At 36.5% G+C, this 144,179-nt stretch overlaps 5 protein-coding genes and 1 non-coding gene across 9 annotated transcripts in view; 2 read left to right on the top strand and 4 right to left on the bottom strand.

Annotated features, from left to right (window-relative positions):
* Positions 1–14,253, top strand: part of LOC142335501 (polycystin-2-like) — a 51,459-nt gene extending 37,206 nt beyond the window's left edge. The window contains exons 10-15 of the mRNA XM_075384028.1: positions 2,862–3,021; positions 6,031–6,155; positions 7,567–7,681; positions 8,484–8,594; positions 9,088–9,184; positions 13,665–14,253. Coding sequence (XP_075240143.1) covers positions 2,862–3,021; positions 6,031–6,155; positions 7,567–7,681; positions 8,484–8,594; positions 9,088–9,184; positions 13,665–13,965 — 909 coding nt within the window. The 3' untranslated portion in view covers positions 13,966–14,253. The remainder of the gene's footprint in view (positions 1–2,861; positions 3,022–6,030; positions 6,156–7,566; positions 7,682–8,483; positions 8,595–9,087; positions 9,185–13,664) is intronic.
* A 16,944-nt stretch (positions 14,254–31,197) lies between these two features.
* Positions 31,198–87,385, bottom strand: LOC142334769 (uncharacterized). 4 transcript variants are annotated; one of them, XM_075383058.1, is made up of 16 exons: positions 87,241–87,385; positions 81,906–82,126; positions 77,949–78,188; positions 73,542–73,562; positions 73,095–73,380; positions 65,286–65,465; positions 63,784–63,998; positions 59,554–59,701; positions 56,499–56,834; positions 55,804–56,052; positions 55,163–55,458; positions 50,327–50,818; positions 48,970–49,309; positions 42,658–42,804; positions 42,194–42,273; positions 31,928–32,067 (listed from the first exon to the last, which is right to left on the bottom strand). In XM_075383058.1, exons 1-15 carry the CDS (start codon positions 87,360–87,362, stop codon positions 42,219–42,221), a joined length of 3,348 nt encoding a protein of 1,115 aa, XP_075239173.1. In that variant the 5' UTR covers positions 87,363–87,385; the 3' UTR covers positions 31,928–32,067; positions 42,194–42,218. The 4 variants fall into 4 exon arrangements, with proteins under 4 accessions (XP_075239170.1, XP_075239172.1, XP_075239171.1 ...); XM_075383055.1 differs by lacking the exon at positions 42,194–42,273 and having other exon boundaries at positions 31,198–32,067; XM_075383057.1 differs by lacking the exons at positions 42,194–42,273; positions 50,327–50,818 and having other exon boundaries at positions 31,199–32,067.
* Trnae-uuc (transfer RNA glutamic acid (anticodon UUC)) lies at positions 72,071–72,142 on the top strand. Its single transcript has one exon. It is a non-coding gene; the product is annotated as a tRNA-Glu (tRNA).
* A 6,478-nt stretch (positions 87,386–93,863) lies between the features above and the next one.
* LOC142334768 (core histone macro-H2A.1-like) lies at positions 93,864–98,134 on the bottom strand. Its single transcript, XM_075383054.1, has 3 exons — positions 97,847–98,134; positions 95,756–95,994; positions 93,864–95,057 (listed from the first exon to the last, which is right to left on the bottom strand). The coding sequence occupies exons 1-3, from the start codon at positions 98,104–98,106 to the stop codon at positions 94,444–94,446; spliced, it is 1,113 nt and encodes a 370-aa protein (XP_075239169.1). The 5' UTR covers positions 98,107–98,134; the 3' UTR covers positions 93,864–94,443.
* Positions 98,135–98,217: 83 nt separating this feature from the next.
* On the bottom strand, positions 98,218–100,545 carry LOC142334767 (dynein axonemal assembly factor 3-like). The gene has a single exon (XM_075383053.1). The coding sequence runs from the start codon at positions 100,126–100,128 to the stop codon at positions 98,809–98,811; it is 1,320 nt and encodes a 439-aa protein (XP_075239168.1). The 5' UTR covers positions 100,129–100,545; the 3' UTR covers positions 98,218–98,808.
* Positions 100,546–122,365: 21,820 nt separating this feature from the next.
* Positions 122,366–124,533, bottom strand: LOC142334766 (riboflavin transporter 2-like). The gene has a single exon (XM_075383051.1). It carries the CDS (start codon positions 124,124–124,126, stop codon positions 122,597–122,599), a length of 1,530 nt encoding a protein of 509 aa, XP_075239166.1. The 5' UTR covers positions 124,127–124,533; the 3' UTR covers positions 122,366–122,596.
* Between the last annotated feature and the right edge of the window lie 19,646 nt (positions 124,534–144,179).

Genomic DNA, 144,179 nt, shown 5'->3' with positions numbered 1-144,179 from the left:
TGGTTTTGATTTCCATGATGTTTCATAGGAAAATCACGAAAAATAAAAAAATTGAAAATTTTGACGGCTCACTCTTTGAGCATGACAATGACTTGAAATCTTAAAATGTTGCAAGAAACGTATTAAGATTAGTAAAAATACCCGCCAAAACCAGTGAAAACACGCCAAAACCGGAAAATACACGCCGAATGCCTAGAACCGGACAAATTTCGCCCAAAAAATACAGTTTTTTATTGTTTTTATTTCAGATTGTAATGGATGGTTGTATGTGTGTTTTAGTTGTAGCTTCGACAACAGATACAGTTCTGAGCCAACGATATACAAATGAATTTTGGTGACCGAAACTTTGATAAAAGCGCAAGTTCTTTACGTATAATTTCAAAACAAGCTGGAGGTCTAGTAAGCTGAGAGCGAACTTTAATTACCATGATTTGAATTAAAAAAACTATCCAAAACTTAAATCGGATGAGTGATCATTTTCTTTAAGCATAAAACAATTTATTTCATCTTTCCGATTTTGGTTTTTAAGAGATAAATTTAGGTAAAGTCGGTTTTTCCCCTGTCAGAATTTGTCGTTTTTTCCCTGTGCAGTGCAACGACAGAATGAAATTTTTCCCTGATCACAGAAAAGGAATTATTAGTCTATAGGATGCTCATAATATTTTCAGAGACCTGTTTTTTGTTGTCTAAAAATACTCAATTCATAGTAAAATGTGACATGATCATAATCTGAATATAGTAAAAAACAGACTGAGAAATATTCTGATTCAGCACTGATTTACTGTGTTACTATGATCCGGGATGCTCTTTTTTATATATAATACTTTAAACCTAATAATTAAATACGAATATGGATACAATACATCAAACTATTTTTAGAATAATGCCAATTAAAGCGTCCGGTTTTATTTTAATTTCTGTATTGATAGCTAGAGTAATCTGCAAAACAACAAAAACCTGTCAAATAAATCAAATAAACAAATGAATTGAATTATCTAAAACAGTTTTTGTGGACTGTTTTCAGAAAAATATACGAATTGTCTCTTAAACGAAATGTCACTTTGTTGTGGCATAGAAGAGAGTGAATTGAAGAATAAAATGAATAGAAGAATAAAATAAAATGATAAGAAGAAATGATAGAGAGATAGATGATAGATAGATTCGTTAGAAGGAAACCAATTTAATAAGTATTTATTATGGAAAATCAAAATTTCTTCGTTTCATTTAGTTGGTTCCAGTCTTCGATACTTGTTGAAACAAGGTGACAGAAAATGTCATAGCAAAAATTAAATTTTTAACGCTCGGTATGATTGAATTTAAAAAACTATCAGTAACACAATTGAAAACAATAACAATTTGCAATTGATAGTTCAAGAATTTTATGAATTTGACACTATTGGTTTTCAAAAATTTTTGTGAATTTTTTAATTTTGCCCAATTTTTGCCGTTATTTTGATGTCTGATCGTTAAATCAGCTAATGGCAGATCTCGTTGGCTTTTTTAAAAAAAACTTAATTAAATCTTTTGTGAATACCTTTGTTGACTATTGGAGTCTAGTTTCTGTTAAAAGTTTGCCACTCAGTTTATTTGAATGTTCAATTCTTTGAATTGTATTTCAGGACTCTTCCAGGTAGTTTCTTAAAGACCTGCTGGCACACTTCCTGTTATCAAGTAAACTTATTCGAGAAAGTCTTTTTTGTAAATAACTGCACCAAAATCATCTCGTTTAGTAGCCGCGGATTAAGGAGGAAAATGTCAAACTAACATTTATAACTACATTGGCTTCTGCAAAAATCCGTTTCCAAAAATTGATTTTGAGTAATTGAAAAATTGAAAAGTCAGTTTCTTATCTCTGTTGTCCAAAAAAATTCACTGTTCAAAATGCAATTTGCGGCAAACATGTAAGATTGGCTGCTTACTTCTCAAAGTTTAACCCCAGACAGTCTGGGCAACAGGAGTGAAGTATGATCATTCTCATTAGTGTTAATCCTCCGAAAAAGATCTCACAGCCTGATTACGGCTGGCGCTCAAATGAGACAGTAAGCCTAAATACTGAATATAAAATGGTATGCTTGGGACTAATGTACAAGAAAAAAAAACAATTTTTTTATTTTCAATTTTCTTTATTTGCTTCAATCAATCCCAATCATGGCCACAATATTCAAACGAAACTTTTTTCTGCAATCTGCCGGGTTTGTTTAATAGGAGTGAAGCATTTCTTCCTCAAACTGGACATAAATTATATCGCAGCGCGTCATTTTAGCAATGAAGATACAAAAAATATTTAATTGTCGAATTATTAGTTTCAAAAAAGAAATTTACGCTATCCTTGTTGCTTAAGGAAACCTAGAACAGAACATTTTTCACTGTTTGTTGGTTGGTTTTTCATAAAAAAACCTGCCCTCTGATTTATCATTTTAATACTCATTTTTCATGTCTACTCTCGTTTTATACCTTTCCTCTCAAACACCCATGTTAAAAATGGTTACCTGTTAAGTTGGAAAACTTCCTTTGTGGAGCACAACCGATGCCAATCTCCCTACTCTAGTATAGCTAACACTGATTCTTTTCAAAATTCAGTTCTGAACTGATGTTAGCTTAGACATCGTTGCAAAGGAACATAATCACAATGAAAGAAAACCAGATCCATCTTGTCAAATAATGCGAGATCTTCATTTTCGTTTGACAAAACTTGCCATAGCAGAATCTTAATTATCTAAAGTTTAGTTATGACTCTTGATAAGGCCCATCTTATAAGCCCGTTGTATAGCACCCAATTTTTGGTGACAAAATTGTCATATTGATCAACAACTTGATTAGGATGATCAAATTCTAGGACTGTAATTTGTTGATTGTTTTAGATGTACCTGGTCATATTAGCATCTGTGTGTTTTGTCTCTACAATTCGCTTTCTGAAGATTCTCAACTTCAACAAGAAGATATCGATGTTCAGAGACGTTCTAGTGGCCTGCAGAGAAGACCTCGTCTCTTTCACCATCATGTTTGTTGTTCTACAAGCAGGTCAGAATTCCAAATTGTTTCTTCTTGGTAAGTGATTAATTAATTCGCAAGTAAAATTTATATCATTTGTATTAGTCCTGTGGTCTTTTTTATGAAACTTTTTGCGTGAACAATTTTTTCTGGCCCTTTTGACTTTTCGTCCTCAAAACGGGATAAATAAATAAACAGGTAGGCAGGCATTGAAGGGTGAGCCGCTATCTTACACCTAAACAGTCTCTAAGTGTGAGATTGACTGTTTTTAAAGACAATTTCATCGTCTGAAGCGCGGTTCTTAATCTTAAAGGTTTGACACCCCCTCAGTCACCCCCCCCCCCCCCACTGACCCCAATCCCCCCAACCCCCCTACTACTGAACCAAACCACTCGCCGGTCGTTTAAGAGCAATTTGCCCAAATTTAGTTGGTCACTTGTTTTTCTATAGTCGCTTTCAATTATGCACACAACGTCGCAAAATTTATATTTTTATCGTGTAAACTTATTCGAGAAAGTCTTATTTGTAAATAACTGCGGCAAAATCATCTCGTTTAGTAGCCGCGGATTAAGGAGAAAAATGTCAAACTAACATTTATAACTACATTGGGTTCTGCAAAAATTCGTTTCCGAAAATTTTTTTTGAGTAATTGAAATTGAAAAGTCAGTTTCTTATCTCTGTTGTCAGAAAAAATTCACTGTTGTCCAAAGTACAATTTGCGGTAAACATGTAAGATTGGCTGCTTACTTCTCAAAGTTTAACCCCAGACAGTCTAGGCAATAGGAGTGATGTAGGATCATTCTCATTAGTGTTAATCCTCCGAAAAAGATCTCACAGCCTGATTACGGCTGACGCTCAAATGAAATAAATTTTGCTATGTCTGGTTTTTGCTATGTCTGGCTTTGCTTCCTTCCAATTAATAATGTGTTCTAAAATCTGATCAAAATTGTTGACAGAGGACACAATTTTTTTTTTTGAAAAATCACTAGAAGAATTTAGCGAAAACAGATTTGTACTTTTTTCAAGTTTTCTCAACTTTAAGTTTTAAGACAAATAATGCCTTTCTGAATTCATAACCAACTCCGGTTAAACTTTGCACTACTTCATGTCACAACATAACTGCTAGTGTTCTGTCTGATACTGTCGAACTGTATGTATTCTTAGCGATTCAACGAACATTGACTATTAAAATTTTTTTACATTTGCTTGATTATCTCGCAATTAACTTCCAATTTTGACGAATACCTGATCAGTTCAATACAGAGCATACCCTTGTCTCAATCCGTCGGTTATCTTTCAAGATCCTGCAAATTACCCGAGTCTTGTAACATTCTTACATGATATTGTCAGTAGGGTCTAAATTGAAGGGTGGAAACAAAGGGAGGAAGCTGTTTTAGTGTGTTCGCGGGTCTCATTAGCTTCTTTGATAACTAGCTAACTAGCTATAACGCAATTTTTGGCGACAAAAAAAATGCCTGCAAGTATTCGGATCAGCCAAAAGGAATAAAAAATGTTTTTTGTTATTCTACCGACTGACTAACTGGTCAGCACGGCTTATTAAATGTGCTCCTATTGCCATCTAAGTATCAGAGAGACAACTAGAATTTCAGAAGAGTTTTGAACAAGCTATTGCGGAAACTATGCGACAGACATCATGAAGGAAAAAATATTTAAAACATCATGAAGGAAAAAATATTTAAAAAGACTGATTGATGCTTAGCGACGATTGTTTCGTTAAGAAAAGACGGTTATCTTGTAAGACTCTTGCTTTTTTTTTACAAGATTACGGTCTTTTTCAGCAGAGTCTTGCAAGATAACCGTCTTCAACGAGGTTTTGGAATGGTGTTAGACTAGGGTATACCAAACTACGCCAACCGATTCTGCATTAAAAGCAATGTAATTTTAACTCATTGTCCTAGCTTTTTTCACAATATTAAACTTTGGTTAACTTTGTGAAAAAAACTTACTGCTCAGTACCATAATATCCACAACACTGTCATGCTTCTGATTTTCTAATACACTTACTGTGTTTTTCTGAATTAGAGATTAAAGAGATTAAATTACAATGAGAGGAGAGACCAAAGAGCATTCGCACTGCAGATTTATGACTGACATAGAGCAATGTAGTAGCTCATGAAGTGATATAGCTTCTTTTCGATCTCTTCTATAACGTCGAGATTTTTTTTTGATAAGATTCCACTTTCATTTGGTTTTTGCTTATTACAGTAATTGATTTAATTAACGTAATGTATGTTTTTTTCTAAGTATTTCATAAGATAGTAGATGATATCCGAAATAATATGCTTATGCATAGAAAATTATACTGCATCTGTTTCCGTGGTAATAAAAACTCCTAAAACAAATTTTTCAATCATTTTTTTGCTAAGTGTACTTTTTATAATTTTGATTCTTTTTCAACTTAACAATCGTCCACAGTTTTGAGCGTTTACTTCTTCACAAAACTCACCAATTAACCTAAAATTACATTGCTAAAATAACCCTGACAGTGATTTTGGATAATAGATAGAAGCTTGTGTTATTGTTGCATACTCTTGTCCACATCAGGCAGCGTGGACAATTGTGGCGAAAATTTCCTATGGTGTGTTGAAGCAAATTTGAACAAGTTTTGCTTAATGTCACTGTTGTCTACGCAAGCTTAAATCTCTATTTTTAATACATAGTACTGAAAATTTCATTAAATTGACGCGATCAAAAGTACCATTTTCAACGTAATAAATTTTCTGTCAAAAATTTAATGTTTTAACTTTTAGACGAAAAATCAACAGTTCCCTCCGGCGGGTATCAATAACAAAGATTCGTTTTTGGTGAAAGGCCCCACTCTTTTTGTGGTGAAAAAATGGTCAGCTATTTGCGTCTTAAGCTTACACATATTACCATCATTGCAGCCAATATTGGTCAGCCCGTGATGAACCTGGAGCTATGCTCAATTGAGAGCTCAACCTCTCTTAGATGTTCTCAGAAGCAAGGGTTTAACTAAACAAAACTACCCGATTAGAAGTTCTTGAATTGTATATCTAGGGTTCGTCACAATGGCCCACCTGTTCTTCGGCAACTTTCTGGTCAGATATGCGACCATGTTCCAGACACAACAGTCTCTCTTCAACATGCTTCTTGGAAAATTCTCATTCCAACAGCTCATCGATGTATGTATTACAATTATCAATTCTCATTATGAAAAATCAAGTAAATCTTGTTGAGTATTTAAAGGCGAGATGACGGAAGTTTAACCGGTTTTTATATCAATACATTACATTTTACGCAACGGCATGTTTTTTGATAGACGCACAGCAATAGCTGGGGCTATTATCGGCCTTCTCTTGGTTTTTTACAATTCAAAGAATTTAAATTGTATTGGGGCGCTGTGTTTTTTTAAGATCTGTTCACATCTGTTCATGATTTTTGAAGTCAAATTGGAGTAGTGATTTTGGTCACGCTGAAACAGGAAGTGGAGCGAAAAAGCGAGTGGTTTTGCGGCGTGAAATTTTTCGCTCTAATTTTAAAGTAGAGTGAGAAAACTGTGTTTGAACAAAAATTTGCTCTCTCGCTAGTGGTTTTTTTGTTCACATTCGGCAATTTTACTTTGATTTTTACTTTTTTAAAATTTTTTGGGTGGGAATTTTTTCTAAACGGTTTTCCCAATCCATTCCTAGTTCATTCTATCATTCTACGCCTAGTTTTTGATTGAAAAAAAATTCTCTTTCTCGCTAGTGGTTTTTTATTCAAATGCGGCGTTTTTACATTGATTTTCAGTTTTTTTTTTTAAATTTTTTGACCTTATTTATTGGAAACGGTTTTTCCCATTTCATTCATAGTCCGTTCGAGGTCTATTTTTTGTTTAGTCAATGAAAAATCTTTGAATTGTGCGTCAGGACTTGTCCTGCTATGTTTTTTTATTTCGTCGTTGCGATACGTCACATCCACTTCAAATCTGCTTTTTGTTCATTCGTTCATGCAATTTCAACTGAAGTTCGTGCATGACCTCATTTTTTGCTCTTAGTAGAGCGAGTTTTTTTTGTTCACTTGCGTGATTAAATTTTTGGTCACACTTGACTTACCTCACTCACAAAAATGACTTCCTCACTTTGAAATTTACTTTAATTCAAAGAGATAAGGTCAAACGGGTGTGTGTCACTCTAAATGAAGGTTATTAGGGAGCAGCTAATAGAGTCAGCAATAACCTATACAGATTTTTAATCAAAGTATAACATAACAGCCTTCAATGAAAAGACGATTATTTTTGGTCTGTCTTTTTTACTGTTTTTTTGAGACTGAAGATCTACGAGGCTATTTCGGCTGTTTTCTGGCAATCTGCCAGCTATGTTATTAAATTATGTAACTTTTCAGAACTTTCGTTTCGTTTAATTTCTTTGATAATGACCAAGTAATGGCAACCGAATGATGCGCAAGTATTAAAATAAACAGAATAAATCAAATGAATTTGTTATTCTCCAATTTATTTTTGAGAAACTTGATCCGAGCATGAGTCGTTTCATAATTGTGCGGAATAGTTAGTAGTGGGGGGGGGGGGGTGAAAGAGTTCCTTGGTTTGTTTAGGTGGATGAAACCCTGGGAGCTATTTTCTTCATGAGTTACTCCAACTGTATGATGTTGATCACACTCAACATATTTGTTGTCATTCTGGACGTGTCTGTGGGTCATGTTAACAAAGGTAACATTTTAAATTTTGAATTAATAATTAACTTGGTTACCATGACTAGGTTTATAAAACAGCAGATCACCAGTTTAACTAATCAATTTTCAGAAGAGTTCATTTCAGTTTTCCAGATATGAAATGTATGTTTCTATTCTCCCCACTTTGGTCAGGTAATATTAAAAACTCATAATTATTTAAATTTATTAAATCAATTGTGTCTTCAGTTGGAATAGTAAAACCCACACAATCGAGTTTTCAACTAGGATAGTGGAACCCACACAATAAAAGGTCAAAGGTTTTTCAGTCAAATTCAAAACAAAAACAATCAATTGTTCAACTATGGTTCACCATGTGATAAAAACAAACCGGTTACAAACCCTTACAAATTACTCAATCAAAAACAAAACTAAGCAGACCAGGGCTCAGTCTAAACCTCAAAATGCAATTTATGCATAAAAGCCCAGACCCTTGCAATTTATGCTGATCTAGAGCCGCATCATGGGGAAACGATCACTGGTTAATTTTTAGTTACTGAACAACTTGCTTTCATTTTGCATAAATTTTGACAGCTCATTTAAGACTGCAAGTTAATCATGAATATTGAAATTTTATGGTAAAGAAATGTCAAGATGTATACGATCAAGGAAGATATTTTCATGCGCTTCAAGAGGTTATTTTACAAGCTTTTGTCAAGGCATAACGTCAAAATGTATCATTGAGGGCTTGGCTTTACCAAATTATGTCATAAAAATCCAGATCTTGAATGTTTCGGCAACATGTAGAAGGTTCCGTACCCTTGACTGGGTAATATTTCTAGGCTTGGCGGAGAAATCTAACGAGTACGAGATCTTGTCATTCCTGGGAGGCAGGGCCAGATACTGGATCAGACAACAGATGGGATCCGCAAAACAGACTGTCGCCGATCTCAGTAAGCTAGAATTTTAAATACTTCAAACAATTTCACTCATAAAAATTCAGTACAAAGAAGTTATCAGCGGTTTTCTGAGCCTTTCACTTTTGTGTATTTGGATAAAAATGGATGGAAAGGTAAAATGATAATATAGCTGAGTGAGACTCATTTTTTGCTTGGATTGATATCTTGTAAGATTCTTGCAAGAATCTTGCAACTTTTGAATCATCTTGCAAGATTCTTGCAAGATTTGAATCCACTCCCTACTAGGGTATCTACAAATTTCTCATTACCCCCGATTTGTTACATCGAATTACCACCCCTTACTCATACCCCCGGTCTCTTAGCTAGTAGCACACCTAGCTTTTTTCTGCTAAACGAATTTTCGCGTCGTCAAAACATTTATAAACTTATGCCAACATTTTTTTACAGACTTGACTGATTTTTAACTGAAACCAGAACAGTTGATGCCGTATTGTTTTAATCGGGAGTGGGGAATGTGTTTTTATAGAACACCGGAAGGAGATAGAGGAGAGACGCGCCCTTGACAACAAGATTGCAGACCTCCCCCATAAGTTCAACCACCTTCTCGACCTCATCAACGACAGGTACTTTTATTGGACCACAATCCGTAGCAACAGTACACACTTCCTGCTTTCATCTTTGGTTTCGAAGAACTTGATTTCGGTCACGGATCTCGTCTTGGGAAGACTTTGGAAAAAGATCAAAAATGTATTTTGTGCTTCCTGAATTGTTAATAGAGACCACAGTCAAAAGAATTGTATGCGTTTTTATTTGCTCGCAAACGAAGTTGAAGCAGTAATTGTATCCTTCTTACCCGAAATTTTTGCATGACCGTTTTGTTAATTTTTTCTAGAGAAATCCTCCCACTCACAATTTAATTTTTTGTTCTGAGAAACAGGATGAACTGGTAAAACCCCAGGATATTAAGTTTATGATAGCTCTCCTCAGCCTCTTTAGGTTCTAAGCCTTTTATAGTATTATCTTAAAAAAAAGCTATGTTTTCAATAATTTCAAATTTTGTGCGGCTTTTTATAAAGAATTACAGTCTACAATTTTCGGCTTGGAGGAAAAAATTACATGTTTCTTAGAAAAAGGAGCAAAATTAAACTTTTCAGCTGTGGTTAAATAAATAAGTAACCAAAGTATGTTTCCTGAATTTTCTGCTCCATTTTGTTTTCATTATTGCAGTGTTCATTTTATGCAGTTTGAACCTCTTTTCAATACTAATTGCTGCCATATTTTTTGAAAAAAAATGGGAGAACTTTAGGCTAGCCCCACTTTTTTCTCTTTTTGTTCAGAGAATTTTTAACTTTTTTGAGTGTATCCCAGAGCAACATATGTGGTAGCAAATTAAAACTCTCTGCCTCGAGAATTTTACTACAAGGAGAAATTTAGGAATTGTCTTTTGAAAAACGTTTCGACAAAAGTTTTTACCAACATTATAATGCAATATAGCCCCATTTTGACGAAAGCTAGCTAAAAATTGGTCCAAATGCAAATAATGCAGACAACTGGCTATTTATTAAGGGTATCCTAGACAAAAATGCGTCGTTATTTTTTCTCAAAGTCTCCATCTAGAAAAAAATTTGCGTTTTTGTGAAAATTTTGAAGAAAATGTTCAGCCGACTTCAGACATTTTTATGAATTTTTTACCCATTTTTCGCCCATTTTAACCCAATTTTTCATCCAAGTTTGTTTCTATCTGGAATTTATATCAGTTGTGACAGACAGGAAGAAAATATTGAGATCTCTTTTTTGTTTGTTAATTGTTATTGAGTTTTTTTAACCATAAAAAAGTATGAAATTATTTAATGTCAAAAAAAATAGAAGAAGTTAACAAGTTGAAAAAAAGGTGGAACTGTAAGCTAGCAGATCAGTTTTGAATTTTTCGAGGTCATCTCAGACCAACATGTGGTATCAATTTACAGCTCTCTCTGTCAAAGAGATGTTTCACGACTTTTTTGCTTTTTTATTTGATCATCAACAATTTTGACCCATATGGTACTGAAATTCAGCATCGTCAGCTATTATTACGTTCCCATTTCATAGAATTCTTTTTATATTTGAATGCAGATTTTTGTTAAGAACTCTTCATACATTTAAATGAAATGACATTGTTGTCAATTAATAGTAAAACTTGGGGCGTAAATTTCATTGAACTGGGTCTGGAGGGGTATTAAAAAGACAAAACGCTTCAGGCACAAACTTATTACTTGAAAATTGAGAGCAAAGATTTTTGTTGATGAGCGGTGCTATGACTACTGAATTTACTAATATCCCAAATAGAATAAAAAATTATTGATATCACAAATCAAAGCGCAAACCAAGTGTCCAAAAAACCGGTCTGACTTGCGCTGTAAAAGTGAATATGGCGTTGCCTTTGTTTTTTCATTGTAATAATTTTTTAAGAAGTAAAAAAATTCAAATTACTAGACTCTCTAACAATAAAGAGTTAAAATTAAGTATGGAGCATAATCGACCAGAAGTACTCCATCCACTTACTCCATTTTTCAAACTGCCACAGAAAGCAGCTTTTATTCAACTTCAGAGGTATATAAGCTACGGGATCTTGTTTACTAATTCAGTGTTGTCACATCTCTCAAGTAGAGAAAATAATTGAACTCTTTATTAGTTACTAATTTGAATCTTTGTGTTTAATAGTTACTAATTTGGCATGTGCTTCATTAGGGTGCTAATTTTAATCTATGTACTTTCTTGCAATTTGATTTTTTTTGGTCCTACATGAGGTTTGAAATGGTGTTTTTATTCAGCATTTTCGTCAATTGTTCAACTTCATTTGCTTTTTCGATAACAAAAAAACATCAGTAGTTGTAAAAATTAACCAGTTGCATTTTGATTGTTGTTTTTTTTCTTCAAATCGGCTTCAGGTCTTGTCCTTCTGCTTTGCAATATATTTCTCAAAATCACACACAGGTGGATTCATTTTAACTACTTTTGCAGCTCTTAATTTAATTGCCGGATTTTTTTTGTTTGTGCCCACAGTACGTTTTGGTATCCCAGCTGCAGAACACATGCTATTACATAGTAAATTATTATGAAAAAATTAGGGGCTAAGGAAATATGCACCCAGTAAACTGGGAGACACAAACAGAAATATGTTAACTGTCTAACGCGCGTTTGTTTTCTGAACCGGAATTATTGCATTTGTTTGAACAAAATTTCATTTAAAGAGACGTTACCTAGCAAAATTGGAGAAACGTGGGGAAAATTGTCTTAATGATAATGTGAGCCGACTAATCAAAATAAATGTGGCAGACAATACTAAAACAATTGTTTCAACTTTCAATATTGTGTTTTTCTGAATCAAAATTTTTATGGCTCTGACTAAACTGAAAAAGAAGCGTTTCAATGAAGAGAACTGATTTGAAGTTTTCTCTATGATTTTTTGAATGATTTTTGGTTCGCTTTTGACTATCTATAAAAATCATGCAACAAATATAGTTTCCTAAAAATGTTTGGCAACTTCTACAGCTGCATTTGCCAATATTTCTGTCCATGACTTGCCCGTCAGAAGCCATCAACCAAAACCTCGAAGTTCTCAATGACAAATACTGATGAGGCAAAATTAAAAAACACCAATAAATTAAATACCACTGGATTATAATTTTTTTTAGTAAAAACACGCTAGGTGCAATATTTACCAGTACGTTAGGTGCAAATAGGTTTTTTTCATTTTGAAGTTTACTCAGGCTTTTGTTTCCTCTGAAAACCCAGCTTTTTCTCCGTTAATTTTGTCACACTTCAGCTAAATAATATTGACCTTTTCGTAGCAGCTTGATAAAAACATTGTTTGCTGTTAAAACATATGTTTCTGTAAAATCGTTTCAGATATATTGATATGATATCTTATGGACCCAAATGAGAATGTGGGAACATTCTGTGCCACGCACAGAGCAAGCGATCCTTCTTGCTAATTTTTTATTTTCATTTCATATCTCTACCATTTTGTTCCATGAATGACATGTATTTATATGTTGGTGGGCGTATTTAAAACTTCTAAAGGTGAGAAAAACGATTTTTTTGACGATTATAAACCTCACCTAATCCTCATCTTTTCGCCAAAGTTGAAAAGTGAAGAGGTTTTCTCGAGAACTGATTCAGTTTCTCTACAGATTTTTAATGATAATAATTGTGTATCACTGCGAAAATTATATTGATATAACGATTGGCCCAAATGGAAATAAAAACAAAGCTAGACTAGCATAGCCCAATTTCTTGGAGGGTGCAAACAGTTTGTTCGCTAAAATCTACTTGGCGAGGCTTTTAGTGGAGACGCATAGCTAAAAGAAAGATTAAGCTAACTCGACAAACATGAAAAACGCATTTTTTCTGATAATGCTTTTTTACAAAAGTTGTTTCTATTGTATATTTTATAATCGTAGTTATTGTATGCGAAGTGAGGTTAACGTGACATATTTATGGGCAACGCAATGACATGTTCTCTGTGGCTAATGACATTTTTCAAGGTGCATTCTTTTTTCAAAGCTCATGGAACCAATTTTGGTGGTTACGCCGTCAAAAAGGCAAAAAGATTAGTTGTAAAATCTCGTACTTTTCTCGATTTTTTTCGGAAAACGAATAAGTAGCGCCAGCTGATACCGTGTTCTTTGTGCATACAATGGTTTTCGGGAAACAAACGGTCGTCAAAAATGTAGAATTGGTTCGCTTAACCAATCAGCGTTGATAAAACTTTATCTTCAATCATGATTGATTAAATGGTGTATAATTTAGCAAACGCCTTCCTATGTTTGAAGGTAAGATGTGAACATAGAATTATAGAGTTGATCAGAAATTAAAACGAGCTTTTTAAGCCCAAAAGAAAATGGGTTGTTTTGGGCAAACTAGTCCCAAGTTTGGTTGTGATAGATTCATATCAAGTCGCATGGGCCGCTGAGGGAGGCGTGGCCAAGCGCTCTATGTATTACTACGATAAAATTTAGGTTTTTATTTTAGCCAGGAAAACGCTACAGAACCACGATGTATTATTTTTTTACGTTAATACATGTCTGCTTGAAAACTCATTGTCTCATTGTTAACCATTAGATACTTTGATGGACAAGAGGTGTTCCACATTCACGTGAACGACTACAAAGATATCCGACTGCTGGAAAAGGCACGTAAACGAGCACCCAAGGACATTCGGTCACTAAACAATACAAACAACAACAAGGATATAAATGGCAATGGTGTGCCTCAAGGTGGGATACCTGCGGACCACCATGCGCAAGAAGGAGAGGAGAGTTCATCGGACGAGGAGATGTATGAGAACATGACTTCGGATTTCAACACTCTTATTCCGCGACCTAAAGCAAATTCTGTGCAGTCCAAGAAACCAGTGCAATAAATAAAAATAAGAATTGTTTGGGCATAGTCAACAATGATGATCTGATAGCGGTTGGGGAAACCCCGGCCTGGGTAGTTTGTTATGAACCCAAAGAAATCAAACCAAAAATAACGAATAAGGACTTTAAATCCAATTATTATTATCCATCTAGTGAAACGAAAACGGTTCCGATATAACAGAAACTTTCAGCAAAGTCGTGGAGGACTCGAAAACTGTCCCGTATTACATGTAAAGACTTTGTCCAAGCGCTGTTTGGTTGCGGCTTCGTGTATGCCCAGTGAAACAAAACTTAAAATACCATAATAAGATCTTGGAAAAATTGAAATTCTTGAACAAAAGTGAAAACAGTCATAAACTGGCAGAAACTTTGCTTGTGTTTCAAATCGCAGGTATTTTATCAACTTTTTTCCCAGAGGTCAGGATTTATTTTGAGAACTTAGTTTATCAAGATATTTTTAAATCATACCAAATTTTGCCAAGAAAATCAAGATCTTGCATGTCTTGGAATATTGTATCAAGTTTTGTTTCACCGGGTGTGTAACTTTCTGTTTTTGTTAGTGCGGTGTGCGTTTGCGAGTGTGTTGTGTGTGTATTGAGTTGGTGGAAATGTTCAATATAAACTTTGTTTCAATAATTTAAAAAAATCTCTTTCGGTTGTGAGCGATGTGATTGTTTTTAACAGACCTAAATAGACCCATGTTGAGAGAAAGAACATTCTGACTGTGAAGGATATAAAGTTTTTTATATTATTTTTTTTTCATTGTTATGTTTCTTCCAGGAATTTTTCGCATATGATCGTTTTATAAGAATGAAGCTTTTCAAAAAATTTAGACATCTATTGCACCGTTTCCATTGACAGAAAAATAACAAACAATAAAAGATCGTATTTTCCTTAAAATTTACACAAATTGGGAACATTTTGTTGTGGCAAACGAAGAAGTATAAAAATGGGAACATTATTTTAATGAATTGGGTAGAAATTTTAAAATGTGCTTTGAGAAAAAACGCTAAAATAGTGGTTCCACTCAATGTTACCAAAAACGTCAATTATCTGATAAAATTTAAATGGCAAACATGTTTGCAATCTTTGATCAAAATTTTCTAAAACTTTTCATTTTAAAAAAAGTGAGTTCAGGAAAAACTGAAAATTGAAGGAAATTGTTATTATAAGCCACACCGATATAGTTAGGTCAAGTGGAACGCTTGGGTTTTTTCTCCTCGCGTTAGCTATTTAATGTCTCTAGACATAATTCGCGCTCTAGTAAATACTGCGCGCATCAAAAATGAAAACCTCCCATCGTAAAAGTAGCGAAAGCGCTTTAGTCACATATTCAGATAAAGCACAGTGCTTTTGAGACTGTGATCAATTCTCATTTAGGAAATAATGACGATTGAATTGAATTCGGCTTTCAAACTGAATTAAAAAGCCTGCAAACCATCACAACAGCCCGAGTTTTTGCCTTCCGACAAAAAGGGTTTCTGATCGTAGCTGAAAAGCTTGTTTTTTGATGAATAGTCATGAAACAACTGCAAAAAATTCAAATTTGATTAAAATGCTTACCAATATCTCATCGAAAGACACCATTGTCTTGTTTAAGATTGTGTCTTCAAAGCACTTCAAAGACGAAAAGCTATATTTTCCGTTTAAATCAAATTGGAAAACTTTGATTCAACTGACTCGTTTCTTTTGAAAAATCGGCGAAAAATTAGCCCTCAAATTCGCGAAATGGCCGAAACACTACCCAAACAATCAGAATTTTGCTATAATTTTAAAGCACAATTTAAAAAATGGTAATTGCCGCAAAAACATTTGAAATTTACTGTCTCAATGATTGTCATGAAAAAAACTGTTTTTGCAGGAAACGCATGTCATTTTGGACAGTTTTTCATAACAATGCAATAAAAATGCGAAAAAATCTCAGATGTACTAAAAAATAGTCAATACAATTGTTTGAATTGTTCACTCGTTCACCAGACTTTTTTCACCCTCCCTTTTATTGTGTTACATATCTGAACTAATTACCACACGCAACTTATCAGTAAGTAATATTTTTTGAAATTCATAAACAAATCCATCATTGCTTTAAAATATCTTTTTTTCTTTCAAAGCATTTTTTTCTGACTAATAGAACTCATTTTTAGGAATATGAGGAAATTTGCTGGTAGTTTTATTTCCTCCTGCAGAAATTAAACACAACTTGGACCGCTTTAGTGTTTAACAGCAATTGAAACAAGAGAACCAATTAACGGAGAAGTCAAATGGAGGTTTTTTATTCCTTAGTTACTGTGGCTATAGTCTTCTAACACAATATTCGTTTTTCAAATTTTTGCTTAAAAATGTAAGTTCCATGAAAAAAAAACTAACTTGCAATTTACTGGCACGGCTTTTTCATTTTAATAAATAGATAAGGTTGAGTTATGTATTTTCTACTGGTGCTACAAACAAATTTGCATGGATTCAATATTCGTTCGAACTGTTTAAATATATCTATTTCACTCACAAAAAAATTGTGGGCTATTCGTTTTGAAAACGAGAGCTAATTTACTAAACCATAGCAAAAACAATTAAATTAAGAAGTGCAACCGACTACGGTGGCTCCAATTGCTCTCATGCAAAATGTGGGGTTAAATTGTGCCTTACTTTAGTCAGGTAGGGGCGTAAAATGATGGTACTCAAGATAATTGTATGGGCCACTATTAAGTTACGTCAGAAAATATATCTAGTAGTACCGGACGTCTAGTAGCAGCAGCAGTGACCTTCCACAAACTAAATTAACGGCTTAAGTTCTCCTTAGAGCAATTTTGAACATGCAAAACGTTAATAAATCAGGAGCAAAAAATGTCAATCGAAAAGTCATGACATTAAACGAAAAATCAACCAAGCCAAAAATTGCATTAAAAAACCGAATCAATATAACTCCTACCAGCTTCGCTTCTTAGATGTTGCAACTTAATTTCCAGATGAAATTTTATTATGTAACTAAACTGTTTATTCGCACAATACAACCCATTTATATCACTTCTCCTCAATGCTATCCCCTCAATTAAAATCCAAGATCTTTTAAAGTTCAAACATAGCTGGCAGATTGCCAGAAAATAACCGCAACAGCTTCCTTGAACTGCAGTCTCAATAGAACAGTAAAAAAAGAAAGAACAAAGAAATTCCTCCTTTCATTAAAGTCTATCATGCAAAAAACAAAACTCAATTTTGAAGTGATAATGACGTCAAATGTTCGCAACAAAAAACTTGGCGACGAAATAGAAACAGCAGGACAGGTCCTGCAATACATTCAAAAGAATAGAAAAAAATAACGAGGAAGCTATAACTACTGCATCTGACCAGCGTATCGATTAACATTGGCAGCCAAAAAGGCAAACAGTCCCAAATTTTGAGGAACTAAAACCAAACAGTTAAAACAAAAAATAATCATTGCTATAATTCTTGACGTTTTTAGCACAAAACTCAAAATTTCTCCGCTTAAAAATACTCATTAGCCCACGCACAACCCACGCCACTAAAGAAAATTAAAAAAAAACCAAATACTCCAAGAAATTTTCAAAGTTTCAAAATTTTACAAGATTGTTACCTTCAGAACCATTTCTTTCGCCTGCTTCTCAAACCTGTCTAAAAACTTATCAGCAAGAATACTAAATAATTAGTTGAACCTTGACGAAAGATACCTTCAAAAAAATATTGCTAAAACTGGTGATATTAATATCTTCAGAACTATTCATGGTCTTCAGATGTTATCCAATAACCAAATTTCGAGCCCAAGAATATTTTCACGGGCCCATAAAGATTGATAAAAACGGAACAAGATAATTTTCAGAGCATATGAAAAAAATCAAACATTGTCACAGAAAATGCAAAAAATGCGTAATAATAAAATGTGGACTGTTGTTCCATAGACCCTACCAACCACGTAGTATCCTAATAACTAGACCTAGAGGTTACCCGGCCCCGGGTGTTTACTACATATTCACAAGAGATTTCCAGTTTACAATGAATTGCTAGGTTGCACAAATGGGTAAAACACAAAACCCGCTAATTTTACAAATCAAAACAAATCAGAAGTCATCAATCAATCAAAACAAATTAAGGAAATCAAGCTTGTGCTTGAACATTCCGGGCCGCGTGCATGAGGGTAAAACTGAATACTCTTGTTGTATTTTACAATATAAGATTTCGACAATCAAGTTTAGATGATTCTTTAGCTGATATGTAATTTCAAGAGTGTTTTGTAGTGTCGAAGGTGTAAAGATGATCTGTTGTCATAATTTAGGGCATTGTTGATTTCCTGAGTGTGTGTGTGTGCGTAAATTTGTTGTACACTCTTCCAGGGCGGCATATACACCGGCTATAAGTTGGTGAAAGTGTTTGATCATACGTTTCCATCGAAGTTTTGATTTGATGCGTGGTAATTGGCATTTTGTGTTGTTGAATGGCAAGGATGTGTGAAAGTAGTTATTAGGCTTCATGAGGGCTGTGAACGTTGAATTTTGATCAAAGATTGTTGGCCGGGCAGCATATACTGTAAACTCTGTTGATGTGAAGGTGTATACCCTGTCGATCTGAAGGTTGTTGACAAAATTATGTGGGTTGGATTCCAGAGACGTTAGCTTTTGTAAAACTGACCAAAATAACAAAAACTTCATGATGACTGTTGTCGGCGAGGGCAGAAACACTTTGAGCTGGATTCGCGTAGTTTTAGGGAAGTTAAGGACTTAGGGAAGTTAAAATTTTCTTTTCGTTTTGCAGTTTCACAGCCTTGAGTTGAATATTGGATACGCTGACTTTGGATACGTTGATTATGGAAACTTAAAAACCAATATGTCGTTTGAAATTTAAACTTTAATGGTTTCAAGTATTGTGTAAAACTTTAGCTATTTTGACTGCTGGTCTTTTCAGCACTCCAGTTGATGTCTTGATTTCGAAGGATCGTGCTCGTCCGTCCAATCCACTATTTTATTTCGCAATTCGACCCATTGGCCAAATACCTCTCGAAGTGAACTCATGCAATAACCAGACTAAGTCGCCTTCTATCAATTCCTCTGATTCTGTTCTCCACTTTGGGCGGCTGATAAGATCTGATGTGTACTCCTTTTGCAAACGTTTCCAAAAATGATGTAGTAATGTTTGTGTGTAAGAGAACTCCTTTTCACTAAATGTTCGGCTGGTTGATGTCAGCGGTGCCAAAGGGCTGTAAGGGCGTCTTAATAAAAAATGATTAGGTGTTAGTGCTTCTTCGTCGTTTGTCTCTGAGGAGACATATGTAATTGGCCTGGAGTTAAGAAGTCCTTCAGTCTCGGTTTTCAATTGTTGGCTGCCTAAAATTATGAGCAAGGTGCGTTTGGCAGATTGAATTAGTTCTTCCCCTATCCCGCTGAAGTGCGGGGCTAGAGGTGGATTCAGTTTCCATGTAATATTTTGCAGCTGGAACTGGGACTTGATGAAGTCGTTGTCAACACTGATTTTGCTCAGAACCAACATTTCTTTCGCTGGTGTGAAGTTCGATCCATTGTCAGAAATGATTATTTCGGGATATCCTTGTCGCGATACAAATCTTCTGATGGCTAGTAGACAACTATATGTGTCCAATACCTGACAAACCTCCACATGCACAGCTCTAGTGACAAGACAGGTGAAGACATACATATTGTTTTTCCAATTTGCAATTTTGGTGCTCGATGTAAAAGGGTCCGAAAAAGTCTAAGTCAACATTTAGAAAAGGATATTGTTTTTCTGCTTCTGCGAATCGGAAACTGGGAGGTCGGCCATGAGGGGGGTAATATTTTGTCCTCTCCATCGTCGGCAAATGAAGCATGTTTTGCTTAGTTGTTTCAAAAATCTTCTTAGTCTTATGTTAATGAAATTTTGCTGCAGGTGTGCTCGGTCAAAAACTCAAGAATAACTGGGTGTTTCTGGCTGAGGGTATTTTATTGTGCTTTAATCTGCCTCTTGCTCGTATTAAACCATCTTTGTCCAGGAAGGGAGTGAACTGTAATAACTTGTCCTTTTTGTCTTGTTCATGTTCCCGTTCAATGTTTCTTATGATTTCAGAAAAGGTTTTACGCTGTGATTGTATCAATAGATGGTGTCGTGCCTCTTTATAACTGTTTTTGACTGGTCGTTTTCGGAACATATTGACTGCTTTCATTACTGTTTCTGTTCTTCGCATAAGTTTATTCCAACTAGAGAAATCATTAGTGTCAATAACTGTGTTTGCAATGTCTGTATGTAAAACGTTTGTCGCTGTAAATTGCTGGTTTTTTTGGAAATTTGGAACGGGATTTTCTAGGAGACATTTTTGCGCTGACAGCCATTTTTCTTACAAGTATGTTAAAGAAAGTCCTCTTCTTGTTCCGTGATTTGCAGGGTTGACTTTACCGGGTACAAAATTCCATTGTTCTGACTTAGAATTTGTTAAAAAAATTTTGCAGTTCTTTTTGCTAAAAAAACTTTTTGCTAATTTGTTGATTTAATCCAACCTAAGGTGGCCATACTGTCAGTCCAGAATTGAATTTTGTCAAAGTGTGCTGTCATTTCGCTTCGAACAAAGGAAGCAAGTTCTGCTCCCATAGCTGCTGCTTCAAGTTCTAACTTGGGAATAGGTTGTTGTTTTAATGGGTGCAACTCTTGCTTTGCTAACAACAAATTGAGTTGTTATTAATTCTGCGCTGCTTGATCTGATGTATATATTCGTTGCTATTGCTAAACTTGATTAATTGCAAAAAATGTGAAGTTCATGCTTAGCATCTGGGTTGGGGATCAGACATCTGCTAATTGAAATTTCTGGCATGTGCTTATATTCGTCGACCCATTGCTGTAAGTCGGGTTGGAACTCTCTTGGAATCTGATTATTCCACTTGTTACCTTGTTTTACTATTGATTGATGAATGTATCGTACTATAAGTGAAAACGGCGTGATGTTTCCAAGGGGATCAAACAATGATGCGGCGAGTGACAGCAATTGACGTTGTTGCATGCTCTTGACGTCCGGTTTTATGTCTGGTCTTTTGAAGATGAAAATATCGTCCCTGGCAATCCACCTTTGTCCTAAAATACGTTGCTCTGTCGCTGTGTCTGCATTTTCTTCAGTTATTTTCATGACGGTGTTTAGGTCGTTATTAAAAAATTTCGTAAGCTTAAAGCCACCTTTTTGAAACGTATCCTTTAATTCTGTTGTTGTGATTGCTGCGTTTTCGGTTGTCTTGAAACTTTGAGGGTAATCATTCATTAAGAAATTGTTTCTTATGGCTGAGTAGGCTTCAGGATTACTTAATTTGTTATCTTCCGCACATCTGTGGAATATGTTTATTGCATATGAAGGGGAACAAGTTGCGCCAAATTTTGGTCTCTTGTACTTGAAAATGTTTTCTTTTCCAACTTTGTTCCACAAAAATCTGAGCGCGTCTTGATCTTATGTTCTTATGGCAACTTGCATGAACATCGCTTCGATATCACCGGTTACTGCAATCTTGTACTGGCGAAATCTCAGAAGAAGTCCAACAAGGCTGCAAAGTAGACCTGGTCAAGTCAAAAGAGCTTTGTTAAGTGAATGTCCCTTGTATACTGAAGCTGCATTTGTGACTCGTCTTACTTTTTTCATTTTATGTTCAACGGGGTAATGTGGGAGATACCAAATTTGTGAATTCATGAAATTGGTTTGACTTTGTGTCTCTTCAACAAATCCTTTATCGATAGTTTGGTTGTAACGACAAAATAGGTCTGGTTCCTGTTGAAGTCGGTTTTCAAGTGACTGTAATTGTGCTTTGGCAAGAAAGTAGTTGTTCGGTAGTTTGGTGTCATCCTTCCAAGGTAGTCAGATCTCATAACGAAAACCATTGTGGCATGTCGTCCTTTTTAGTGTTTCAAGAGCTTTCCTGTCATCTGTAGTCAATCTCTTTTTTCAGCTCATTAAATTTTTTCCCTCCATTGTCCAAAACATTTGAAGCTTGTCGTTCTCTATATCCTGTTCTGGGTTTTTTTGTTCTGTTGTAAAGCATGAAGTTGTAATCGATTTCTTGTTTATAACTGTTTGGCTTGTATCTCTGTGGGATTGGTCCTGCAACGGTCCATCCAGGCTGGTGGTCCAGTTGTGAATTTGAGTGGTACTGTTGCTATGCAGGCATCCACTCCGATTAAAACTCCTATTCTGTTATCTCGTATTTGGGGAAAAGTGATGTTGTTAAGATGATCGTAGTCGGCGCAGATAGAGTTCAACATCTCAACGGGTACATTCGGCATTTGAAAGTCAGATGCTGACAGGCGTACACCGGTAGTTTGAAAAGAGGTCGGATGCTGTTGAGTGATCCAATCCCCAGAGGGACTTCAGTTGATGTTATGATGTGTTCTCCGTAAAATGAAGAAATTGGTACTGCAGTGTGATCTGTTTTTTTTTCCGAGTGCTTTTGCCATTGAGTTTGTTATATGTGTGTTGTCGCTCGTGCTATCCAAAAGAGCAAATGTTTCTATTGATACATCTTCTGTGTAAACGAACTATTTGTTTGTTGCTGTATGTGTGATTTTGTGAGCGTGGGTTGCTGTTGTTGTTGTTAAAGTTTTGTTGCCTTTGGCTTTGATTTTGTGTGTCTGTTTGATTATGAGAATGTCCGGTGTTCTGTTGGCGTGAATATGTAATTAGCATGAAGTTGTTCGGATTGTTATAATTTCTATTGAAGGTGCTTCCCTTGTTGTTGTTGAGATTGTAATTCTGATTGAAACGGTTAGTGTTATTGTTTTGACCAAAAGAACTACGTGTGTTGTTGTTATGATAGTAACCAACCACTCTTCCATAGTTGAATCCATGTGGTTGAAACTGTGATCTGTTTGCGGTTATCGGTGTTTGGTATCTGATATTGTGTTGACAACGATTGTTGTGATATTTGCTTGCAGAGTGGTTTTGAACCTGGTTGTTTATTTGTTGTTGATGTCGTTGCTGTTGGTTCCTTTGGTGTTGCTGAGTTGGTGTAAAAGACTATGAACTGTTGAAGTCGTTTCTGTGAATTGTTGAGAGATGAAATCCGTTGCAGTTTTCGATGCGACATCGGTAGTGACTGTTACACTGTCGTTTTGGGTGTTCGGTGAGGCAATTTGGGCAAATTTTCAATTGTCTTACTGTTTGTTGTCTTTCGTTGATATCTTTTTGAGGAATTGGTTGCATTTTCAAGTTGTGACTGTATCCACATAAGGGGCATCTTTTGTTACTTTGCTGTTGGATGAGTCTGTTTGATCTTCTAGATAACTGTTTTCTTGATTGGTTGGTCTTTCTGATGTAGAAAAATCTTCGCAAGCTTCTGCACAGTTATCGATCTAGTCCTGAAAATGTATTAAATTAAGTTGAACAATAGCTTGCCTAGGGACGTATTCGATCCATCTGATTATCATTATTGGCGCAAGTTTATCTTTTGTGATCTTAAGGACAGCTGAGGATTGAAGATCGGATGTGAAATTGTGACGTATGAACGTTTGAATCATTTGTCTAAGAAACGCTGCAAAAATACAAAACTTTCGGGGTTATTAATGGTCGGTCTGGGCCAGTGCTCCAACTTATCAGGGTAAGCTGCTGTAACATTTTGTGGTTTCCCGAATCGTTTTTGTAATTCTTGCATTGCTTCATTGTAAAATTCTCCGTTTTATGAGTATCCAACGATGCTATCTTTGGCTCTGTCAGTGAGGGCGTTTTGAAGATCCGTTGGGCATTTGTCAGTGTTACGTTGTCATGTATTGTGGCCTCGAAAAAAACTAAACCAGTCTTGCCAGCTCAATGGATCTCCGCTGAAGGATTTGAGTTTTGTTTTTGGAAGACTAATGCTGGATGTGACAGGTTGTTGTTGTCAGAAAAAAATTGTTTTATTTTTTCTGTGTATGTTGAAACTTTCTGTCTGGTTGTTGGTCAGCTCTGTTGATGTGAGTTGGTAGTCTTTGGTCTTGTGCTTTGATAGTAAAAAAGCAAAGATTGTTGTTTGTTTCTAGAATTAGGTTGTTGACGGTTTTTCTGCTGAAATCTCTCTCATTTGATTGGTAACTTCTAATAAAATTGTTCGCATCTTGATAGAAATCGATGCTTTGAAGACATTGTTGTTCTTGATTCTGTATATGTTCGTGAATATATGAAGCACCTTGACCTTAAGTCTCATGAAATCGGGTATTTGTTGAGGCGAGGTTCACATCATGGATCTTGTCTATTTTTCTTTCTCTATCTCTGGCTTGTTGTCTTTTTGGTTGCAGTTCATAATGCGTTGGGTTACTTCTTGGTCTAATGTTGTCGATCTGTTGATTGTAGTTCATTACTGTCGTAGTCTGTTGTCTGTTGATTTCTGTGTAAAGGTTTGGTATTTTTTGATGATTGTTTCCTGCTAAAAGAATGTAAATTTTGTTGTCTTGATTGTTGCTGATTTGGCTGTGTTTTCTTTTGTGTTTTCCGTGGGTCTGGGATGTTAGTGCCAAATGACTGATTTGAGCTGCAGTCAGATTCAGTACTTACATCTGATTGGTGTCTTTTTTGTTTCCTTTTAGAGTGTTTATAGGATTTGGGTTTGTCGTTTGATGTAGTGGTACCAACATCGCGTCTTATGGTAATTGGTTTGTTGTTTTGCTCTTTGTAGCTAACTTCAATTGCTTTTCGGGATTTTTTCCAGTCCTCATCAGCATTGCCTTTTCTTTGCTCTGCTCTTATGCGATGTTCACCATTATTGTTGGGAAAACTCGCTATCATCTTTGATGAAGTGCATTCTGTGTTTGACACATCATCAAGCTGTAATGTTCTTTCGCAGATTTGTGTGAAGTTGGTTTTTGAATCGAAGCGTCTCATTTTTTGACTGTACTGAAAATGTCTCAGAGGAAAATCAATGTAAGAATTTGCGTTACAGTTGTCGTTACTGTCTTTGTTGTCGTCGTCCCCTCCTTCCATTGACGTTGTATCTGAATGGATAGCATTCCCTATCAATTGTTTATATTGTTCTATGTCATCGTCATCCTTTTGTCCATATTGGGGATTTCTGCTGCTTTGTTGTTGCTTTTCTGAATCTGAAAAAGTAGGTACTTTTTCTTTACTGCTCTCTGCTTTTGAACTGTCTCTCAAATTGTATGTTTTTTGTCAAATGTAAGAGGGTTTATGGGTTGTTGAGGGTTCGCAATTTTGACTGCTAGTTTGCTGTGGTTCTGCTCTTCTTTGGCGCTCAGAAAAATGACTGTCGGAGTCTGCAACAATTTCTCTTAAATGGTCTTTGCCATATTTTTTTCACTTCAAGATAACCAGACAACGTTCTGCTGATCTCTCCATTATTTCCTTCAATTCATTTTGCGTAAGGTTGTATTTTAAGAGGTCTAACTAATATTAAATGGTATTTTAAAGGTCGCAGAGATTGTCTAACTGCAGCTTTTGTTGAGAAAGAGACTCATAGGACAAATTGATGTTCTCTAAATTTTCCTCTTGAATAATTGCCTCAAGATAGTCGACATTAACTGTCCATTCTGCGTCTCTCTTCGGCAGCTGTTGTTGTATCGCCTTTTTCTTATTGTTGGCGCTTGGCATATTGATACAAGTGCTTAATGCAACACATTTGAACTTTGTTCTTGTTTTATCTATCAGTTTGTCAGTTTTGGTTTTTGTTAATTTTTTTGTAACTGCTGAATGAAACAAGTATTATCAAAAGCAACTTCAATGGACACGCGTACGAGTATTCAAATTATTTGCTGCAGTAAAACAGCTGCTCTAGACGCTTTTTTCTTGTTGTCCTGTTAATGTGTTGAGGGTGTTATTGTTCTGTGGTAGGACGATATGATTGCTTTTATACGAAGGCTACAGAATTAAGTGTTTTTACTTTTTCGATACAAAACTCCTTTTTTCTGAAATTTGAGTGAAAAGCAATCAGACCTGTTTTTTTATGAAGTGAAATGTGTTGTGGTCTGATTTTTTTTTCTTTTAACCTAAACTTTGTTGATCTGTTGAACTTTGCAGATAGTCAGAGAACGTCAAAAGTTTTTTACGGATAAATAATATCAAAATGTGTTTTTTATCGACTTCTGATGCTGCAGGATACTACTTGACGTTTAAATCTTTTCTGCAACGAACAAACTAAATCCAAAGTTTTTTCAACGTGCCCTCTGAAGTAGAAAGCGTTTGACTGTAATTGCTGTGTTCTTTCTTGCTTTACATTCTTTTTGAATCAAAAAAGCGGAAACTTGATTTTTAACTACGATAAAAACAAATTGCAATTGTTCTTCTATTTTTTTAATGTGTGTTTATGAACAATATCTACTCCAGAGTTGAAAACAATGTACACGCTTCCTGAAAACTAAAAAACGTTATTGAACGCTAATCTCATCCAGAAATATGGAATATTCTGTTGCAAATCGAAAAAGGCGAAGGTTGTTTTTGTTTTTTTAACAGGAGCGTGGACAAAGTTTTCTTATATTAGATACCAGGTATATAAATAAGATATTAGTATATAAATATGACATTAGTAAGTATTTTATAGGTATACAAATATATAAATGTTACTTCGGATGAAGGCCTTTGATTTATTTTGTCAACTTTGTTCTTCGTTATAATTTGAAAACGAAATTAGGACTACTTGGTTTCTGAGGGACAATCTTCTGTAGACGTCAGTTCTTGTTACACATTTTTGTACTTATCTATTTTCCTTTCTTTCTTCTTTTTTTTTCAAGTCTCTATCTTCTTTAATCTGGTTCTTCGTTACTGTCGCTAAGTGACGGCTCCGTTCTAAAAAATTCTAAAATACAGCAAACATTTTGTGTTATAGGAACAATAGAAATTGTGTTGAGAAAATTTTTTAGAGGACTTCCTGATTTTGTTAACTTTTTTTTCAGTGTTTCAAATTCAGAAGTTTGGTTGCTGTCAATGTCTTTGTCGTTAAAAAAATTCACCACTGTTTACTACTTATTCACAAGAAATTCCAGTTTACAATGAATTGCTAGGTTGCACAAGTGGATAAAATAATTAAACCCGCAAGTTTTACAAATCAAAACAAATCAGAAGTCCCCAATTAATCAGAACAAATTAAGGAAATCAAGCTTGTGCTTGAGCACCGGGGGCTAGATAAATTCAAAAAATGACAAATTTCTAACAAAATTTTCCAAAGAACTGCATTTTCAATTTAAAAAAAACTGCTAAGTTTCGTCACATTAAATCCTTCAAAAAACCACTCCATTACCAATTGAAGCCTTGGAGTAACATATCAAACCGTAGAGGAGATTCCTTGTCAACTGTGGCTAAAAAAAACTAAAAAATGACAAAAATTTTCAAAACATAACCGACTAACGTCAGGCAAATTGCTCTCAAAAGACCGGCGATCGATTGGCTTTGTCAGTAGCTAGCCACGAATAAGTGAGACTAGCCTTATCTTAATTGAAAGGGCGTGAGGAGAGCGCAACGGTAGCTGCACTGGGGAGGGGAGCTGATGGGGGTGGGCAACAGTGGGGTGCAACGATGGGCGGTTTTTGTGGCTGCACGGCACCCTTGCGGCCTGTACGACTGAACGACGTAAAGTTGCCGAGATTGAGGGGCGGTGAAGTGAGAGGGGGCTGATCTCGGATCTGGGTGGGGGGTTGTGAGGAGGGTCAATATCAAAGAACCTCCCTTCACACCATAAGTTTAAATCTTCAAAACAGTTTCTGTTAATCGCATAGTTGGAGACTTGTCAGCTGAAAGGCTTTATCTAGTGAGCTGAAAGGCACTTAATGCCCACTGGGCGCTACCTGTTTATCCCGTTTTTGAGGAAGAAAAGTCAAATCGCATACACGGAAACTTGTGAGCTGAAAGGCTCTATATAGTGAGCTGAAAGGCTCTATATAGTAAGCTGAAAGGCACTTAGTGCCCGCTGGGTGCTATTTGCTGATGCTCTATCTAGTGATCTTAAAGGGAATTACTGAGCGCTACCTGTTTATCCCGTTTTTGAGGAAGAAAAGTCAAATGGGTCAGATGGAAAATCTGTCAAGCAAAAAGCAAATAAAAAGATCGACAGTACTAATATAATTGCTACAAGTTTGTTTGAGAGCCATTAAAAAAATTGATAAAAATTATAAGTTTTATCAAAAAATTATTAAAATTTGTGATATGAAAATGTTAAAAACCAATCCATTGCAAAAATGAAAATTTTTTAGTAACCTATTATCAAACCCTAGAGGAAATTTTCTTCCGCCTGGGGCTACATAAACTCACAAAATGACGAAATTTGAACAAACAACTCAAGAGCTGCAAGTTATGTAAACAAAATTGCGGAAATTAGTCATATTAAAACGTTGAAACGATTCCATTACCACTAGAAGCCTTGCAGTAGCATATTATCAAACCCGAGATGAGGTTCCTTGTCCACTGGGGCTGAAGAACGCAAAGAAAGCCAAAATTTTTAAAAATTAATAAAAATTGCAAGTTTTATCAAACAATTGCCAAAATTTGTGACAAGATGTTGAAAACCATTCCATTGCAAATCGAAAAAAATCGGTATCCTATAATCAAACCCTAGAGCAAAATTCCTTGCCCCTGTGGCTGGCAAATCCTAATTCATGGAAACAAATTTCAAAATCTTTAAAAAACTTTAAATTCGGGATGTTAAAATGGTGAAAATTATTCCATTAACCCTAGAAACATTGCAGTGTCGTATTATCAAACCCCAGAGGAGGTTCTTTGGCACCTAGGTCTGAAATCAAAAAACTTAACAATTGTAAAAATTAGTATAAACTTGCTTGTTTATGATTGAAGTACTAAATTATATAGCTCACAAAACGTCCATAAATAATAATCATGTCTTGAAAAAGACCTTCATCGACTTTCGTTTTAACCTTGAAATATCGTTTTAATCTTGAATATCGGCCTTCCCAGTGGCTTCACCACTCTAAGCACTTGACAACCGAGTCTGAGGTCCTCCAAGGAATTTTGATGCCCACTGAGCTTTACCTGTTTATCCCTTTTTGAAAGCTGAAAGTCACGGAAAAAGATAAAAACAACTTACAAAAAAAGAAAAAGACTGAGCACATTTAAAATCCAATTCTTCAATTGTAAGAAACCAAAAGAAGGTCAATAATAGCCCCAGCTATCGATGTGCGGCTATTAAAAACTCAAAGTTTGAGATTACTTTGGCTACATTGAAAATCTGATTGTTGAGAACAGCATATTTTACCATGAAACTGAACTTAATGGTACCCTATTTAGCTATTTTGCCAGAACTTTTTTGATATTTTCTGAGAGTCCCAAGTGAGCTTTTGTGCTGCGAAAAGGCCGCACTCATCTCAGTTCAAATCCTTTTAAGTACTCGTGGTCTATACAAAGATATCCGAATGACTTCGGACAAACTGCTCTCAAAAGACTGGCTGGTTGTAATAGATACCTTAAACTAGGTAGACTAGCCTGAATTTGGGGGGGGGGGGGTTAGTGTTGGTTAGAGGCAGAGTGAATGGGTGTCAGGATGTTAACTCTATGAAATGTCTAGCACAAAAAGAATTGGCCGTTGGACCGTATCTAGAACTGCTCAGCGACTTGATGCATTAGGGTTTTTCCCGCTCAAGCCATTTATCAGGACGAAAAACCTAAAAATCTCAGACGGCGACTGTTAGAAATAAATACAATAACGAGCAACACATCTATTCTAACTTATATAAAATTCGTCTAAGAGTAATTAAACCTACTTCTGTGGCCAGAAAGACGCAATCCCGCATAGATAACTGGAAAACATAAACCGACTAACGTCGGACAAAATTGCTATCAGGTTTTTGTTATTGCCGATATTATTACAATCGCTTTTATTTTGGAAACAGACTTAATTTATGAATAAAGGCAATTCAGGTCACGCAAGAATCCAGAAGTCAAGCTTGAAAAGGTCACTAGAGATGTGGAGTCGAAAGAATAATCCAAAAGAAAACGCTCTAGCAAAATTTTGCATTAACAAAACACACTTTACACTAATTGCTTCAGACTATGTTCGAGACCAATTAAATATTTCTTACTTCTGGCTGCCAAGTTTTATGTTTCCTTCATTTTATTTTTTTCCTCTAGCACCTTTGCGTAATTGGGGCCTGAGTCGGCTGAGCCATGCTGGTCAACGGAAGACTTTATTTCGCATGCGAATTCAGATGCCTGTCAGACATGCGATTAATGCTAGCGATTCATGACGTCACTTCGGGTGGTTTCTCCGCAATAATTCAGCATCTTCCTTCGACATACGAGAAAAAGAAGAAACTAATAATCAAATTAAAATGTATTTATCTGAAAATAAACATTTGGGAATCATACTCAAAGACGAAACTATGTAATTGTTACGCAACAGAAAATAACCTTTACATCAGCGACTATATACAATTAGTTATCAGCATGGTTCGTATTCGGTGCAGGCAGGCGGGGCATGAAACAACGGGCAATATCGGGCACATTAGGATATGCAGTACCAAAAAAAACTACACTTTTGCTTTGTCCCTTAGGAATGAGGGGAAGACACTTACATAGCACGAAATTCTAAAATACAACTTTAAGTTAGCACCTGGTTTCAGAAACGCGGAAAAAAACAAATAAATGCAGCTAAAGCTGGACTGTTCCAATTTTCGAAATGCTTCAAGCAATGATGTAAGAAGCGATAACAATAATTTCGTTTCTCTTTGAAATTCAAGTTTAGCTGCATTTAACTCGGTCTAAGACTTTACTCAACTTAGTGTAAGAATTGTTAACTTTATGTAAGAAATGCGCTGAATAATCAGCTGAATTTTTGCAATAAATGGGTGGCAAAGAGTTAAGATATTTTCAGTCACCACATTCATCACAGCAATGAACTTACAGCATATTTCAAACAGATTATGTCAATGTTCGCTAATTTCTTACACATTTCACTCACAGCCGCTGAGACCTCGCCCTGGGTTTCAAGAAAAGAAGAACAGCTCTTTTGTTGTACGAAAGCAGCACCTCACTGATTAGTTAACTGGAAGAAGGTTATTTTGATGGCACTGCAAAAATAGACAAGGCGAGTCACCAATGCATCCTACCACAAACTTTTTTCCTATGCTCTTCGACGATTCGTATTTTCATTTATAAAAGCCCAGATACAAATGCGAGAGAGAAACCATGGTACCATGGTAAGATTTGGAACTATTCATCGCCCCCTCCCCTCTATGGGTGGGAATGGGATGTCAAAAAAACTTACTGATACCTTAAAACCTTCAGAATACCATAAATAAATAGTAATTTCTAGTCCCTTCTCACAAAATAATGACAGCAAAAATTCACACGCATTAGGTTGGTAACGTGAGCCAGATAATTCCAATTTTTTGTTCACGGTTGGAGGGGGAGGAGGAGGGTTGTTCCGAAAATTAGTAGTAAACTAGTAATCAATTAACTAATTACAATCAAATCAGTTCAAAAACAGCCTTCGTCCCATTGAGAACCTGGATCGTCTCCGCCTACGAACTCGTCACCACTGTACACGTCCATAAAGTCCGAGGGCGAATCTCTTGGTTGTGCTGGAATGAGGTACTTGAGTGGCAGAATACTATCGTCTCCTACCAGCCCAACTCCTCCGCCCGATTCCAGTCCAAGTTCCGTCGCGTTCCCATAACCGACGTCATGAGTATCTACAATGCCTTCATTGACGTACATTGTGCCATTCTGGGAATAACTTGGTTCGCGTTGAGTCCTCGCATCGCGCTCAACGCTCGATTGCGCTGTTGGCTGTTTTTGGGATTTACCTGGTCTTTTGGCTATCGGTTTTACCAACCGGAACGGACTATGAGTTGAATGATCAATGTCACTCGACATGGCTGTCACAGAGTTGCTGTTTTCGGGAACTTGGTCAACTAGATGACTTCCTTGAAGGACTTCGTAGCTTGCTGACAGGTGTGTAGTAGATGAAGAAGGGGTTGATTGTTTGTTGGGAGGTGGGTACTTAGTTGCACGATTAGGAGCCGGGCGAGAGACCTGGTCGGCCGACTGATATGGTCTGACAGAATTTGACGACGCAGAGGAGGCGTTTTTGTTAACAGCAGCTGATTGAGATTGATTAATATTGTATGAAGAATGACGTGATGAAGAAGGAGGAAGCATGTTTGGAGTTTCTTCAGCTGTGGGTAGACTCTGAGATGGAACTTCTGGAAGTCTCCTGCAAAAAGTTGCAGGGTTGCCTTTGTTAAATAATGCTGTGAGTTCAATCATATAAATTGCCATGTAAAAATTGATCTTTCACGTTATAATGACGAACTTACATGTTTGTGTGAAACAGAGTTTGTTCGAGTTCAGAAGTAAAACTGCTGGTTTATAAAACTCAATGTCATTGCATTTGACATTTTTTTAAAAAAAGCTATAGCTATGTAAGATTGATGGAAATATTTCTACCGTACAAAGTTACCGCCATATAGAACTCGTGGCCAAATGTCCACCATCTTCTACAAACGGCCAGCAACCGACCAACGAATGATAAAAGACGCCGTATCAGAAATGTAAGAATGTTTGACCCAATTATTGGCGAGAATGAACCCAATAGATCGAGAATGAAAAACTATTTTTTATCGATACGGCTGGTGCTTTTCTGTGCGTGTCTCACAAAAATCGAACACAGTCAAAACTGCCTTTCAGAAATTAGTTGAATCAACAAAGTATTAAGACAATGAAAGAAGGGTGACGTCTGACTGGAACTAACCGCTTTAAGAAACGGGTTTTAGAAAAGAAAGACGAAAAATAAAGCATTCTTCACAAATCAACATTTAAATACTTTAAAACCACAAAACAAAACCATTTCTGGAAAAAATTATCAAACAAAGATTATGGCATGCATTTATTTGACATCTACAATTTGAAAAACACCGAGATTGCCCGAAAAAGGCCGCCATTGATACCCATATCCCCCATTGGATTGAAAGAACAGGAAAAATGAAACATAGCTGGCAGAAAAAAAACCGCAATAGCCTTGTAGATCTGCGCTGCGGTCTCAAAAAATTCGTAAAAGAAACAGTACAAATAAGAAATTTCTTTTTATTAAATGCTGAGATATTATATTTTGATTAAGACTCTGTTTAACTTATTGCTCCTTCTAATAGCAGCTCAAAATATTCTTCAATCAGACTGACAGCCACTTGTCTTATCGTTTTGAATTGAAGTAAAGACACGTCAATTTCAGAATGAGGAAGTCATTTTTGACAATGAGGTAAGTCACGTGTGACTGAAAACTTGATCACGTTAATGAACAAAAAAATTAGCTCTACTAAAAGTAAAAAATGACGTCACGCACGCAGTTCAGTCAGAACTGCAAAAACAAACGAACAAAAGGCAGATTTCACATGATTTTGACGCCATATGGTCGTAACAAAAATCTTGACGAAATAAAAACAGCAGGACAAGTCCTGACATAAAATTCCAAGAACTTTCATTGACTAAACAAAAAACTAGACCTAGAGTGGACTATGAATGGATTGAGAAAACCACTTAGACAAAAATTGATAAAAATTTAAAAAAAACAGTAAAAACAGAAAAAAAATTCCGCAATTGAACACAACAATCACAATCGAGACTGCGAATTTTTATTCAAACACCGTTTTCTCACTCTACTTGAAAACTTGACTAAAAACATTTCACGCCGCAAAACCACTCGCTTCTTCTCTACTTCTTGTTTCGATGTGACCAAAATCACTACTCTAATTGGAATGCAAAAATGAAAGTGTGTGAACGGCTCTCAAAAAACATCTCATTCACAAAACCATTTATAAACAGCGAACTATATTGATGTCATTTTGTAGTTTAACAAAACCATGTTTCTTAAGGAGAGGACAAAGGGGCTAGGAATAAAACCAATACTTCAGATTTTGAGACAACTTTTTTTATACTGTGAACCTTGGATAACGTTCATCAACTTCATAATGGCATTTCTGTTAAGTGAACTTTTGAGTTTTATCTGAAATTCATAGGTAGGCGAGAGGACTAGAGGGAGGGATCAATGGTACAAAAATTGTTTTTAAAATGTGATTATAACTTGGAGTAATATTGCCTCAAAAATTGAATTTTTACTTCGTGATAATAGGGGATGCTAAATTACCTTTGCCGTTGTATAAATGAATTAAGTAAATCAGATTACGCTAAAAAACTTGTTGCAAAAATTTAAACGAAAAACCAGCTCGAACAAGCAAAAGGTTTACAACAAAAAGGCGTTAACGACTACAAAAATTGCATCGTATTTCGCTTGAGAGCAGGCAATGACACCGGTCGAAGATTTATGAGTGAATGATTGAAAATGGTACCGCCAAATCCAGATTGATTGGGCCACCAATAATGAATATAATGAACTCGTTTCGACAATGGTTCAAATTAACCACAAATAATTTGGTCTACCGAGCATGGTTCTAACATTTCTTTTTCTTCTCAGCCTTTTTTACTTGTATAGCATAGCCATAAGGACATTCGAATTTTACCCTGGTTACACACTTTTTGTACAAATATAAGGGAAGTATTCTATGCTATTTGTTCTTTGATTATACTTTGATTATACTATATTATGGTATATTCACACTCATTGTGAGAGGTGGGGGTGGGGGTAGGCTCTATGCCCACAAAGCTGACAAAAGCGACCTTTCTGAAATGTCTGTCTATTGTACAGATTGCAACGTGAATGCTTCTATAATCAGGTGAAATGAGTGAGTGTCAAAAAGGAAAAGATTCGGTTCTAGAAATATGTGAAAGGTGTGCCCGTTCGACTCTTTCGGGGACGTTTCTGTCATAGCCGAGAACCAAATGCATATACTCAAGAGCGCCGATATCACCCAAAACTAAAGGGTCATAAGTTGGTCACATTAAAGAGACCAATGTTGATCAAACGTCGAGCTACCAGTACTTTTTGTCCGTTGTGCCTGCGTCCAGACACATTTTCTTGCTATTATAGAGGTTTCTATAGTCTGATAAGATGAGGGGAAGGATATTGGAATATACTATTTTTCCTCATTTAAACGCCTCTAACAGTTGATTTAGACCTCAACCTTATCTCGAAGCCAATAGATAAAAAATATATGGAAAGATTCCTGTAGTTTGCTTGGATCCTCAAAATTTGGCACAAAGCACCACTGGGAACCCGACCCGAATCATTAATGCTATCGCTCAGAAACGCTAGCAAGCAACCAGCATTTCCAAATCCCAACACCCCAGTTTGCAACATTTCTAGCTCAGAATGCCAAGCCTATGAAAGGAGCGTTAGAAAGGAAGCTTTCGTTAGCCCGTTTTTGTAGCAAACCCTTTGTAGCATCGTAGCAGAGATGTCAAACAAAGCAACGACAAAATTTATTTATACGCAAAATTAGCATATTAAGATGAAATTCATTCATGATTGTAGCAAGGATCAGCTTCATTTTGGCCATGCGAGAAAACCGCAAATTGATTTACAGGGCGTGAAGACATTTTCGTTTTGAACAGAATATTCGGAAACATGACCTGACCACTGTCAAAAAGCTGCTTCAAAACGATTTAACATCCGCCTCAAATCTACAACCAACAAGGAGGCTCGGTAATGTGCGTTTGCCCATAATTTCCCACCCTGCTCAATCACATTTTGACTTATATGTTTTATGGCCAAAATCCTTTACAATATAGGACCATTCTTTCAGAGATCTTGGATAACTCCCTAAGTATAAATTTGTACAGATAATCACTAACATGCGATACTGATTAGCAAATATTTGAACAAAATTTGTAGAAAATAAACGCGTTCAAAATGTTTTAAAAAAATAAGGTCAGAAAAATTGAAGTAGAAACACTGCGATTCATCCATGCTTTCAATTAAGTGAGGCTAATTATATAGCCTGCAAACAAGCTAAAAGACTCTGGAACAGCTGCCAAAAAACAAAAATTTCTTAAATGTTGAACATTTGATCGCCCTCATTTGGAGATTTTCCCCACGCTCCTCATGCAATTGAATATGCTTCCACCTATGTTAAACTCTTAAAAAAAGTTGGGCCATGTTAGCTTTAATTGCACCTCGTCGATATGTAATATCTGCACCTTGTCAGAGAGACAACCGACTAACGTCAGGCGAATTGCTCTCAAACGACCGGCGAGCGGTTGGCTTTGGCAGTAGCTAGCTACCTTTTAGTGAGGCTAGCTTTACTTAAATGAAGGGGCGTGAGGTGAGCGCAACGGAGGGGGTGTTGATGCGGGGCAACAGTGAGGGGGAACTAATTGCGGGAAGGGGGGTTTCAACCTCTAAGAATCGCCCTTCACACCATAAGTATAAGTCTCAAAAACAGTTTCTCTTAATCGCATACTTGGTGACCAGTGAGCTGAAGAGCTCTAAGAGCACTTGATGCCCTCTGGGTGCCACCTGTTTATCCCGTTTTTGAGCTCGAGAAGTCAAATGGTTCAATCAAAAAATCGGTCAAGCGAAAAATCGAATTAAAAAAAGACCAACAAGACTAATATAACTGCTGCAAACTTCATTTGAGAGCAATTAATCAGGTGAAACTAGTGATTAAAAAAATTAGGTTATAGAAATGTGCGAAACGTGTGCCTGTTCGACTCTTTCGAGGATGTTTGTCATAGGATGGATATTGGAATAATAATATACCATTTTTCCTCATTCATTTATTTCCTCAATTTCCGACCCCGCTCAATCACATTTTTGACTTAATTGTCTATCAAATGAGGAAGAGAGAAAACTTTCATAAAATCAAATATTGTTCACAAATATTTGGTGTATGGATCCATTTGAAAAATTGCTTTAACCTCAAATCATTAAACAAATTAGATAATGTCTCATTAAAGAGCCGATGATAAGAAAAAAGACACGACAAACAAAGATATAGGACCTGTCATTACTGAGTATAGTTATCAAGCAGACAAAGCCAAAAAGAAGCAAAGTTAAAAACTATGTTTTCTTTTTGAAAACAACAAACAAGTCAAGAAAACCATTGGCTATCAACTGAAATAACTAAAAAGCTTCATTAAAACTTCCTTAGGTATATAAATGAAGATTTTTATAAATGAAGCTTTGTATAAATGAAGTATCAGATTCTCTAGATTCTGATACAACTGCAAGGAGCAAACAGCCGGCAAACTGCCAGAAAATAGCCACCGATGATCCGCTTGACGCACATTGGGATTGAATCAGAAAAAAAAGCTGGAAATTGACAGAATATTTCTAAGTGTGGAAAAGTTCTTATTTGTTTTGTAGATTCTGCATATTACCTAAGATTCTAAAATTACACTTAAAAAGCTTCTAAAATGAAGACTCTTAAGCATAATAATAATAACAGCTAGCAATCGCTTTGATGAACTTTGATAACCTAATGTATTATGACTCAATGACCTGGCTTTATATGTTGTTCCCGTTTCCTTTGATTTTGCTCTTTTGACTTTGACCGTATTCACTATATTACGTAATTCAATAAGTCAAAGAATCTAAAATCCATTGAGTTGAAACAGTGAGGGATGTAAGTCTAGCAAGAAAATCGTCACTTAAGGTAAAACGAAAAACGTGATCAAAAGGTCAAAAGAATTTAAAAAGGACAGCGCCTAAATAATAGCACTTGAGAGGCTGACGGCGGCTATGAAAAAGGATACAATACATACAAAAATGTGTCACTTTGGCAATGAGCAAAATTCTTGACTATCTGGACTTCGAAATTTCCTGGAGTTAAGTACTCGATTTGCACTGTTTAATTTGGTTGTTCAATTATTAAAATCTCCATTTTTATAAATTATTAACTGTACATCAAAGCTTACAGAAACTTCATATTAGAAATGCGTAAAAATAGAATTTATTGTGCTGCCAGAGTCAGCCTACCAGACAGACACTTTAGCCAATTTTGTAGCATCTGTTGAAGTAACACAAAACCGCTTAAAAATTTATTGGCCGTTTCGAGCATAAATTATCACAATTAGGGTAGACCAACTTGCCATACCAATTAAAGTCAGACTGTAAAAATTTTGTACTTGAGAAAATCACCAACTGTTCCCAGCTTTTTTAGTAACTCTTTAATTGACTTTTTTTCCTAATCGTTTGGATTTTCAGTCTTATCAAAATTGAAAAAACTGTAAAAAAAAAAAAGACTAACGTCGGGCGAATTGCTCTCAAACGAGCGGCGAGCGGTTGGATTCGTCAGTAGCTAGCCACGGTTTAGTGAGGCTAGCTTTAGATTAATTGAAGGGGCGTAAAGTGAGCGCAGCGGGGGTGCAAAATGGATTGGGGGGACTGATGTTTAGGAGGTGGGTGGGTGGGGGTGTGGGATCAATTTTTAAGAACCGCCCTTCACACCATAAGTATAAGTCTCCAAAACAGTTTCTGTTAATCGTATACTTGGGAACTAGTGGGCTGAACGGCTCTAAGAGAACTTTATGCAAACTGGCGCTATCTCTTTTTCCGTTTCCGAAGAAGAAAGTCAAATGGGTCAGACGAAAAATCGGCCAAGCGAAAAATAGCATAAAAGAGACAAGCAGAATTAATAAACTTGTTACAAATTGATTTTAAGAGCAAATAAAACTGATTTCCAAAAACGCGCGGGTTAGGTAATTTATGATAATAACATTTCCACAATAACACAGTGTTAATGGGATGATATTACGCCACATAACAGCAGCTGAAGAGCGGCATCAACAAAAAGAGAGAGGGAGAGAGAGATAAAAAGTGACCGAGAAAGAGAAGGAAAGCAACCTTAACCGACAGAGAGAGTTAACAATATTTTCCATCATGGGATTCGACTCTGCAACTTTTAGTTTTCTAACCTTGTTAGTAATTAAATCATATAGAAAAGTGAAAAATGCAAAATTAAAAAAACAATTTCAACTTCACAGTAAAAAAAATCGAATCAATTTTTTGTTTCCAAAGTTCTGTCAAGTAACGCATCTCCAAGACTTCAAAAAATTCCTTGGCCAGTAATGGTCGTTACACTCAGAAAAGGACAAAAAATATTTTGAAAAATTTGGGGAACAATGGCAAATTTTAACAAAACCTTGCTAAAATTCAAGATATTATTATCTGAATAACCATTTCATTGTCTCAAGAGACTATCTAGTATCCCTGTGCAACCTCTAAGAACCGCCCTTCACACCCTAAGTATAAGTCTCTTCGACCACCAGCACCACCTCGGTTCGTTGCTAAATGCCGTCTAAAAGCTTGTCTCTGCCTGGACGCCTCTTCCAATTTTTCTTTCGTTGATATGCGTGGAAAAGATCAACTCATCAATAATTTTAAAGCTAGAAAAGACGCGTCATAATTCACCAGTTACCGTATTTAAGAAAGAAACCATAATAATTGTTTTGTACGCCATTGCTAAAGGGCTATCTATTAGCAATACTCATAATTTGAAAACATTGTACGGACCAGCAAACATTGTTTCGCACTGTTTCAGGGGAGGGGGGTTCAAAACGGTTTCAACAGTAGGGGGGCAATCTCTACTAACCGCCCTTCGCACCAAAAGATGTCTCCAACAGATTCTGTGAATCGCATACTTGCAGACTAGTGAGCTGAAAGGCTCTAAGAGCACTAATTGGCCGCCACGCGCTACCTGTTTATACCGTTTTTGAGGATGAAAAGTCAATTGCGTCAGACGAAAAATTGGTCAAGCGAAACATCGCATAAAAAGACCGACAGGACTAAAATAATTGCTACAAACTTCGTTTGAGAGCAATTAAAAACTTTTATCAAAAAATTGCCAAAACTTGTGACATTAAAAAATTGAAAAACTATTCCATGACCAATAAAAATTCGGGAGGGGTGAGACAATAGTGGGGGGTCAACAGTGGAGGGGTCTTAAGAACCTCTTAATAACCCCCTTCACACTATAAGTGTAAGTCTCCAGAACAGTTTGAACTAAAAGGCTCTTAATAGCACTTAATGCCCGCTGGGCGCTACCTGTTTATCCCGTGTTTTAGAGGACGATAAGTCAAAAGCGTCAGACGAAAAATCGCATAAAAAGACCGACAGGACTATTATAATTGCTACAAACTTCGTTTGAGAGCATTTAAAAAACTCTGTAATGAATGCTTTGTTGACCTTCTCCTTTCAAAAAAATCTTGGTTAGCAGAGTCCCTTTGTTAAGGTGTTTGCCAAAAAATGGTTGCTTGAGAAGTCATTCCGTTTTGCTTAGTTGTATAGCTGGTCTAAAAAATTACGAGTACTTTTAATGGCTCCTCGATTAGCCTCAGACGTCATTTCACCGCGGCTTCGCTCAACTCTGGGATCACTAATCAAATCGAACATGCGAAAGTTGTTCTCTAAGAAAACGAAGTGCAACGAGAACAAACAAGGGGGCTCGGTAATGTGCGATCGCACATAAGGTTCCGACACCGACCGCTCATTCACAATTTTGGCATAATTGTCTAACAAATGAGGAACAGATGGAAAACCCAAAAAATCAAGTATTCTCCAAAAAAATGTGTATGAAGGAAAAGATAGCCTCCAAAGCAAATAACTCAGTGGAGTAAAAAATGATGCATTCGATTGATGAGATACACTAATATTAAGAAAGCGAGTCCAAACAACATCAAAATCAAACAACAACAACAAACATTAATTACATCAGCAACTTTATGTCCGTTTAAAAAAAAAAACAAAACAATAGCAAATTCAAAATAGCGTCAGATGAAGTTCAAACTAAACAAAATAACTTGTACATAACCAGAAAAGATATGGGACCAGACCATAATAAGGCTTGCTAACAAGTAGATAATAAAGAACAAAAACAGTGAAGTTAAAAAATACGCTTATTTTTTTTTTTAAAAAAAGGAACAATTAATTTCAAAGTAATTAAAACCATTAGAAATCAACTAAAAGATCCCATAAGTTTACGATTACCAGTGTTTCTAAAGAAGTGAATTAAGAACTATCGGTATTATGAGCTGAAGAATCATTCTTTCATTGCTGACACTAAGCTACAAGTTGATCAAATTAAAAGAAAAATGGATGCAAAGTTCAATAAGCCATTATTTATTTAAAAATCAAATATTTGTAAAAGCCAAAACGACCATAAGCTTTCAAGGAATAAACTAAACACAATAATTTGTAGCTAATTAGGAAGCGAGATGGACCTATCACTAGTGAGCTTTGATTTGAAATTTTCTGTTATTTAATTAATATAAAAAGATCAAACTTTCTCAATAAAAAAGACCGACTGATTACAATCCGAATTATTTTTGGATTGTAACAGTCCAAGATTGTTCCAAAACTAGCCCTGCTAATGCTGTTCGTCCATTAAGAACACTTTATCTTTCGAATGTTATAGATATAGATAATTTTTAGTTAAAAAATCAAAAATAAATGCTGCGTTTTTGATAATCAACGAGTAAAGTTAGCAAAAAACAACAAAGTTTTAATTACAGAGCACTCTAAAGGAGGGGTAGAAAAAGCCCCCTTTGAGCTTCCAAAGATCTGTTAGTGGTGTTTGAGTGTGTACTTCCTTCAAATGTAATCCAAGTGGACTAAAGAAACTTATTTCGTGCTGTTTTTGATGAAAAAGTCTGAATTTTGAAATATTTAGGCGGAATTTTTGACAAAAAAATAAAAAATAGCCGACAATATTTTTCTGTCTTTAAAACTAAAATCAACAACACTTTCTAATAAAAAAAAATTAACAAATTTAATCAAAATTAGTATTTAAGTTAAAAATTCCGGAATATGTGAATAAAATCAACGGACTTCACTCTATTTTCTCAGAAGTTTAAACCTCGATAACTCCCTGTAAAAAACGAAAATAAAAAAAAATCTTTTTAATTCCATATTCTGCGCTGGACAAGCTTTCTAATGATACCAGTCTCAACTCTCTACGATGAATATATCGATCGGCCAAAATTGTCTGAACAAAAAAACCATTTGAGTATATAGTTCCTCCCCCTCAAGAGGGGTCGGAACGAAAACTCAAAAGGATAGCATTCCGGAACAGGCATCGAATCAAAAGGTCAAGCAAAAAATTGCATTAACCCACTCGCGACTACAATATTTAATGAAACTTTGCTTTGGAGCAATTCGCAATAAAAAAATGGTTATGGGCCATTTACTTACCTGAATAACCCTAAATCGCCGAAATGAGCCTTGAATAAATTGAGCATAGCCTGAAGTGGATAGAAATCGTTGCCTCCACTGCAAAGCAAAAAATTCGTTTCACCATTAGCGTAGCTATGAGTATGAATGCCAGCGACAAGTAGCGGGTTAGGAATTTCAGTAGTGGTGTTAAAAGATTAAATGAACATTCGTGCAACAATTATGAACATTAAAAATAACGTAAGAAGTCACTAAGAGGTGTCGTGATGCTTGAACAAACCTTTCGAATGGTACAATAATTGCTTCTATGAAGCTTTGGCTGGTTTGGAGCTAGAAGCTGCGGGTGTTGGCAAGTTCGATCTAAAATGGTCTTGGCTGAAACTCATTGATTAACTAGCACGTTTATGACTAACTATCTAAAGATATTAGCTCATGCAGCAAAAATTATGTTTGACTTCCCCCGGTATCTACTAACACATATTTGCCACTACGATTTGCGGTAGTTTTTATTGGCTACGTCGTAAATTTGAATTTCCTTATGAAACATAGCTTTTAGTAGTAAACTTCCACCAATTGCCACGCAAAATTGGCTTCAGTTGCTTAAAAGCTTAAATTTACTCAATTTTACTTCAAATAAATTTTTATGCGTGAATAATCACACAAGAATTGATGTCAAAAAAGCCCCAGACAAACACTTTGGACAACAACAAAACCAGAGACAAATCAATCTAAAGCAATCAATACCTTCGCCCTCTTGTTGCTGTCCTGGGTCCAGGGATTGCAGAAGAAGCTTTTGGGTTAGGCAAATTAGAGCTGCGTGCACTTGAAGGCCCTCCCGATGCCAGTGGCTGCTGGTTTGTCTGGCCAGGTGCGACTCTTGAAGTTGCAGGTCTGGAAATTGGAATACCAATTATCAGAACATTACTCTCCCAATCTCAAAACTAAGATTAAATGGTGCAAATATGATGATGAAAACAAATTCGGTGCACTTATGATTACGCTTTTTCTAGTAAACTGCTGCGAATTAACTTAGCGCCTGAAATATACCCTGCTGATTGCCAGAAAATAGCCGCCACTGATTACCCAATCGGGATTAAAAGAAGTGAAAAAAAACAGCTAACATTCTAGCAAATAACCGCGCTAGCTTTGTAGATCTGCAGCTTAGAAAACAGAAAACAGACCGAAAAGAAGAAATATAATTTCAGTCCATTCTACTAAAGGCGGAGATGATAGAGCTTGATCAAGAGTCTGGATAACTGACTGCTCCTCCTATTAGCTGCTCTCAAATAACCTTCTGAGTGGCACCCAATTGTCTTAGTTGACCTTATATCCTTGAAATAGAGTAAGAAAAGTCATATTGATAATGAAGAATTTTTGAGAACGACGCCAGTGACGTGCTTCCAAAATCTTAATCACGCGAATGAACAAAAAAACTCTCTATTAAGAATGAAAAATGACGACGAAATAAAATAAATAGGAGTACAAGTCCTGAGTTACAATACAGAAATGAATCAGATAACGAACAGCAACATCTATTACCGTGCCACATGGCGAAATTTCTTTAAAAAAACATTTAGAAAACAATAGAACCTCATTTTCCAAAACCTTGAGTTTTAAAACAAATCAATCAGCATAACACTCTAAAAACTGTGGCATCACGCGTCCATCAGTATCGGTAAGTAGAAAAACAAGTGTGGAAATAGCACAGTAATTTGGCAAAATTGAAGAATCTTTTTGAAAATAAGATGCATCAGGCAAGCAAAAATTACAAAATTAAAACTCAAATTTTCAATTCCAACAAAAAAAGCAACTTAAGAAGTCATGAAAATATGTCATGTCTATGTAGAAAAAGAGCCAAAATGAATGTAAATTCAAAATTCAAAGAAAAAACCTCTCAAAAACAGTTGGTATCCAAGTCATTAAAGGGAATAGCTAACAAATGCAACCGAAAAATTGACAAAACTTACGCGGTACTAGAAGGCCAACGCGAGCTGTTATTTTCGAGACTACGATAAAAGACCTCACAAGTAACAAAACGAGCAAGACTCCAAAAACCCACTTACTCTTTTAAAGAAATAGTTAAAAATCAAAACATAGCCGGGAGATTAACGGAAAAAACCGCCGTTCACGCGCTAGACGCACATCGGGATTGAAACAGAAAAATAAAAAGAAGAGATTGAAGTTGACAAAAATTTTTTCTAAGTTTCAAAAATTGCTCGAATTCAGTGTGCAGTTTCCGTTAGATTCTAAACCCATACTTACTTCAGCTTCTAAACTGAAGGGTATTAAGCTTAATACTAATCTCAGCTCGCAACCACTGAATAATTCAATGCTAGAAAGAATTTAAAATCTATTCAGTTGAAACAGTGAGTGAGGTAAGTCAGAAGTCAAATGTGAAAATCGTGACTTATGTAAAACGAAACACATGATCAAAAGGTAAAGCGAAATAAAAAAAAGAGAGCACCTAAATAATAGCCGTTTGAGAGGCTGACGGCGGCAATTAATACACTAACTAAGTTAGGTAAAATTATTACTCATCAGCAACCGATAATACTTGTCATCGTTGAGTATAAATTTATGGTCAACTAAGTGTGCTATAAAAAGTAGCAAAAACTCAAAAGCAATTTGAGTCAAAGACACAGAAAGCACTCGCTTAACTTCAACAATTCATTAGATTAATTTAGGCCCCCTTAGCGACCGATGAAACCTGTCATTAATCAGATTGAGTGCGAAGATAACAGTAATATTAATAAGTACACGCTAGACCCATAAATTCATTAACAATTTTTGCAAGCAAAAAGTGTCAATGCTAGAGAAAATAATAACCATAAACACAAGCAAACACCTAGATTCGATAGTGCCTTATCTTGGAAGGATGTGATCAGTCATCAATGAGTAAGTGATAAAATAAAAAAGACCTACAAAACTAGGCAAAACAAAAAAAAAACCAGGTATTATTGAAAACGAGCTTTGACAATGTAGTGAAAAACCTTTAGTCATCGAGCGAAAATGGTATGCAGCTTCCACTACTCCTCGTTATCAAGCCAAGGAGACCAGTCATTAACGAGACAAAAAAGCAAACAGAATGGACAAACAAAGAAATCAGTGCACTTTTGCTTAAAATACTACAAATTTTTTACACTAGCGGCTGTTCAACTTGTTTTTGCACTTTTATCCTCTAATATTTTTAACTTATTTTTCCAAAGGCCCTTCAATGCGTTCAACCAATGCATAGTTGTGTTTATTGATTTCCTCAAGGGAATCAATGAACAAGGGAATTAATGAACAAGAGAATCAATCAAGTCTTATCAACTGTCCCTTGAATAATTCAATGAAAATAACTATGCATATTGGAACACATTGAAAGACCGTTTGAAAACTTCAGTTAAGAATATCAGAGGATAAAACTGCACAAACAACTCAAAAAGCCGCTAGCGCAAAAAAATTCGCTTTCAAAACTCGAAAATTTGTTTGAAACCAATTTCCCACTCCACTTCAAAAATTCCTCTTGAAACCTACTTTTTTCTCTCTGTTTACAATTCCAGCATGCCTGAAATCACCACTCAAATTTTATCCTCCCTGAAATCAAGAAACACAGTGTAATAAAAAAGACAACGACAACCTTCGAGTATCGAAATTTAAAATTTTTAACATGCGACTGATTTACGTTGTTTTTCTCACATATTCACCAATATATGTTTCAACAAATTTTAAAAACTATTAACAATAAAGTTACTGGTTTACCTTACCAATAGGGTTAAACTGCTGTTTCCTTTAATTGTTTTGCTAAAACTTTGACCAAAACTTCAGCATTTTCATTACATATGGCAACAAATAGTCTCCTTTAGCCAATTGTGCCCAAATTTGCAGGAAGTACAGACCTAAAATTGCAGATAAAATCTTCGTACACTGAGTTAACGGCTATTTTTACAACTGCTTCCAAAAATAGTGCTCTAGGATTACGATTTTGATTGATACTTGTCCAAACGATATTTTTGAGATATTATGGTAAGATTTAGACCAATAACCTGTTTTTAATAGACGCGCGACTAGAGAAAGGATAATTTTAACCTCAATGTGGATTTATACAAAGAGAAATCTGATTTCATTTTCGCGGTGGCATTTTGAAAATTACTTTGCCTTTTTTCAATTTTTTATGTCAAATACAGACAAGTAAGATTTCAAATCATAGTTTCGAATAAGCGTTTTTTTTCAATTTTCAATACAATCTTGAGTTCTGCCTTATTTTGTTCATTTGTAGTCTCATTACCCACTATCATTAATCCAACGTTCTATTTGCTTCAAAAAAGATGTATAAAACAGCTTATCCAAAGACTTCAGTGATGCCTGATGTCGCTTATTGTTTTAAAATTGTTAAATTTGTCAAAGATGTATAAAACAGCTTATCCAAAGACTTCAGTGATGCCTGATGTCTCTTATTGTTTTAAATTTGTTAAATTAGTTTATTCTTGACGTCTACCTTTCTAATTTCAATTCTGTCTGCCTGTAGCTCAGTCTCATTATTGAGTTGTCATTTTAGTTAAACAAAAACTAATTTTCATAGCAGTTTTATATCCTAATTAATAGTTTAATAACTTTCACGCGATTTACGGTTTTAATTGCTTTGACATTGTTTCCTCTCAAATTTCAATTGAAAACTTTTATGCCAGTAAACAATTTAGGGTTCAAAAGCTTCCTTCAGTTGATAGCTAATGCTATTACGTATTTTAAAGCCATTTGTTTTGAAAAATATCAGAGCACTTTTTATCAACGAGTAACTTCTCATTAAAGACAGGTTCTATGATGATGCTAAACCTTAATTGATTGAAAAACATTTTTGTAAATTCATACGGCACGCTTTTAATATTATGAAATTCACAAGCGAGATTCCGCTCGCTCCAGTTCAGTTGCTTGCTTGAATACATAAATAAAACCTTATAGCAGAAGAGAGCGTTTTTACCGAACCCGCTCTCCGAATACCACTTAGCAAAAAACCGCAATTGAAGGCCTTTATTAGAAAGAAATTGCAACGATAACTCAGTCTTCATACAATATAGCAAATCGCAATAGCACCTACATAGCCGCTTTAAAAAGATGGGATGAAACTCACATCAACTTGGCCAACGCGGAATGTAGTATTCCTGTCACAATATATAGCAGCCGCATTCCCCAGCTCAGTTTCTTCACATACACAAGATGAGAGAATAAGAGAACAAATCGAAGCTTCATACAACGATTACTCAGTCTTCATACAATATAGCACTTGGCGCTAGCACCTATATAGCCGCTTTAAAAAGAAAGAACATAGCCGGAAAATTGCCGGAAAATAGCCGCCGTCGACGCGCTTGATGCACATCGGGATTGAAAAAGAAAATGAAAAAAAGAGATAAATTTAGCGAACTTTTTCCTGTTTTTTCTTTTCAGTGTCAAAAAGTTCTAGTTTGGCGTGCAGTTTCAGTTAAACGCTACATAGCTGTCAGATTGCCAGAAAATAGCCGCAAAAAGTGAAGAATATGGACATAATGTAAGGAACACCGTAACGAAAAGACTAATTCTTGATTTCTGAAGGTTAAAAACCAAATTTAAAATTAAGAAAAACAAGTCGTCCGAGACAATGATCCATCCTTCTTAAAAATACAGAAAAAAAAAGAAAAAGCAAGATTCAAACATACGAAACATTGAAACATTTTCCAAAAAAATGGTCAAAAAACTTTTAAGACTGCATTTATGAAAAAAAATTTAACTGTTTTTCAAAAACTTAACGCCAAAAAATGATTGAATTTTTATTGAAACGAAATTAAAGTCCCTCATGTTACACAAAAAGACTATTTCTAGTAATTAAAACCGAATTACAAACAAAAACTGACAAAAAATGGAAAACTGCCAAAATCGGATTAGCATATGTACAATTTCATAAAACAAAACTACATCGAGGAAGAAAGAGGCGTTGAGTATGTAAATTATCAAAGGGAAGTTGCCATATTAACTGATTTTTGACAAAAAAGACGGCTGAAACATCCAGAAATGAATAAATTAATAGAAAAAGCCAATAAATTAACTAAAAAATCAAGAAATATGCGCCAATTTTGAACTTGAAACGCATTTTCCGGCTCTGCAAAAAACTGTGGTAACAATTTTCGAGGATTACATTTCCATATAGCATCGAATAAAAATTATTTCTACAAAAAACCATATAACAACCAAAAAAACTGGGCCACTTAGACAAAAAAACGGCTAAAAACGGTTATCTATATGTGCCATTCAGTCAAAAACTAATTTTCGGAAAAATTTAAGTCAAAAAGTCATTCACTAAACGCAGCACATGATCAAAAAACTTCTCTCACCCAGAAAAAAAATCAGTTCACACGGCAATTTTACTCACTTTCGCTTTTAGGTCAAAACAGCGTCTGAACGAAAAGTACTTCCCGTAAAAAAACCTCAAGAAAACCAATACTCCTCTTCGCGTCGTAAAAAACCACTCTCTTTTCGCTCCACTCTTCATTTTGTTCAGCAACAAAATCACTCCAAATTTTTTCACGTGTTTCATTTCCTGCTTAGAAATTCACTCCAATAAAATCGATTAAAAAAAGACTTCTCCAATACTCCTCTTCGAGTCGTAAAAAGACAGCGCCCCAATACAATTCAAATTCTTTGAATTGTAAAAAAAACCAAGAGAAGGCCAAAAATAGCCCCAGCTATCGCTTTGCGGCTATTAAAAAGAATAAGCAATAGAAGAGAGTTATCATAGTTTCCATTCACATTCTTGTAATGAAAACATTAATCTCTCTATTTGCTTTGTTTTAACTGACGTTTTTCACGACTTAGACACTGTATTTTCGTAAAAAGTTGACTTCCTCTAATACACATCCTCTAAAAATAGAAGTCACCTTTTTAAAAATATATATTGCCATTACTCCTCTTCAAGTCCTAAAAAGGGCAGCAGGACTAATAAAATTGATACAAACATCGTTTGAGAGCAATTAATTAGGAACAGTGGTTAACCCTTATTATCAAAGATTGGACAATAAACAGTTAAACTGGTACAGGTGAACCAACCTTCGGAGTCCCCCGTTTGCCGCTCTGTTTGATACATTTGATCCAACTGTCTGGTTCAAACTTGGATCTGATCTTTTCGCACTTTCTCCCTGGCCGTTTGAAGGCAGTTGTGAGCTCAGACTCCCCGAGGACTGACTCTGTGTCATTCTGGATGTCGCAGCTCCTCCCGCTCCACTTCTCGCCACTCTATGCTGGGTAGCACTCATGCCTTGGGTTCCAGTGGCTGGGTTGGCACGTGCACTTGAAGGAGCAGAGGAGGTTGCTGGAGGTACTTGTTTAGCAGGTCCACCCGGTTTTGCGATTCCAGATGAAGTTGGCTTTGCAGTTCTCGCTGTTGTTGCTGAAAAGTAATCGTTGGTCAAAAATACTAACAAAGAAGGCATATCAAACACGTGCAATGATAGTGAAAAAGCTAATGTGTTTCGTAGCAATGCAATCTATGTCAAGTTTTATTACCGCTTGCATCCACTGAACAAAAATTGTCACCACATTTTCAACTCTACAGATAAAAGACAAGATCGAGGAAGAGAATGAATATTTTGGGATAAAAGCGATTACAACTTTAAAGGATGAATACTTGAACACGGCGATTAGTTTTCTGAACTAAAATTGGTTAGAAGAGGACTCCTTAAAAAGCATAACAAAGAAGCTGAAGCCGCGGAAATTGATTTGCTGATATGCTAAAAAAAACTGCAACAATTATGGCAAAGTTAATAATTCGTTAATAGTAAGTAGTTCTTGTTAGACTTTGAATCAATTTTCCTCTCCACTTTAGGATACATATTCTAAATAATACTGGCTCAGGAATAGAGAATAATTATGGGATGATAAACAGGCGCTACTTAATCAAGTCTCCTGCAGAACAATTTAATTCCTTTTTCTAATGTTCTAAAACAGCAGAGGCATTCTGCGGCGAGACATGATGTTCATCTAGTAAGAAATTACAAGTTTCGTGAAAATATTGTTAACTTGTAAAATGATCAGCTCGAAAAATTTTGCAAATTAAAAATGGACCTCTTCAAAGTCTCTAACGTCTTATAAAGATTTGCAAGTCGAATGGAAACTTGGAAGAACTGGCAGGTTTTGGGCAAAAAACGATTTATTAACCATTCGCGGTAAATCTGTTGAGTTACACTAGTAAAACTTATTTTTGATTGTTTTACAGAACTAAAAGAACGGCTAGGCTATCTTTACTATCAATTCAATTTATATCTATAAAGACTATTAAGTAGAGAGAATATCTAAACATGATGCAAAACGCAAAACGTCCACGTATACTTTAAAAGAGCACAAACGTGCAAAGTCAGACATGCGGACAAGACAGCACAAGACATTAGATTACAGACACATTTCAAACCTTTCTCTGGTAATTTTAAACGGGATATTCTGGCCCCCCTCGGAATGCCCGTTTGGGGTATGCTTCTTGACAACCCATTGCCGACAGCATTGCTTTGTCTCGTATTTTTGGCAAAGCTTTGTTGCATACTGCGACTACTTTCCAGAGCAATATTAGATGACTGTAGGTAACTTTGGTCCAGGGAAGCACCAGAAGACGACAGACTGTCGTATGGTGACGTCATTATTTGCGACTTTTCCGACTTCAATTTAAGCTTGCTTTCTTTACTAACAACGTGACCACCGTATTTCATTCTCGACATTCTAAGATTTGACGAGATACCGTTTGCTGCGTTTAAGAAACTGTTATAACTTTTTGAGCCACAAAGTAATTCTGCATTGCAACTTGATGGCTCTAAGTCGTTATTATTGCTGTCCTCTATATATTCCAGCTGGTCCAGATCTTCCAAAGATGAAAAGTCGGCACTGCGACTTTGACGCCGCCTTCCGGAGGCTATATCAATAAAAAAACTAATTTAAGAAGCATTCTGGGCGCAGGATATTCAAAAATTGCAGCTTTAAGTGAGCAAAACCAGAGAACCGCTACAAGTACCAAAAGAAATCTTGACTTCGCAGAATTCATCAATTCTTGCTAAAGATAGCAGACATAAATAAGCTTTCAAAACAGTTAATTTAATTAATTATTTATTTTGAGAATATATCATAGTCAGCAAATTGTCGGAAAGTAGCCGCTGTTGACCCGCTTGACGCACATCGGGATTTAAACAAAAAAAGAAAAGATAAAAATAGACAGAATTTTTCCAATGTAAAAAAGTGTTCATATTTGGTGTGCAGTTTCATTTAGATGCTAAAGTTATACTTAATCCAGCTTCTAAACTGAAGGATATTAAGCTTAATATCAATGCTAAATAGCGACCACTCTTATGAACTTTGATGACCTGATCCATAATGACTTTATGTCCATGTTTATAACCCAATGCATTAGGACATTATAACGTGCTTCATCGGTTTATCCAGTTTCTTTTGATTTTGCTCTTTTGACCTTGACTGTATTCATTGCATTGCTTAATGCAATCACTTAAATAATTAAAAACAAATTCAGTTAGAATTGTGAGTGAGATACGTCAAGTCAAACGTGAACGTCGTGACTGCTGTTAAAGAAAAATGAGATCGAAAGTAAAACGAATTGCCGGAATAGGTGCGAAAGAATAGACTTGCCTGCCGTATAATAGAGATAGAAACAAATACAAGATGAAAAAGTTATCGATGCCGCTCAAAAATCTATTTATCAAAAAATTGATCAAGCTTTAAAATTAAATCCGCAAAGCCTTTTTATCAGGGACCTTCATTACAAATATAAGTTCCTTTGACCTTAAGCAAATTCAAATTAAACTTAGGTTTTAAGTTTCAAAAGTCATTTTATAGAGTGAGGTAAGTCACGTATGATCAAAATCTAATCAAACAACTGAGCAAAAAACGTAGGCTAAAGAGAGTGAGCAATGACGTCACGCGCGCAAATTGTGCTTGTTTTACATATTTATATCCATTAGTTCTAAAACTTGAAAAAAAACTAAATGTATATTGTAACAAGCTATGAAAAACAATAATAATTGATCGAGCAAAAAAACTACAGAAAAACTTAGAGCATATTAACAGCAACAAGGATAGCGCAAGAAGGACAGAAAGTAAATCCGGTATTTCAAGCTTAATTAATCAATTGTCTCCGGTTCAAAAAAATGCTTCTCCTTATTTGAAACATTACGACTAAAGTCGAACGATTTGCTCTCGAACGACTGGCGAAGATGCAAAAAATTTAGAAGGTGGCAAAGGCAAGAGAAACTATTATGGTGCAAAAACTTCTGACTGCAGAGGGGTTCTAACAAGCGACATCTCGAATGATATGAACGTTAATCGCTCACAATCGGTTTTATCTTAGCAAGAAACCTTACATAATTTTTGAATGCTCGCAACTCATCACTGAAAAGAAAAGTCAAGCTGGAGAAAGTCACCAAAGAAGTGAACTGGAACGATTGCTCTAGAAGAAAGCGGTCAACCAAAAATTTTGCATAATAAAGACACAGGTTTACAATAATTGCCTCAAACTTCGTTAGTGAGCAATTAACATAAACCACATCAGTTTCGTTAGCGTTGAGGTAATGTGCTCAAATAAAGTTACGCAGCTCATCTATATTAATTCTGAATCTATTTGCAAGAAGTGATAATACCAGTGCCAAAAAATGGATAAAGATTAACAAAATTTTTCATGTGCAAAGGAAAATCTAAGTAAAAAGTAAAGAAAGAAATTTGATCCAGCAAACAGACGTAACCCTTAGACGTAGAATTATCGTTAAAACATTTAAGTCTACTTTCCTGCTTCCTTTATTTCAGCTAAATTTTATATTTAAAGATGAGAACATTGGTTTTCTTAATTTCTTAAAGCAACATCTGACGCGGCTTTTACAAAGAACACATCATGTGTAGGCAGCTAAAAATCAGAAAGCTGAAAACATCATTTTAAAAATTTGTTCAGCATAATTCCGACTATTGTTTCTCAGCTGTTAAGAAGACCAGCTAATGAACAAAACTCTATTTTGAGAGGAAAAATTTGAATAGCAGGTCAATTCCCCAGAAGCACGATAAAACATACCCGGCAGACTGCCGGAAAATAGCCGCCGTTGATTCCAATAAGCATGATTGGGACTGAAAGAATAGAAGATATTGAAAAAAAAAAGATTTTTGTACAAAAACATTTTTTAAGTCCGATTTATTTTGATGGCATGTCGTAGTTGAACATAACGTACTTCTGTTTCTTAGAGAGAGGCTACAGGGGCTACTATCAATACCAATAAGCATTAGAGATGGTAACAAAGACTTATAGGAACCACGTTCAAATAGCGGGCATCTAAAATTGGGCTTTATGGGTTTATCCCGTTTCCATTTCTGACTTCAATTTTTTATACCGACTCTGTTCATTTTGATTTGCTTTGCTTTGCAACTGATGTTCAAAATCACTTTTAGCATAATGAGAGAAGAGAGAAACTCGCCTAGAGAAGTCAAAAAGATTTCACGCAAAATGTTGAAAAAGCGGCAAAATGAGGTAAAGCGAGACATTTTTTTATTCGACGAAAAAAACAAGTCCTGAAATACAATTCAAAGAATTGAAAGAAAAATTCAGACGTACTCTACCTGACCAGCAGATCAATTGAACAATTTCAGCCAGAACACAAACAAAATCATCTCATAAAATGGAGAGACAAAGAATCAAACCTAAACAAAAATATACTCATTGCTATAACTCTTGAAGCTTTTAAACCTAAGGCCAAATTTTTCCCTTTAAAAACACCCATTTCAAAAACATGTTAAAAAACAATTTCTGCTTCCTAAATCAGTCCAGTATTACATCAGCAATTCCAAACTTAAAATACTATAGATCGATAGACAATAATTTTTAAAATTTCAAAAAATAGAAATTCGTTCTACTAAAAGGATGAAAGCCATTCAATTGCCCGCCTAGCAACTACTGCCCGACTATTTATTAACATGCTATCAAACCCTGGATGAAATTACCTGGCTACTGAGGGAAGAAAAAAATAATTAAAACAAATATTTTGAAAAAACTTGAAAAAAATTGCAAATTTTATCAAAATACTTCTATAAGTCGAAAGGTTAAATTGTTCAAAACAAATCCATTGAAACTAAATACCATGCAGTAACTGTTTATTAGAACGTGGAATACGTTTTCTCGCACTTGAGAATAGACGAATATCAAAAACTGACAAAAACTTTAGGAAACCTTAAAAAAATGCAGATTTTATCAAAAAAATGATAAAATTCGAGGCATCAAAATGTTAAAAACCATTCCATTGTTACTAGAAACTATGCAGTGCCCTATTAACAAAACCTCAAAAGAGATTGCCTGGTCCCTGAAGCTGGAAAAACTGAAAAATAACGAAAATTTTCAAAAACCTGAAAAAAATGCGAATTTTACCAAAAGTAAAAATCGCTAAAATTTGTGATATTGAAAATTTGAAACCTATTCCATGACAACTAAAAATTTTTAAGTAACTTATTATCCAACCACTGATGAGGTTTTCTTGCCCCTGGAACTCAAACAACTTGAATAATGACAATAAATGTCAAAAAATATGAAAAAATTGCAAGTTTTGTCAAAAAATGCTAAAATTCATGATGGCAAAAAAGTTGAAAAACATTCCATTACCACTAGAAACTAAGCAGTAATCTATCATCAAACCCCTTATCAAACCCTAGATGAGGTTTCTTGACACCTAGAGCTAAAAAAACTCAAAATATGACAAAAATTTTCAAAAAACCTGAAAAAAATTGCGAAAAATAGTATCATTTTGCGTGTTTGTGTTTGTAGTACCAAAACATATAGCTCATAAAATGATCATAACAAGCAATTTTGTCTCGCAAAAAGCTTTGATCAACTTTTAAAAAATTCAACCTAAGACTAATAAAAAAACTTAAAAAAATCACAAAAAACATGAAAAATTGCACCATTTTGAGCCCAAAAACTCTTAAAAATGACCTTTTAACCTTAAATTAAGGCCATCCCAGCAGCTGCACCACTATAAGCACTTGAAGGACTACTAAAGCCCACTTTGGGCCTCTAATGAAACTTAATGCCCGCTGGGCTTTACCGGTTTATCCCGTTTTGAAAGATCAAAGTCATTGAAAAATGTGTGAACACATCTTAAAAAAAAAACACGGCGCACCAATACAATTCAAATTCTTTGAATTGTAAAAAAATAGGAGCGCTATAATAGCCGGCTTAGAAGATGATGGCGGCTATTAAAAACATTTAACATATACGTACTTTGTTTAGTCGAGTTTGAAGCGCCATTTGGAGGCCCCTGAGCTGCAGTTACAAGCTTGCTTCTCGGAGGGGCGCCTTTTGTCACGGTCCTTGGCACGTTGGGTCCCTTTGACGGCTGTCCAGGTGCCGAAGGGCTGCGACTCTCAGGTGTCACTTGTCTGGTCCTGTTTTTCATCACAGTCTTGGGCGGAGTATTTAGCATAGATTGTTTAGGACTTGGTTTCTCTCGACTGCTCGGAGCTGTACTTAAGACTCCCTCACAGTCCGCATTAAGCGAGTCAGTAGATCTCAAACTTCTAAACAAGAAAAATTGACAATTTATTTGCAAACATTGTTAATAGCAGAACTAACACTTAAGATAATTTTCTGCTATTTATACATAATGGTGGTTATGAGACTTAATTCAAAGCCTGTTAATCTGGACACATGATCCAGCATATCTGGTACAATAAACATTTAAAACTAAGGATGCGTGTAAGGGATGCGGAAAGGGTTTTGGGGTAAGATTGCGGGGTTTAAATGACGTGGAGGTGCAAAGGATATAATTTCGAACCGACCAAGAGCCTGGTTTTCTTTGACCTTTAACAAAGAGAACCAAAAAAATAACATTACAGAATCGCGTAGAAGTATTAATAGCTAACTGCATAGAAGACGTTTGTGGCATTGGTCTGTGACTCTGCTTGACGACTGTCGACGGTGCTGTTGGTATCTGTCCCGGGTTCTTTCGTTCACTGGGTCTAGATGTGCGTGGGGTGTGATAGTTGGTTGCAGGTTGACTGGGGCGGTCTTCGTTCCCACTCTCACTACTGCTTCTCAAATTCAATCTATGCTCAGTTGATCCAGCACCACTCAATGATCCACGGCGCACAAGAGAGTCTTTGGAGGGAAAACTGAAAGTTCAAAGAATCCAAAATCACGTACTTCACGGATCTTTTCCGTTTGTGAACCCCCCCCCCCCCCCCCAGCTTAGTAGGTGCATAATATTTGCACCCCCTCCCCACTGACGCACCTGCCTTATTGTGACAATGATTAACATGTAATAACACGTGCTCTGTAATGGGGGGGGGGGCATAACGTACTGGGGGGGGGGGGGGGGGGGGGCGAACGGAAAAGATCCTTCTTCACTCTACTCAGGCCTCTGTGTTTGCAATTCATTTTCCTACCAATTTTGGAGCCTTTTTGATTAAAACGTGTCAAGGGCGAAACTTTCAAATGATGGATAACATAAACTTCATGAGGAGCTGACTCAATATTTAGTTTACTCATTAAACCTCATTCTCAATTCTCTGTTCAAAAAATGTTTATAGGTTTGTAATATGTAGGAAAATAGGCTAACTTTGACAAGCTGTCATTTGAGAAGGCAGACTTGGGTTTGGTGAAGCTGCTGTTCATGTTATTCAGGTTATGTCCACTGGCACTTTTGAGTCTCTCCTGGCTTCCCATTCCAGAGGAAGCAGCCGATAGTTTTCTGGCACTCAATCCAGGGTTGCTACTGTAGACAATACCAGACCCACCCCCACCTTCAATGTGAATTGAATTCTCCTGGTTAAACACGGAGTCATTCATCGCATCAACATCATCGCCCGTTGCTGATACTCGTCCGAATGAATCGTTCATCTGTCGACCTCGAACTGATGGTCGGTTACCAGGAAGCGAATCGCGGGAGCTGGTTCTATAATGACAATTGAGGTCATCCAAGAAAGCCATCACCCAGATAAGAAACACATTATAACAGGTAAAACCATACACGGTATATTACCGGAAACTAGCCGCCTTTGATGCCCATGACCTTGATTGGGATTGAAAGAAAAACAGAAAATAAAAATTAATGTTGTACAAAACCTCTTCATTTCGTAGTTAGACATACTCATGTTCTTTAAAGAGATGGTACAGGGGCTAGTAACGACACCAATAAGCACTAGACATGTTAACTAAGACTTATAAGCACATAACCGACTAATGTCGGGCGAATGGTTCTCAAACGACCGCCGAGCGGTTGGCTTAGATATCGGTAGCACCCAGCTTGGGAGAGCTGCTAGCTTTGGGAGGAGAGGTGGATCCCCAAGCGATGGGGGAGGGGGGAAGGGTGGGAAGGCTGAACGAGAGGAGGGTCCAAATCACCAGGCAGACGAGGGTAGATGGGGGCGTGTTGGGTGTGAGTGAGTGTTAATGTGTGTGTGTGTGTGTGTGTGTGGGGGGGGGGGGGGGGGGGGGTAGGGGTGGGGTAAGTCAGGGGGACTACGGGGCGAGGGTTCAAATTTTTGAGATTAGGAACCACCCTGAACACTATTAAACTGTCTTCTTAACAGTTTTGGTGAATCGCATTCGCAGTGGCTGCTAAGACGTAAGGCTCTAAGAGGACTTAATGCCCTCCAGGCGTTACCTGTTTATCCCGTTTTTGAGGACGAAAAGTCAAAGGGTCAGACGAAAAATGAATCAAGCAAAAAATCACATACAAAAAGACTACAGCACTAATGTAATTGCTGCAAACTTCGATTGAGAGCAATTAAACAAAGTTCAAGGAGCGGGCATGTAAAATTCGTCTATATAGGTTTATCGCGATTCGATTTTTGACTTCGTTTTCCATTACAAAACCGGAAAACACTATCCACCTAATTGGAAGAAGGGCCTCCGATAACAAACAAATCAAATACCAAGACATCCACGTAAGTAAACAAAACGCTTTAAAAATAGAAAAAAAAACTTCCTTTCTTTTAGAAAAAAAAGGGTTATCGAAGTTATTTTTCCCGACAACGTCAAGCTCACAATGCCTGTACTTAATGGAAGTTAATAAAGCAGGCATCAACTTCGTAGAAAACCGCTAAAAAGGGCAGCACAAATAAAGTTTGGCAAGAAAAGAACGATTTTGAAGTATGTCATTGAAGGTCATCAAGAAGTGGCATCAAGGTCAATTAACAACACAATTAACGCTAGAACTTTTCGGCATCTATTACAAAGTCACTAACACCTGCCGCTTTGACAAAAAAATAGATACCCCAAAATATGGATAACAAAAGAGCCATTGAGACCTATTTATTAGTGAGATTAAGCGACAGATTAACAAAAAATTGCAAGAAAATTCAAAATCCAAGAAAACGAAGTTTTTTGAAAGCAAGTGGATTCCAAGTAGTGAAGACTCTGAGATATGAATGGAAACCACTAAATTGACCAACATTGGACACATTAGAGAGCCATTTAGAGCTTTCCATAATAGGACTAAACGACAGAACAGAAGAAAGAACTACAAAAGATGGCAAAATAAAAAAAAACAGCCACTATTTTTCAAAAACAGTTAGTGTCAAAGTCGTTAAAAACCACTAAATCCAATACAAATTAGTAAATTAATTTGAACAGAAAAGAGTCATTGAGACCAATCCATAATGAGACTAAACGTCAGAACAACAAAAAAAATACAAAACCCAGCAAAATACAAAGAAAATTAATTTCATGAAAACGAATAACGTCTAAGTCTTTGAAAACCATTAGTTGCCCTTTGAGGTGTTTGAACAAGTGCAACTTTGAAATATTGTAAGACATGCTTTGTCTTTCCAAAGCATTCGTAGAGAAAATGGAGGGCAAAAAACAGCGAAACCAAAAATCAAATTACAGCACGTGAAAAATAAACACTCAAAAACCGAAATTCTGTTTTATTGCAAAAATCGCACTTCCCTTTGAAAGCACTCTCAAAATAGGGCATGCTTTAAGAGTACTTGCTTTTCGCCCCTCTAACTACTCCAGCGTGATTTCACCAATTTGACTTCTCATTGACAAGAAAATGTCAAAAAGTGTGAAAATATCTTCAAAAAAGACAGCGCACCCATGAAAAAGAAATAGGAGCACCATATTAACCGCAAGAGAAGATGAGAAAATGCTAATAACAAGACATAATCGATTTGTACGAACTTGCACGTTTTGTACACTCAAAATCGAATTTGACCACCTTTTACTGAATATTTTAAAATTCTGTAATGGTACAAGTAAATTATTTTGATTTTCAGGACGTCAACGTTGATTTTCAACGATTTTCAGAAATTAGGAATTTTTTGTCGTGTAATTCATATATAGTCACTGGTTCAGACTAACGCCTACTGAATAACTTCCCTTAATTTCACAAAATCTCACTTTAAATATTAAAATCAGCCAAATCATATCATAATGGACAGTTTTGAGGCATTTGTTTTTGAAGAATTAGTTTGCAAGTCAGTAAAAACTTTTGCTGCAGTAAACCACATGGAAAAGTCTTTCGCCAAAGAGCAGTCCAAACGACAAAGGTGAGAAACTTAGGTAAACACTTTGAAAGATTGCTGCTTCTGTTCTTTTTGTCCTGTGAGGTGATATGAATTGCAATTTCGATCTGAGATAGCTAATGATTGAGGTATGTCTAGTGGTACCTGAACAGATTTTCGCTGCTGTCAATCACGGGGGCATTTGGGTTTCTTCTGTCTGTTGAATAACTGGCATTCCTTGCACCCTTCGCTCCCCCTCTCATCCCACCCAGATCACCTCCCCCTATAGCATCACTTCCAGGCATCTCGTAGCCTACAAAAGAAAGGGAGACTGGTTGAATTATTTGCCAAAAAAGAACAAAAATACCCAAAACTGAAAGTCAGGAAAAATGCAAAAGCTGCATTTTTTCACCTCCTTAACAATTTTTCTTCTATTTATCTCACAAAGAAACAGCCGAAAGAATTTCCGAAATGACTCAAAGTCTTTTCTGACAAAAACAGAATTCTAAAACTGTCTTAATTATCATTAGATCAGAAATTCAAGAAATTTGAAAATAGTGAAATTTGACCTCAAATTTCCGTCATAATAAAACCGAAACTCTCAAAAACCAAGTCTTGTTGGCAAACTGTTTTCCAACTCAGCTTAAAATAAGTATGACAACACTTCACGAGTTGAAACCACCTGCTTTTGTCGTTCCCCCTCCTGCTTCGGAGTGATCAAAATCACAACTAGGAAATCAACTAAAAAATTACGTGTGAAAAATGTTTTAGAAAAATGTGAATTCCGGAAGCACATCGCAGTAAAAGAAGCTATTTAGTAGTATGAAGATAAAGCCACAAACGTCGGAGAAATTTCTCTCGAACGACAGGATCACTATCATTCAGAAGGGGCTGTAGCAAACAATCTTTATTGTGTTCAAATATTTTCTTTATGGGTGCAAAAAAACGCAGACTCAATTTTTCAATAAAAGCAATTTAGGTCGGGCAAAAAATCAAGAAGTCAAGCATGAAAAAATCAATGAAGAAGAGAAATCAAAAACTGTTTTAGAAGAAAACGGTTAAGCGAAAAAATTGCATACAAAGACACACACGTTAAAAAAATTACCTCAAACACTGTTCGAGAGCAACTAAAAACACGCAACTTTCCATCAAAACTACAAAAAAAAAATTGGCATCAAAAAAGAGAATAAACCAAAAGCAAAATCAATCAAAAAGAAAATTTTATTTTCCTACGAGATATTGAACCCTGAAAAAGCTGAGAAAGATACTGCTAAAAACTTAAGATAACGACAAAAAACTACACGAAAATCTAAATAACAATCGAATTAGTCACAAATGTTTCATTAACTTATAAACACGAAGCAAAGAAAATGGAGAGAAAAAAATGTTCGCCAAGAACTTGATTGAGTGAAAAAAACTAACTTAGAATTTTTGCCTAAATTGAAGAAACAGTTCTGTGAATTTGTTGAAAAAACGCCGATTTTCAAAATTTGCTGAAATTTAAGAAAACATAAAAAATCTTGATCATACGAAATAGACTAACAATCATATTCCTAGAAGAGCCGTAAATATTACAATTTAAAACTGAAACAAACGCAAGGTATAGGTACAAGGACATGACACAAAAAAACAACAGCAAAAGCAAGCCAAAATTGTTGAAAATTTCCAAAAACCGAGTAAAGACAAATAATGGAAAAATATCGACGTTCAGGTGCAAAATGAGTGGAGTTGAAATATCAAAGATTGAAGGCAAATGAATAGCACCGGATACAAACAAAGACGCACCACAGACGTCAGAGAATCTAAAGACATTCAAACATAGCCGGGAGATTGACGGAAGAGCTGCTAAACAGATATGCGTGCCGTATAATACATTGAAACAGATGCAAAACTAAGTTACTAGTTATCGACGCCGTTAAAAAAAATGTAAAAAACTTTGAGCGGTGAGTTAATCAGGCTTGTTGATAATAGAGCAGACGCCTTTTATTAGGGACCATTATCACACACACGAGTTTCTTTCATCTTCAAATTCAAATTAACGTAATTCAAACTAAACTTAGCTTTAAAGTGCAGAAGTCATTTTGTTGAGTGAGGCAAGTCATGTATGATCAAAATCTAATCACGCAAATGACCTGAAAGCAATTGATACGGGTGCGAACTGACGTCACGCGCTTAAATGCCGTTAGTGAGAGAAAGAAGTCATTTAGCAGATTTTCATCTGTTTCAGCTTTGTTGAGTGAGCATGTAAAACGAAGACAGAGCGTCAGATGACAAACAAAAAACATAGCCGGAAGACTGCGGAAGCGACTCGAAGTACAACTTAACCCACTAGCTGGCCCACTCTCTTTTGAAAAAAAAAACAAAGGAAACAAATTAGAAAAATTTAGAAAAACTCAAAAAATTTCACAAGTTGCAATTCCAAACAAAAAACAGCTGGTTTAATCAACTCTTTTCAATAAAACTGCTTGTCAGAACAAACACATAACGAGCGATACATCACAAAGGAGAAAAACCGGGCAAAGAAACAATAGACTATCGTCGGTCGAATCGCTCTCAAACAACTGGCGAGAGGTTGGCTTTGGCAGCAGCCAGCTGGGGCCTAGGGATACTAGCATTAGGTGTGTGTGAGCTGAGTGGAGGGTCAAGCAATGGGATTGGGGTAGGGTTCTAGGACAGCTGGACGAGAGGGCGGTCCCAATGACCAGGTTGGAGGAGGGTGGACAGGAGTGTTCGAGGGGCGGAGGAGGAGTGGGTTGGGAAGGGGGACTGGGGTGACTGAGGGGTGGGGTAAAAGATTAAGAACTGCCGCTGACATCCTGAAAGTGTCTCCTCAAAACTGTTTCGGCGAATTGCATACTTAGAGACTAGTAAGGCGTAAGGGATAAACAGCTAGTACCCGGAGGTCATTGAGTGGTTTATCAGCTGCTCAGCCACTTGATGCCCTCCAGATGCTATCTGTTTATCTCGTTTTTGAGGACTGAGCGCTAAATGAATCGGACGAAAAATAAATCAAGGCAACTACAAACGTTGTTTGGGAGCCATTAAAAGCTGAAGGTCAAAGAAACCTGTTGAATTTTTCAAAAATAATCTTCCAAAACTGCAAAAATCTCAACACACTTTAGGACATGGTTCCTGCTTAATACTTAAGCTCCCACACGACACTCCAAGACACTGGAAAACAATTAAAACATGAGAAAAAACTAGAAAAAACTGATGATTTTGAGAACTACTAGATTTTGAAAAACTAGAAATTGATGATTTTAAAAAATATATATGAGCTGCGAAACAATTAAATCTTTTCACTTATTAACATTTAACTTACAAGCAACCGTACCGAAATTAGGCAACAAAAAATGCAAGTACAGAAAAAATTGAGCAAAAAATTGTTCAAATTTAGATTGTTTTCTTCATCTAAAACAAACATCTATAATAATAAAATCAAAAGACCACAAAAACCAACACAACACCTAATTAAAACCAAACAAGATAAATCAGACACCAAAAGCATGAAAAACGAACAAAAACTGCTAAAAAAGCGTTCAAAACCACGAAATCACAAATAGCTCAAGACTGCATATAAAACTCTAATATATCAATGAGATACTTTTCTCGCTCTCTCAAAGAAGCAGCATGAACAGAAAATCTCTCTTCTCTCTGCTCTTCAATTCGTTCAACCGTTTGACCTAAAAACTTAGTTTTCACGTGAGGAATTGAACTTTTACATCCTGTTTCAAATAACCAATATCCTCCAAAAAAAATATCGATCAAAAAAGACGCTCCACCAATAATCCTCTTCGAGTCGTAAATAACAGGAACACCACAATATAGCTATGCTCACTTAACAGCTTCACGGCTATAATTAAATATTGATACGTGGGCAAGAAAATGAGGAGGAGGTTCAAATCTTCTAAAATTGTCTTCAAACTACGAATTTCTGCCTCAACAGCGGCTGGGTGAACAATCTAAAGCTCTAAAAAAGCTTGCACAGGCACTATATGCCTTCGAACTTTGGAAGTTTATCCTATTTTTGAGGAAGCCAAGTCAACGGGTGAGAAGAAAAGTCAGTCAAGCAACAACACGCATAAGAAAAAAATTATTGCTGCATTTTTTAAAAGTAAATGCACCTTCCATCATGAACAGATTCGTCCTCAAAAGTTTCCGGGTTCCTTATGCCATACACTTGTTAATCTCCTAAGAATCACTTCATCTCCCTTCTCTCGACGAAGTCAAATTGGTCAGACAAAAAAACTATCAGGGGCAGTTATCTAGCAAAAAAAGCGCGTAAAGTACCAACACGACCCAGAAAAAAATTGTCCAAAAAGCAACACCTGAAAATAGTTGGTCACTTGCGTTGAACTTACGCCCGATTTCAATAAATTCAGAACCCGTTATAACCTGAGTTTTCTGTATGTATAGGAGCAACATTAGGACCAGGTGGAACACCGCCGACACCGATCGAGAAGTCTCCGCCAGCGGTGATGACAAGAGCATCCTCAGGATTGACATTGTAGGAATCTCTCCGACCGCCAGCACCACCTCGGTTCGTTGCTAAATGCTGTCTTAAAGCTTGTCTCTGCCTGGACGCCTCTTCCAATTTTTCTTTCGTTGATCTGCGTGGAAAAGATCAACTCATCAATAATTTTAAAGCTAGAAAAGACGCGTCATAATTCACCAGTTACCGTATTTAAGAAAGAAACCATAATAATTGTTTTGTACGCCATTGCTAAAGGGCTATCTATTAGCAATACTCTGAAAACATTGTACGGACCAGCAAACATTGTTTCGCACTGTTTAAGGGGAGGGGGGTTCAAAACGGTTTCAACAGTAGGGGGGGCAATCTCTACTAACCGCCCTTCGCACCAAAAGATGTCTCCAACAGATTCTGTGAATCGCATACTTGCAGACTAGTGAGCTGAAAGGCTCTAAGAGCACTTATTGGCCGCTACGCGCTACCTGTTTATACCGTTTTTGAGGACGAAAAGTCAATTGCGTCAGACGAAAAATTGGTCAAGCGAAAAATCGCATAAAAAAGACCGACAGGACTAATATAATTGCTACAAACTTCGTTTGAGACCAATTAAAAACAACAGAAATATTCAAGTACACCTTCATGATGCATGAATTATTATACAACACCAAGAGAGCTAATGTTTGCCCCATTATGTTTTGCACTATTCACACGTACAAAATGTTGGCGACTATGTAGTACAATTTTGGGATCTATTCTGTCCCCCCCCCCCCCCCCCCCAGCTTAGTGAGCATAAATTTTTTATGACCCCCAGGCGCACGTGCTAATTTCTTACATAGTAACGTGCTATATAACATCATATAATTTGTAACTGGGGGTCATAAAAAACTGGGGGGGGGGGGGGGCGAAACAGAATAGATCCCAATTTTGAGTTACAAATTGCATGTGGACGAGAGAGAGGGTTGCAAGTATTAAACAAACAATCAGTTGGGTACGTATTGGTCCACTAACGAAAAAAAAAATTATATGTACTTTGGATCTCTTAGCTTCTTTTAAAATTCTGAGTTTGTTTGTAATTCTGAATTATTGTCGTTACTTTATTGGTAAATTTGAAGGAATACTAAATGCTTTATTAAGACGTAGAGTTGTGAAGAACCCGCACCAACCAATCTTTACTCAGTGTTAGGGAAATATATTTTTAAACGGCTTTTTATATTACGTCATATTACGCCCAAGGTATATTACGTCTTTCTTCAAGTACTTATGGATAAATGATTTACATTCAGTTAATGTCGAAATAACTCATCTCCTGAAATTTCTACAGTAATTCATAGCACAATTATAAAAAGAATGTCTAAAATTTAATTTGAAAGGCAAACATTTATAAATCGGGAGAATTATTGGCACGAATAAAGGCGCGTACACTAACTTTCGTTTGGTAGCTGTGCCCGTGATTTGGCCACCCATAGGGGGTCTGTGTCTGCCCTCACCTCCAGATGAGTCCATTGACGACCTTGACACTGACCTTCTCCGAGTTCCAGAAGAGCGTGATTGCTGGTCTCCCAGCCCCACGAAATCCCACTTGCGTTCCGTCATTGGACCACGATCCCTGAACACGTTCAATACCCTTTCGAAAAACAGAGAAGGATTTGAAGAGGTATTCCTACTCGTGTCAAATAATATTCCTCCCAAAAACAAGAATGATGGTGCAATTTGGCCTCGGTTGTATGTAATTCCCTTAAAATGCATGCAACCAAAGTCAGTTATAGTCATTTCTGCAAAGAAACTCCTGCATTGAATGTTATCAAAGATGTCATCTCAGCTATTGAACTCAAAAAAACTTGAACGACTTGAAAAAGTAGAGAGAAATGACAGCTGGTACCTTTGTAAAAATCAATGCCTCAAACAAGACATAGAAAAACTAAGAGAAGATGGATTTCATTAATAACTGATGATTGCATTGATTGCAACATAAATTATACTATAATATAACCTTCACTTTGAAATTTAGCCCTTTTTGAATTCGACTCCTCTAAATGAAGTCGCCAGATTCAATTGCAGAGTGAGGAAAAACAATTTTGAGAATTATGTTATGTCAAGTGTTATTAGAAAAAGATTTACGAGAATGGCCAAAAAAACTGGCTCCAATAGTCTCCAATAAGTAAGAAAAATGACGTCACGCGAGCAGTTGAGTGGTTCGTCTTGACCCAAACTAAGGGGTGAAAGATACTGTTCAAATACTATTTAAATAAAAATTCTAAAATAATGGAAAAACTTTTTAGAAAACTGCAAAATCAAAACTGGCCATTATCAAAAGCAGAATGATGCGGCTCAAGTTGCAACGGGGGTACAAACAAACAAAAAATGACCTATCACATGATTTCATGTGTTTTCAGCAGATTGGTCTGATTTATACAATTAGATACTAGTTAAGCTCTAATAGACCCATTCAAAGACTTAATGCACTACGGGTTTTACCCGTTTACCCCGCTTTGAAGACAAAAGAATCAGACAAAAATCAGTAAAACTCATCAATTTCAAAAAAATTTATTTGAGAGCAATTAACAGGAACATAACAACTTTGTGGAAAAAAGCCCGAAAACATTCAAACTATAACAACTGAAGATCTAATCAGAATATCAATTCTTAAACTCAGCAGCAAAACGCAGTTATTCTTGTTGACATAATTTGACAGAAAAAATACCTCCCCAGAAAAGAGAACTTTTGTTTCAAACTGTTAAAGCCAATTCAAAAAATAAATGAATATACGAATGTACAATACAATACAAGTTGGCAAAGGTGTTTAAAACAGAGCCGACAAATTGCCGGAAAATAACCGCGATAGACGCTTGTGGCCTTCCATGAATTGACCCAACTAAAGAAATAAGAGAGACAGATAGACCAACAGTCCTTTATATAGAGCACTAGACTTTTTGGTTAGATTCGGACTGTCATTTTTATCAGACACATACGATCTAAAAGAAAAACCCTAATGGAGCTTTTTCAAAATTAATAATCGAAATCAAAACTCAAGACTCTAATACTCAAGAATTAGGGCATATACGTTTGGCACTACTTAGATGCACTCTATTGACCTTTAACTAGTAAAAGTTCACAAATTGTACAGTTCAGAAGTCAATTTTTTGAGTGAGGTGAGTCACGGAAATGACGTAAAAGCAGAACAAATGACGTCACGCACTCAAATTTTAACAGCAAAGCAGTAGAAGTCAGTGAAGTCATTGAAAAAGTCAATTCCAAGAAGTCAGGTCGTACGAATCATCGATGGAGACGACGAATTAAAAAAAACATAGAAGTCCCGACAAACAAATCAAAAAATTTTCACTGACTCAACAAAAAACAAGACCTAGAACGGACTGTGAATGAATTGGGAAAACCAATTCTAAAAAAATCGGTTCAAAAACAAAAAAAACAGAAAATCAATGTCAAAATGCCGCATGAGAACAAAAAACCACCAGCGAGAAAAATAAATTTCGTTCAAACAAAAAAACTAGGCCTAGCATGAACTATGAATGGATTGAGAAAACCATTCAGAAAAAAATCCGATCCAAAAAACTGAAAAAAGTAAAAATCAAGTGATTCACGCCGCAAAACCACTGGCTTTTTCGCTCCACTTCCTGTTTCGGCGTGACCGAAATCACTACTCCAATTTGACTTAAAAAATCATGAAAATGAGTGAACAGATCTTAAGAAAAAAGACAGCGCCCCAATACAATTCAAATTCTTTGAATTGTGAAAACCACAATGTACCCAATAATAGCCGCTATCGCTTCGCGGCTATTACAAAAAATAAAAGAAAAATGCAGCTTAACAAAAATTTTAAAAATATGTAACGAGAGGCTGGGGCGTGAATGATATGAAAAAATCTAGCAAGAAGTGAAACCAAAAACCTAACCAACTTAAGACGAACTGCTTTCAAACAATTGGCGAGCAAATAGCATTGATATTAGCCAGTTTAAGCCACCGCTGATAGCCATATTCGGTTATTCAATGGGGCGAGAGCACAAAAATTGGGGGAATGGAATGGAGGATCGAAACTTAAACCAACTGACGCCGCTCAAAAAAAAAGCTGAATTATTACCTTATTCACTCGGGATAGAGCTGTTTATCCGTTTTGAGAAGAGAAATTCAATCAAGGAAGTCTCAAAACATGTCAATTTTCTATTAAACAAAGCCCTAACATTTAACTAATTGAATAAAGGCTCTTGAACTTGGAATATGCTCTTCCTCCTCATTTATCCAGGCACCGAAAAAAGGAAACACACGAAGTCGCAAAACGAGGCAAAATTGAGAAAGGCATTTTGGGAAATTGGTATTTTCAGTCCCTTAAATAGCTGTAACTATAAAAAACATTTAGCCATCAAGTTTCGAGGCCGATCATTTTGTTAGTAAAAGCCTAACAAAACAGCCACGACAACGAAAGCGACAAAAAGGAAACAAGTTTCCAACCATTTCCACCAAAGTCAAATGAAAATTGCCCTGAAGTGATTTCCATAATCACTATGAGAATTAACAGTGTTCAATAATCACCTATCAGGCCCCGCTAGTAGTCGTTCAAGAGCAATTCTTCCGACGTTTCAGTAATCTGCACAGAAGACAGCTGATGATTTTGAAGATATCGTAGCCGTAAATTTCGATCCAAAATGACGTGAGTTGCAGATTTGCATTTGTTGCGTTAAATTTTAATGAGTGAAAACTTTGACTCTCTGAGCATCACGTGAAATTTTGCAATTAGGAAAGACTTCAAACGACTACAAAAGTTAAAATTTGTCCAAGAGCAATTAACGAAGCCAACTTAAGTCGAAACAATCGCCGCAGATTGCCGGAAAATAGACCCCGTTGATTTCCATAACCCCAATTGGGATTTAAAAAACAGAAAAGAAAATTAACTTTTTGAACAAACATCTTTAAAGTGCGAACTTTTTTTATTTCATTCCGCACTTACACTTACTCGTTCTCCTGAATGAAATGATAATTTGTATCAATACTAACAAGCATTAGAGGTGTAAGAAGTTTTGTAAGGCAACTCATTTTAAAGCGCTTTGTTGAGTTGCTGCTGTTTAAAAGCACCTGAACCAGAATGAGCGAAAAATGACACTAGCCTGGTTAAAAACGATTTCATGCAAAATCTCGAGAAAGAGGCAAAATGAGGTAAATGAAAACAAATTGCTATTAGACGAAGTTGAAAAAAATAGCATTAAAACCCTAACCTACAAATCAAAGAACCTTCAATCACTAAGCAAAAAACTAGATCGAGCATGGACTATGATTGGATTGGGCGCGAACCACCGAAAAAATCCGATGAAAACGAAAAACTGTAAACATAAACCGACTAATGTCGGAAGAATGTCGGCGAGGCAATTTAATTCAGGGAATGTAGCCTGGATCGATTTTTCTTTATGGGTCCAAGAACAGTAGACCACGCCGGAATTCGAACCATGGAACTCCCCATCCCTAACCAACAGCACTGCCAACTCGGCTATCAGTCCCAGCTTCTTGCTATGCTGCAATCGTTTTTATTTCAGCTTTACAACAAGCTTTACTTCGGAGTGAGGTCACTCAAAATGAAGAACGAAAGCGCGAAAAAGTCACTTCAGAAGTCAAGGAATGTTCTAGAAGAAAAGCGCAAAAATATTCTCTAACAAAAGGTAAAAACTGCTGTGAAATTGTTCAAACAGTTGAATGCGATAATTCAAACTTCGTCGACAGCAACTAACAAGGGAAGCCGACAGAGGAGACTTGACTATCACGAGATTCAACTCATTAAAAAGCTATACTCTCAGACGGTCAATGCACCAATGCTCTGGTCTGTATGCCTTGGATTCCTTTGTATAAAGGTCTGATGACTAAACACCTAAGGTTCTGGCCGAAGAGGAGGTGTACCTAACTGGTGCTTCTAATTAAGTTTATTAGACACACGGTTCAAATTTTGAAAATGGGATCAATTTTGTTGCACTCCCATTAGCTTTTTAGTAGCCAACTACCGCCAATTAAGTTCAGCATAGTTAAACTCAGATGAGAGCAGTTTAAGACGCAAAAATGCGGAAGTCAAGCGTTAAAGATAAAGATGAAGAATCCAGAGAAAGAATCTAGAACAAGGAGAACAATGAACACAATAAAAACTGTCCATAATCGGTAGTGCAAAGAGTAGCACAAAAGACCGACACAAAACATTTACCAGAAAATTTATTTGAGAGCAAATAAACAAAACATAGCTGGCAGATTGCCAGAAAAAAGGTGCAATAGCTTTGTAGATCTGTAGTCTCAAAAAAACAGTAAAAAAGAGAACAAAAAAATCGTCTTTTCATTGAAGGCTGGTATATTATATTTTGATTTAAAATCTGTATACGTTTTTGCTGCCTCTATTAGCTTCTCTTAAATAAACTTCTTTTGCAGTGACACACCCATTTGACCTTATCTCTTTGAATTAAAGCAAATAAAAGTCAATTTCAAAGTGAGGAAGTCATTTCTGAGAGTGATGTAAGTCAAGCGTGACCAATAATTTAATCGCGCGGATGAACAAAAAACCTCCATTAAGAGCCAAAAATTACGTCACGCATGACTTCCATTGAAATTGCATGAACGAATGAACAAAAAGCCGATCTGAAGTGGTTGTGACGTCATATGGTCGTAACAAAAATCTTGACGACGAAAAAAACATAGCAGGACGGAAATACAGTTCAAAGAATTGTATTAATTTGTGACCTGACAATCATTTACTTCGCTTTAAAAGGCAAATGAGAGTTGTTAGTAATGTAGTAATGAGACTAAGCAATAAAACAAGACAAGAAAAACAAAAACAAGCAACGCTTAAAATTTAACTTTTATTTTTGAAAAGACATGATCATTATCAAAAAACAACTGCTATGAGCTCAAGCTGACAACTAAATTCCTCTATTTCTCATTTGCAACCTGCCATTAAATGTCGAGGAGTCCTCTCACTAATAATCTTAAACGATAAGACAATAATAACCAAAAAACGCAATAAAACTAGCCGAAACTTTTTGAAAGCACTTAGCATAAAAGTCACAGAACGCAACAACTACCGAAGGATCAAATACATCAATTATTTGAATCCTCAATGACCACCGTTGAGACCTGTCATCAATGAGCTTAAGTGATAAGGCAGCAATAAGCACAACAAATGTTATCAGAACTAAAAAAAATACTGAGATTTTCATAAACAACGAACAAGCGTATAAGTCATAAATAGAAACTGAAATGACTCGCTTTAATTGAAGCCTCTTCAGCAAACAATGACACCTTTCAATAATGAGACTAAGAGTTAGGATGACAAAGTTGAAAAGAAAAACTCGCAAAACTCAAAAAATTCTTTAATTATTATTGAAAACAATTAGCGTCAAAGTCATAGAAAGCACTAGCTTTGAACATAAGCGATTAAATCGATAAACTTAACCCCTATTAGCAGCGTCAGAGACCTGTCCCAGTGAGATTAAATGATAAGACATCAAAAACTACAATAAATACTTGCAGAACTCAAAAATTCACTCAAAATTTTTGCGAAAAAGTAGTGTCAAAGTCATGAAAACCACTAGCTGTTAACTCGAGCCATTAATTAGGTTCTTTTATGCCTCATAAGCAACCAATCACACCTGTCATTGATGATATTAAGTGATAAAAGAACAGACAATTTTTTTTTAAAAAAAAAGGGTGCAAAATCTAAAATTCACTTATATTTTACGACACGTAAACTGTCTGTTAGGTTAAAAAACAGAACAAGTAAACAAGTATAGCATTTCAAAAGCATCAAAATTCCTTTGAAAGAAATTTACTGATGTTAAATCTTATTCCAACTTAGAGCAATTTCAAGCAAAAAATCTGACAAAAATGGCGCCTGAAAACTTTACAATTTTACTTCAATACAATGAATTTATGTCTCCACAGCAGCTTCGGCACGGAATAAAATAGAAGATCCGGCCCTTAAACCGTTGTTTCAATTTACCTAATCTTATATAACATGCGCCACACGTACGGGACTGCGCCAAAAAGGATCTATTCTGTCGAGTTCTTTTAAATTCTAAAACTCTTTAAAAGACCTCTTTGTCGCTTGTAATTACTACTGACTGAATTCACTTTAAGCAAGCAAATTACAATTGTAGTTAGTCAATGTATACGCTCACGCTATGTGCTGCGTATGACCATTTTAAGTTTATAACAGCGTTCAACTATGCCAGATCCCAGTTGGTCTAGCGGTTAGGATTTGTGGCTTTCACCCACAAGGCCCGGGTTCGACTCCCGGACTGGGAAATCTTTTCGCACTATTATAATTCATCTCGCAGTCACCCACACACCAGAATTCTAATTCACATGAGATAACATGAGAATTACTGTAGCACATTTTTTGTAGAAAAACAGAACATTTCAGATATTATCACGCAGTTGATTTTTCGCGTGTAATCGGCTATTTTTTTCTTGCGTTCTTACACAAAATTGCATGAATTTTTCGATATAAATCAATTGGTGTCCGCCGTATTGGCCGACAGGGCGTTTAGCCGACAACCAAAAATGGAGAAATTTAACCGACAATTTAAGTAAAGCTGTGATTGGCCAATTTAAAACACTATTTCGTAAGCGGGCAAATATACCGCAGTTTTTTCATCAACTAGTGTAACGAAGGTCTATCCGTGGTCGGACCGTATTTTACCGCATCTGTCCATGCCTCGCAGGCCATGGCCATGCCTCAGCGGCCCGTGGGACTTTATATGAATCTATTACAACCTAAATACTAATTTATGGGCCATTTATGGACGTTTATTACCAATTATGAAAAAACTGTCGGCTAAATTTCTCATTTTTCCTTGTCGGCTAAACGCCCTGTCGGCCAATTTTCCTAGCACCAAATCAATTGTAGGATCTTTTATAGGACGTTTGTGCCCCGCAGCTTAGTGGGCGCACATTGTTTGCATCCCCCAGACGCACGTGCCATATTTTTACATAATGATTTACTATGAATGTCACGTGTTCTGTAACTGGGGTTGCATAACGTACTGGGGGGGGGGGGGGGGGGGGGGGGGGGGTCACAAACGGAAAAGATCCCAATTGTATAACAATGACTAGTTCCACCCCTCTCAATCTTTACAAACCAATCAGCGCAAACGAGCGTAAGTTCACTCACGGCAATGGAATAAAAATTCTCTTTGCTGGCGAAAAGGAAACGAGTCTGAATTGCGGATGAAATACTTTTTTTCATGCCTCATACCTCGAATGGGTGCGACTCCGTCTCCTGGGTCGCTGGAACTCGTTATCGTACATACTGGGGTCATCAACTGGCAACTGTAGATGAGCGTTCACATTGTGATTGGGGGGCATGTTGGGGTAGTACTCCCCCAGAGTTGTTGAAGTGGACGCCTGGTCCGGAACCATGTCCAACCCATTCTCCAAATGTCCACCCATTAAGTGCTCCTGACTGTCAAAGCTTCTCAATCGCCCTCCATTTGACATTGACATACTTAGCTCGTGGTGATTCTGCAGCGATTGGCGAAGTTCTGTAAAATAACGAACAACAACTGTCGTCACAATTGTAGATCAACTCAGTCATGAGTTTCGAGATCTGTTTTTACTTAAGTATTGAGTATGCGATGATTAATGCTCCCAAATTTCTAAGACTGATGACAGACAGTATAATTTTAATGGTATACAGACTCACCCAACGCATCACCAGTGACAGCTAATCGAACACACAAAAATTAGGCTTTCAACCAAGAATCGTGTTAAGAAATACCTAATGCAGATACCTGATTCCCAATAATATCTAGTTTAGACGGTATTGACTGAGCGGTATTGTAAAAGAACAGACTAAATTAGGGAAAAGCTCTCCCAATAGATTTGCGAGGGGTTGGTTGTGGTAGATGACTGGAGCGGGAGGAGAAAGCGAGTTGACCAAATTTATCCTCACCAACAAAAGCCAACTAAGGAGTTTCGTGGACCCATAAACTTAGAAACTTGTAACCAAAGAGAAGAGAAAAAATTACAACGCTCTAAAATTTTTTCTAAGTGACAAAAAGCTTTCTATTTTTTTCTGCTTTTCGACCTTGAATGTATTCGACTAAATTTGCTAAAAATTCTCAACTCCATTCATCTGAAACAATGAGTGCAGTAAGTGAGAAGTAAAACGCGAAAGTCGTGACTTATGTAAAACAAGATTAAAGGTAAAGCTAATTACAAAAGAACAGAACCGATAACACCGGAATCGATTCAAAGCGATACTTCAGTTACGCCATAGCCAACTACTAGCAAAAATATTTACTTCATTATGCCACTCAATTTGAAAAAAAAAAGAAAAATGTTAAATATATTCTTCGAAAATTTTCACCATTTGTGACTCCAAAAACAATTTTTGATAACAGATTGTCAAATATACTTAACATTTGTTAAACAAATCTGCATATGCTGAAAATTATAGGACGAAATCTATGAAACCTGCAAAATTTTCGATTAATATTCCATAAAACTGCATAAGTCTCAACATAAGTTAACACATTTTACTACACAATTTCCGGTTATTCATTGAGCACCAACACCACACCCAACTGCACGGGAAAACAATTATATGATAAAATACTAAACTACAACAAACAGCAGAATTGATCAAAATTGAGGAAAATTTGGGCTATCAAACCATTAATTGTATTTACTTGGCAACAATAACGCCGCCAACAAACCAAGTTGAAGAATTGAAAATGAAAAGAAAATTGAAAACCAGAAAAACTGAAGAATTAAGCAAATAACTGTTAAAATTTAGCCTGTTTTCTTCAACTAAGACGAACTAAACAATAATAACGGAAAGAAAAGGTAACAAAAAATTGTTTTAACATTTGCAGAGAAAAAAAATAAGCTGTTATTCATTCTGAAAAAGTTACATGAAATCTGGGGATAGTTTTAAGACCAATTTCACCGAATAATTCAAAAAATATTTAGCTGAACGATTATTAGCATAGTAGTACATGTATAGGTCAGATTCAAAGTTCGGAATCGCATTTTAAACAACAGTTTTCATTTGATATGACGAGATAACAATTCGAGGATGCTGCTGGTTATAGCAAAGAACATACGCCAGAAGCGTATTTTTTTTCCGCTTGGCTTCGCAGCTCCACTAACAACAATTCTATATAAATCGGAACATAATCGGCAGATTGCCGAAAAATAACCGCCCTTGATTGCAATAATCCCGATTGGAATTGAATGAACAAAAACCTACTAATATCGGATGAATTTCTCTCGAACGACAGACGGGGCAATTTAATCCTCAGCTTAGAAATGTTTTATGGGCGCAAAAATCTCGGGGTTTGAACCCTGCAACTCCAGGTTGGCAGATTTACATCTAAGCCACTCATCTACAAAGATTTTGATTTCCTTTCAATCAATATCGCTTCTAATAATGAGAGCAACTCAAAAATGAAGAGCTAAAAAGAGAAAATCACACAAGACATCAAAAAAAACTTCCAGAACAAAAGCGCAAAAACGGACCAGCAATAACTTTGCACTAAAAAGACACATCTTTACAACAACTGATTCAAAATTCCTTCGAGAGCAATTAAAAAAGAACATTTCAGTGTTTTTCAACAGAAAAATAATGCAATATTGAACATCGAAAAAGATGGTTTCCGTAGCTCAGAAAAATCGACCGACAGTAGTCAGTTGAATATATTTTGGACCAGGGAAATGGAAAACAAAATACTATCATAGTGCTTAAAATAGTATCATAGCTTCGTCGAATCGTTATGAGCTTTTTTCGTTGTAACGTTTTCAAATAAAATGAAGCAGTGTGTCAAGCTATTTTTTTCATTCGAGAGCAATTAAACAGAAAATTAAACAAAGAAAAAGATGTTTGTACAAAAACATCTTTTAGGCACCAAAAATGATAATCTCCTCAATCCGTAGTTAGACATACTTCTGTTTTTTTTTAAATAAAGGGATACAGGGACTAGTATCAATACCAACAAAGGTTTTATTTCTGATTTTTCAATACTGACTCTACAAATTCCCAATTGCTGCGGCCTAAAAGTGCTTTCAGGAGCAAAGGATGAAAAAAGCCTAGAGAAGTCAAAAACAATTCACGCAAAATGTTTAACAAGCAGTGACTTAGCCAGCAACTAACTAAAAGGAAAAAAACAACCAAATGAACGATACAAATTAGAAAGTAAAAGCAACAAGAACACTTATTGCAAACTTTTCGAAAACTTGCGACCGCAAAACAATTTTTTATCAGTTCAGTCCCACTTAGTTTAAACCTTTACTTAAAGTCCGATAGAATACTACATATGATACCACAACATATAAAACGATACATCTCGCAAAATGAGAAAGACCCAGAAGCAGCAAAACTAAAGAGCGAAACCTAAAATTCTGTCAACTTTTTATGATATTGAAAAATTATACTAAAAATTGTAAAATGTGAAAACAGGTGTTCTCAACAAACCTGAAAAAATAGCTTCTGTTTGTTCATTGGACACCTCACGACACCCAAGCGCACTGGAAAACACAAGCATGAGAAAAACTAAAATCTGAAGATTTTCTTTATTTAATTTGGAAGTCTGGAAGATTTTTTCATTATTGTGCAGTTCTGAAAACTAATTGGGATCTATTCTGTCCCCTCACTGTTAATAATCCACCACTTACAAACTATGTTGTGCCCTTCTGTAGCAGGTTACTATATAAGAAATAGAACGTGCCATGTGCACCTGGGGTGATAAAAAGTTACAAGCCCCTAAGATGAACAAACATCCAGAAAGTGCACAGAAGGTTACAAGAAGTGACAGACTGTACAATCAAAAATGGTAGATCGCCAGAAAATAGCCGCGATAGCTTCGTAGATCTGCAGTCTCAAAAAGATAGTAAAAGAAACCGACCAAGAAAGGAACTTTTTAAAAAGATGCTGAGATGTTATATTTTGATTGGGAATCTGTTTAACTTATTGCTGCTTCTATTAGCTGCCCTCAAATATCCTTCGATTAGAGTGACACGCACACACTTCACCTAATCTCTTTGAATTGAAGTAAAGAAAAGTCAATTTCAGAGCGAGGAAGTCATTTTTGAGTGATGTAAACTTAATCACGCGAATGAAGAAAAACTCTCGCCACTAAGAGTGAAAAAAGACGTTACCGCCCGCAATTCATTTGAAATTGCATGAAGGAATGAACAAAAAGCAGCTTTGAAGTGATTGTGACGGGTCATTACAAAAACTTTGACGACGCAATAAAAAAACAAGAGAAGGTTTATAGCCGCTATTGCTTTGCGGCTATAAATAAAAAATATGCAAAAATGGACAAAATTAAGTTAATTTACTTCGACTAAATGAGACTCAGAGTAACATCAATCAAATCAAAAGGTCATCAATACCAAACTAAAGAGTGATTTCAATTAAAAAAACACAAGACAGTGAAATCGTCAAGTACTCAAAAATACCAAACCATAAAAGTCTCTTAAGTGGAGAAATCAGAACAATAGATCAATATTGCATCTAAAAGTCTAATATAGGTCTTAAATTGACAAAATGGCTATGTACATTTACTGAGAAAAACCACTTCATCCGAAAAATTGAATTAAAAACTGACTAAGTGATTCGAAGAAACAGCACATGATCAAAAAACTTTGCTCGCTTTCCGAACATTTTTACGCCTAATTTCTCTCTCTCTCTCTCTCTCTCTCTCTCTCTCTCTCTCTCTCTCTCTCTCTCTCGCTCAAAAATGGAGTATGATAAACAACCTCTACCTTTTCTCTGTTGAGCTGTTTCACCTAAACACTAAATTCACGCGCGGCTTTGACTTTTAAACGTAATTTTTAAATACACGGTAAAAAAAAATCGATAAAAAGACGCTCCATCAATGCTCCTCGAGTCATAAACATTAGGGCCGCTATAAATGCCTGCTGAGATGATGGGGCAGCTATTAATAAGAGTAATCGAAAAGCAGTTTCAGTAGATCTACTCCCTGCCAGCCTTTATCTGAAATTAGCATTGCCAAAACATATTTAAGTATAAGTACCGAACTATAGACTTTGGTTCAAATGGCTTTTTATCAACAACGCCATATTATGATATTGAAAGAGTCTAAACCTTCTTCCTGCATCTTCATCCGCACAGTGATGTCAGTCATGTCTGGTTGCGGCAGAGAATGCCCATACAAGTTGGGATTGGAGCCTCCTCTGGATCCCGACTCGGCCAGATTAGAGTTGCTGCCTTGGCGACTGCCACTTTCCCTGTTCACAGTAAATGATGTATTATTTTTCACCGTGGTTGAGTTCAACACTGTTGTTGCTTCGTTCGCATTGCTCGCATGGAACGTGCTGTTCAGTCCTAAACAGCATAGCAAATGAAATAATCTTTAATATCTGAAACCCTGGCACAGATCAAAGAAACTTGGATATTCGAGAAGTTTTGACGCTAATACCAAAACCAAAAAATAAGACAAAAAAACTGACTTCGCCGTTACCAAATCTACGCTCTCATAAACAAAATAGGTTAAATAGAACAGCGTGAAAATTAGTAAAAACAATGTTTAAATCAGTGCAAACAAAGCAAATTCGTCAAATGATTCGAATTGGAAGGAAGCAACAAACGCACTGCATGACTGCCAGAGAGCAGCCGCGCAGTAAACGCGTGAGATCCTCTAATTAAAAAAAAGCTAGCAAGGCCAAAGAGAAAAGAGAACAATACGAACTCTATTGAATTTCAAATATAATTTCGTACTCAACTGAGAATAAATTTCAAAATAAAAATGCAGAAAATGTTTTTTATTAAGTGAACTAAGTCTCCCATTGCAAAACGTTTAGACTGTTAAGAACCCCACTATACTCAGCGGTTATTAAAAACATCAATCGAGAAAATGAGGGACTAAAGGTGGCAACCCATGCAAAACATAACCAACTTACTTCGGGCAATTGCGCTCAAACAGCTGGTAAGCGGTTGGCTTCGTCAGAAGCTAACAACAGTTTAGGTAGGCTAGATTTAGTTTAATGGAAGGGGCATGGGGTAAGCGCAGCTGGGATGAGCTCGCTGGGTTACTGATGAAACTATGTGCAGGGGTGGGGATTGCGATGGGGAGTGAAGGGGGCCTGACGTGGCAGAGGAGCGAAGTGGGGATGCGGTAAACTAGTGAGGGGTCAAACTCTAGTAACCGCCTTTCACACATGAATTTCATTTGACATGCACATATCAATCCATATCAATCCACATATCAATCCAGAACAGTTCCGGTGAATTGCGTACCTAGAGTCTAATAAGCCGAAGGGCTCTAAGAGCACTTAATGCCTTCAGGGCGTTAAATGCTAATCCCGTTTTTGAGGATGAAAAGTCAAGGGGCTTACGTAAAAATCGGTCGAGCTAAAAATCGCATTAACAACCACAGGACTAACATAATTGCTACCAACTTCGTCAGAGAGCAATTAATAAAACATTCAAAAGAAAGAACAGAGCTGACAAATTGCCAGAAAATAGCTGCAATAGTATCGTAGATCTGCAATTTCAAAACTAAAATGACAAGAAAGAAAACCGAAGAGGAAAATTTTTAAATGTCTGGAATTGTGATTCAATTCGAGTTTCCACAGTAATTGAGCTTTGAAGATTTAATTTGACTGTAATTTGAGTTTACAAGGTGAAGTTCAACAAATACTTAAACATAGTTAGCAGATTAACAGAAAATAGCCGCAATAGCTTCGTAGATCTGCCGTCTCAAAAAGATATTGAAACAAAAATTTTTAATTAAATGCTGAAATGTTATATTTTGATCATGAATCTGTAAAACTTACTGCTGCTTCTATTAGCTGCTCTTAAATAACCTTCAATTAGAGTGGCATACACTCTTGACCTTATATCTTTGAACTATGCTTAAAAAAGTCAGTTTCAGTGTTAGGCAGTCATTTTTGAGAGTGAGGTAAATCACGTGTAACTAAAAATTTAATCACAGGAGTGAACAAAAAAAACTCGCTCCACTAAGAGCCAAAAATGATGTCAGTTGAAATTGCATGAACGAATGAACAAAAAGCAGATTTGGAGTAGAAATAAACATAGCTGGCAGATTGCCAGAAAATAGCCGCAATAGATTCGTAGATCGGCAGCCTAAAAAACAGTCAAAAAGACAGACCAAAAAAATTCGTCTTTTCATTGAAGGCTGATCTGTTATATTTTGATCTGCCTCTATTAGCTGAAGTTATTGCTGCCTCTATTAGCTGATCTCAAATAATCTTCACTTAGAGTGACACACACCCAATTGACCTTATCTCTTTGAATTAAAGTAAATAAAAGTCAATTTCAAAGTAAGGAAGTCACTTTTGAGAGTGAGGTAAGTCAAGTGTGAACACAAATTTAATCACGCGCATGAACAAAAAACTCGCTCCACTAAGAGCGAAAAATGACGTCACACATGCAATTCAGTTGAAATTGCATGAATGAATGAACAAAAAGTGGCTGTGACGTCATATGGTCGTAACAAAAATCATCACGACAAAATAAAAAAAAAACAAGAGAAGGCCAATAATAGCCCCAGCTATCGCTGTGCGGCTATTAAAAAACATAGCAGGACAAGCCCTGACGCACAATTTAAAAAAAATTTTCATTGTCTAAACAAAAAACTAGACCCAGAAAGGACTATAAAAGAATTGGGAAATCCATTTATTAAAAAATCAAGAAAAACAGAAAATCAATTTCAACTGAAGTGCGTGCGTGTCAAAATGCCGCTTGTGAACAAAAAACCACTAGCGAGAATTAGAAATTTGGTTCAAACCAAAAACTAGGCTTAGAATGAACAATGAATGGATTGGGAAAACCATTTAGAAAAAATCCTATCCAAAAAATCAAAAACACTAAATCAAAATCGCTACTCCAAAATGACAGCAAAAATCATGAAAATGTGTGAACAGATCTCTACAACTCGTCTCTTGCGATTCATAAAAAAAAGAAAATCTTATTTCTACAAAAAAAGCTTTTAATTGGGCGTTAAGAGCGACATAATTCAGGCGTAAATGGTGAAGGCGTTATTTGACACAGTTGAGGGCCTCAACCTCATCCGATAATTACTTCAGACCAAAAGACTACTTTAGTTATGGAAAATAAAGAAACCATTACGGACCCCTTTAACTAAAAACTGGTCAAACCCTAATAACATGGCATAATTCATGGCTAAACCCTAATTCTTGAACCTAGGAGAACAAAGAAGCTATTTTTTCAAGGATAAGTTCAGTTCATGTAAAAAGCAACAATCATTTACTCGGATAGCAATCAAAAACAGTAATACTCTGCCAATCAAGCTAAAACAAAAACAAGGCCAAAAAACTTTCCTTATCGCCTAAAAGTTATTTTCTGCTGCAAGTTTCTATCAAATCCTTGTTTGTTGAAAATCACTTCTTGCTCTTACCCTCTTACCGTGACTTCACGTTAAGAGTAATTACAATTTTTGATAGTTGGTAGGTTGACGTTAAACATATTTACTTCGAATTCATTTTTCAAAGAAATTCATTGTTTCTAATTTATTATTGAATGACTAAATCTGTTAACATTTACATTGCCGACTTGTGAATTATAATATTTTATTGTAAATCTCTGACTCGAAATAAAGTGTTCTTTTTGAGGTCTTTTTATTAGCTGCCCTCGAATAACCTTCAATTTAAGTGATATTTTTGACATACTCAAAAGACCTCTTGAGCAATGATTTGGCGTGACATTTAGTGAATTATAGTGAAGGTATCAAGCATATCCCCAACGTTGGGTGTTGAGATATAGAAAAACGACTTGTAAACAATTTTGAGTGAACTGCAAAAGGCAGGAAAATTTTGTGGAATCTGACAGCTGTTATTTTGTTTGCAATCTACTACTCTTTGACCTACAACACATTCGTTCATCCTAGCTCGGAAAATGAGCCAATTTGGAAATGAGCCAAATTTGATGGCCAAAAAGGCCATCAAGCCATTAAGGTCTTTGCTCACTTCGTTTCGTGGCCCTTATAATTACTGGTCTGGCTGGCGTCTCCCTTATTAAATGTATATACCAGTCTAGCACGATAGTGATTATACTCTTTACCGTTGACACTGTTTAGCGACGAGCTGTTCCAATGTTTGGGTGGTTTCTCGAAGTTGGAGTAAAAGTTGTTGTCCCTTCGCTGTTTGATGATGTCCACAGCCACTATGAGGTTGTTCTTGCACGACTGGAGGAACTCCATCTGTTCACATTGTTTCTGTACCCATTCCCTGCACTCCCGGTTAGACACGGGACTCCTCGGCTTCAGAGCATCCGGGAGCAGCCTATAAACGAACCCATAATTTAATCATTATCAGTGATCATCAGGCAAAAAAAGAGCACCCGAGCGAAGTTGGAGAGCAGGCGACTAAACGGTTGTTATGCAAGAATTTTGACAGATTTCGCTCGTCCAAAATCTAGCAAGATCACACATGCTGTTCTTGCAAGATAGTCAATCTTTTTAACAAGTTCTTGCAAAAAAACCGACTAGTGGAGCTAGGACGATCTGTGCTTTCATTTTGGCTCAACATGAATCAGAAACTTTATCTGGCGAGGACTATCAAAATGCCCAATTAATCAGAAGAAAACAGCTCACTTAAAAAAAACACTGAATTCCGATCCACATCAACGAGTACAATTGATATTAGTCCGGCAGTGTAATTATTTAAATGGATTTAATATTTCCATATTATAACAGAAAACTTGAGTTAAATTCAAATTATGTCGCATATCTCAAAATAAAAATTAATTAAGTTTATAAAGTCAACCCAACCAGTAAACAGTAGTTCTAATTCATTTTCCAAATTTAAAGTCACGCCATGTTGAACAAGTAACCTTCCACAAAAAAGGGTTCCTTTTGTAAGCTGAGGAGAAGAAAGTTCTAAGTTGCTTGGGGAAACTTTTTTTGTCTTGTTTGATTTTAATTTCGCTGGGTAGTTCATTCCAATCTAGTATCGCTAATCTAACAAACGAGTTTTGCCTTTTGATAGAGAAAAATTTTTGGTCCCAGAACAATTTTTTTGTCCTTATAGACTCATGAAGATTCCAGGTGATTAAAGGACGTCCCGATGTTGGTGAAAAAGCAGGTCGTAACTGTTTTTTTATTTTCCAAAAGTATTGTAATCTTTTTGTTTTTAAAAAGAGTTTTACGGGTAGTATATTCCGACTGCATTTAATATCTTGAACAGATTCAAATTTTTGTCTAAAAATGGTTGCTCGTAATGACCAGTTAAGCTGTTTCTCAAGAGACATTATTAAATTTTGCTCGATTACGTGAATGATAACCGCTGAGTAGTGCAAGTGACTTAATACTAGGGCATTTAGGACAAGTATCAATGGTTTTTGTGGAATTGATTTTCTAATAGCATAAATTGTTTTTATTCCTCGGGCCATTTTTCGTAAGATATGTTTCACTTCCTCTTGAAACGTTAAATTGCTGTCTATGTGAACCCCTAAAGATTTTACTTCAGGTTTCTCGTCTATTATTTCAGGTTTCTCGTCTATTTACTTCAGGTTTCTCGTCTATTATTTCAGGTTTCTCGTCTATTACTTCAGGTTTCTCGTCTATTACTTCAGGTTTCTTGTCTATTTCTTCAGGTTTCTCGTCTATTTTTTCAGGTTTCTCGTCTATTAACTTCAGGTTTCTCGTCTATTTCTTCAGGTTTCTCGTCTATTTACTTCAGGTTTCTCGTCTATTGCTTCAGGTTTCTCGTCTATTAACTTCAGGTTTATCGTCTATTACTTCAGGTTTCTCGTCTATTAAACTTCAGGTTTCTCGTCTATTACTTCAGGTTTCTCGTCTATTTAGCGGAATATTCTCACTACCTACATTTTTGCTAGCTTTCAAAAACTGGTGTGAACAAAATAACCACTCTCGTCTCTCCACTCTTTGTCCGACATTAACATACTTAGCGTATTAAATTTCACATATTTACATATCGACTTCCAAAATACACAACATAGCTGGCAGATTGCCACAAAAAAGCCACAAAAGCTTTGTAGATCTGCATTCTCAAAAAGATAAAAAGAAACCGACCAGAAAAGAAACTTTTTATTAAAAGCTAAGATGTTATCTTTTGCTTAAGAATCTGTATAACTTATTGCTCCTTCTAATAGCAGCTCTCAAACAACCTTCAAAAAAGTGACACGCATTCACTTGACCTTATCTCTTCAAATTAAGTGAAGAAAAACCAATTGCAGTATCAGAAAATTTGACATTGTGGCAAGTTAAGTGTAAGCAAAAACGTAACCGCGTGAATTAACAGAAAACTCGCTCGACTGAGAGTGGAAAACAACGTCACATACTCAATTCAGTTGAAATTGCATGAGATAATGAACAAAACGCAAAATTGAAGTAATTGTGACGTCATATGGTCGTAATAAAAATCTTGAGAACGAACTAACATAGATGAAAGACACCGGAATCGACCAAAGTAAAAATATAATAAAAGCTGATCACTAGCTAATCACCAAATGATAAAACTAAAAACTACATTATACCAATCAAATTGAAACAACAAACTGAGGAAACAAATTATCAGGGAAAAAGCAAAATTGTTTTTCTTAAAAACTTTTCATAAGTTGAGACTTGAAAAGCATTCTTTAAAACAATTACTTAATACTGTTCAACAAATACATATCAAGTGATGGGAAGGACGAGATCTTAAAATCCAATAAAATTTTTTAATTAATAAACTCTAAACATTAAATAGTCCTAATAACTGAATAACTGTTCTAAACACAACTCGGAAAATAGTTCCTGCTAAATGACTGAGCTACCACACGACAAAAAACCCAATGGAAAAGATTTAAAACATGAGCAATAAGTAAAAATAACAAAAACTGCAGAATTGATTGATTTATATTATAAAAATGTGCTATCAAAACTTTCAAGATTTTTCACAAAAAATACTCTTAAAGTCAGAAAAACGGAACGAAGGTACAACAACCTGTGAAAAAAATCGTCTAAAGCGGCGAAGTCACTAAATATATAATTGAGATATAATAGACATGTCAAAAATGCTCCCAACCGTAGTTGTTTATGATGCTTAGACAGTTGTTTATGATGTACAGTTGTTTATGATGCTTTTTGTTTGCGTGCAGTTGTTTAAACATCACGCAAAAAAAATTTTTTCGTCAATTTTATTTTGCATGTACTTTCTTGGCTCTTTCAAAAGCTGGTATGAACAAAATAACCACTCTCGTCTCTCCACTCTTTGTCGGACATCAAAATACTTATCGTATTAATTTCCACCTCTTTAAATATCTACTTTCAAAAACAGCAACAGAAACGGCAGATTGCCACGAAATAGCCACATAGCTTTGTAGAACTGCATTCTCAAAAAGATAAAAAGAAACCGACCAGAAAAGAAACTTTTTTATCAAAAGCTATGATGTTATCTTTTGCTTAAGAACCTGTATAACTTTTAAGAGCAGCTCTCAAATAACTTTCAATAAGAGTGAAACACATTCAATTGACCTCATCTCTTTAAATTAAGTGAAAATTAATTGCAGTATCAGAAAATTTGACAGTGTGGCAGGTTAAGTGTAACCAAAAACGTAATCACGTGAATGAACAGAAAACTCGCTCCACTGAGAGTGAAAAACAATGTCACATACGCAATTCAGTTGAAAGTGCAAGAAAGAATGAACAAAAAGCAGAATTGAAGTGATTGTGACATCATAGGGTCGTAACAAAAATCTTGACAACGAATTTACATAGATGGAAGAAACCGGAACCGACCGAATTAAATATAAGATACAAACACTAGCTAATCACTAATGACGAAACTGAAAACTTTATTATACCGATCAATATAAAACATCAAATTGAGGAAACAAATTATCAGGGAAAAGCAAAATTATCCGGGAAAAAAGCAAAAAAAGCAAAAGAAAAGAAAACTTTTCATAAGTTGCAACTCCAAAAGCATTCTTTCCAACAATGACTTAAATCTGTTCAAAAAATACATATGAAGTGATGAGAAAACTTACAAAAAATGTTCATCTCGAAGAGGAGAAGAAACGAGAAAACAGAAGAGAATTAAAGGACGAGATCTTAAAATCCAAAGTCAGAAGAACGGAACAATTAAGCAAAAAAAAGAAAATTTGAGCAAAACAATTGTTCAAATTTTGCCTACTTTCTTCTACTTGAACAAGTTTAAATTGATATTAACGAAAAGAAAAGGCCATAAAAAATAACTTAAAATCCATTTGCATTAAGAAAAAACAACCCGCTCACTAAAAACATGAAAAAGAGTACAACAACCGGTGAAAAAATCGTCTAAAGCGGCGAAGTCGCAAAATATATAATTGAGATATTATATACATGTCAAAAATAGTCCCAAACGTACAGTTGTTTATGATGCTTTGAAAAAGCCACTTTAACCCAAAAACTTGTAATAACAAATCAAACTGCCTCGAAAAAGCCGCACGTAATCAAAAAATCTTCTAATTTTATTTCACATGTACTTATTTCGCTCTTTCGAAAGCTGGTATGCACACCTTTCTGTCCTCTCTCCATTCTTTGCACATGCGGTAATGACTTTTACATCCTGTTTCTGAACACCTGGACAGATTTGAAAAAACATCAATACAACTCCTCTTCGGGTAAAAAAACCAGCCGGTAAAGTCCGGAAACAATTCTAAGGATTTTCATTAACTAAACAAAAAACAAGATCTGGAATGGGCTATGAATTGATTAGAAAAACCAGTTAGAAAAAACGATCAAAAAATCGGAAGAACTGTAAAAATCGAATCCAAATTGCCGCATGTGAACAGCATGTGAGAAAGCGAATTTTCGCTCAAACTCCGTTTTCTCACTCTGCTTTAAAAATAGAGCCAAAAATGTTACGCCAAATAAATAGAGCCAAAAATGTTATGCCAAAAATGTTACACCTGGACAGATTTGAAAAAACATCAATACAACTCCTCTTCGGGTAAAAAAACCAGCCGGTAAAGTCCGGAAACAATTCTAAGGATTTTCATTAACTAAACAAAAAACAAGATCTGGAATGGGCTATGAATTGATTAGAAAAACCAGTTAGAAAAAACGATCAAAAAATCGGAAGAACTGTAAAAATCGAATCCAAATTGCCGCATGTCAACAGCATGTGAGAAAGCGAATTTTCGCTCAAACTCCGTTTTCTCACTCTGCTTTAAAAATAGAGCCAAAAATGTTACGCCCCAAAATCACTCAATTTTCCGCTCCAACTCCTGTTTCGGCGCGTTACCAAAATCATCACTTCACTTTGCCTTCAAAAAATCATGAAAGTGTGTGAACAAATCTTGAAAAAGAAGACAGCGCCCCAATACAATTCAAATTCTTCGGATAGTAAAAAACCAAGAGAAGGCAAATAAGAGCCTCGTCTACGCTTTGCGGCTATTAAAGAAGAATTCTGACCATTCATCAGCTTGGTTAGATCCCCAACCCACGTGGTCCCGGTCTAGCTCCGAGTCAGAGAGAAGCTCCAGGCCTGACGAGTCCAGACTTTCGCTTCCGCCACCACCTCCATCTATTAACATATCTGAAAACAAGAGACAAACACATTGCTGGGAAAAATATAAAGCAAAACCCAAATTCATGGAATTCGCTCAAGCAAGCTCCAAAATATCCTAAAAAACTCCACTCATTGGCAACCAAACTATATTTAAGCACCATAGCTGACAGGTTGACAAAAGGGCTGCTAAAAATTGCCAGTCCTAATCATAGATAGCAAAAGATGCAAATGCATCAAAAAACAGCTATTTCAGAAAACAGTTGAGAAACAAACCGACTAAGGTCGGACAAATTTCTCTCGAACGATAAGCGGGAACGACATTTTGTTAATGGGTGCAAAAACATCCGACCAGGGTGCGATTCGAACTCCCGTTTTCTAACTGAATGATAAGATCTCATAATTTGATATAGAAAACACTGTTAACTTATGGGTTGTTAACTCGATTGACCTCATTTCATTAAAAAGTAGAAAAAGTCATTTTGAATATGAGGAAAGTAATTTTTGACAGAGGTAAGTCACATGAGAAACTTAACCAAATCGCGAAAATGAACCAAAACTCGCTCCACTAAGAATGAAAATGAGGTCACGCAAGCAATGCAATCGAAATCATGCCAACTATTCACAAAAAATTGCATGAACTTATTAACGAAAACCAGATTTGAAGTGAGTCTGACGTCAAATGTATACACTCAACAAAAATATTGACAAAAATATAGCAGATAAAATACCAGAAATCATTCGATTGGTTGCGTATTAAAAACTTACCTTACACAATGATAACTATAAAAAATATTTACCTAGTAAAACTACAAAATGTTTTAACGAAGGACACAATTTTTAAATTAATGTGACATAGAAGGGTGCGATAGTAAAGGTGCGAAAACAGCAACAGGATTCTAAAATAGAAATAGACTTTCGCTTCCGCCACCATCTCCATCTATTAACATATCTGAAAACAAGAGACAAACACATTGCTGGGAAAAATATAAAGCAAAACCCAAATTCATGGAATTCGCTCAAGCAAGCTCCAAAATATCCTAAAAAACTCCACTCATTGGCAACCAAACTATATTTAAGCACCATAGCTGACAGGTTGACAAAAGGGCTGCTAAAAATTGCCAGTCCTAATCATAGCAAAAGATGCAAATGCATCAAAAAACAGCTATTTCAGAAAACAGTTGAGAAACAAACCGACTAAGGTCGGACAAATTTCTCTCGAACGATAAGCGGGAACGACATTTTGTTAATGGGTGCAAAAACATCCGACCAGGGTGCGATTCGAACTCCCGTTTTCTAACTGAATGATAAGATCTCATAATTTGATATAGAAAACACTGTTAACTTATGGGTTGTTAACTCGATTGACCTCATTTCATTAAAAAGTAGAAAAAGTCATTTTGAATATGAGGAAAGTAATTTTTGACAGAGGTAAGTCACATGAGAAACTTAACCAAATCGCGAAAATGAACCAAAACTCGCTCCACTAAGAATGAAAATGAGGTCACGCAAGCAATGCAATCGAAATCATGCCAACTATTCACAAAAAATTGCATGAACTTATTAACGAAAACCAGATTTGAAGTGAGTCTGACGTCAAATGTATACACTCAACAAAAATATTGACAAAAATATAGCAGATAAAATACCAGAAATCATTCGATTGGTTGCGTATTAAAAACTTACCTTACACAATGATAACTATAAAAAATATTTACCTAGTAAAACTACAAAATGTTTTAACGAAGGACACAATTTTTAAATTAATGTGACATAGAAGGGTGCGATAGTAAAGGTGCGAAAACAGCAACAGGATTCTAAAATAGAAATCAATGTTTCAAAACAGAGACTAAATTTCAAGTAATGAAAAAAATGCCTCAGGTAAAAAAAAAACTTAGCCAGTAGAATACAAGAAACAACTCAGAGAAAGTAAAAAAGAATAAACTTTGAGACCGTAACAACTGAGATGAAAACTACCAATATTAAAGATTGCGTAAAGAATTACAGAAAGAGTTTGGGATGCACACAATTTTAAGGGTAGGGGTGTTTTCTTGAGGGCGGGAGAGGTTGGCGGGAGTGGGAGCATAGAAGGTTCTGTTTGGTGGATGGAGTAGAAGAGGGGTAGCTGGTGAGACGAGGTAAGGGGGATGTATATCGGAGGGTGGGGTTAAGGTGGTCGTTCGTTGCTGAGAAGGGGGAGTAGTGTGTGTAGTGGTGGTGTTGGTGGTGGTGGGGGTCGTGGAGTGTAGGCAGTTTTTTGCGTAAGGAGGAATGACTGTAATGGGAACAAAATTTCTCAACATGACCTTCCAATCGTGTATATTAGAAGGATCTCCTTATACTGTGCATTAGAAACTAGGCTAAGATTAAAGTCTAAGGTTCAAAAACAAGAAGTCAAAACTCAACCAATAAAAAAACTTGCTTCAGCTATAAAAACGTGAAACCGAATACCAACACTTTTGTTAGGGCCGTAAGTATCAAGAGAAAGCCAATATCAGCTCACTAGTCAGTTACAAAAGGTATGTTCACAACAACAAAAAACTGTATCCGAGCACCACAAAATAAGGTTTGATTAGAAATTAATATCTAGTAACGCATTTTGATGCTCAGGGATCCTGTTTGAAAATTTTCAAGCAATTTTCTATCAACTTTGTAGTCCAATTCTCTGCATGTTTCCAATTTTCCCTACAAAAAAGCCCGTTTGCGAAATCGCTGCCTAACAAAACGAAAAATTTGACACAGGGTTTAGAGCGTATATAAGTTGGATAATAGTTAAACCTTACTCCTTTTTTCGGAAGAGACCGCTTCCGAGATTTCTGCACGGCAGCGTTATCTTGTAGAAAAAATGTATTAAAATTGTTTTTCTTGTACTGTCTTCTGTTACGCTTGTTTGTGAAACCCATTTTTTCGAGTTCAAATTTTCTGAAATGATCAATTCCTCCAAAAAAATTCCTGGCTTGATTCGAAATCTCGTCTCATCTATAGAAAAATTCTGTCAGAATGGTTAGCGACTTGAGCATATTAATGCAACAATTCTAGCGAAACCCAGTTGTGGTGCTTCATCAAACTGCAATAGATTGATGACACCATTCGCGACAAAATCAGATTTCATTTCACTGCACTTCTGGAAAATTCCTTCCAGCGGTAGAGAAAGTTTGGGTTCTACTTGATTAGTGGAGCACGAATATCAGCTAACTGGTAGCATCGAAACCCGTCAAAACGGCTCGTGCGAGTCTGTGCGTAGCACAGAATGTTCCAACATACCTCTCAAGTTTGCAAAAAACAGCTTCCAAAATTTTGTCAGGAAAACCGTTGTGAGTATACGAAAGCAATTTATTTGCATTGGGGAAACAAGTTGTACTGCTTGAACCAAAAATTATTCTGTCTTTTTTTCGGTACTCTTTGCCAACTTCTGAAAAGATAAGTGTGGTACAATTAGAAACACAGCGACGCAGAAAACTATACAAACTATACAAACACACACAGTTTTGCCCTCTGTAAGTACTTTTATCTAAAAAAAACCAACTCACTCTTTTTCTTTCTGTTACACGCACATACTACAAACAATGCCCAAACGCACAAACACAAACACGAACATAGACACCAAAACGCCAATTTTTGGCATCGGATTCTTACTCAAGGTTCATCAACGTTCGTAAAAATTCTGATTTTTTTTGTCTGGAAAAAGAAGTGTGGATTCCCCGAGGCAATTGTATCGGTTGTACCGGTAGTGGTGAAAATGACACCAAAATTCGAAATGAATTTCTTAAAGCTTTTGAAAAAAAATGTCAAGTTGTATATGTCATTAGCATAATGGGACAATTGGTTTTTCAAGATCTCGTAGACGAGTTATCCGAGAAAAAAAGCTTTTTTAGCCTTTGACATATTTGAAGCCAAAATTTGTAGAAAATATTAAGTAGTCTTTCTAACTTCAAGATTCTCCAGTTTTAGCACTCCTTCTATTTGTGTCCAATATTTAAAGGAACTAACTCTCTCAGACTTCCTCTTTTTCCTTGCCTCTCTTAAGCAAAAAAGCTCAATAAAGCTTGAAGAGAATCTTTTGAAGTTTCAAAAAAATATTTTCAATCTTCAGTTTTCGTGAGCTTGATGGGACATCTATTTTTTCAAAATCTCGCGCACATGTTATCAACAAGACGCAATTTGTTGCAAATATTAAGTATTTTTTATAATTCTTAGGGTTTCTTACAAGTTTTGCGCCATGTTTGCAAGTAACATTTAAAGGAACTTACTCTCTCACACTAACTCTCTCTCTCACACTAACTCTCTCATACAAGTAACAATCTCTCACACACATACCCGCACACACTCGCACCTAAATACGTAAACCCACACAGGAACTCGCACAGAGAAACCAAGCCACCAAAAGAACAGTTTCAAGATTCTCGTATCGACATCTGATCTGCACTCCAGGCACGTCACAATTCTTTAATGTCTTGATTGTCTACTTCTTGAGGCATTCGTGTCAGTAACCGTCAACCTGACACTATAATTTGAAATGCACCTTTTTAAAATTTTCGACGTATTTTGTCATTTTCGATATTTCGTGAGAATAAGTGGCGAAAATGTTAATTAAAATCTTGCAGATGTGTTTGTTACCAGCTAGAATTAGGACACGCATTTTTAGTTTCGAATATATTGAAAACGGAAAAAAATTTTCTAATTTCTCAATGTTTCTGACTGTTTTTGCATTCTGCCTTTAATGATGTCTCACATGTAGAGCGACGTTATAAAATATCCCTAAAGGCTCTCATTTGCAGTGTTGACAAACAATTGATTCACTATTTTAAGTATAAGAAGCTTTAAACAAATAACAAATAGCATAATATTTTTGTTTAGTGAAATTCATGATAAAGAGTTTCACAGTAAAAAAAACTAATTGATTATTCAATTTAGAGAACAGCTTAATGACTGGAAAAGACCACTTCAAGGAGCAATTTCAAATATAGTGAAAACAAACAATTTTACTTAAATAAAACTATGTTTTAGATTGGTATTAAACTTTTGAACCTAGCGATTGGAAAACTCACTACCTCTCAAACATTTCTGTATTTCATTATATTCGAGGAGATAAGTCCTAACGGTCTGCTCTGACAAAATAAAGAATTCAAATGAAAAAAGATAAAAGATTTCCATCTTTACTTTTCAGTAATGTTTTTATGTTCATTTCATGAAACAGGTTTTTTACGTTTGCTGGGTTTTGAAATTATTAAATTCGTTACTTCTGTCGAAATAGGAATTCATAGCAAAACTAACGCCAAAATGTGGCTGCTTAGTTTCACATTTTCAAAATTGATTTCGGCTATTTTGAGAGATCTAAATTTCCTGAAATCTTCAATTTTCCATAAAAATTTTCTCGATACAGAAAAATATGGTTCGTATCTTCTTTTTGTAGCTAGCAGAAAACATAAGGACGGTTAACAAAACTTTTACAAAAATTTTAGGAAAAAATTTTTTTAAAGATTTTTTTTGGAAATAGTTTAAATTGTTAAGTTTCAGTCTTGAAACTGTAAATAATTACTGGTTGAAAATCGCCATTTAACCAAACTGAAGCTAGTGCAAACTTTATCGTTCGTTTAATTTATGCTAAACGGGCATCTGTCCCTCCCCCTCCTCACCCGAGCTAAGTTATTATTCGTTCCAATAAATTAAGAACTGCAGTGGCGAAAACTTACAGAATTGCGAAGTTTCAGAAAAAGGAAAGTTTGCATCACAAGGCAATTTACAGTTGCTGTCTTCCTAAAATCAATGTTGGTTAAAATGGGGGACACAAACCCTTGAAAAGCAGATTAAATGATCACAAATCTTTCTACAAAACTTGACCCGTACAAAAGTACAAACATTAGTAAAACTTTAGCAAAACCTTAGTTTAATAACCAGTTCGTTTTTGCAATAAATGGTTATAACAGAAAAAAACCTAAATAACAAAATAGTTAAACCTATAGCAAAATGATAACAAAATCCACAAAATCAAACATTTTACTAAAAACTTCCCTTCATTGACATTGAAAACGTATCTCCATGAAAATATCTCCTTGAAAATATCTCCAGAAAAGCACTAAAACAATCAGAGCCAACAAAAATGCTGAAAAAAATGGCACTTTAAAATTTGAAAATGACTTTAATGCCCATTTTTATAGGACCTCAAAAGCCTAGCTGTAAAAGGTACTGAATTAACATTCAGTTGATCTTTATGAACTTGTAAACATTTCTCGGGTCTTTCCAAATACACCCCCCTCCCCCTTATGAATATTTACCCTGATGGGGGGGCTTTAGGTTATCTGACCACTAAGCTTGGGGGGAGATATAATGGGAAAGACCCCATTTCTCTTCTTAGACATACAAGATGTTGACATGACCGGCAGATGTCTCGTGTTTTGACAGATCTCAATCAAACTTGAATAATGAATATCCTGTAACACTTCAATTTCAACAAATAACTGTAGTATAGGACCAATTGATAATCGCTGATGTTCGATTCTGAACTTTCCTTCAGTCAAATTAAAAACAGTTTTGGTTTTTAAAATTTTATTAGTTCACATAAAGGGATTTTGACAAATAGCTTTAGATGAGAAGATATAATATTGTCACATTTATAAAATATTTGAGATATGGTTCATGTGCTGTTACATAGTATTAGCATAAAAAATTTATAAAAACAATTAATAGCAGATAAATTATTAGTGAAAAGAATATCGCTACTTTTGAAAGCAATAATTCACTCATCATATTTGTTAGTTATTAAAAAGGAAAAGATTACTAAATAAAAATAGTGTACCATGAATTTTTGAAGATTACAATGATCACTTTTCAGAAAGCACGAAAACTTGAGAAAAATGGTCATTGTTGAGTTATAACTATGAGTTATTAGTGATAACTGTAAACGAGCCATGAAGTATGTTATACACAAATGGGAAAATATTGCATTGGTAAACGTACATTGTATTTGTTAAAAGTCAAACAATCTTCGCCACGGGCCAATTTAAAACTGTGCAATCGAAAATTAAAGAGGAATAGAAGGACAAACAGCTAAGAAAATATCAGCCTGAGAATGCGAAACCTGTTCCTGTTAAAGACAATTTTTGCATACTCTACATAGGCAATTTGCCCAGCTCCTGTCTGTAAATTTCCAGGGTTTCTTTATCAAACAGGACAAAAATGACGTTTTTCAGGTGCTGGTTCGGGGTGCCTCGCAGGTACATGTGGATCGCTCTCAGAATTGTCTGAGCTGCTTCCTGCTTAGGCCAGCCGGCATTTCCACTCCCGATGCAGGGAAGAGCAATGGTGGCGTACTTCTCTCGCTCTGCTAAGTTCAGCAAGTTGTGGATCTGAACTTCCATGTCATGGTGACATTTTGAATCCCCGTGCGAGGGACCGTTGACATGAATTATGTAACTGGCTTTGATGTTAAACGCAGGACCAGCAATTGCTCCCAAATTGGGAATGCTCCCGTGAGTCTGTCGTAGGTCATTGACAGCGTCGCTGAGTTGCCGACCACCTTTGCGCATCAGTGCTGATCCCACCTGCCCTCCGAAGCTGAAGCCTCCCGCCGAGGGGTGAACAACAGCATCGGCGACCACACTGGTTATGGTGCCATGCAACACTGTCAGTTTCTGTCCAGTCTCTCCGATGGTTCTCTCCGAAAGAGTTGTGACCACTGAGGAATCTTGCTTCTGAAGGGGTGCGTTCCCTCTGGGCGCTTTACCTGAACAGTAAACAAAAACAACTTTCCTTCAGCAAATATATTTGAAGTTTTGCTTCTACTTATATATGTTTATACCTGATACTCATACCTCATTTCTATTGCCATATAACCCTATTATGCTCAAATTAAATGCCCAAAAATAGATTTCATCAAATTAGTAATTTACGGCACAGAAAACACTTTTGTTTTCAGATTGTATCGACATTTCTAGTATTTGATCCAAATCATTTTCCCTATAGTACATATCTTTTCATTTCACTCTTGACATTTTACATGCCTTCTCAAAACAATCTCTTCCTGATAGGGCGAGACCAATATGGTCGTTTCGCTGAATTGTATAAAAACCTCGATTAGACCTATAATAGCCTCGGTTTCTCTTCTTGGCTATTTTACAAAATCAGAGTGGAAATCAGTACAAATACAGCAATCAAAAGCTTCGATTTAGATCCATGCAAAAATTGTGCATCATTTTTGAACATTTGAAGCATAGATTAGCAATAAACCAAAAAAGCTCAAAAAATTCTGCAAAAAACAACAGCAAGAAACTTTGTTCACAGAACAAGTCTTCCCAGCAAATTTTTACAATTGTCGAAAAAAACATATTTTGAAGGTGAGGCAAGAAAAGAAAGCTTCCCCGCTGCTATTCTCAACCTTTCGTTGAACATATAGGCATTCAATAGATGTGAACACTAAGTAACCTGGATTCTTTCCTCCACCAGCAACGGGCTTGACATTAATGGGCCCAGTTGGCTTTCTACCTCCTTTTTTGGGACTGGCAGGGGGCGACTTGGCGGCAGGGGGAGAGGCTGGCTTGTTTCCCTTGCGCATTGGGAGCAATTCTTGATGAATTCGAGGCAAAACTCCACCCTGAGGAATGGTCACATCTTTCAGCAGTTCATGCAGCTCTTCGTCATTATACACAGCCAACAGGATTTGTCTATAAAGCAAAGGTATTTACAACGCTTTCCTTCCCAACCTTCATTTATGGGATGCATAAATTGTAATGGAGAATCCCATCTCTTATTAGGTCATGCAAAGCATTTTTAGGGTAAAGCAAAGCAGTTTAATCGCAAACGTTGAAAGTTAATTTTTCTATCACATCATTTAAGGTCCAAGTTTTATTTGACTACCCAGCTAATAATGCTCCATGGCGGGCGAATTTCTCTCAAACGACGCGCGGGCGGTTGGCTTCGTCAATAGCTATAGCTAATTACGGTTTAGTGAGGCTAGCTTTAGCTTAATTGAAGGGGCGTGACGTAAGCGGAGCGGGGGAGTGCACGGGGGATCGCATACTTGTAGACCAGTGAGCTGAAAGGCTCTAAGAGAACTTCATGTCCTCTGGACGATACCTGTTTATCCCGTTTTTGAAAAGCCAGATGGGTCAGACGACAAATCGGTCACGCGACAAAACGCATAACAAAAAAGACCAAAAAGAGGACTAATATAATTGCTACAAACTTTAATTCAGAGCAATTACTAAACTAAGGATTTGACTTTCGTCTCATAAACAGCCTTGATAGCCAATACACAGCAAAATAATTTTTATGAAAAGCGAAAAGTTTTTTTGTTTTACTGAAAACAAATAGTCGAAAGTAATTATAACTATCTGTTACAATTTGACAAACCGTTAAATACATTAAAAAATGCCTGACGAGAAAGCCAATTAAACCTATCAAAAGTAGAACTAAAAGGCAAGGCAAAAAAACGAGACAAATACGGACAAACTTCAAAAACTCCTTAAAGTTTTTCCATAACAAACAGTGTCCGAGTCGTAAAAACTATTAAGTGCCCGTTGAGGGTTCTAAACTAATGTAAACATGCACAATTAGGCCACGTGTATCAATATTTATAAGCAATTGTGAAGAAAAAAAACGTTGAAAACAAGTATAAAACACGTAAAAAAATGTTTCAAAAACATAAAACTTACTTTCTCCCACTTCTTAATCAACTTTGAAATTACACTGAGAATAACTTTGTTTCATTTCTTTTATTACTTCAACGTGACTAAACTCACGACTGCAAATTGGCTTCTGATTGACATCAAGTTGAAACTAGTGCCAACAGTTCTTAGAGAAAGACAACGCCCAAAAATTTTCTATGAAAAAAAACCAAGGATAAAATCGATTATATCCTTGTTCTCACTTAGCGGCTTTTAGATTAAAGTTTTAAAAATTGTAACTAAAATCATCAAAAAGGTAGACACAAACCCTATTATAATGAGTAAAGTATACATTTCACTGTTGAATTTCTTCATACCAAAATAGAATATTCTTTATCCACAATCTTTTTTGGCCCAAATAATACTTTTTTGCAAAGCCATGGATCTTCCCAAAACACAAACAGCGTCAACGTCAGCTTCACTTAAATTCACTTAAAAATCACTTGAAAAATGTTCTCAAATTCACTCAAAAGCTATGCAAAATCAGCCAATTTTGTTATTTTGCGCCTAAATTTTTACTCCTCAGTAGAAACTCTTTCTGTTTAAATATGTTGCATTTCCTGAAAATTTGCAGTTAATGTGAATAATAGTCGTTAAGAAGCTTTACAAGGATACAAATATTCGCGGATTATGAATGAACTCAGAAAGGTCCAATATGGTATGAACAAAAACGTGCCCCCCCCCCCCCCCATACTCAGATTCCCTCAAAAAATCTTCAAAAAATTCAAAAATCAATTTTTTTTGAAAAAATTTTGAAAAAAAAACTTTTGAAGTTTCTTTATGCTACACCAGCAGCTAGAAACATTACAAATAGCTTCCTTAACATGATAAGGTCATCACTAATACTTGCCTAGGGGTGATTCTTTTGACCTTCATCTCTTTAGCAGCGTTGCCAGCCAGCTCCAGTATCTCCGCGCAGAGGTACTCAATAGCTGCTGCAAAATACACTGGGGTTCCTGCACTGTACCTGAATTTATTGCTATTCATCTGTCTGAATTTACGCAGAATTCGACCTACTGGGAACACTAATCCCGCCCTGGCCGATCTGGACATGGATTTGGATGACGATGCTGCACCCTTCTTTGCGGCTGAGGGAGCTTTGCCTACCATTATTAATCTGAAAAAACTCACTCCTTAACAATAATGATGTAGTTTCACCCTTGAACGCTAAACTCAGCTACAACACATCACAATATGAAGATCAATTGAGAGAAAATCATATTAACGTAATATTTATTTTCAATATGATAACTTTACTGTAAAAAATTTTGCCGCTGTTATAGCGCTATTTATAATTCTGTTATTTGAATTATTCTGTTACCACAACAACTATGAGGGCATTAGTTTTTCTATCTGTCCATTCTTTCAAAATCAAAATGCGGTGGTGGGGGGGGGGGGGTGGATAACGTTTTTTAATTGACTGCAATGAATAACACGAATAAGTCAAACCAAAATAATCAACAACATGCATCAAAATGCTTATTTGATTTCTCGTAGAATCATCTGACTTTCTGAGTTTGACTTTTCTAAATTGAAAATAAAAATAGCCATTGTATAAACAGAAAGCTGAAAACTTAAACAATAATGACCTTATACTACTTTTAACTAATTTGAACAATAAACACGAGCATGAGTAACCGAACACGTTAAGGCCGCTGATTATTAAACTGCGATTTAATATATGGACAAATTAGCACAGGTATGAACACAATTCAATATCTATATACACAATACAGCTGTACAAACTTAATTACAAAAGTAGAGAGATCGTCAAATTTTAAGTAAATATTTAAGCACGTTTCATACGAACAGCTATGGCGAGTAATGAAATCTGAGAAAATTGACCTCGTAAGGGCTCTCATCGAAATTTATTATATTGCCTGTGTATTCAAGTCCAAAATCTTCACCTCGTTTCTTCAAAGTCTGCAAAATTGAAGCAATTTGCTCTTTCTTCAGGTCAACAATAAACTTCGGACTCTCGACCAAAACTTCGCTTTGCGGTTTTAAAATCTGTAAAACACTTTCTTGCAAGAACTGTGCACTGTCACTCGCTAAGAAAACCAAGTCAAAATTTTGCTTAAATTTCTCTTTAGACAAAAAGTATTTCAGGTCCTTCCCATAAACAAATTTGATAGACACATTTTCCGTATTTTCAGAGCAATCAAAATCAGTACCACACGCGTCTTCTTCAGCGATTTTTCTATGACAGCTTAATTTCTCGAGCAATTGCTGCAGGTTATAACTAGCGACATCAAGCGAGGTATGGACGAACATGTTATTCGCTTTTTTGAATAGGTCTGTATTGGAGCTTTCGACTCCAAAAGATATAAAAGGTCCTGTCACTATATCACCAAAATAACCTCGTTTCATCACTCGATCCGCCTTTGAATCTGTCACCACAATCGGGGATGAGATAGTTCTGTTCGGGACATTGTAATCACCCGATCGACTTTCGAAAGCAATTCCTTTACCTCGATACGACTCGTATTCTGTTTTGTGTATGATCGTTGCACCCCGTTCTTGAAGCCGCATGCTTCGATCCCAATCATACGCGTTTTCTTTTACGTCATAACGCGGACCTAGATACTCGCGATTGCGATAATCCCACATCTTATGTAGTTCAAAGTTCCGATTGTCGTTAGCTCGCCAGAACTTGAAAGTTCCTTCTAAGTAATCCCGTTCTTTATGCTTGAGCAAAGACAAATCGTACAATGGAAAGACTTCATTGCACTTTTGCAAGTCTGTCACGCACTCGATAAATTTTTCCGATTGTTGCGTGACATACTCGGCTGTAGGGTTCCGAAGTAAAGAGTTCCCGTAAACTTCCAAAAAGGTTTCAATTTTCTCTTGAAGGCCGAGGGTGTTGTCGAGAATTATATTAAGCATTAACATATATCGTCCAACTTGTTCTACAAACGGTTCAAGAATGTAGAAGTTTATTTTTGCATCAGAATATGTTTTCTGTCTATTTTCGCGCAAATTGCAAATGGTTTTGATGAGGTTCCGCGGGTCATGATTATTAACGAGAAGCACGTTTACCTCTTTAGGTGGCATTTTTCCATGTGAAATGAAATCAAACAAATCAATAGCAGGTGAAAATCCCCACCAGCTGATATTTCCATATCCATCCATCGATATGAAAGGTCTGAAAACAGTCTGACAATGATATCACATTTTTATATTATAGAAAAAACTTTCAAAAGCGGTGTCGTCATTCATTTCCTTGACGACTTCGACGTAAAGTCAACTTTACGTCGGCCTAAATCAAACAATAACTGTAGACAGCGTAATCACATTTATCACAAAGCCTTTCAGAGTAAAACAAACCAACCAAAAAGTATGCAAAAATTTTTTGACAACAATTACGGCGAAAAGATCGTTCACTACAACACATATTCGGGACCAAACTGAGCCACGTGAGCATGCGAGATTTTCACGAACAGCACTAATTTGATTTTTGGTAGCAGCATTATTGGCGAACTGGATCACATTAGCTCGATTCTTGCCGATAGTTAAATTGATTTGAGCAGAGGTTCAAAGTTGATTTCTAGATTAATTGAGTTTATTTATGATTTATTTATTTATTTATTTAATAAAATTATTAATGATTCATAGAGTAAAAAATCTCTTCAGCACAAAACATTACTAAAAGAGAGTCTATTAAAAAATATGAAAAATTGTACCAGAAAGATAGCATTTATTGCTCTATATAAAGTTATCGGGGTCTTCTTACGATTTTTCAGCCTTGACTCATAGAAAATTTATTGTTAAAAACGACGACATCAAAATTAAACGAAAAATATTTACCTATAACAGTTTCAGAATAAAGGAGGATCGGTAATGTGCGTTCGCACGTGATGTTCCCACTCCACTCACTCACGTTTTGATTTAATACTCTACCAAAGGAGGAAGAGAAAAAAAGGTTCAAAAGATTACACATCTTACAAGAAACAATTAAGTGGAAACAATGCTGCATTAGAGAGCCGATGAGACATGCCATCAATAGGGGTGCTGGACAAGACACACACAAAAACAAAAAATAGCAAACATTAATTACGACCAAAACTGGATGACTATATTTAAAAACCAGAAAACAAAATGAAAAAGAATCCCATAAAACCCGATCTAAACAAATCAACCTGTACTTCATTAGATGAGATAAAAGAGCTCTCAATAATGCGACTCGGTGACAGGCCGACAAAGAATAGCAAAAATGACAAAGTTCAAAAATACGGTTCTCTTTTTGAAAACAACCAATTTCAAATTGATTGAAAATACTTCGTATCAACTCCGCTCATTAAGAAGGCTAATTTAAACGTAATAGGAACCAATTGAGACCTGTCGTTATCCGTAATATGTCGGAAGACTTCAAAACTAACAGCAAAAACGAAAGAATAAACAACAGAATTTAACAAAAACGCGGTGCAGCAACCGCTGAAATCACAGGCTATTCATGGAGAATATTAAACAACGTTAATTTTGCACTTTTTCAAAACCAATTGGGCCAATTAGTGTGATAATGTGGAAAGGAAACAGAGAACTCAGAATGAGCAAGAGTACAAAAAAGTTAGTACCAAAGCTAAAGAACCATTAGTTTAAAAAAACTATTATAAAGATTGGATACTTATAACACAATTGAATCTCTAATTAATAAAACGTAGTCATGAGGCTCCAAAAAGAATTACAAATGAATCCAAAACAACAGAAAATCATTAAGTTAACGAAAATACATTGTCCAAACCATAAAAATTATGAGCTTTTCTCTTAACACAAACTAAGTTTTAATACGGCCTTATCCTGTTGTAAATGGAATCTGTCATTGATTGGGCCGTGATTTGAAATAATTCTTATCGAAAATCAACAAAAACAAAAACTACGAAAAAATTCCGAAAAAGACCGCGCCCTAATCTAATCCGAATAATTATTGATTGTAAGAATCCACGATGAGTTCAACCCTAGTACTGGTTTTTCTCAGCGTCCAGCAAAAACAATTAACTGTTCTATGTTTACTAAATAGATCAATTAGCAAATGAAATACTTCAATAAACCACAAATAAATCATGCATTTTGTATAATTATTAGATTTATTTTTCGAAAAACCAGCAAAAATTTAATTCTACAAAACTCCTATAGGAAGCGAAGGTACAGCTATTTTTTAAAAATTTCAAAAGATAGTGGCAGCAGATGTTAGGTCTCTACTTCCGGTAATCTTAAATGAAATAGGAAACAAAAGCTTATTTGGACCTTTTTTGATTTAAAAGTCTCAAATTCGAAAAACTTAGCGGGAATATTAACCAAAAAATCTCGGATAAAACAAATTGGCGATACTTCTCTATCCTTAACCATAAAACTAATAAAATTATTTTTAAAAATACTAACAATTTTTAGCAAAATGGACGAAAATTCGGTCAAAGATCACGGAAAATGTAAAATAACGGAATTTACTCTAAATTTCTCAAAATTTTAAACCTCGATAATTCCCTGTAAAAAACGAAAATCGAAAAATCTTTTTAATTCCAAATTTTACGCTGGACGAGGTTGCTAAATCCACCAGTCTCAACTCTCTACGATGAATATATCGTCGGTCAACATTGTCTGAAAAAAACCCATTTGAGTATATAGTTCCTCCTCCCGAAAGTGAGCCGGAACAAAAATTTGTTAAAACGTACTTCTATCGTCTTTTACTTCTATGTTAGCTGGGTAACTAACAGGATCCAAACAAATCCAGGAATGGAATTCAGCGAGTTGTTCGAAGACTGTCAACAAAAACAACTCTGGCCAAAGAATCAAGAAGTCATTCAGAAGTTTGACAAATTTTGAGTTCGAACAAGCGAAATCTTATCTTTTGGATGTACTATGACAAGAGGTACAGAAAATTCTTGCTAGATGTCAAAATAGGCTAAACGTCCTAGAATACCTAAATGATGAGATTACGAAAACAGACATTTTTTTGGAAAAAAAAAATTAGCGTCGATATCATTAACAACTTGTCGTATGAAAACTATACATACAGTCTACTAAATGTAGACAAAACTTAAGGCGTAATGACTGCTTTCTGGTGAACAGAATTGAACTCAAACTATTGTTTTATTTGAAGTTAGTGGCGCATTTTAAAATCTTTAGTTTGTCTTCAAGGAATTCTGAAAAACTTCAATTTCACAAGAAGGAAAGTGAACTATTGAGCTCCTCCTTAAAAACTTAGTTCCTACAGAACATTTTCTTCAACTGCCAAAGTTTACCCATCTTTGTGACACAAATACGTCATTAATGGCTGTGATTTCCTAATTTAATCACTAGTATAAAAACAAAACAAGAGAAATAAAGAAATAAAGCTGTGATGCTAACTGCTCAAATTATTTATTTATTCAAGTAGTGATTTGTATTAACTCGAGACCTTAAAAAATTTAATAAGCCGATCAAGTAGCAACGAGAAACAAAAGAATTGACTACAGTATTTTTTTTTAATTTACTAAATAGTTATTTTCTTTGAGGAACTTTGAAACTTTGGGCCCATGATCACCCTGCAGTTCAATTTTACCCTCCTCTGTAAACTCCCCTCCAGTTCCAAATTTAGTTTTCATTTGCTTCAGAAGTGAACTGGCATCTCCCGAAACATTTGAGATAATAGTGACCTTTCGACCTCCGAAACTATTCTCTACTGTCACGGGAGCATTTCCCTTTTTCGTTCGCTTCACAGAGCAGATCTGAACAGGCTTCGAAACTGCAGAAACAACCGATGCTTGCTCAGGTTGCGTAGAAGACCCAGCTGTGATTTGGTCATTTGGAAAAAGAAAATTTCCGAGTGTTAACTGAGGCGCCGGTCTGTCGTCGCAATCACTTCCAGCCGTCTTTCCTTGTTTATTTTTCTTTGGACCCATTCCATTCTTTAAGATTTCTCATCAATTAGAACAACCTTTATTAAACAACTTATAGACCCTATAGAACAACCTATAATGTGACAACTTATATAAAAAACTAGAGATAAAATCTCAAACTCATTACATACTTCAGAGCCTGTTAGCTACGGGACCCCTGTAGCCGACAATAGTTAAAGGATGATACGATCGATTAGTAAACTTTTGACAAATGACTATAAAAGCCAAAACAGTCAAACTTTCAAAAACAGCCAATTTTCGATAATAATGCCTTCTTTCAAATTAAAAAGTATCACCAACATCGCTTCTCGAGAACTAAATCAATCCACCAAAAACATGTGAAAACTATACGTTCGGTATAATCTTCTTCTCAGAATAATAGGCGGTAAAAACTGCTACCTAAAAATATAGTACACAGGAACAGCTAACAATATTTCAGGACATTTGTGTGTAAAATCTTTGTAGATAAAATATAACAAGCGTAGGAAATTTGGGCTTAATTGCAATTCCATATTTCCGTGAATACAATACTTAAATGTTTCCATTGTTAAATTTAAAAAACGAAAAAGCTCAGCTTTAGCAAAACAAAGCAACAAGGCATGTTAATGACCCGAATAAAAGACAAAATATCAGCATAAGTAAATCCTATCTTTTTTGTGCGTTTCTAGAAAATTACAAAAAAAACAGTGAATTTCTCCAAAATAAAAAATATGTCACCGAAAATGTCACAATTATAACGACTACCCAAACTTTTCTAGACTCAATTTTTCTTCATAGAATAATTAAGATTAAAAGTTAGCGATAGTGTTTGAGCCGAAAAAAAAGATTTATAATCAATCAAATCTAAATTTTTGGTCAGCAATGAAAGGCTTTCCGACATTGCTGGTCTTGTCTGAAATAAAAAACTGCATCTCATTTTCCAGCTGCCCTGGTCAACTTAACGCTGCAAAGTTATTTCAGCATTTAATGATGTTTCGATCAGTAAAAAAACAAATAAGTTTATATTTTATCAAGTTTATATATTATCAAGTTTATAAGCAATTTCAAGTTTATATATTATCTTTTCAGTGGAAAACAAGCTGCGCAAGTCTGACCGTGTCAAAATATGTTCGGAATCGGTCTCAAGTTTGCTAACTTTTTTTAATTGTTCTGAGCAAAAAACTACCGATATAAAAATTGCTTAAAAACATTAATTACTTTAAGAAATAGGGCACTAAAATATTCTAAAATTTCAAAGAGAAACAAACACGGCAATGCGCATATACAACCTTGCAGCCAGAAACCATTCACTGGAACAAGGCATGTTAATGACCCGAAAAATATACAAAATATCAGAATAAGTAAATCCTATCTTTTTTTTGTGCTTTCTTGAAAATTACGATACAGCGAATGTCTCCAAAATACAAAAAAAAATATGTCACCGCAAATGTCACAATTATAACTGGACTATCCAAATTTTTCTAGACTCCTTTTTTCTCTACAGAATAATTAAGGTTAAAAGTTAAGCAAGCGATAGTGTTTGAGACGAAAAAAAAAGATTTATAAGCAATCAAATCTAAATTTTTGGTCAGCAATGAGAGGTTTTCCAACTTTGCTGGTCTTGTCTGAAATAAAAAACTGCATCTCATTTTCCAGCTGCCCTGGTCAACTTAACGCTGCAAAGTAATTTCAGCATTTAATGATGTTTCGATCAGTAAACAAACAAATGTGCTGCGATTTCAAGTTTATATATTATCTTTTCAGTGGAAAACAAGACTTGTTGCGCAAGTCTGTCCGTACCAAAAAAAGCTCGGAATCCGTCTAAAGTTTGCTAACTTTTTTATTTGTTCTGAGCGAAACATTTTTCAGAACAAAAAACTACCGATAAAATAAACTGCTTCAAAACTTTAATTACTTCAAGAAAAATGTCACTAAAAAATTTAAATTTTCAAACAAAAACAAACACGGTATTGCGCATATACGTTCTTGCAGCCAGAAACCCTACACTGGAACGTAAAACAAAAAGATTGAAAAAGATCTGCATGGTTAGGACGCATTGCCTTTTTCTCAAGAAATTGTGTTATCGATTTCTTGTCACAAGTACTTATATAACCACAGTTCTGAAAACTTTCAGCTCAATCAATTCCACAATAATCTAGAGGACATGAGCTGAGCATAAGATTTCTTAAAAACTTGAAAAATTTTTAGATTTTTTTCAAAGAAAAACTTGATCTTTGTTTTCGGTATTTCAAATGAAACCGACGGCCCGTCATTCAAACTATTTCTCATTTGAAAGCTGTCTCAAGAATCTAGAAAAGACATCGCAAACCAAGTTAAGATGAAATTTTGTCTCTTTCTCGTTGTCAATAAAAATTTTCTGTTGTTTTGTATATCATGCGGTTTTTCACTTCTCTGAGGTTTCTGTAAAATTTTGGGACTTTTCAATTCAAATCATTGAAGGAAAAAATACTCTACCTCAAAACATGAAAGCAAAAGTCGAAAAAAAAAGAAATCGATTCAGTAATTTGTTTTACAGTTTCCTTAAAAAAGATTTCCGTTTTATCTTTTTTATTACCCATATTTAGCATAATGTTTTTGTCATTGAGGATTTCAGAAATATAATATAATACAAAAACTAGTACTGAGGAAATAAGTGAGAATAAAAAGGGTAGATTTTAATTTTATCTTCTTTGAAATTGTTCTCTGTAAGAACGTTTAAAAGAAATATTCAGCTTTATTTTTTAGTTTCCAAATTTAACCGATGTAACAAAATTATTAAATCTGTAAAATAAACAAAGGCGCTGCAGAAAAATAATAGTCACAGCTACAGAATTGAGTTGATGAGCGGATTTGACTTCCAACTGTCACAAAATAAACTTAAGAATGAAAATGCGCAAAACTTATTGTCGATTTAGATAGGTCAAGTATGACAAAAAACAAATAATCACGATAGATCTATAGATGCATCAATGAGAAACGCCGTCACACACAAAGACGCTGGTGAGAGGGACTTTTTGAAGAAAAATGATTTTCTCAGATTTTCTGTTTGAACAATTGGAAGCAAAAAAAGAACTTCAGACAACAAAACTGATTATCACTGTTAATTGAAGGACAGCCTTTGGTGGTCAAAATAGTAAAAAGTTAGACCAAAAAAACAGTCCCTCAGAAGAACATTAGGAGGCCAATAAAGGATTTTATCTGCAAGCAAAGGATCATCTAACAATATTAACAGCGAAAACAGCCATCAGTATTAAAAACGTTCCAATTAAACCAATTATTTTAAAGGCAAAAACGTTAGCTTCATACTGGAACTAACAAACAAATTCAATTTCATCTCATAAGTAATCTAATGAAACCTGACAATGCTAAAATATCATACTTAAAAAACTAATAAAAAGCACGGTTAAAACAAAAAAATTGTTTCGTTGGCAAAAATTTGCATCAAAATGAAAACAACAATTAGCACATCAGTCAAACCACGAAAAAATTCCAATTTTGCTCAATGCTAGATTCCAGATAGCTCCAGACACCTGTCATTACTGTGACTCAGCAGTGAGACAACGATAAGAATGAAAAAGAAACGTACCAAAATCGTTTAACGTTCGCTTTGAACTAAACAAATAATTAGCTTCAATGATGCCAAGTGATATGAAAAACCAAACACAACTCAAAAAACCAATACTTGCTGAAACTAAGTTTTAGCCAAGCAGTTAAAAACGTTACATAAAAGACTGAAACCAGTAAAGACTATATTTGTCATCTTAGTCGTATATAATCTGTATAATCACAGTTCTCAATGGCTTCCTAAGAAGTTATGAATGAACCTATTTTCTGATTTCAGCTAATAGCTAATGGTTTCAATATTTTTTGATTTTTTTAATGTAAACTTTTTGTAACTTTGCCCGCCCCTCTGAGTCTTTAAATTGCCATCTAGTCTCACTAAGAAGAGGTCCCATATCTGTAATTTTTTATAGTGAAATACAATTTAATTCTTTATTTAAGGTTTTATGTGATGCTATTTAGACTTTGTTAAGTGCTTAATTATTGAATGGACATTGAGCTTTGGTCGAAATCAATGTTCGTTTTTGTTATTTGATTATGATGTTTGCCCTGTCTCACTAATGGCATATCTCATCGGCCCTTTAAAGCGGCAGAACTCAGCTATTTTAATGCTTTGAGTTTAAAGTTATTTTTTTACGTACAACACTTATTTTCGAAAAAATGTTAATTTTTGAAAGTTTTCAATCTCTTCCTAATTTGGAAGAAAATTAAGTCCAAACTGTGGATGAACTGGCAATGCTTTATAAGGATTATCAGAGCAGATTGACATTTACCGAGCCTCATTGTTTAAAAGGGTTAGATAAACAGCCTCCGTCTTAATAAATTTGAGCTCCCATTAACACTGTTTCTCCTCAATTTCCTTCTCAAATAATTATTGAAAAAGTCCCAGTCAAGATAAATTACAACACATTTTTAAAAAGTTTTCGCAAGCTCGCGCTGAAAATACTGTTTTGATGCAATGATTAAACCGTTAAACAGTTCGCCGGAATCATTGAATAAATTATCAAAATTACAAAAATGGAGGATATGATTTTCTGCAACATAATTTCTCTACAAAAGAGCTTGCAAAAAGCAATAAGGTAAAGATGAAAAATTTACGGCAAAGACATTTTGTGGATTCCAAAAACTTCACTCTTAGAATAAAAAACTGACCAATCACTTCCTGAATTACAGACGCAAGTCTTAGTTACTTTCTTTAGACTTTGAATTGGTTTCTGGAATCGAAGGACAGGTTACTTACAGAGCACAAACACACAACTCAGATCTGCCATGTAATTAATAGGCTTCTAAGAAGCCTAGTGATTGATGCCTTGCAGCAGTTGAAAGATACTAGACCACAAATCCTTCAAAAATTCACCAACAATTTTCAAAAATTTTATTGCAGGAAAACATTTCAAAACAATCTGGAGACAAAAATTTTAAATTAAATTTAGAAACATTTAACTTTACAAATTAATCACAATAGCTTTGCTTTGAATGCAACATTGAACACCCAATAAAAACTCCAATTTGTTTCTGTCCATTAGTTTTAGGATTTCTGCATTGTCAGGACTACTTCAACATGCATTGAGAATCGTTTGTCTTAGGTATAATACTTACACCAGCGAATTACAGCCAGTTGTATTATTAGATGGTTTGATGAATCTAACAGTTCTTCCCAACTTCGACAACTTCTCAAGTTCAACAGAAATATCCATTGATTTAGTTTCCTCCGGAAGGCTCTCTTCGAGACTATGACTAATAATTACCAAATTTCACTCAACTACACTTGAGTCGTGCTTTCTTAATACATTCTAATCAAACTAATCAATTTATATTCGAGGAGATTAACCCTTGTTCAGCACGCTGTACAGCATATTGAACAAAATAACGTTTGTAAAACCACCTTTGATAAAACATTAAGTGTGAAAAGGACAATATGTTGCCTGTTAGTAACTAAATAGATTTAAAGCGAGAGATTATTAACCAATCAGAACCGAGTATTTAAATACGCATAGAAATCGTTCTAATTTACGTACAAAGCTCGGAAAAAGTGCAATTAACATAATTTCAAGTAAATCTAATCATAAGACCTATCAAACAAGACATGATTCGGCTCAATATTTTTCGGCTTTTTGGATTCATTGGTACAAAATGGTGACTGGCATTGAACTAATGCGTTATTAGACAAAATACCGGCCAAATGAGCATCAAAAATTGCCGTCTAAAAAACCACTTGTTGCTATGATCGTACTGATGCTTATACGTTGTTAGATTGTACGTTGATTTTGGCCGATAATACGTTATTGAAATTGAAGTTATCAAAACGAAAGAGTGTTTTACACCTTTATACTGGTGCCGCGCAGGCAAAAAATTGAATTGAGGGTAGTCCGGCATAGAATAAGTTTGTTCCTGTTTATAATACTAAACTGTTCCTTATTTCCTTATTACTAGGAATTATTCAAATGCACATGCCTGTCATAGAAACTTACGTTCCTTTTACGAACATACGAAGCTTCTTGCAAAACTTACGAACTTTAGCTTGCCTTTAAAATTCAAAACGAGTATTATTTCAAATTAACTGACACTGCAAAGTCCGTAAATCATCTGACCGAACCAACTGTGTGTCACTGATATTATATATGAAAGAAACCAACTTTCGAACAGCCCGAAGCAACTTTAAAAAAAAAAATAGATGACCCAACAGCAACTGCAGCTTGAAGCCACCATCCGCGGACATCCGATGCTTGAGTAGACGAGTTCTGGCATCAGTCTTTGGGGACCCGAAAACGTTGAAATGCGTCATCCGGAAAAAAATCCAGCAAGGTTCTATGCAGTTCAGCAAGTTGCAGCCGATATGAGTAAAAAAAAACGACAAAACTGTAAGAACAGAACTTTTTTGCAGTAATTTATAATTGAAGTTAGACGGCAAAAACAAACAAACCCACCCAAAATAAATTGTACCACAGAGAAAAAGATGATATGACGGCATTTGGGTATTAACATTTAGATAACCGGTCACCATCAATTCCCCCATAAACATAATTTTCAGACGAAAAAACATCGATTTTGAAAATTTTTGGTCGAATTGTCGAAAATTTGTAGAAAGTGATCAAGCCGTTTTGTTTCAAAAAATACCTCTGATAAAGAGAAAATAGAGAAAACATTATGCTAAATTGTTCAATTTTGAAAAATTTTGGTCAATTTTGATGCAATTCTGAAAACCTTAGAAAATCAATACCGAATATTGATAAACCGTATATTCCAGCTTAAAACCGTCCAGTTTACTGGATTACCGTTCCGTAATCAAGAATTTGCAAAAAATTGACCAAAATTTGAAAAAAAAAATTGATCAAATGCATGAAAATTTGACAAATTTGTCAAAAAATCTATTTCCCTACAAGAAGGTTCGTTAATTGAGTAAAACTCATTACAAAGAAAAAATTGAAAATTTTCACAACCTCCGGCCTACAAAAAATTATCGAATTCCCATAATGTTTCTCGTCGCTTGTTTATATACCGTTTTTCGTCCGCTTTCTTTTCGTTCTTTAACTTTACAATTCTACGTTTTCCGTTTTTTCTTTCGATAACGTCGCTCTCCCAAAACTTTGCTTTTCTTTTCCTCCGTTTACTTTTCCAGATTTTGATATGTTATGTCATATGTGATGAAGTATGTTGTTGTTTTTGCTGTAGTATGTTGAGTATGCTAGTATGCTGGTTTGTTGTTCAGGCCTTACAGCTTTCTAGGGTGTGACTTAAGTTTATTCTCGAGTTACGGCTGGATTGTTCTTGGACTTTTCAACTTTACTAATTTACTAGCCTCCCTGTTGTAGTATATTGATTTTTGCTGCTGTATGTTTGCGTGTAACTGTATGAATGTTAGTTGGTTTAGGGTTTTGCCTTCTAGGGTGTGACTTAAGTTTATTCTGGAGTTACGGCTAGATAGTTTTTCACTTTTCCAGCTTTCATAGACTACAAAAGCGCTGCGTATTACTTAACTTTTGCTGTAGTTTGTTTAATATTGTTGGTATGCTGATTGGCTGTTTAGGTTGGAATATTGCTAGGGTGTGACTTAAGTTTATTCTAGAGTTACGGCTAGTAAATTTCTTGCTCTTTTCATCTATTTAGTATACTACTGCTTTGCCGTAAATTAGTTCATTATTTGTATATATATTAAGCCCCATAATGACTTGTGCTAGTTTGTCTCTTGCAGTAGCATCTCTCCTCCTTCCTAGGGTGTGACTTAAGTTTGTTCTGGAGTTACGGCTAGTTTGTTTGGTTGAGTTTGTTGCTGTGGTCTGCTAGCATAGTGGTTCTCGACCTCCCCGCTCGCTGCGTAATCGTCTCCCGCCCGTTCCGACCCGCCTTTCCGTTTCGTTGCGCGCTACTCGCTCAACGCCTCCGATTTGCCCGTCTCGTTTCTTCGTGCGTCACTCGTTCAGCGTTTCCGTCCCGTCCGTTGCGTCGCCCGTTTACTACCCGCGTTTTCGCCAGTTCCGTTCCGTTCCCTGTTGCGTTGCGCGCCGTTCGCCCGTCCTTCCCGCCCCGTCCGCCTCGTTCCCCGTTTCGTCGTGCTTCGTCCACTCAGTCCTCTTTCCCCGGTTGCCTGTGTCCCTGTTTAGTCTCACGTTGCTTTCAAGCACGTTAGACGCACTCTATAATTTCTTACTCACTTTCGCCGAGTAATTCATTACTCGGTAACTTCTTTTCTGCTCTTCGACGTCTTGATTATCAAGTCGTCGTCATTTGGGTTCGGTATAACCCTAATTCCACGTGTTTGGCTGCAAGTACTCTTCATTGATAAATTAGCCATTTCAATATCATGGCCGAACAGCAAGAAAAATTGAAAAAACTCTTTAATGCAAGATCTAATCTAGAATATGAGTTATGTAACATCCATAAGGACATCACAGATGCCATAGATCGTCAAGACAGGAGGGTTAAAGTTGAACGCTTGGTTTCTAAGTTGAAGGATGTTTTCAGTAAACTAGTGCAAAAGAATGAAGAACTGTTTGACTTAGCCAGTAAAGCGGAGGACTCAGATTCAATTTACTCTGTCCTTGAGCAATGGTTGGATGATGTAACCAAGAACAATGATAAATTCTTGCTTGCGGCTAGAAGCTATATTGACTCAGTTGCTGACCGAGACACCGTATGTGAGGGCGTTAATCCTCAAGGGCAATCTAAGAGAAGTTCACGCCGGACAACATCATCAATGTCTAGCCAGCGTAAACATGAGTTTCTAATGGCAAAACTAAAACGCGAAGAGGCCGAAAAACAAGAACAAGCTGCCATGCGCCTCGCTAAGCAAAAACAGGAAATCGCCATGAGAAAAAAGGAGCTTGAAATACAAATGGAACAGATGGCACTTCAAGAATTGGAGGAAGACCACCGCCAGCGTGTTGCAGCAGCCAAAATAGATGAGGCTGATTTAATGGATAATCATTCATTGTTTAGTCACCACTCAAGTGAACTGAAACTGTTTAAAGTTAGGGGATCAGATAGAAGTCAGGGACTTGTTCAGAATTGGGTAAATTCGTTTCCAGCAGGTAATTCAAGTGAGTTAAACTTTTCTCGTCCTGGTTCAGCAACCGCCGACCCTCCTGTTAAAGATACTTCCCCTAGTATTCCTCCAGAAAACCCAAGTAATGTTGTCGATAACTTACATCATCTTGAAATGCTTTCTCAGTACACACGGCCAGGAGTTGCAATTTCTGTTGCCCAGCAGGAAGCTTTGTATCGGGAATATCTCCAGGCTCAACTGCAGCAATCATTCATTGATCAAAGGGCACATAGTCCCTCAGGCAGTGGTGACGTGAACCAAGTACCAGTCGATGTGCAAAATGTCGCACTCCAACCACCTCAACCACCTATGCAACCTCCCCGGCCACCGACACCCGTTATGGCACCAACGAACTCCATTTTTGTACCTGATTTTTTAGCAAACCCACAGGTAAATCAGTTCTTGGGTCCAAAAAGCTCCAGTGTACCTTGTCAATTACATATGTCGAAGCCTCATAATCCGCAACAACAGAATCCACCTCAAAGTAACATTACACACCAAACACAAATCCCTATTGCCCATTCCCCGCATAAGGTCCCTCCACCTCTTAACCCACTCTTGAACCCAACTCCCGTAATCCCGCCTCAACAATTATTTAATCTTCAGCCTCCCGTGATTCCGTTTCCCATCCCAGCGAGCACAGCAACATACCTACCCGTCCCAAACATTCCACAGCAAAACTTTGTCCAATCGCCTCAAACCCGCCTGGTACCGTGTCCTACAGCACAAAAATCTCCCCTGAACTGTAACCTTGATCTAAACTTGTGGAGTTTTCCTCAGGATAAGCCCCCAAACGTAAACCAGGCGACAAATAACGCTACCATCTTCAAAAATGTTCAACCGTACCTACCCCCAAGCACAGCTAACCCCACCGTCATCCATCCCATCTTGCAAAAGAGTGCACAACATAATCCAAATAGCAACCACGCAGCAAACTGTAGCATCCCTGTTAACCCCTTTAGTACAACTACTAACATCGCGCCACCTTTCGTCACGCCGGTTATACATCCAACATACGGGCATACTGCTCCGATACCATTGTGTTGGGGTGGCCCACCGCATCCCACGCCTTCAGCGCCAGCATCTGCAAATGCAAGCTTGATTAAGGCATTCACTGACGCCTTATCTAGCAAGAGGAATGACCCACTACCCGAATGGAAGTTGTCACAATACAGTGGGGATCCTCTACAGTGGCACGAATGGTATGGTGAGTTTAAAAGCGCAATTGACTCTCAGTCCTTAACTGATGATGTAAAATTGACATACCTTAAGACCCTCGTAACAGGTAAAGCTAAAATAGCTATAGCTGAGTTCGCCTACTGCGGTGCAATGTACAAAGACGCACTGAGGACCTTAGAACGTAAATTTGGCCAACCACAGGTGGTTGTAAGTGCACATTTGGACAAACTCAACAGCTTTCCACCACCGAAGATGCACAATAGCGATAACATCATTAACTACTCGGGGTGCATTTCAAGTCTTGTCGGGGTTTTTAAATCGCTGTCATATGATTCGGATTTAAAGAGTGCTGCGCTTCTCAACACTGTCGTACAGAAGCTACCACCCAATATGAAGGAGTCATGGTCACTCTTCACGGTCAAAAAGCATTGGGTGAAACCTACTCTTCTTGATTTCAACGATTGGTTAAAAGAGAAGGCCGAAGCGCACGATTTAATGAAGAACACCGCAACTAAAGCAAGGACTGAGGATACCAACAACTCAGTAACAAGATCAAAAGTTGCTTCAAAGGCATTTGCTGCAAATACGCAACAGAAGAGTAACCCTAAGCCGCAACAGAGACCTTCGTCAACATCAATCTCTAGTTGCATTGTATGCAAAGGCAGCCACCGGTTGTGGGAATGCCGTGTCTTTAAGGAAAAGACCCCCACACAGAGAGCCAAGGTCGTGGCTGAGGCAAAGCTCTGTTTCTCTTGTTTGCGTGATAAACACATGTTTAGGCAATGCCCAAGTCCCCGTAAATGTAGGAAAGATGGTTGCAACAGCTCCCATAACACCTTACTTCATGGAGCTGAAAGGGTTTTTCCAGCTAAACCCTCAACAAACAACAACATCGATACTTCGAAGTCGAACGCAGGTACAAGTAGGCCATCCACGGTCCAACAGCAACCAAGGAAAACAACCACTTTGTCTTCCGTGACGGATGTTAAAGGCCTCCTTCAGGTCACGGAACTGAAACTTACTAATTCTTCTGGCACTAGTACAACGGCGTTGGTTTTATGCGATACCGCTTGCAGTAACTCTTGGGTGTCCGATAGTCTCGCAGCCAGACTCGGTTTGCAGGGTACCGCATTAAAACTGACCGTCAAGGGTATAAACACGGAAGAACTCATAGACACAAAGGTGGTTCAATTGACTGTGACACCTCATAAAGACCAAGACTTCGAAGCATTCACTGTGCGTCCCTACGCGAGGGAAACATTAAACGTAGGTTCCGACATCATTGACGTCAAGTCCATGCAAGAAACTTACCCACATTTGGCAGTTCTAGATCCAGTAAGATATAGCTATGGAGAAATTGAGATGATACTTGGACAGGATGTCTACCATGCCATCCGCCCGTTAGAGTATTTTTCAGCCGACGAAAAGTGCTCACCGTTCGCTGTCCGCTTGCCCATAGGTTGGGTTTTAAGTGGCCCACTCCCGTCAAGTTCAAGTTTAGTCTCGGTGTGTTTCAAAGCCAATATTGAACAGGATTTTGAATTAGCTTGTCAGGTTAAATCTTGGTATGATATGGAATCGTACGGCGCGTTCAAGCAAGTTGACCCACGATCCGCAGCGGATGCTCGCGCGCAGGAAATACTTGAAACATCAACCTTCTATAACGGCCAAAGATACGATGTCGGTATGTTATGGGCTGATGACAACACCCAGCTCCCGAATAACTACTTTTCGTCACTGGTACAGCTCAAGTCTCTCGAAAAGCGGCTATCGAGAGATACATCATTGAAAGAAACTTATGCTAATACCATCCGTGAAGACTTGGAAAAAGGTTACTTAATTACAGTCCCTGATGCTCACAAGGTAGAGCAGCGGTCGGATAGAGAGTGGTACCTACCACACCATCCCGTAATCAATCCGAACAAACCGGGAAAAGTGCGTAGGGTATTAAATGGTGCAGCAAAGTTCCACGGTACTTCTTTCAATAAATCTTTGCTCACTGGCCCCGACCTCCTCCAAAACCTAATCCACGTACTACTTAGGTTCCGTCAACATCAGTTTGCCGTGTCCGCAGATATCGAGGGTATGTTCCTCCAAGTGGGTGTCCCTGATTGGGACCAGCCATCACTGCGTTTTTTGTGGCGGGAGGACCCCACAACAAATGTTGTAGTGTATCAATACACGCGCCATATATTCGGGGCTAAAGACTCGCCCACATGCGCTAACTATGCACTGCAACGCACGGCCCGAGACAATGTTAATCAGTACCCGGAAGCAACCAAAGCCGTCCTAGAAAACTTCTACATGGACGATTACTTGGATTCGGTGGAGTCACCTGAGAGGGCTCTCAAAAGATCGAAGGAGTTGGTACATCTTCTCCATCTAGGTGGGTTTAAGCTTACTAAGTTTGTAAGCAATGTACCAAATCTGGCTGATAGAATTGATGGGTCAACTCAGTCTACCGAACCAAAAGTAATTGCCTCATCTAAGGAGGATTCTTCGCACGTGCTTGGGTTGAAATGGGATCACAACAATGATACTCTAGTTGTGAGTCGGGGTACCTCCAGTACAGTAACTAAGTCTTTAACACAACGCTTGGTATTGAGCCTAGTGTCTAAGGTGTTCGATCCCATCGGCCTAGTGGCACCATTCACTGTTGGTGCCCGATTGTTACTGAAGGACATCTGGCGTGTCAGCGGGCAGCATTGGGATGAAGAATTACCAAAAGACACTGTTGAAAGGTTCCTCGAATGGAGTGTAGAACTACCCAAGCTTGCCGCAATCACTATACCAAGGAGCTACTTTTCCGGAAACTTTGAACACCTGGAACTACACATGTTTGGCGATAGTTCACAAGAAGTTTTCAGTGCCGTTGCATTTCTCCGAGCTCGAGTAACTACTTCGAGTGGCCCCAAACGGAGCTTGCGTTTGTCCTGGGTAAAGCTCGCGTAGCACCTATGAAGGTCATGACTGTTCCAAAGCTGGAATTACAGGCAGCGCTACTGGCCGCTCGATTGAAACAAGATATCTGTCGAGCTCTCACAGTAAAAGTCAACAGGGTTTTCATGTGGACCGACAGCACTACTGTCTTGCAATGGCTTAACTCTGCAACCAAGCACCCAATATTTATTGCAAACCGTGTTTGCGAGATTTTAGAACACACTAGCGTTGACGAATGGAACCACGTTGCCTCAAGCGATAATCCAGCAGATGCCGGTACTCGTGGTATGTCCGCTGAGGTTTTGCAATCAAGTAGCTGGGTGAGGGGTCCAGATTTCTTAAGAACCAAGGAATTCCCGTTCGAACCAAGCATCGAAGTAGTTAAAAACATCAAACTTGGTATAGTAACTAAGGAAACTGACGAAACCAATACATCATTGGCCGCATCCGTAACCAAGTCAACTAAGGAACCGCCCCCGCAACTAATTCCCTTCGATAAGTACAGTTCTTATCAGAAGTTGCTACGGATAACAGCGTACGCACTCCGCTTGTTACCTTCTCACGAATGTTACCGTAACGTCGATGGTAGCATCATAGAGCCCACGGAGCTTGACGAAGCCGAGCGTCATCTCCAGTATCTTGTGCAAGGGGAGTCATTCAATGCAGAGAGAAAAGATCTTCTCGAAAACAAACCCGTTAAACGGAGTAGCCGTATTGCCCCGTTTTCTCCCTTTATTGGGCCAAACCGTCTAATCCGATCGGCAGGCCGCATCAAGCGGTTGGTCGAAGTTGACTTTGATGTAAAACATCCTATCGTTCTGGACGCACGCCATGCATTTGTAAAGTTGTTCCTCAGGCACACGCACGTCAAACATCATCATCAAGGTATTGATTACCTGCGGGCAAAAGTACAAGAACGTTATACTATCCTTAAATTACGTTCCTCACTACGTTCCATTAAATCTAACTGCCTTACGTGCAGGATGTTCCGCGCTGCCACTATTCAACCCATCATGGCTGATCTCCCAGTAGAAAGACTTGCATACCAGTCTCCTCCCTTCACGAACACCGGGGTCGACTACTTCGGCCCGTTTTACGTTACTGTACGTAGGACTACCGAGAAGAGGTGGGGTTTCCTCTTCACATGCTTAACTACTCGTGCCGTTCATGTCGAAATCGTTCCTTCCATGGACGCCAGTTCGTGTGTAATGGGAGTGGAGCGGTTCGTCTCCCGTCGAGGTACACCAGCCATTATTTGGTCAGACAATGGCACTAACTTTGTTGGCGCGGAAAAAGAACTACGCCAGAACATCGAAAAGTGGAACACCATCAACATCGCTGTAGAACTTGCCCACAAAGGCATCAAGTGGAGGTTCAACCCGCCCAGTGCGCCACACCAAGGTGGCATCTGGGAGAGGCTAGTACGTAGTTTCAAGCGCGTACTTTATACAATCCTTGGAACACGTCGCCTCACGGATGAGGTTTTAAGTACCACTTTTTGTCTGGTCGAACATGCACTTAATTCACGTCCGCTAACGCCCGTAAGCGCCGACCCGTCCGACCTAGGAGCATTAACACCTAATCACTTTCTCCTCGGTAACCAAGCACGTAGTCTCCCGTCCATCATTGGCGTAGATGAGTTTGATCACCGTAAACGTTACGCCCGCGCGCAGTCTTACGCTAACGCTATTTGGTCTCGTTGGATCAAAGAATACGTACCGGCGCTGAACCGACGTTCCAAGTGGCAGACGCCTGCCGAGCATCACCTTAAGACCGGTGATTTGGTTTGGGTAGTTGAAGAGACCAACCCAAGGGGTTGCTACCCCACTGCTCGGATCACTGAACTTCGTTACGGTTCCGACAGCGTCGCACGCTCCGCCGTATTGCGCACGTCATCCGGATCGCTCGTTCGCCCGCTTGTAAAATTAGTACCGATTCTCCCAGCATCTTCTTCTGGGCCGGAGGATGTTAGTAACTAAATAGATTTAAAGCGAGAGATTATTAACCAATCAGAATCGAGTATTTAAATACGCATAGAAATCGTTCTAATTTACGTACAAAGCTCGGAAAAAGTGCAATTAACATAATTTCAAGTAAATCTAATCATAAGACCTATCAAACAAGACATGATTCGGCTCAATATTTTTCGGCTTTTTGGATTCATTGGTACAAAATGGTGACTGGCATTGAACTAATGCGTTATTAGACAAAATACCGGCCAAATGAGCATCAAAAATTGCCGTCTAAAAAACCACTTGTTGCTATGATCGTACTGATGCTTATACGTTGTTAGATTGTACGTTGATTTTGGCCGATAATACGTTATTGAAATTGAAGTTATCAAAACGAAAGAGTGTTTTACACCTTTATATTGCCAAACAGCAAAACAAACTTGTAATTAATCAACTTTCCCAAGTTAATACTGCATATGCTCGGGAAAATCTGAAAGTTTACGGTCAACCCCAGGGCACTTTGAATAAGGTTTGCTTTCAATAGTTTCCTGATAAATTGTAATTTGCCGAATAGCAGCTTCATGATTCTTTTTTACTAAAAAAATCTCTAATACTCCACTTAAAATAGAGTGATCTCATTGACACAAATATGTTAAAACTGCAGGACCCAGAACTGAACCCTGTGGCACAAGTATCGGAATCGTTTTCCAATACCATAGTTCATTACCGATCTTACAGATGACTTCTGTGTGATAGGTAGACAGAACAATTTCTGGGTTTGGCCCTGTGAAGCCTGAACCAAGAAGTACAGCAAGCCAAGCAGAATTTAAAGAATTACTATATCAAAAGCTTGCCGTAAATCCAAGATTCGCTCTTTTTGCGGAGTTTTTGAGATCCCATGACATTAAGTCGTACAAAACCGTACTGATTTTGAGAGGATATTAATCCAGAAAACTGCTTATTTGATCCTACAAAATTTAATTAACTTTTTTGGCAAGATAATTAATGACTAGTCATTGAATCGGATTGAAGGAAAAAGCAGAAAGTCTAATATTTTGAGTAGGCAATTGACACAGAATTGCTCTTGTGCCAACTTGTGGCTAACTTTGAAAATTAATTCAATCAGAAAGCTCGATACCATTGATATTTGTTCTATTGGATATCACTTTTTGGTTGTCCATGACTTGAGTGATTTTTGAGTTTCTTTCATTTTCACGTACTGCCTTTAAGATGGTTTTATCATTTTGTTTCAGTTTGAAATGAATTACCTTTCATATGAATTATGTTTCTTTCCGATTTATTTTTGTTGGATATTTCCATTTGTGCCCCCTCAGTACGTTATGCAGAACCGTTACGGAGCACGTGCCATTACATAGTAGTAAATCTTTATGTAAATAAAGATTGTGATGCAAATAATATGCTCCCAATAATTTGGGGGGGGGGGCGCAAACGGAAAGGATCCTCGTTGTTCCTTATCTCTGATTTCGAAGCTTTACAAAAAGCAGTAACAAAAAAACAAAAAAATGTTACGGTCACATCTGGATAAGAATCTGATTTCCCAAGAAATCAAAACCTGCGAAAAGATTAAAAACAGCACCATGGCTAAAAAGAGACCAACGACCAAAAACTAAGTCCTAATAACTGAAAACTTTATATTTATTAGGAATCAGTAAAAAAGCCTTATCTATTTAATTTCGAGACAAAATAGAGCTTTGAAATGATACCACATAATTTTGTCTGGGATACCCTTGAAAAAAAGGAATCTTGCTTTTAAGGCATACTTAGACTTTAAGGACCATACTGCAAACTGCAATTCGCTGCAAGAAGTTTGATTCTACCAAACGTCAATTCCTTGATATCTTGAGAGGAGTATTTCAAGGTAATCTTCGGATTAAAATTCCAATGATGAAAAAAATGCGCGCCCTAGGACTTTCAAACCAAAGCCATAGTAGATTTTTAGAGTAAGAAATATGCGTGTGAATAATGAGATGTTGAATTGGAAATACGTGCTTAGTTACAGTCATCACTATCTATTATAGCGCATAATTGTATGTACTACTAATGTGAGGAAACAAGCTAAGCATTAGCTCTTACTGCTCGAGCTATATCGCTAAGCATTTAGCCGCCGCGCTCAGCTGAGCTTGTTGTTGTTTGCGGCTATTCCTCTGCTGCTGGGCTTGAATCGCCAGCCAGTGGATTGAATCCTCGCAGAGTTGGAAAAAGTGCTTCAACTACAAATTCACTGCTTTTTATAGTGGTGGTTTATACTTTTTGCCAGCTGGCATAATGTGATTGGTTGATTCACTATGTCGACATAGACTACAGCAATAGCACAGTAGGATTGCATCAGATAGCACTAAAAAAGATTGAGTTTTGTATTGTATGTAGCACTGCTACAAGATTCACACAGTCGATACAAGAAACTCTATTTGAATTTCAGAACTAGTTCTCAATCTATAAATAAATTGTCATGCGGTCAAAATAATGATAACAATAATATTGGCCGAAAGGGCTTTTAGGCGACAAGGAAAAAACGAGAAATTAAGACAAAAAATTCTGATTGCTCCTCAAATCTGATTTGTCAATTTATCACTGGTTCGTCCTACCATTACATTTGGTGTGAGGTCGAGTTGTCATGAATTCTCATTTTTCGTGGTCGGTTAAACCCCCTTTCGGCCACTTATGTGATCAACGATCAAAATGGAGGCCAACATAAGGTTAAGTTACAAATTCTTAGTTTGTACAGTTGCACATTCTATAAATGTGATTGTCAAAATTTCATCTCGTCTAAGCTGGTCACGTTATATCACCAAACAGATTATAAATTTGATCAGGGCAAAAAAATGCAATGTGTTCACGCAAAATTCCGACCTCCTCAAATATTTGGGCTGACCGAGTCATTGAGATGTCTCGTGCGTGGTAACCTTTACCCAAAAGGTCAATTTGAACATCACACCCACTATTAAACTCAAATATAAATCACAATAGTGGGTTAAGTTTGACTTCAACTGAAAGGTTTAAAATTTCGAGGCAGCAATTTCGACCTCTATATACGCCTCAATAATCAAACATAACCGGCTAAAATCGGACCAATTTCCCCCAAACGACTAACACGGGGCTGGCTTTCGTTTTGGATTGCTTAATCTTAGGGAGACTGGCCTCACCCGGTAAGCGTAAGCAAAAAAATTGGGCATGTGGGCGGGGGTGAAAAAAATAAACAGAACCCATCGGGGGTCGAAAAAGATAAACAGAACTCAAAGACCCAAAAACTAATAAAAGCTGAAAGTTTCCTTTGTGCAGCTAAAAATCGGAATCATTTGGATGAGTTAAAAAAATAGGAATAATTCAAAGATTGAACTAAAAGCTGCAAAAGCAATTTATTGGAATTTTGAAACTTAGTAACAGCACAAATTGATATTTTATAGTTCAGGCAGCATTAGCAAAATCAATCACCAGCATACAAATGCAACAAAGTACAACTTTAAACAACTATGGACAAATTTAAAACTAAAAATAATTGTGTAGTTTTTCAAAGTTTTTGCGCTCTTTCTTGGAGCATTTTGACAGACATTTTAGCAGGAAGCGTAGACTTGTACGAAGACTGATGTGTAATTAACCAAAATGTAGAATACGAGAGCACCAAAAAAGGATCCAGCTTGTGTGACAGCGCCGTATAAGAACAAATGCTCCTTGCTTCTAGATTTGCAAAAGTTAGCTTGGACTAGTCGTGCAACTGTGGCCACGATCTTGAAAAAAACCCAGATGGTTCCAGTAGCTATGGATCCTGCAACGTTCCCCACGAAAGGGGGTGCAGCTATGGCAAAGTATGTCAGAATCAGAGATGAGATTAACGTCAATATTGACGATGCGGCGCTGAGTCTGATACTTGAAACTAAAGGCAAGAACATTAGAACTATGCAGGTTAGAGGGTTGGCAATGTTTCCTATATTTGATATAACCAGCATCTCTTCGTTTCCGTAAGGTAGCAAGATATAGGTTGAGATTGAGGGTAGCGCACCGTTGAAGAGAAAACAGACAACAAACAGGAACGTGAAATGGGCCAGATCCGTCTTTGTGACTGTAGTTCCTATGATGGAATGCAGGAATGAAGTACTGCTATTGACAGTTGTTGGCACCGGTATCGTGATGGGATTCATGACGTCATTGTCCTCCTCATCTTCGGGTAGATGGAAGTCTACTGAATGTTCGAATGTGTCTAACAAGTCAGTCACGTTCGTATTTTGATTATTTACTCCACAGGAAGGATTTTTAGACTTGATAAGAGTTTTCAACGGTTCTGCTTCTCGGTCGAAATTGGAGTCATCGCTTCCGTTTTCACTCGTGTATGTACTTCGACTGCTTGTGGCACTGTTTCCGTTTCGCTTTACTGTACAAAGAGGTTTGCTTCTGATCATAGGGTTGGGCAAAATATTGATGAGAAAAAAGGCCAACCCACTTACAAAAAAGAGAGCAAATATTAGCATGAAATACGTTTTCTCACTAAAGTTAGCATTGGTATAACAGTAGGTGCTGTTTGATGGTCCTTCTGTGGAATTGGACGTCAATTCTTGATAAGTTGATGAGTCCGAAACTTTCTTGACAGTGCCTCCGTTTTGAGCCAGAGCCAGGACACTCGGAATCAGCCCAGAAAGCCCCTCGCCTATCATGAGCGACACAATGAACGTCTCTGGGAATTTAGCCATGAATGGGAAATAAGTGACTGATGACGTGCAATCAACAGCTGCTAATGTGAACGTGAACAGGTACAAATAGAAACTGTGTGACGCTCCTCCGAAGTCTTCCGTTTTGTCCCAGAGAAACGCCAGCAGGACACTGGATATACATCCGACAGCTAGGATTAAATATATGACGAGATGTTCCGATTGTTTCACGATCTTGAACCTCCCCAAAAGGACATAGGCGAAGGGTATAATGTTTCCCAGTTGTATCGTCAAAGTTAGCCCCGAGGCAAGGTTCCAGGACTCGGGTGCAGTTTGGACGAGGAATGAAAGCTCGGAGAATATTCCATTGATGGCTAACCAGGATCCGGTTCCAAAGACTGCAAAAAGCAGATGGAATAACCAGTTATAAACTTGTGGCATTTTGTTTTCCGGTTGAGTGCCCTGTTGTCAGGTCAAGAAGAACCGATCAGCACACAAACAGTTTCGATCTGAATTCAACGAGTTCCAAAATTGATACGCTTCCCCGATTTTGAGGATTTTGTAGTTTTAGCCAGGAACCAAAGGAATTAAAACGATAATACAAAGCAAAGATTTGGATAAAAAGAATATTTAAATTTGAGGGAACAAACTTCTGAAGTTGAGCGAATTGTTCAATTCGAAAATAGATATTTGCTAGTTCAACTTAACTAATTCGATCGGCAATGCAAAGCTGAACAAAAGAGTTATACCAACTGAGCTGAAAAGATAGTAATGTTAGTATGGACTTTCAGCAAGCAACCACTAACCAAACCAACAAACTGTTTAAAATAGCATTGCGTGATAGAATAACGACGACTACAACCGCAAATTTATTCACGTTTCTTCCGCTGATTAGCCGAACTGCGATTTAATAAACATCTACAAGATATGTTTACGACTCAATCGGACAAGAATGAGGAATCTCGTCTCTTAAAAAGCCATTTGTAAAAGCGTGAACAAAATATGAACAAATTTTAAAACAACGCGACCGGCTAAAAATGCTGTATTGAACTCTTCGAAGTAGAATTTACGGGGCTGGGGGGCTTTAGCCGACGTAAATAATGGAAGAAACGTCAAAATGCCTGAAAAGTTTATCAGGTCGACGTTTAAATGAGCGAATCGAAAAAATGAACACTATATTATTAACTAGCTAAATCGAAAACTTTGCCTGAATTTAATTAATGTTATTTATTTACTGTGGCTATAAGCAACTACAGTTTGCTCAAAGTTGAGGGGCCGCTTGTTTGTTACAGAAATGTTATTTCCATATTGTTTTGTAGCTAAAAAGACAGTCAAAATCAGTCGAAAGGTATGTCGGCTAATTTGTGCATCGGTCAATAGACCAGTCTTGCAATTGTACATTTATAGGCGCAACATAGCAAAGTACGGATAAAGCTAGACAGATCTGCGCTGTAAAAAAATTTGTTCACACAAACAAGCGTGAACAAAATATACGAGAACAACGTCGTCCTTTCGGTTATATCTACAAGAAAAAAATTACAACTACAAGCAACGCTAAAATACAGCAGCCTACTTCATAAGGAATAGTAACTTCGGCGGAGTTACATGACGAAATATACCGTCCTATTGGACTTTTACTAACTAGTTTGGTTATTACAAATGCAAAACAAATAGCTTAAAATAGTTAACCACCAAGTTAAATAAGGTAATATTTTGTCTTCAATCAACTACTAGATTGATATTGAATACATGTTGACACTGGCGCTCTTGAGAGAAATCACAGCTAAAATTGTTAAGATAAGGCAATTGGGTAAGAATCATTTTCAAACTCAAAACGAGCAAAATGCCGTTTTTGAAAGAGCATAATTTAAATTTAAATCGCATCGATGGGTCCAAAAGTCTGCACCAAAACTCGGAATTTGTTCACATTTCAATCGCAATATCACTTCAGGTTTTTAAAGTACATTTTTGTCCTTGGAGAACAAAAAATACACTTTCTTAGCTTGCCATTATCAGTATACAATATAATGTAGCGGAACAATTATATTATACAAAAATTATTATACAAGAACACTTGAGATAACTCTAATGGTTCTCAAAGAACTGAATAACTCTCAAATACTGCGTGGACAAATAACAGCTCCCGGTTAACTAACAATTAGAAAATGAGCACCAATTGTGTGAACAAATTTGTCAACTTAACAAATCTGTTCACGTTTTATGGCATAATAGAGAAGTCGTAAAGGTTTGTTCACGCACCAATAGACTAAATAACAGACAGAAAAAAGCAACTCGGGTCTGAAATAGCCCGAATATTTGATCTTTCGACAGACAAAATATGTAAAAGCAAGCAGGCAGGCAGTTAGATTTGTATAATAACCTGTTTTTATCACTACTTGTACCGCTAACCGGCGCCTGGGTTGCAAATCTAGACTTTTAACATTAAAGAACGCTTTCTCATGTACCGATAAAGGTATCGATTATCAATTGAGGCGAAATATATAAGAGTTCTAACACTTTCGACAAAAAAGTAGCCTGATAAAAAAAAGCGCGTATGAAAATATCGTTTAGTTCAGCCGATTCTTGAGAGGCAACAAAATTTAGCTGATTTGATGTGTCTCAATGATATACGTCTTACCGGGCATTCTACTTTTCGACTAGCTAAGGCGTTAAAAAGACGTGCAAATTGAACTGAAATAGTATAACTGAACTGAAAGGTTCATTCGTGAAGTATAAACATGAGTTCAATTCGGAAACCACAGTTAAGGTAAAATGAAACAATTGCTAAATCTGACTATAAATACCAGAACCCCGTTGGCGTCAATTAGTACAGTTCCGTTATCTTAAGGGTGAAATTTTATTTAAGTCTGACTTGTGGTCAGCATATACTTATGTCATTGAGGTGAACTGACCCATGTCTATATGGGATCTTTTCAACAATTGCCCCCTCTTTTGCAAAAGGGGGGCCTATTCTTGAATAGAATTTAAGCAAACGATTTATTAACCAATCAGAGACGACTAAACTTTCCGTGTATGCTCAACTGTGTTAAACTGAAAGTGCGCCATGCTAGGGCAATTAGCCGAAATGGAATACAAAGCGAAAAGAGGCTTCGCCGCGATAACCGACCCGCGATTTCCGGATTACATCCCACAGCGCGTGAGAGGCATGGCCGTGAACAGCAGTCCGCAATTGCACTTAAACTGATATTCGGCTATCTAAAATGTAGGCCAACTAAAATTGTGGTAAAAAAGCACAAAAGGGGTGGCGATTCTCTACTAGGTACCAAAGGGGTGGGGGGCAATTGTTGAAAAGATCCTCAATATGTAATCACGCAGAAGCTACAAATTTTTCGCTCATAGCAAACAAGGCGCCTCAGTAATGTGCTTTCGCATATTCTCTTCCGACCACTCTCATCCTAATTCTTGGCATAATTCGCTCCCAAACGAAGCAGAGATAGAAAGTTCCCAAAATAATTAAGATTAGTACGTCCTTTGCAATATAAAATTTTATGACTTCTTCAGTAAGGACAGATCTTCAGAGTTTTATAATACTAGTGATGTTAAATTTTTATTTCACCAAAATGTTAAAATTTGAACTGAGCAAAAAGGTTCAAAACAAACAGCAAACAGCTTCATGAAGAAAAAAAATCAAACATCTAATATTGCCCAGCGACAAAAATGACATCCTGAATTCAAATTCGATATTATCTTTAAATCAAAATTCCAACCCCATTATCAAGTAATTTAGCCTTATAATTAACAGCTTTGGTGAGCGTGCTTTCAGAACTTAGATAGAAAAAGTTAATTCAGAAGTCATTTTATTGAGTGACGTAATTCATCGAATGATGGAACTAAAAACCTATACCGAAAGCAGTATCAAATGACTTAACACACACAAAAACTATCAGCTGGAAGGACTAAGACATGGAAAAAAGGTTTCTAACCTCCTGCCACAGAATCGGATGGCACTAAAAAAATAAAGGAAAAACTTACTATGCCATCAACTATAATCTAAAAAAATGAAGTAACGAGTACATGATCATCGACTGCTAAAAGAATCAGAAACAATTTTAGCACGTTTAAATTAATAACCGTTCGCGTCTTAAAAAATAATGCATACAAAATCAGTGAAGTTGAAGTAACTAACCAAAACAGGTAACCATATTTTTCAACCCTCAATCCACTTATACCCGTCAATAACAGAAAATAGCTTATATCTTTTTTTTATCAATTCCACGAATTGACAAAGCTCCAAACATGGCAAACAAGGCCAGTGGTTAAAAAAGCAGCATTCAAAAAGTTGCTCGAGCCGATCGAAATCCATTTGTTTTCACCAGTAACAATAGCTAAAAACTCAAAAAACTAATTGAAAAATTTGGCATTGAAAAGCCGATAAGACCTATAATTATTTAATCAAAGAAACAAGAAAGCCAAACAAGAACCGTCCGAAATAATCGAGAACCTACAGTTTTCTGAAAACAAACATTATCAACGTAAAAATCAGTAAGATTTCGAACTCAAGCCACTACGTATTATTAAAATTGGTTACTGGAACGTGCATTCGTCAATTATAAACTTAACTTCAATTCGGAAACATTAGTACAATCACTAAATTTGACTAAATACTAGAACCCCATTGGCGTCAATTAGTACGGTTTTGTTATGTTAAGGAAGACATTTTATGCAAGTCTGACTGGTCAGCATGTACTTATGTCATTGAGGTGACCTGTCCCATGTCTAGATGTAATCACGTAAAAGCTCCAAAAAATTCACTCATAGCAAAAAAGGCGCCTCAGTAATGTGCTTTCGCACATACTCTTCCGAGCGCGCTCACCCTCACTCTTCGCTTAATTCGCTACCAAACGAAGCAGATCGAAAGTCCCCAAAACTATTAAGATTAGAAGATCCATTGTAATAAGCAATTTTATGCTTTCTCAGTAAGGAGAGATCTGTATGACAAAGAGATTAATATTACTAGAGATGTTATTTTTTGCATTCTCTAAAATTTTAAAATTTGAACTCAGCAAAATATTAGGTTCAGAACAAAAAGCAAACAGCCTAAACAAATCCTGAAGAGACAAATCAATAAAACATCTAATTTTGCCCAGAGACAAAAATGATATCCTAAAGTCAAATAGATATTTTTTTACTTCAAATTTCCAACCCCCTTGTCAAGTAGTTTAGTCTCATAATTATATAGCTTTGGTGAGCGTGCACTCTGAATTTAGATCGAAAAGATAGTTAGGAAGTCATTGCGTGACGTAATTCATGGAACGAAACTCATGTATTATCAAATGACCTAACACAAACAACAGATATCTGCTGGAAGGAATAAGTCAAGGAAAAAAAGGTTTTTAACCTCGTGGCACAGAATCGAATGGCGGTAACAAAAAACGAAAAAAAAAGAAAAACGTGCCATCAAATATAAAACAAAGTAACGAGGACATGACTATCGAGTGTTGAAGTCCAGAAATTTAATCGTAAACAATATTAAAACATGAAAAATTCAAAATTAGGATTCCAAATTTTGGAGTTTGGAAAAGCAATGAAGTTGTTTACAAAATTTTAAATATAAAATTTTTGAACATAAATATATGACACACCTGAAAAACCTCTAGTTGCGGTGCGAACACTTTTGCTTTCGAACGTTTGTTGTGCAATCAATTTTCAAATATATTGAACACGTATACAAATAATTCAAATATATTGAACACGTATACAAATAATTCTTTTAGCCTATCTTCGACAGTTCTTTTAGCCTATTATTAGAATTTCAATAGTATATTTGCCAATAATAAAAATTTCACTTTATATTTGCCAAAACTCGAAGATACAATTTACAAATATATAAAAACATAAATCGGCTTCCATCGGAATATATGAAGCCGAACAACCGGCGAGCTATCGGATACAGCTTTAATAATAATAATAAATTGTTTCCATCAGTCAATAAGTAGCTTTTCACAATTACTTGTACAAATACAATCACATATTTGACTGTGGGAGAGCACTATTGGGCCGATGGCCCGTTCTCAAGTGTCTCGTTCAGTTTATCTGGATGAAAGTGATTCAAAATGAAGAAAGAAAAAAAAAGAGGAAGCACTATTTTTGAAGGTAGCATTAAACCTAGTGAAAACATTATTCTGGTTATGGAACGCCTTTGAGTTGTGATATTAAAACTCATACAACAGTCTGACTATGTCCTCATTACCCAAAATATAATTATCTAGAAATTGATGACAGAAATTTTTTGTTTCGGCAGTAGACATGTTTTCAATCTTTTCTATTATTTCATCATCGTAACCTAGAAGCATTCTTAAGACTCGCCTTATCCTAACTATTATTGAAAAACTGTGAAATAGATTTTTACCTTGAGTTATTTTGTTTTTAATCAACCGCTTGCTTTTTTAAGGCAATTTTGCATTGAGAAACCCTTCGAAATTGGTGAAATATTACATTGTCCCCTTATGTTTTTTAGTGTCTGCTTAAGAACCTCATAAGCATGTAACTCCGAGGCTAAATAGATCCTATGTTTTACTCTTTCTTCGTAAGTGCTTTCAAACTTTTTTCGATGAAAAATTAGCCGCACGATACGTTTGATAACTTTGTCTATTTCCCTAATAGTTGTGATTGTTGTTGACCCGTATATCAGGACTCCGTATTGTACTATTGGCTGTATGTATGTTTTAAACGCTTTTATCATCTGTGATTCTCTCAAAACATTTCTTAGTTTATAAAAGATAGAACAATTTGACAAAAGTTTTGTGACCACATGCTTTGAGTGCTTTGTGAATCGTAGATCGTTATCTATCGTGATGCCCAGGTATTTGAAACTTTGTTTTTCTTCAATTTTAGTGTTTTTTATAAATGTTCTTGACACAACATTTTTTTGATTTTTCTTTACAAAAAGCATGCTTTTTGTTTTTCCTTGTTCAGTGTTAGTTTATTTTTTATGAGCCAATCATTGACGTTATCTAGTGCTCTGTCGTGATCATCGTCAATTTTCGATGCAGAACTTCTGCTCTTCACAACAGTGTCATCGGCGTATAAAATTACATTTGATTTTTTCTGGGACAAACTTAAGTCATTCATGTAGATAATAAACAACAGTGGGCCAAGAATTGATCCCTGTGGCACGCCTAGTTCTATAAGATTCAGTTTGGACTTTTTATCTCCAATTAAAGTATATTGCGTTCGTTTGGACAAATATGATTTTAAAATGTTGTATATTGGACCACGCAGACCATATCTATAACACTTTTGCAGTAAAATTTTGTGATCGACAGTATCAAAAGCTTTCTTTAAGTCTAGAAAGGTGCATTTGGTTTTTTCACTGTTGTTGTGGAGATTTGATCTAATTTCCTCTATTAAGGTTGCAATGGCATCGACTGTGCTCTTCCCGTGCCTGAAGCCAAATTGTGAATCTGAGAGAATTTCGAAAACGTTTAGGTAGTTTTGAATTCGATCAAATATAATCCGCTCAAAGACTTTCCCTATAATTGGTAGCAACGAGATGGGCCTGAAATTTGATGGGTCATCTTTATTTCCATTTTTGAAGAATGGTATAACTTTTGCTATTTTCAAACTCTCTGGGTATTGTCCAAGTTCTATGCATCTGTTAAACAAGAGTTGTAAAGGAGCTGTTAAGCAGTCAGAAACTTTTTTAATGAAAAAATAGTTCAAGTTATAGCAATCAAGACTAAATTTGTTTTTACAGTTGTTGATAGCGTACATTACGTCATTTGCAGATATCCATTTTAGAAACATACTTTGACTCTGGTTTTCTATCGTAACGGCACTTCTTGTTAAAAATTCTGCATCCAATTTTTTCCCAATGTTTGCGAAGAACTCATTGAAGTCATCTACTTTATTTTGCGAGCAGACAACTTTAGAGGACTCTGAATTGCCGGCTAAAGATCTGTAAAGCTCAAAAAAAGATTTTTTGTTTTTTACCGAATCGGTTTTGAGTAGATTTTGATAAAAAGTTTGTTTTTTAGATCTGATGAGAGATTTAAGGTTTTTACAAGTTTTTTGAAGATTTTCGTGAATTTGTGGACTTCCAGTTGTATCTGCCAGTTTCTTAAGACTACGTTTTTTCGTCGCTAAGTTTTTAACCTCATTATCAATCCAATTTTTTGTTCTTTTTTTGTGTACGATTTTTTTCAGGAAGGTGACTGTTTAATGCTTCTGTGAGCAATTCGTGAAGTTTTTTGAAGGCTCTGTCAATTGGTAAGAGTTCTAAACTACTTCTGTGGACCTCAAATTGATACCTGAGATCCTTTTCGAGTCTTTCTTTTGTAATTGGATTATCTAGGTTATGCCAATTGCGGCTTTTTAGAGCTTTAAAATACTTTTCTGGACTGCCATCGAGGTCAAAAGAACCTTCTACCGTGTGATGATCTGTTATGCTGGTTGATTTAACTTTTGTTTCTATAAAAAAGTTAGAAAATATTGCGTCAATGAGCGCACCTCTGCCATTTGATGCCCTCGTTGGGTCGTTATTGCTTGATATACTGAGACCGTTTCCGGCTTAAAGGCTTTTTAAGCTTTCGGCTTTTTTGCTGTTTACTAAAAAATTCACATTAAAAACCCCACATAGTACGTGTTTTGTTTCTGGGTCAACCATTAGGCTGTCGAGATATCTTTCAACCGTCAAGAAATTGGCTTCATTAGTGCAATTTGGTGGCATGTAAATACATGAGAACCAGATTTCTTCTTTTATGGTTTTGATGGCGACTGTTAGTAGTTGAACGGAATTCGTTTCTTATTTTTTAACTATCTGACAATTTATGTTATTTTTCAAGAAGAATGCAACACCTCCACCTCTTTTTTTACAATTGCTGGATATAATTGTTTGATAACCATTCAAAGAAAAACAGTTATTGTTATAGCTAGGATTTAACCAAGTCTCAGTAAGGCAAACTACTTCAGGTTTCTGAGACATGCTATTAATGTAAACTTCAAACTCGTCTAAGTTCTTAGATACGGATCGAATGTTTTGAAGAACAAATTGGAACTGTACGGGATTACAGATTCTTTTATTTGTCATTGTTGACGTAGAGACACTTTTCGTTATCAATTCCCTGCCATTTCAGTCTGTTTTTTTTCTTGTATAAAACTATCAACTATTTTGATATAACAGTGCTTAATTGTTTTTTTTGATTGCTTTGGTTGTAGCTAGCCTTAGCTGTTGAAAACTACCAAAATTTAAACTACCCTTCAAACCATAAGTTCTGCTCCCTCATCAGCTTCTGCTGATCCATAAAAAGAGGGCCTTGTAAAGATCAAATTCAATTGAGCTACACAGACTTAATGCCCCCGGGCTTTAACAGCTTAGAGCGCTCTTCAGGACAAAATAACAAAGCAATCAAGCAAGCGTAAGAAAAATCTAGAAATTATCAAAAACAAAAAAGACTCGTGAAATTTCCCCAAACCTTAGCTGGCACAAAAACGTTAAGAGAAAAATCGATAATCCCATTGTTAAATCTTTAAAAATTTTCACAAACTTTTGAAAACTGAGTTGAGCTGAGAAGTTCGCCATTTGACAAACTGGTGAGGTCTATGAGAACTTGATTGAACTTGACCATCGATGACCAAATGTGCGATGGTAGGCCAGAATCTCACAATTATTGATGACTTTAAACTTGAAAGATAAAGACAGCAGGGCCAAACAGCAAAAAATGTACAGCTCTTACTTGATTGCCGGCTTAAAGATAGATCTTAAGACTTTTTCGAAATCAGTTTTAGAAATGAAACAAAAATCTCGTTGTGAGAACATTGGGAAAAATTAAACATCGAGCACCTTTGTTTACAATTTTGGTTGATTTGTGGACGAAAATTTGCTCAAAATTACAGAAAACCGTTTCGATGGCGACTACTAAAATCACACATTCATAGCTCACAACGCACGCCTCTTGCTCACGAAATAATCCTGTGAACAAATCGTGATCAAACTTTACACGAAAGGAATGCACCTCAATGACAGTAGTAACTTTGCAAGATACATAACAGTTCATCGACTTTCACCTTTGAACTGAAGAGGTCAAGCAGAGCAAACATTTAATAGTTTCAAAAGTGTATCTAGCGTCAAATACAAGACAGGCGTTCTGAATATATAACCTTAACAAACTCAAAACTGAGGAACGCTTCAAACCATAATAAGGTCATGAACTACACCCTCTTGTACCTACGCAAGCATGCAAAACTGATAGGTATAGCAGACATACGCGTAGGACGTTCTCTTCAAACAGGGATGAATGTCAAACTTGAAAGACAACATTCAGAGAATTTTGAACTTTGGAATTATTGAAGGCGTCGTTTTCAAAATAAGGAAAAAGGGCACCTGGAGAGATAGTCTTTTGAATCAGAGTTTCGAAGCTGAATATGAACTCGTCCGACCTGTTGACTTCAATATTTTAGCTTAATGGTAAAAACGGGCGTTCGTTTGTTCACGCACGGCAATGAAATCAAAAATTTTGTTCACGTGTAAAAGAAGCAGATTTTGTCTTCTTCAAAAAAAAACCTGCGTTTTAGGCCACTTACAGCCAATAAGAATCTCAAAAACACTCGAGTACCTAAATGGAATAATAGCTTTTCTTTAGAATAACAATCACAACAACTTTGGCTTCAAAAGATTTTCCATAGTATATATCAGTAGAACATTGGGAGCTGTTTCCTATTGTTAGCATACGCCCACCGTAGTTCTTTCAAAACCTTTATAATAGTTTTACAATTATTATGACATTAAAAACTTGGTCGGATTAAAGATTTCTGTTAGTCTTAGAAAAACTACATTTTCAAGGCGTTGAGATGGGGGGGGGGCAGAGAAGAATATAGATTTATAAAAATCAATGGCAACAGTCTAGCTGTTATAATTAACAAACTAATTCATCTAATTAATTAGCAGACAAATAGACAAATTCGTTGTACGCTAGCAAAATTTGAGCTCAGCACCGAATAATGCACCATAGACAGACAAAAGACAAAATATACTGCATGAAAATTGCCACAAAGCTTTTTCATCTTATCAACTCAAGAAGAGCATAATTGCTTTCAAATAGAGCACAAATATTAAGCAAGACAGATTTTCAATAGATACAAAAAGACATTTAAGACTGATTAATTTTAAGGAGTACAGGAAACAGTTGATTACAGGGTATTTTAACGAGTTCTATTCTAAACATTATAACCGGATTCATTCTCTTCGATCTTCGGTACAACACTTCTAATCCAAAATAGCAGGTGGTACAGCACGCATGTTTTTTTTATAAACATAACATGCTCACTCGGTTAATTTGATCTCATGCACGGTTGTGTCATTTCATATCAAGTAACACAGTGCATGGCTATATGTCGATTGTAAGGAAGTGAGCTAAAATATTGTTCTAAAAATGTTGCTAAGGATAAAATGTTGGTTAAACTTAGGCCATTTTTGCTTACGGTGCCTTGCACTGGTACACAAAACGACAAAAGATTCCGGCATAACACCTGTTTAATTAGTTTATTCAAACTTGCGTTTTCTTTGAGAAACGACTTTAAAAAACTCAAAAAACTCTTAACTCTCGTTATCGACGCGAACATCAGAGGCTCAGAACACCAGTAGTACTAAGCAATGGATAACTTCCAAACTTTACACCATTTTGCACATTAAAACAAAAATTGATGCAGAAGACAAACTATTCAGAAAATCGATCAAAAATGCAGCTTGTCAATATTGCAAATAATGTACAATATGATTAATGTATCTGGTTAACTATATCTAATCAGTAGCAGAGTTGATTTTCTTTAATCAATGACATTAAATTGAAAGCCTTCAGACTCAAATAGGCTCAAGTCAAGGCCCAATGATTTCAAAAATTGTACAAAAATTGCTTATCTTTTGCCTTACTGAATACCGTTGTAGGGACCTTGACCTCAGAACTACCAGAGCAAATTTCTTAACACAACACAGGTCGTCAAAAAAATCAAGACCAAGGTGGGTCTGCTACCCAATTAAAATCATTTGATAATCAGCAACTGGCAACTTTTGAGCAGCTACAGATATAGCTGATGACATGGCTCAACAAGGTTGGAAGGCACGAACCCGCGACTGCAATTACAAATCGAATCTAAATTGAAAACCTAGAACCCCAACTTGTCAGTAGGTTTTTCAAAGGTCTGAAGCTATTTAATAGCATTCAAGTTGTGGCGGAATCACCAGCTTTTTCTAGTCAACCAGCATAACCACGCAGGCATGGGCGCAACTCCAGTCACCTTTCTGGTCAACCAACAGCACCTACCATGCCCCGGCTTCTCACAGTCAACTAACATGCTTAAAAAGGTGGCAGTAAAATTTGTTGTTCTGAATCAGCCAGGAATCCTCAACTGCATTTACCACTCATTAAGTAGCGTTTAAACTAACAAGTGCCACCAGCATCAGAAACGCAGCAAAACTTGACCCATTATTATAATGCGATACCATCTTTTCACGTGTTCGAGATTATAGTTTCTACTGATCGGAGACTCACAAACAAGACACTTTGAAGCAAGCAACCTAAATATTTCATAATCTCCGGTGCATCTTGAAAAGGCTTGTAGATATTCAGTCAGCACTTAACCGGTGCAGAACACCTCCACAGCGCTTAAGAACACCTCCACAAACAAAGCGACCATTACAATCAGGTAATAAAACAAAACTATGTACAAAGACTAGTGTTGCGATAAACAACAGTGGTCTCACAAGAAAGTACTAGTGCCTACAAAACTCTTCTAATTCTATGCAGCTATGCAGATTCCTCAATGTATATTTTCTCCAGTGAGCTCACAGGGACCTGTGAGTTCACTTGATAATACACAGAAAAGATTGAATACCAACTTCACTATCGCACTTACTGTTATCAGGTTCCGTGGGGTGCCACAGGCCAATAAACTGTAACAGCTAAGCCACCAAAAAAAACTAACTAATTCAAAGCATCCAACTGTCCCATTACAAAAAAACTAAATTATTAACCATTTATGGACGAGAGTCATGCCAAGTTGTGACTGAAAAACAGAACTCGATATTAACAAGCCCCTCCTCCACAGGCGACAATTAACTTTTTTCCCGCCTCTTATGTTAAGAAAGCACTCAAACTTAATTAAGGAATTCAAGGGCAACTAGCAAAAACTTAGAGGACTACGTAAAACTAAAGAACATACATCCAATTTCAGGGTTAGGGCAGACGAACAGTTCGGCGAACGGCAACAGTGACAATTGTCTTCCAGTTTTCCTCAGGTTCCATGGGAAACAAGCTAATCTGGCTCTTCGCTGCACATCACAGTCCATCTTTTCCATATTAACTTCCAAACATAATGAAATGCTAATTTCGGAGAGAAATAGGATTTCTCCAGATAAAAGCTTCTATAAATCTCATTAGGCCAGCCAAAAATTGAGCGTCTAATCCACAATTATTGCATCGCAAGTATTGGACATTAATCGAAGACGTATCAGCAGATAAAGATCTGTAAGATGACACAGTCTCAAAAGAAGAAAGGTTCAACAATTATTGGGCACCATAGAAAAGACAAGAGTTTCCATCACCAGGCCTATCAAAAGTCGGAGCACATCCGTTTCCTGGATGCGATAATAGCTGTTAAGAGATTCTGAAAAAACTAGAACCGGTAAAAACTGTCTTGACGTTAACTCACAAGAAACGAAGGCGACGTCACAACTTCAATTCTAGCAGAAACAGAGTAAGCCGAGAGTAATGGAGAAATTTTGCCAGCTTCCATTGATATAACACTCGGCTCAAATTCTCCCGCAATATAACACAACGTAGACACGTCAATTCTTTCCAAGCTTTAGACGCCCGACGTAAAACAAAATAAGATTCAACCAGATCAACAAACTCGAATAACAATTCAGAACGATCAATTTCCACCACAGATTGCTATAACAGGAACAATATCATCAGGAAGCCTTCCAAGGCTAAAGCGGGATCATTCAATTGAAACCCATTAGCTTGGTCTGACTTGATACAAATAATTGAATTTGTTATAGACAAGTACTATAATAGTCAGGAGTAGTACTAGTATAACAAAATCACATCACTCTTTTAATAAAATCACAACACACATAGATAAGAGTGATAGTATAAGAGTGATGTGATTTTATTGATAATTTTTATATATCTTAATTCAAATTGAGACAGTACAGCAATTTTTTGTTAATGCCTCTTGATTCATATGAGGTCATGCATGCAGTGGCTCCCTGCAAGCTATGCTCAGATTGATTGCCCATTTAGACCTCAATTTATTGAAATTCAATATAATTTGTTGTTGTTTCCAGATTGTTTTTCATTCATATTTTTAATAATTTTTTTGCAAACAGGCTATAATTTTGACATACAGCCTAACAATTCTTTAAGGAATTATTATCAATAGTATAATAAAATCATATCAAGAGTAAAATAAAATCACATCACTCTTATCACATGTTATAGTCAAAATTATAGCCTATTTCCAAAAACAGGATTAAAAAAATAAATAAAGAGTCTGAAAAGCCAAAAATATTGATTTTCAATAAATTCCGGTCTAAATTGACAATCAATTTGGGCATAGCTTGCGGGGTTCTTTTGCAAGCATGCCCTCACGTGAATCAAGAGACATTAACAAAAAAAATGCTGTGCTGTCTCAATTTGAATAAAAAGATATAAGAACGATCAATAAAATTCATGTATTAGACGGTATTGGGTGCATGAAAGAAAGACATTGATCATGGACTTAACAACTTAAGAACGATGCTGCATACAGGGCCCTGACGACACCGTCGCAGCCAACCGTATTAGTTATCAAAACAAAAAAAAAACAAAAAAGTAGTTCTAATTTTTATAAAAAAGAATGAAGTGATCCCAAGAAATAACGTTTCACATTTCCCGCCTATCAACCTACTCTTGACTAGCACGCTACGCCTGCCCCCTAGGTCAAGTCTGATTTGATAAAAAAAAAATTAAATTTGTTATAGACTCAAATATCAATCAGCAAAATTAACACATTTCTAATCACTCGTAGTCGGAAAAGCAAAGCAATGCATAATTGTTCATTTGTATTCGCAAAAACGTACACCGTTTTTAAGTCGATCAGACCAACAACCGAAAACTTTTGACAATGTTATCATTTTCATAGACAACATGATGAATAACTGCCCCATCATAAAATACAAACATGATCTGAAGTCAACAATGAACACGCAAGTTGCAATATATAAAAAACTTTATAGCCATCTACTTGACTGGATTAAACATTGTGCAACAAGTCAGAACGAAAAACCCTACTTCCAGCAGTTTGCACAACGGTTATCTTCCACTGCTCAGAACTTCAAAACTACGAACTCTTTTCCCGATACCAGCGGAGCAAAACTGATCAACCAAATCCTGAGCGCATAATTCAAATGATGAGCACGTCTGAGGTAGGCTAGATGTTCCACAATTCAAATACAGCATTAAAGAGAAGCGAAAAATGTTACTGAGAGCAGCAGCGTTTCATAGTGTCCTTTCGAAGACGGTGACCAGAAATTAAATATGTGCAAATAACATGTCCGCTAGCACACTAAAAACGACATTTAAGAACTCAAAGCCCAGTCTAATTGCCAAAAACTGCGAAACTCTTTAAAGGAATGCTCTTCAGCGCAGAGTTGCAGAACCTGTACAAACGTCATCAAACTCATCTACATGAGTCGAGTCGGTTCGCAGTCAGAACACATTGCAAAAAACATTGGATCATCTGAACGTCCAGCAGTTCATATATTTCCCATAACACGCACTGGAATAGGTGAGTCAAACAAAAAGTGCATTCCATGGGAACGGAGGTGTCGTTTCAATTATGCTAACAAGAACGACTCCGTCGATATTAACCAGACCACTATTGTATGACAATTTTCGACCTCAATGGACAACGAAACATTCACTACGGTCTTCCACAAACAGCAAGAGCTATTCAAACATAACTCGGATGAACTACGTCATGAAAAAGTAAAAACAAAGCAATCCACACTTGTCAAGAGTCTGGAGAGTGCTGTAAAACTGACTTAAATCTATACAAAGAAGAACCCAGCTGGAACAAAGTTGAATTTTTTTCCACTTATCAGACTCCACAAAAGTAGCGACCGATAAACGTGCAACCGAAACGTTCGAAACCACGAAAACATTAAAAAAGGACGTAACAGTTTCGGTATTTCACGCAAAAGTAACTCCGACCTGCCAAATAACTTCATTGTCGTCGTAGGTTGAGCAACTGGGGGAAAACCCGAAACTCTATATGAACAACTCATATCAAGGCCTGACTCAGTTCGAAAATTGACCAGAAATATGTAGTACTATTGTGCAGCGACCTGCACCGGGCGCGTGACGACCCAATGTATTAAGATAAGGTATAGCGCCCGGTTTGGAAATGGGTCGTCCGGAATGTAGGAAGATAGGGTATAAACTTAGGGCAGCCCACATGTATTAAGATAGGGTATAGCGAGATATATGTATTAAGATTAAGTATAGTTCCCATGCATTAAAATCAGGTATCGCCGCCCCAACGTATTAAGCTTAAGTACAACCGCCAAACGTATTAAGATTAGGTATAGCCTCCGCAACGTATTAAGATTAACTATAGCCACCGCAATGTATTAAGATAGAGTATAAAAGTATAGTGTGAGTAGATCAGCTGCACTTTTGGGAGCCGGTCATTAACCTTCTCTCATTTATATGCAGCGCGCATGGAATTGTACAGGCACAGGAATTGTACAGACAGGCAGGGATTTGTGCAGGCAGTAAGCAAGGAAATTGTGAAGGGACATTAATGCGCATGGATAATTACCCTCCCAGTCAACTTCAATATGCAACAGTTTTTTGGTATAGCCGACGCAAACTATTAAGATTAGGGAAAACCTCCGCAATGTATTAAGATTAGGTATCGCCGCTTATTAAGATTAGGTAGAAAAATTACAGACACTTTTCAGTCTGCTCAAAGGTGGCAACACAATGATTTATCATTCTAAACCCTCTATTGGTTGATAATGTCATCCATTACACGTCGATACATTTCCAATGGTCCATCTTCATTCTCCTCCAATGTTTTTTCTTCAGAACTTGTCATGTTTTACTAGTACTTGTCATGTTGTAGTTGCACTTGTCAGACTTGGCATGGAAGCAACAATAAGTTTTGCTGCAGAGAGAGAGATTTTGCAAGCTCAATTTTCGACAATGTTGAGACGCAAAAACATTTTGCCATTGATTGCTTTGTGCGTCTTCTCATCGTTCGAGTAGTTGGTCTCTGTATGTCTACTTCTGTCCAAAATTTGATGTCCATAAGAGCTGTTGCTCATCTATTCCATTTTCTGTCACGACGATAGAGTCATGATTTTCATCACCGGCTCTTCCAGCATCTACCACTGACTGAAAAATTTGTTGAAGCATTTTTTTTTGGGGGGGGGGGTATATATAAATTTTTCTGCAATTCAGACCAAGACTGAGATAAAAGTTTAGTAATGGATTAATGATTTCCCCAATTTTCGACTTAAAGCTCGAAATCAACATTCGTTGAGGTTGTTTGAGTAGGTTGTTCTCAATTGCATACTCTCTCATATAATCTAAAATATCGGCTCGACTGACATTAAAATTCTCAAAATATGAGTGAAATTAGAAAACTTGTACTTTAATCCATCTGGAACTTCGAGATCGCACTGTACATATCCAAACATTTTCCATCCTTTATTTCAGCTAAAAGAAACTCTCGCTATAAAGGTAATTTGAAGGGAAAAAACTTCCTAACGAGATTTCTGACATTTTCTCTTTTTTAACTCTTTCCAACCGGTTAAATTCTCAGACTTCAACGATACTGTACCCTTTGTTTCTCAAGTAATCTCTTCTCAATTCATCATTCTCCCTTTTTCAGAATCCTCGCTGCATTTTTTCTTCCGAGAGACTGGCTCGAGCTTCATGACATGAGCAGAAAATGACATAACAACACGTGGTTTCAAAAACTGTATCGCAAGGATCGCAAAAACAATCCACGCTAAAACAGTATCTTCTGTTTACCGTTTGCATGATAGCTTTCAACAGTGCATTCCGGAGGTTGTGATTTGAGGTAAGACATAACCATGTTCTCAAATGTTCGCGATCTGTTGTTTCGAGCTTTGAATTTTTGAGCGTCTGCGTCGAACTCCAACAGTGTATAAAGCCCAGTTGGCAATTCTTCACACATTGGAAAGGGATAGAGTTGACTGGCATCAATACCCATGATCAATTTACAAATGTTTCCTGAATTTCTGATGTGGGTTTGATCAACTACTGCCCTTCTTTTGAACAGAATAGAAGGACCACCAACGCGCTTTTTATCTTTTAAGTCCGTGTCGTTTTCAACAAATGGGAAAAATTGTGATTTTATAACTTGTGAAGAGAAATGTTTGCAAAATTGGGAAGTGTACATCCGAATTTTAACATGTCCATTCCTTTGTTGTGGTAAAAATCCATCATTTTTTGCATTGCTTCCAGTGTTGGAACAACATCCTTGTTGTTGTACCACTTGACAAAATCTCTTAATGTAGACATTTGCTCTTCCTCCCACACCACTTTCAAGTAATTGTAGTTATCAACTAAAGATGGAAGAACTTCTTTCAGTCTCATCATTTTTGGAGCTTCTTGTTGAGAAAGTCCACTGTTCAGCAATTTTGTAAAATCAGTGAATTCTTTCTCCAAGGGGTTGTGATCCATTAATTTACTGAAAAAACATTTACATGCGTCGAGTTTATTCGGAGAATCGAACCATTCATATGGCAAGAACCCTTTAGTCTCGCTGGTCTTGCACGCTTTGGGGAATGAATCGGAAGATGTAGCTCCTCCTAAGAAAATAAAAAAAAGAAACTGAACGTCACCAAACTTGAAGGAAACAAGATTATTCGCCTTTTTGATAACAGAAGGTTGAATATTAAGCTCATGAATGAGAAGGTAGAAGGTAAGACTTGATGAGATTCAAATCGTACTTCTCATTGATCAATCAAAATACAGGTGAAGCGTTGATATAACGCTCAAAGTGCTGCTGTAAGGCCAAAAGCCGATTTTTCTGCATTTGTAGGAACTGAGTAGACATCAGCTACCTCCTCCTCAAAACCCTCACCATCAAATTCAAATGTAGTTCTGTGGCTTTTCCGTTCGTTCAATTTCTCAAAGATGGCATTAATTCGACTACTAATTATCTCCTGAATTGATGCAAATTTTGTTTGCAATTCAGTTTTACTTTTGTTAGCTTACTTTCTCCGACAACATTTCATTCCTCTATATCGATATCATAAAGAAATATGTTATGTTTAATCGCATTTTCAACAAATACGAGATGATCGCTTGATACTACTATGAAGTTGATTGCGTCATGCCCCCAGACTCGTGAAAAAAGCACTAAGCAAAATTGCTGCTTTCGTTTCGAGTGAACAGCCACTGCTCTGAAGAAGCAAAGATCATCACTGTAGATTTCCCTTTGCCTATTTGATAAAAGACAATTCGCATTTTTATGTCTGAACAACTGCTCAGGGAGAACAACATCTATACATCTCATTGGAATCTTGTTGAGAAGAGCGCAGAAAACAGTTACTTTTGTAGTCAGAGCAAATTACCACTTTGTATTTTCCCTCTCTTGTGCACACCTCTCCACAAGCTCCATCTTTTCAACTCTGTCTCAGAGACCAAGTCCCCTTTTGAGCAGAGTAAATGAGATTTTTCACAGAACGTGTTCTTCTCATGCGCATAAAAAACCGATACTCGTCGGTGTCCACATTGCGCAAGATAAATCCAAGAGCCAAATTCACTTTGGCAGCGCAATTTAGGTTTTCCAGAACCTTTTTCAGCTGCTCATTTATCTCATTGGGATCCAGCTTGGAAAACTTGAAGTTGAACGCTCAATGTCTCCCATTCTCCATCTCTGAATCGTCAAAATAAGTGCTGATAAGCACTATGTTCCTGCTGCAACTACTCGTTCTTGTCTAGCTCCTCCAATTTTAGAGCTTCTTCGAGCTTTTCAGTCGAATTTGTTGCAAATTTAATGACGTTCCATGCTTTCTTTTGTGTTGGAGAGGATACTAGCAGGGGAATTCCTCCAAGCACACAGTACACATAGTACTAAGCTTAACCTCTTTCGGGGTATGATGCTTGGCGAGATGACATTTCAAGTCTTCCTTCTTCTTTGTATAGAAATGTGGACACTTGGGACAAGATAAAGTCCCACTATCACAAAATTTTTTCTGTCTGGCCATGTATTACCAATCATTTTTCCGCACTTTGTGCATTTGACAGGGAGATTTTTATAAAGAGAAGGCATTGTATTGTTTTCTAAACAAAACTGAACAAAATTCAGATAAAGTGCAGAGCAACTGTATCTGAAAATAAAGTGAGATTGAATACAAATTTTGGTTTGTTCGCTAGAATAACTCGTATGTCTCATTATTTCCACATGAAGAAATGACGTATTTTAGTAGCTTTACGAAATGAGAACGTTCCAG

The sequence above is a fragment of the Convolutriloba macropyga genome, chromosome 2 (genome assembly GCF_964194025.1).
Source record: "Convolutriloba macropyga chromosome 2, txConMacr16.3, whole genome shotgun sequence".
Classification (NCBI taxonomy): domain Eukaryota; kingdom Metazoa; phylum Xenacoelomorpha; order Acoela; family Convolutidae; genus Convolutriloba; species Convolutriloba macropyga.
This window is presented reverse-complemented; position numbering and strand designations above follow the sequence as displayed.

Bases quoted from the DNA above. Each gene is read 5' to 3' on its own strand.
- LOC142334768 (XM_075383054.1), bottom strand. From the start codon at position 98,106: ATGGTAGGCAAAGCTCCCTCAGCCGCAAAGAAGGGTGCAGCATCGTCA. The intron at 95,995-97,846 runs GCAAGTATTAGT...TTTGCTTTATAG, and splicing joins GTCAAAAGAATCACCCCTAG to ACAAATCCTGTTGGCTGTGT. The intron at 95,058-95,755 runs GTTACTTAGTGT...TTTACTGTTCAG, and splicing joins TGGTGGAGGAAAGAATCCAG to GTAAAGCGCCCAGAGGGAAC.
- LOC142334766 (XM_075383051.1), bottom strand. From the start codon at position 124,126: ATGCCACAAGTTTATAACTGGTTATTCCATCTGCTTTTTGCAGTCTTT.
- LOC142334769 (XM_075383055.1), bottom strand. From the start codon at position 87,362: ATGTTAATAGATGGAGGTGGTGGCGGAAGCGAAAGTCTGGACTCGTCA. The intron at 73,563-77,948 runs GTTTAGACTCTT...GTGTTCGATTAG, and splicing joins GATGAAGATGCAGGAAGAAG to CTGTCACTGGTGATGCGTTG. The intron at 55,459-55,803 runs GTTAGCTATTAA...TTTCTTGTTTAG, and splicing joins CCACAAACGTCTTCTATGCA to AAGTTTGAGATCTACTGACT.
- LOC142334767 (XM_075383053.1), bottom strand. From the start codon at position 100,128: ATGGATGGATATGGAAATATCAGCTGGTGGGGATTTTCACCTGCTATT.